This window comes from Emys orbicularis, chromosome 6 (assembly GCF_028017835.1).
Source record: "Emys orbicularis isolate rEmyOrb1 chromosome 6, rEmyOrb1.hap1, whole genome shotgun sequence".
NCBI classification, from domain to species: Eukaryota; Metazoa; Chordata; order Testudines; family Emydidae; genus Emys; species Emys orbicularis.
The window spans coordinates 115,514,218-115,653,351 of NC_088688.1; the positions used below are offsets into that span (position 1 = coordinate 115,514,218).

General features: G+C 42.1%; 2 protein-coding genes across 2 annotated transcripts; one reads left to right on the forward strand and one right to left on the reverse strand.

The window, feature by feature from the left end:
- Positions 1 to 489: 489 nt before the first annotated feature.
- Positions 490 to 60,966, forward strand: TEK (TEK receptor tyrosine kinase). The gene is made up of 24 exons (XM_065406222.1): positions 490 to 510; positions 16,886 to 17,197; positions 24,137 to 24,247; positions 25,284 to 25,436; positions 26,881 to 27,012; positions 29,627 to 29,767; positions 30,915 to 31,043; positions 32,414 to 32,559; positions 32,635 to 32,676; positions 34,645 to 34,753; positions 37,276 to 37,437; positions 39,315 to 39,449; positions 41,391 to 41,690; positions 44,414 to 44,713; positions 45,315 to 45,469; positions 46,518 to 46,728; positions 50,906 to 51,016; positions 52,036 to 52,226; positions 55,018 to 55,131; positions 56,653 to 56,723; positions 58,411 to 58,451; positions 59,765 to 59,861; positions 60,612 to 60,711; positions 60,892 to 60,966. The coding sequence occupies exons 1-24, from the start codon at positions 501 to 503 to the stop codon at positions 60,964 to 60,966; spliced, it is 3,348 nt and encodes a 1,115-aa protein (XP_065262294.1). The 5' UTR covers positions 490 to 500.
- A 5,132-nt stretch (positions 60,967 to 66,098) lies between these two features.
- LOC135880583 (RNA exonuclease 1 homolog) lies at positions 66,099 to 93,234 on the reverse strand. The gene is made up of 16 exons (XM_065406925.1): positions 93,090 to 93,234; positions 88,689 to 90,151; positions 87,546 to 87,641; positions 84,257 to 84,464; positions 81,811 to 81,953; positions 79,408 to 79,545; positions 77,381 to 77,495; positions 77,068 to 77,130; positions 76,375 to 76,524; positions 75,557 to 75,670; positions 75,130 to 75,203; positions 74,226 to 74,336; positions 73,606 to 73,721; positions 72,496 to 72,634; positions 71,175 to 71,295; positions 66,099 to 66,190 (listed from the first exon to the last, which is right to left on the reverse strand). The coding sequence occupies exons 1-16, from the start codon at positions 93,232 to 93,234 to the stop codon at positions 66,099 to 66,101; spliced, it is 3,288 nt and encodes a 1,095-aa protein (XP_065262997.1).
- Positions 93,235 to 139,134: the final 45,900 nt, after the last annotated feature.

A 139,134-nucleotide genomic window follows, 5' to 3' on the forward strand; every position in this document is an offset into this window, starting at 1 on the left:
TCCACATGCTGTACATAGATGGAGAGCTTGTTATTTGCACTATTCCGCCTATTGGAGGATGCCACTATTGTTCCTGACATTGCTGACCATGACCTGTTGCCGATTCTCTGAGAGCAATCCCCTGCCTCTCCAGCAGCCCCAGATAAGTGTTATGATGTATTGCTAGATGGACAGGGTTTGCAGTGCCTCATGGTCCTGTTGATACAAAATGCCTTTAAGATCCTGCCTTTCCCATCCTAATCTACAAAGGAAACAGGAAAAAGGAACTTAAACTCCCTGTACTCAGACAGCAATGAGACTGTTATAGCCCACTCCAGCACTGCAATTTCTTGCCTCTGACTTGTAAACAAGAGTCCTCGTACCATGCAAGGGAAGAGTAACCAAGGTCTACCCCATTGAAAGGATAATCCTAACCCCATGAGCTGCTGTGGAAACTGGATGGAGGTATTTTGGAAAGCATGGACTCTTTAGCACATTTAATTCTCTGTGGATTCAGCCTGATGATTTCAGGTAAGACTTTGCGTTAGTTACTAAGCTAGCATTGTCGAGGTGCCGTGGCTTTACTGTTTCTCATGCGGTGTACAGATAAAAGGGTCTGATCCTAAAATCCAAACTCCGCTGAGGTATCCCTACTAGCATAATTCTCACATTGACTTCAGTGGGATTATTTGCATAAGTAAGGATCTCTCCCGTTGGGTGATTCTTTGTCAGAGGCTTGCTGAATGCATTTGGGATCTGTAGCTAAATCCTTTTTAATCTAGCTGCTGTTTGTTCACACTTACAAACGCTACAGTGTGGATTTCTCTGCTGAGCCAGTTAACTTTTTCTCTGAGCCAGTCGTTTGGAAATGATCACCACATGTTTTTTTGTAAAATGTGTTGTAAAAGTTGACTCTTACTGTCCACCTCACAAAGACAGAGGTGAAACACAAGCTAACCGATAAAAATCTGATATGTGTTCTATCTAGTATTTATTTTTAGCTAGTCTCTTTCAGCTGCTGAGTCTAGACACTAATTATTGGACATTGAAGCTTGAATAATATGCATTAAATACAACGGATTGGTTCATTGCAAATACTGTTTAAAAACAAGTCTGAATCAGCAATATTATTACCAGACATCATTTGCTTGTCTAAATAGTACTAATTCTAAGGTACGGATTTCCCATAACTGGCAAATGTATATTTATGATTTTATTAATGCAAAGTTTATTTCATAGCATTAAGAGCCTTAAGGGTCAGAGATGCTTTACTCAAATACTCATTGTTCTGAGTATTATCTTCTTTCCATGTGGTTCTCTCTCAGCATTGACGTATATGCTCACACCACTAGTGTCTCCATCTGACCTGTTTCTAGGCAATCTCCTCAGTGTAAGATACAAAGCATGAACCTGATAAACCTAGAGATGGGCCTCCAACCAGCACCCCAGATTTTTATTCATCCCTGAAAGTGTAGCTTCAGATCTAATTTTTCTGGCTCCAGGCCATCTCTAGATAAAATGTAATCTGCTACATAGCTGCAGACTGTACAGTAAGAGACAGACGGTAGTAACAAAAGAAAACAGAATTTTTCACTGCAGTATAACTTGTTCTACAATCTCTTGATCTTTATGGGTCACAAAAATGTTAAGAAGTACGATGAATGGTCAACAAAAAGGGTTGGGGTTTTGAGGGTTTTTTTAGTATCTGGAAAGGTCTGTGGCTATATGCAGGCCAAAAAGTTTACATAAAATGTGGTGAGTGTGTGTGTATTGTTATATAATTATTGCTGCATTAGGTTGTATAGTGTGTATTCCTCTTTTGTGGTGTGGGTTGCTTGCTTGTTGTAGATGTATAGCAATGCATCCTATTTAACTCTCAGATCAGTACTGACTTTTCACTTTAGAGGCAGATAGGCTATGCACTGAGTGTTACATTCAGAAGATAAAAAAGAGAGCTTTGTTAACTTGAACTGAATGGGACAACACTACACCCCTTTCTCAGAGTCAAATCTCCCCTGGGTCTCGCTTCCTTAAAGCTAGCTCATCCTGTATACCTGATTGCTACAGGAAGCAAGTAAAATCCATGAAGTCATATGTATGTGTGAGAAACAAAAGCAAGCTTCACAGATTAGCAATAAACATAGACAGTGTGCTCGTTTGAGTTCGGCATTGAAGAGCTGCCAGTCACAGCCCTTTCCACAGGACTTGACCAGTTAGGTGTGTATTGTAGTCACACCCATCTCAATAGATCTGTCAGCTTTCCCGCTTTTGTTCAAGTGTGATATCATGTTTCCTGGGGCGAGCGGTGGAAGACAATGCTAACCCCCTTTCCTCTAGATATAACAGGCGGAGTTCAGGAAAGCAGTATTGACATTCCCTGAGCAGGGGAGACATTAAAGTCAATGCAATTGGCAGACTGTGAACTGACTTAACCTTGTCCCAGATAGTTTTGGGCTTTTGAGGGCGTGCTGCTGGGTAGGCAAAAATGTACTCCACCCTTGTTCCAAGGTGGGGACCATCCCTCTGGGCTTGACTCCTGGTTACATTAAATGCCCTGTAATTTCCTTTACTTCATCATCATCCACAGCCAAAAGACTTGATTCCCAAAGATGCTGTTGAAGTGAGATATAATATAATTAATGCCTCTCTCCAACAGTACACAATCCAAAGTACATCTCCATTGTACTGACAAAAGGGACAGGTTTAATGCTATAAACTTGAAACAAAACCAGGAATGTGAACACTCTTACCTTCTGTGGAGGTTCTGTTCTACACTTTGCATGTGGCCCTTAGCATCATGATTGGCTGAACCAAAGCCCTGGATCCCCATCCCCCTCCCTCCCCGACATTTATGGAAGTTTGGATTCAATTCCCAACTTCATGGCTTGAGCCCCTCTCAGTTTCATTCAGAATGGGAACAGTTTTCAGTGCTCTCATATTCACTTTAAAGGACCAAGCAGGGATGTTATTAGGAATAAACATTATAACTTGTCCTTGGCCTGTTAGCAGGATTCTGAACCAGACTGGGAACCAATTTATAGTCTCTCACACTGGGCTTCAGCAATGTTAGTGTCTGAGCCTCATTTTAACAGCCGTGAGCCTGGAAAAGTCAACAGCAATTAAAAACATGTTCTAATACATTTTGCCAACTATTGCAGGTGGGAAGCTTATGAATTTTCAGACTACTAGGATGAGCAACATTGGTGAAGTTTTGCTTCCTACCAAGCATGAGACAATCCAGAGGGTTCCTAAAACTTAGGGATGGGAGAACCCAGTGGGTTCCTAAAACTACTAGAGTTATTTTTTCTTATTTTATTTCAATCCATATATGGTGAAAGGTGACCTTCAAAGGCTTGCAGCAAAAGCATCTTTACAGCATAACTATAATTCAGTGTGTGTGTGTGTGTGTGTGTGTGTGTGTGTGTGTAAAGCTAAACAACTATAATCAAAACATCAAAACTATATTACAAACAATACTGTACCAGAGGTTCTTCAGAATGAGGCATAATGAAATTAAAGGAAATGAAAAGACAAATGAGTGCTCTTTCTCATCACATTTTTTTAGTTGCACCTCTAAATTTTGAAAAAAGTTCTAACCTGGAATATCTGCTAAAGGAGAAACAGGGCCAGGGTTTCTGGTCCCTCCTCCCCGGGAGTGGGTGAGTTATGGTGTCTAACAATTCTTTCTGTCTGCAGCACTTGGATTAGTTACAGCAGGTGGTGGCACAGTGTCCTGGTATTTTTCTAGTGGCTCCAGCAGTTTCTGCAAAATTTAAACTCTTTGTCAAAGTCTGCAAAATTTAAACTCTTTTCAAAGCTAATCCAGAAGTTATGGGCTTGATGCAGAAGTCATGGGGTGAAATGCTCTGACCACCTGGAAAGCAGTAATTTTATATAGCAGGTCAATCTAGATGATCATAATGGTCTCTTTTGGCTGTAAAATCTATGGGTTTGGGTTTTTTATTAGTTTTCTAGGTATATGTGTGCAAAGAAAACCTTGCAAATGTGATGTAATGCACAACCTAAGGGGTTGCAAAGGTGGCTCTGTGTCACCTTGGTAGCTATACAGTGCTGCTATGTGTCTGCGGTTGGCGTAAGTTAGAGTAGGGCTATTCTAATAAGAGGAGTTCCAGCAGCTGGGAATAGCTAGAGCACGGGGCCAGGCCTGAACCCATCAAATTCATAAGAGTGAAGTGAAATCCCACGATAATCCGAATGAGATAGACATATTGTGTCATGAGTAGAGCTAGTCAGAACACTGTCACTGAAATTACAGTTTGGTTAAAAAAATGCTGATTCGTCAAAGCTGAAACGTTTTGCAGGGATGTATCAGTTGCCATGAAACTTTCATCAGGAAAGTTTTGGGCCAAAGAAAGAGAGAGAGACTGACTATAGCTTCATGGTTAGGGCCTGGGCCTGGGATGTGGAATACTCAACTTCCTCCTCTGATTCATAGTGATGAAAACCTCTGCTCTGAATCAAGTAGAACGGGGACTTGAATTCGGGTCTCCCAGGCCAGTGCCCTAACCACACACAAAAGAATTTCATTGTGATTACAGTGAAGCTCACTGGAAAATGACAGGCTGGAGGGCAGGATCTGTGATGAAGCAGTTAAAACACATGTAACTTTTAAAATATACATGTATGATATCCATCCTCCAGTTAAGTCTGATAACTCTGTCCCAAACTCAGCAAATACATTAACATTTGCAAGATAAGGGTCAAATACAGAGAAAAGAGCCAGCTCACCGCAAAGGGCTGTATAATTCACCAATGTATTTGCGAATCTGTTTTTTCATTATCCAGTCAGCTCTAGTTAATAACAAAACCGTACATTTTTAAAACTGAAATAATTTCAACCATGGGTTTTCCTTTTCACCATTTATGCTGTTTGTTTACTTTTTGCATTTTATTCAGCCTGGAGGGTGAAATTACACTGGGTCAATTTCACTTTCAGTTTCCAGCAAGTGTCTCTCTCTGGTTCTCATGTGCCAGCACAATGCTATTGTGTTTGCCTTTCTGACAATGCAAAACAGTGTTTGCATCTGAAACAACTGTTTTCCTAGGCTTTTCTCTTTTCGTGTTGTGAAAACATTTGTATTCTCTCTAGGTTTTGAACTCCCACCCTTTATTTTTAGAAAACTGAAATGTGGGACCTGAATCTCAATGTATACCAGTGTTTCTTTGAAAATCAATTTAGATTAGCTTTTCCATCAGTTTAAGAGATTACACAGATGACCAATAAAATAGACTAAAGTATATAGGAAGCCAAGGGATTGATTCTCCTCTTATGTCAGTTTTATACCATGATAATAACTGGATTAGCTTTATGGGAGCTACTCCTGAATTACACCAGAGCAAATGAGATGAGAATCAGACCCACTATGTACAAGTGACACATCATTCACCTTAACTTGCTTCATCGCTGGTTTCAAAATGAGACTGTCAGCAACGGCAAAGTGCTGATCTACTTTTCACCACAAAGCAAATACTGTTTAATGGTTCAGGCTCCCACCCAAATCCCTCCCTTACTATTGGTAGAAGAACTCATCTTCTGCTAGGGTATCTTTATCATCACCACCATGTTAGCTTATAAAACCCAACAGAGGATAACATTAAGCTCCTCCTGTTTCAAGAAGAAGTCTTCAGTGTTGTGTGAGATATACTCAGTCCCACAGAATCTGGGCATCAGCAGTATATGAGATCCATTCTTTACACAGAGCAGGCACATAATTGTCTTGGGGTCAGTGAATGAATAAGAAGAAAGCAGAACAGGGGAATCAATTGATGTCTATATTTTAAATGGTAAGTTCTTAAATCAATGGGACTCTTTCCACTGACTATAATCAGAGGCTTCAAGTTTTGTTCCTTACTGCTATTTATCAGTGATAGCTTTAATTTTATTATTTCTGGCGGTTAAGTGGCAGAGACAGGCTTGAACAATAATAATGTATTTACAATGATGTATCAGCTTTGTCTTTCTGCTGAGGCTGAGCTTTCAAGGGGGTAGGTAGTTTGGTAGGAGGCAGTTTGGTCTTCTGGCTACTGCACTGGCTGGGGACTCTGAAGACCTGGGTTCTCAGCCTGCCTCTAGCAATGGCTTGCTGGATGACCTTAGATAAGTCACTTTGCCTTCGTTTCCCCCTCTCTGCAATAGAGATGATGACATTTATTTACCTTTGTGAAGTGCTTTGAGATCATCTGATCAAAAGAGCTAGGCACTATTGCCTAGAGCTAGGACAAGAAGTAATGGGCTTAATCTGTAGCAAGGGAGACTTAGGTTAGATAGTAGGAAAAACTTTCTAATAATAAGGGTAGTTAAGCATGGGAATAGTCTTCTAAGGGAGGTTGTGAAATCCCCATCATTGGAGGCTTTTAAGAAAAAGGTTGGACAAACACCTGCCAGAGATGGCCTACATTTGCTTGGTCCTGCCTCAGCACAGGGGGCTGGATTTGATAATTTCTCGAGGTCCCTTCCAGCCCTACATTTCTATGATTATTATGTACGGAACTCAGATGCAAGAATTTGACTACGTTTGAGAAAGTACCTGGTCATTGTTATCTTTTAGTCACCAAAAACGTTTGGCATTTTTCATGGCATCAGTGGACTTTGGACTTTTGGATTTCCGGAGGGTCTGGCTGGAGAATCTTGCCCGCATGCTCAGGGTTCAGCTGATCGCCATATTTGGGGTCGGGAAGGAATTTTCCTCCAGGGTAAATTGGCAGAGGCCCTGGAGGTTTTTCACCTTCCTCCGCAGCATGGGGCAGGGGTCGCTTGCTGGAGGATTCTCTGCGACTTGAAGTCTTTAAATCATGATTTGGGGACTTCAACAGCTGAGTCAAGGGAGAGAATTATCCCAGGTGTGGGTGGGTCAGCTTTTGTGGCCTGCATCATGCGGGAGGTCAGACTAGATGATCATAATGGTCCCTTCTGACCTTAAAGTCTATGAGTCTATGAGACTCTGGACACCAGAGCCCATAATATTCAGCAAATACTTTAAATTAAAAATAAAAAAGAAGGGAGAACTGTTTATCATGAACCTGTGCTTATGGCCCAATTCTGCAACCCTTATTCATGTCAGAAGTTCTTACAGTTCACTCCAACCACTCCCACTAGTTAAGGAGATCTGACATTTTGAAATTGAAAATTTTGACAAAACTTTTAGTCAACATGTCAAATTTCATCAACCATAGAATCATAGAAATGTAGGGCTGGAAGGGACCTTGAGAAGTCATCAAGTCCAGCCCCATGTGCTGAGGCAGGAACAAGTAAAGCAGACCATCCCTGACAGGCATTTGTATAACCTATCAATAACTCTCCTCTCCCTCCCAAAAATAACAGGATGGTGTCCCTTACCTCTGTTTGCCAGAAGCTGGGAATGAGCAACAGGGAATGGATCACTTAATGATTACCTGTTCTGGTCTTTCCCTCTGGGGCACCCGGCATTGGCCACTGCCGGAGGACAAGATACTGGGCTAGATGGACCTTTGGTCTGACCCAGTATGGCCATTCTTATGTTCTTATATTATGTTCTTATGAATTTTTTGTGAAAATTTGTATCCATTTTTCAACCAGCTCTATTAGGAAAGATTGTTCTATTCTTATAAGTAAGTGTGGCAGGATTAGGTCCATAATTGGTTCATTTCTTTGTGAGGCCCAACAAAATTATAACTGTAAATTTCAGTATTGGTTAATTTAGTACTGCACTTATAATAATAAATAAAATACTGCATTTCATTTTAAAGATTTGTTAGAGGAGCTGTCAGGTTTGATTACTTTCTTTAACAATATTGCCAAAATGATATATTCTTGGTTTCTAAATAGATTTAGTCGTACTACTACTAATATGAATGTGTTTAGAGCCACCAAAGTGCCAATATACTCTTTTCTGTACAATACACAAAAATAAAGACAGTCCAAAGAGCTTTCAATCTAAAACATAGACACCCTGAGAAATCCAGAGGTGCAGGGGACTTAGTGGTTGGGGTTTGTTTTAGATGATAAACTCACTTTTGTGGGCTTCATGGAAGAAATGTTTTTTTAAAGGGGCTTGAGAGACGTGAGGTTGATGCCTGGGCCAACTGGGCTGTCTGTTCTCAGTATACTCTAAATTAGTCTTAAACCCCATAGTTGCATAATGTCATATAACAAATAAACAGCAAAAGGTCCTACATTGAACTGCTAATGTGCCATGCTCTCTATGCTGAGGATGAAGGCCAAGTACAGACTCTAGCCATCCTGTTGCTAGGGTGTCCATTTGGCTTATATTCATATCCCCAGGTGGGTCACTAGAAAAGCTAATTTAATTTCCCAACAATAGCAAAGGCCTGTATAAATCCAGCCTAAACTTTTTAGTCTCCATTTAAGGACACTGTTTCTACCCATGATGATAAAAGGGTTTGATGTGTGTATTGAAGTGATTCCTTGGATAAGTTTCCACCTCCCCAAAGGTTATAGAAGGGTTCTCCACTACAAGGCAGGTGGGTGGTAATTGGAACAATCAAATTACCACTATAATAATACTTGGCCTTTCTGCAAGTTCCACTCCAGGATCTTAACTTAGTTTACATACAAATGAAGTCAATCTCACCACACCCCACTCTCATCTCATTTTACAGATGGGGAAACTGAGTCACAGAAAGGTTAAGTGACTTGCCCAGGAAGCTTGTGGCAAAGCAAGGAATCTAAGCCAGCTCTCTCTACACTTCCATGTCTGTGTTTGAATCATGAGATCTGTTCCAAGCTGCTATTTTATGTGCAAGAATCTAAACTTTCATTTAAGAAAAATAATAAGTTTCTAGTCTGCACTGAGAGTGGCATCTCAAGAGGGTAGAATTTATTTTGTGGGTTTATTTTTTCCCCGTTCACTCCCTGATTCAGACTGGAGGCCAGATCCTGGATAGTGTTCAATGCTCTCAACTCCCATTGAAGTTCAGTGGCAACTGAGGGTGTTGAGCATCTCACCAGAGCAGTGAGGGTGTTGAGCCCCTCACCAGGAGGGGCTTCTTTCTATCTGTCCAGTGCAGGAGGAAATGCAGGTTCATGTAGGCCCCAAGTACACACAGACATTGCCCACGTCCTTAAGGATATTTCAAGGATATTTCAAAAGTTTCATGTCATTAGTTAGTGCCAGCTGTTGCCTGGGCACAACTTTTTAAAAAATGGTTGTTGACAGCTATAAGCCTAAGATTGAGATCCTGGCCGCAATGGAGGCAATGGGAGTTTTGCCCCTGATTTCAGCGGGGCAGGATTTTGTACTGGGCACTACAGTCATGTTACCTGAATCCATTGGAAAATTCTTTTGGGATATGGCCAATTTCCCCTTCCAGAGAGGAAATTCTCTGCCAGTGCTTCCTGAGCAGCTACTTCCTGCCTTCGATTTCTCCTTGGAGGAAAGGAATTAATTGTATTTGAAGTGTGGAGAAATCCAGCCTACTTGGTCACCATGTGCTGAGCACATCCCTCCAAGGCAACTCTCCCTACAAAAACAACAAAGACCTCCACCTCGACAGAGTACAAGGGCCAAAAGAAACAAGCAGATCCACTTAATACCAGGGAAAAAGAATGAAAAAACAGGGCACGGGTGAGTCATAGGGTCAAAACAAAGCATCCAGAAAGTGATACAGAGCAGAGAACACTGGACAATGCCTACTGCTCCATAAAGGGATTGAAGGAATCAGTGAATGCTTCCTGGAAGAAATCTGCCTGGATATGGGATTGAAATAGGCCGCACAGTAACAAAGTAACCCAGAGCACCAGGGAGGTCGCTGGGCCTTGATTCCCAGTCCACTCCTCTACGAGATGGACCCTGCATGGTATTCACATACCACCTCTCTCTTGGTGTTGCTTTTGTTATTTCCCTGCTATGCTCAGAATTCAAAGGGGATCTGTTTTTGATGCTGAGCTTTCCCAACTCCTAATTACACCATGTTGTTAATAATGAAGCCTAAAATTCAGACTCCTCCCCTAACAAGCTCTTTTCCTTCCACCCTTCCGCTGCTGCCTTCCTTCCCTGTTTCTTGCATTGCTTCATCATAATGCTAATGAATAAATAGTTGATGCACTTCTATAGCACTTTACATGTTCAAAGCACTGTACAAACATTAACCAATTCTCAGATAGGTGGTTGGGTTTTTTGTTTCCTCAGAGCTCTCTGTTGGTCTGGCTGGCACAGCTACTCTGAGTGACTGCTCTTATGAAGGAAAGCTAGGGACGCCATACTTGAAGGTTATCAGACAATGTTTCAAAGTGCTCTCACATCCCCACGCATACTCACATTGTCTCGAAAACCGCCATGCCTTATCAGGGCCCAGGGGGCTTAGGGGTGCAAATTTTGGTTATTGAGTCAAGGGGTTCCATTCCAGAGGTCCATTGCCAAGAAATAAAAGACTTGTCATTACATTTATCCCATTCTTATGATATTTTTTGCACATACCTGTGGCTCAAACTAAGGCACTGATCTCCCCCAAACAGATTACCAGATCAGCTTTAGCCTCAGGTTGTCTGGGGCGGCAATATTTAAAAAATTATTAGAGAGGCTTTCTAGGTCTGCAAATTGGCATGCATCTGGGATGAGTGCCAGAGAATTCCTCTGAGCCATCTCTTCCAGTTACTCCTGACTGAGCACTAACTGGAGCAATAGCATGGCACAGAGGACTGGCGGGGTACATGGCTGTGTGTGAATGCCATTGCAAAGGAGGAGTTTTGGTGGACACTTAGAATATGTAAAGGGTTGTGAGGAGAGTGCAAAGTACTCTTATATTCCCATGGGCGGCACATGACTCCCGCATTTGGGGAGGCTGGGCGTGAGCGCTGGAAGCTTCCTAGAAGTGTGTGTGGGGGGCCCACCGGCACCTGGACTATGGCCCCTCCCCCACCCCTGCTCAGCATTCTCCCCCGAGGCCCCACTCATATGCCACCCCCATTTCACCCCAGGCCCTGCTCTGCCCCTTCCCCGAGGCTCCCCCCTACCCTTCCCCCCCCTTCCCTAAGGCCCTCCGCCTGCCGCCTTTTTCCCCCTCCCCCCAGACCCTCCCTTCTTTTCCCTCATCCCATGAAGCACCCCCCCCTCCCGCCCAGAGAGGGCAGAGAGGCATGAGCAGTGGGCAGGGGGGACCTTGGGGGAAGAGGCAGAGTGGGGATGGAAAGAGGAGCAGCGTGGGCCAGGCCACGAGGGAAGAGAACAAGCGGGAGTGGGGCCTCGGGGCTGAGCCCGGGTGGGGCTATGGCCCAGGCACTCTTTCGGCCTCCAGAGGATGGTGCGCTGCATCCTGTTTGGGGCGGCTTAGCCTCCCCTGGCCTCTTAGACCCACCACCCATTTTCTTCTTGGCATCCCTCGTGGACTATCAGTCACTGGAAGTGACGGTGAGAGCTGTGCTAACCACTTACAGTATTCCCTGGATCCGTCCTGCTAGACATAGTCTAGTGAGGGATAGTGCAACCCTTGGATTAGTTGTGCTCAAGTGGAGTTGTGCTGCGCAGCATGAGTATCTACATGGGCAATTGCAGTCTCCACAGAGGTAAAGTGTGTGCGGGGGGTGTGCAGTGGAACAGACATTACTTTAACTCTGTATTTCCTGGTTAGCGGAGGAGTAAGTTTAGCCACACTCCCTGTTCTGGAAGGGCACAAGGCAGCGCTGGGCAGCCATAACTCTGTGTCAATAGTCTTTTGGCAGTGAATTCGCTGTAAGTTACACCTCCCATTTCCAGTGTTCGCTGCCTGCGGGTGCCTCCTTTCCCCAAACCCCCTTTGCATACACAGCAAATCGCCTTCCTGCAGAGGTCAGTCCTACAAGGAGAAGGGCAGGAATCAAAGGATTTTTTCAAGGAAGCACAGGGGATCTTCACTGATACAGAGAAAGGCTGTTTCCTGTCTGTGTTTATTGCGTTCTCAGAGAGCTAAATCCTTCAGTCACAGGTTGGGCAAAACTCCCATTGACTTCAAGGGTTAGTTTTGCATGAGTTTTGTCACACTAAGGAGCGGGAGTTCCTCTTGAATAAGAATAGCAGGATTTGGCCATGAGAGGCGGCTAAGCAGGGATGCTGTAGGCAGTTGGCTTGCAGCAGAAATCTACTTTATCAGCACTTTCTCCTAGGGGCTTGTCTGTATGGTCAATTAGAACACAGCAAGCTGGGATGTAAATCTACCTTGCACTAGCCTGTTGCGCTTTAACGCAGTGGCTCTCAACCTTTCCAGACTACTGTATCCCTTTTAGGAGTCTGACTTGTCTTGCATACCCCAAGTTACACCTCACTTAAAAACTACTTGCTTACGAAATCAGACATAAAAATACAAAAGTGCCACAGCCACACTATTACTGAAAAATTGCTGACTTTCTCATTTTTACCATATCATTATAAAATACATCAGTTGGAATATAAATATTGTACTTACATTTCAGTGTATGGTATATAGAGCAGTATAAACAAGTAATTGTCTGGTTTCAGAGTAGCAGCCGTGTTAGTCTGTATCCGCAAAAAGAACAGGAGTACTTGTGGCACCTTAGAGACTAACAAATTTGTTAGTCTCTAAGGTGCCACAAGTACTCCTGTTCTTTTAAAGTAATTGTCTGTATGCCATTTTAGTTTGTACTGACTTCGCTAGTTCTTTGTAAAAGTAGGCAAATGTCCAGATGAGCTGATGTACCCCCTGGAAGACCTCTGCGTACCACCAGGGTACACGTACCCCTGGTTGAGACCCACTGTTCTAATGGACTGTGTGGACTCTGCTGCTGGGCACGAAAAGTTCCCTAGTGCATTGGGACTTACTCCAGTTTCAAAGCGCACTATGGAACATTTCGTGCATCACAGCTGGGGCCACACGGACACTTCGTGTGCAGCAAGCTAGTGCAAAGTAGATTTATACCCCAGTTTACTGAGCACTAACTGTTCATATAGACAAGCCCTACATCTAAGGGGACTAAGGGTCTAATCCTTTGCCGCTTGGAGATATCAGATGTCTTTCTATTACTTCAATGGTTTTTAGTTTGAGCCCTAAAAGTCCAGTCCTACAGATGCTGAGGCCAGTGGGAGTTGAGAGAGCTATTCTTCTCCCAGGAAATGCTCAGCACCTTGCAGGATCAGGCCCTCATTGGGACCATCTATCTGGAGGTGGACGTTTCATTAGCTCAGAATTTGCACCTGGACTATATTTTCATCTCCACCTGAAATGGATTCCAGCTATGAGACTTTGATCCCCAAGGAATAAATGACTCTTGGGTAGTCAGACTGTCAGTTCCACCGGGATAGTCTCATATTAAGGGCATGCCTACAGTACAGCTGCTACATTGGCACAGCTATGTGTCGATGCTGCTTACATCAGTGGAAGAGGTTTTTCCTTTGATACAGTTAATCCATCTAGCTCAGGGGCAGAAGCTAGATTGACACAAGTCGTCTTCCATCAACCTAGCTAAGGGATTAGGTTGACCTACCTGTGGTGTTCAGGAGGTGAACAACCCTCACAGCCCTGAGCAATGTAGTTAGGTGATCTAATTTTTAAGTGTAGGCCAGGCCTTAGATAAACTATGGGCCTGAGTCTTTATTGTTCTGTGCCTTGTGTTTAGTCATTTCACCTCTGCAAAGAGAGAGCAAATTGGGTGTAAAGTGCTTCCATTCTGATTTGACACTCATTATACCCACTTTGCACCGGGATCAATGCCTACTCACTATACCCACTTTGCACCGGGATCAATGCCTACACAAGACTTAGGCCCCAGACTAAGATTCTGCTGCTTTTGAGGGGTATTAAAATTCTCCTGCAATGCAGGAGAAAGATGTTCTCTTTATTTTTATATTTTGGACTTGAAATCTATGTTCATGTAAGCAAATTACCTGACTGCACATTAAAGGGTGTGTGTGGGGGGGGGGAGTTGTCTGACTTGTCAAAAAGGTATGTGCCCCTTTAAGGGCTAGAGATCTGGAGAATGACTTGCTGTGGCAGCTTCAGACCAGGTCAGCATGGGGATGCTGACCCATCCCACTCACACAGGTGACCAGGGGAGGGGGGGGGGATATTTGTGTCCATGTAGGTGCTATGGAAGCCCTTCCCTCTCAGCTATATCAATGCATTTTCATTCTAATTTGCAACCTTGCCTCAAGCTCCACCACTCCAGGGGAACGCGTTACATGTAACAATCCCACCCCAGTCATGGAGTTGGGATTCAGATTTGAATCTGAACTTCTCCAGAGTTTGGGGAAATTCGGTTCCAGTATTGGTTCAGGCCCAAGTTTAGTTATGAATTGCCAGAATATGGGATGGCTCCTCAGCTGCTCTAGCTCCCTTGACTTCTATAGAGGTATGCGTCTTATACAGTAAGCACTCAATGCTCTGTAGGAAACATACATAGACAACTGTTGTAGAACCTTCATCCTTAAATATTGACTTCAGTGGAATGGCTTCTGATTTACCCTGGTTAAAAGCAAGAGGAGACTTGGCCCCAGAGTGAGCAAGGAAGAACTGCTCATGTGAGTAGAGATTGCATGCTTAGACCCTATATATGCAGTAAATAAAAAATGAATAAAATGCACACACCCAACTGGCCATGATTGCTTTGTACAGCTACTTAACTTTAGCTGTATTCAAACGAGTTATTTCTGTAATGTGCTACAGGATGACTTGACTTCTTTGACCCTTGGCTTTATACAACATTTATTTTAATGGCTGCTACATTCTTTCCAGAAGGTTTTATTTCTCTGTTATGTAACATAAGTTATCTGGGTTGGCACATGAAAGGGTGGTAACTGCAGCACTCTGGCTGGGAGGGATGGGTGTCAGTGTGTCTTAAGATACTACATTCCCCTGAGCAGCTGCTGGCATTGCATGCCGTGAGGTACCTCCTCCCTTGGACTAAAGCACAAAATACACACGCACACATTCAGAATCTGCAGTAAGCACTGCTCCCCTTTGACCTCTTTATCTAGGGCTATACTCCTTGCTTCAAAACTGAACGCTGTTTGCAAACGGAATGGCACAAAATACCGACTGCAGAGAGCCTGCTGGTATACACACAAAATACAGCTGAATCTAAAGTTGGAAAATAAAGGCGATGCTTAACAGAAATCAATTATTGTTTGCATTTTAGCTGGAAAATGACAGCATTCCCCTACTCCTTACCCTTATTTCCAAAACCGAAAGCACTGAGCATAAGGGGTTCTGTATCGCACTCCCTCAACAACTAAGACTTAAAACACTTTCCAAGAGAAAACATTGTAATTATCCTTCTCTCTTTCTCTCTCTGTATCTATCTGCCATTTTTAAACAGTACCTATCACCATAGTATTTCAAGTCAGTTAAATTTATTAAAGGGAGCCTTATCTCCTTATCTCCCTTATCTATTGGCAAACTCACAAGATTAGGAGTTAGAAAGTCTGGTTTCTAGTTATCTCTCTGCCACAGACTTCTTATGTCCTCTGGAATGTCACTTAACCTCCCTTTTGCCTCAGTTTTCCAGTCTGTAAAATGGAGATAATAATACTTACATCTTGGCCATGTTGTGAGTCTTCATTGGTTAAATGGTTGAAAAACACTTTCAGATCTATGGGAGACAGCTCAGATGTCCAAAATATTTATTCTTCTTCTTATTATTAGTTCCTATGGCTATGTGACATGTCCAGACTATCAAAATGTAAGTAATATGTACTTGTTGGAAAGCCAGTAAGCATGTGCTGGAACTTAAGTACTTTCTTAAATTGCACGTCGTTAACTGTTGGAAACACTGATCACTGAAAACTGTAAGGAACCCCTGTAACTCTGTTGTTTGTTGTTCTCATTTGGGTTTTAAAGCGATAACCATACTAGACTGTAGATCAGTGAGGGAAGGGGGTAATGGGAGAGAGTTTAAGTTCTTAGTTTTAAAGTAATTATAGATTCTGTAGAGCACGAAACAGCCAACATATAATTAGCAATGTTAGGGTAAGAAAAAGGGAATTTTCTTTGATGCAAACAGGGGTCTGATTCTCCACTGCCCTGCACTTTGCCTAGCCATTGGCACCTTGGCAAAGTGGGCATAAAGAGGGCATTTTGATTTGCTAATGTTTTCCATTCAGATGTGCATGGGTCACAAGGTACAAAGCAGTGGAGAAGCTGGCTCAGAAATTTGAAATATGGGAGTATGATTGGCTCGTAGAGGCATATTTTCAGATACTGGTCTCAATTTTTCCTGGTACAAATTCTTCCCATAAAAATGAAGGCCCAGATAAGGAAGCTCATGAACGATAAAATAGATGCTATTATTTGTATACATCAGTTGACAGCTACTTGGAGCAAGTACATGGCCACTGATCCATGCATGCAATTATATCCGCAGTGATGACACAACAGTCTCCCTGTGCCCCTACTTCTTAGTGCTGGTCTTAAAGCATGTTCCATAGGTTTGGATGTAGGATCCTTTGCATCACCGCTCACCATGAAGAGGTGTGAGGAAAGGGTCTGTGTTGCCAGAGAGGTGGCTCTTCACAAACTGGGGAAAGCCATGAGTGGAGGGTCCTCTCCTTCCACACATTCCTAAGGCACAATCTGGGCTCAGGGTTTGTTCCCAAAGTAACTAGAACAGAATATTTACATGCAGCCATTTTATTTTAGTTCAGTGTTCAGTAAGCACTGGGGAAGCACTGAGTGTGGGGGAGGGATAGCTCAGTGCTTTGAGCATTGGCCTGCTAAAACCAGGGTTGTGAGTTCAGTCCTTGAGGGGGCCACTTAGGGATCTGGGGCAAAATCAGTATTTGGTTCTGCTAGTAAAGGCAGGGGTCGGGTCTGGTCTGGATGACCTTTCAGGGTCACTTCCAGTTCTATGAGATAGGTATATCTCCATATTTTATTACTTCAAAAGCCCCTATGTGAACAATCAGAACTAAAAGCAATACTCAGACTCTGCAGAAAAATCCCTTCACCTGTTGTTTGTTTGTAGGTAAAGTGGAGGCAGCGCTGGACCTGGTGTTGATCAATTCACTCCCTCTAGTGAGCAACTCAGAGACATCGCTTATCTGCATTGCAGCCAGATGGAGTTCCCGCGAGTCTGTCACAATAGGGCGAGACTATGAGGCCTTGATGAGCCAACACCAGGACCCTCTGGAAGTTACTGAAGACGAGAAGAGAGGAACAGCCAAAAAAGTGGTGTGGAAAAGGGAACAAGCTGGTGAAACTATCGGAGCTTACTACTGTGAAGGGAAAGTCAAAGATGAGGTGACAAGGATTCGTACAATGAAGATGCCACTAGGAGGTACTGTATGCTGGTCAGACCAGAGATGTGCGAGCCCCACTAGGGGACATCTGCTTGCAGTTTGGTTGCTACCCTTAAATAACAGGAGCAGGTACAGTAGTGGATCCAGAGTGAGCAAAGTGGCCTGGATTCATTAAGAACTTATCTGGCCCAAATCCAAACCAATCTTTTCTGAGGCTCAGAAACATTTGGTTAATGTTCTGAGTTAGTATTTTTCTCTTACATTTTTGCACATTCTGCCCATTTCTGGTTATACCCAGCAGCACAAAATGGAAGCAATAAAATATGGCAAGAAAAACCATTATGGCCTCATTGAACCCACAAAGCAATAACTACAGTAACTCTTACATTGGGCCTTTCATCTTCAAAGCACTTTAAAAACGTGACCCCTACCCCAAGTAATTTCCATAAGCTGAGAAAAACCAGAGGGCTTGTCTATACAGTACAGCAAACCTCACTCTAACTTGTTACACTCTAACTGCCCTGTGTAGACCCTGCTGGCACGCTTTAAAAGGTATCAGGAACTAGGTACCTTTTAGAGTGCACCAGCAGGGTCTATACGGAGCAGTTAGAGTACAGCACAGAGGGCTTTATAAACTGGGCTCCTCTAGTGCACTTTGCCATGCTGTGTAGACAAGGCAAGAGACTCCACACAGTCCACCAAGAATTTCACTATTGCCAATCTCTTTTATGTGGAAGGTGCTCTGATATCAATGTGGTGGGCAACAGTATTAGATAGATAGATAGATAGATAGATAGATAGATAGATAGATAGATAGATAGATAGATAGATAGATGGGGTGGATGGGGTGGATGGGGATAGATAGATGGGGTGGATGGGGATAGATAGATAGAGGGGGTGGATGGGGATAGATAGATAGATAGATAGATAGATAGAGGGGGTGGATGGGGATAGATAGATAGATAGAGGGGGTGGATGGGGACACATAGATAGATAGAGGGGGTGGATGGGGATAGATAGATAGATAGATAGATAGATAGATAGATAGATAGAGGGGGTGGATGGGGATAGATAGATAGATAGATAGATAGATAGATAGATAGATAGAGGGGTTGGATGGGGATAGATAGATAGATAGGGGGGTCGATGGGGATAGATAGATACATAGATAGATAGATAGAGGGGGTGGATGGGGATAGATCGATAGATAGAGGAGTTTAAAAGCTGGGAGCTCTTGCTATGCTCTGATTCCTAGACCATGCCTATTCATACTAGAAATCTCATATGTATCTTGATCTCATGAGACTTCCAGGCTGAGTTCCAAAGCAAAGAGCTTGGCATAAGCTCCAGAGAAACATAAGAACTTTTAGATAATTTTCTGCACTTCATCAAACATTCAAACCTTTTGAAGTTCACCCATCACTAATATTTAGCACAATATGTTGTGGTACCAACAGTTCAAACACCCCCACTCAGCCTGCAAATCCGTTATTGTGCACAAATACTGTCAAGATGATGGGAATTGTAGAGTGAACATATAACAACACTTTCTCTTGCTCTCTCTCCCCAGTGAGCAGGGCTGAAGTTTCTTTGTTGTAATGTGGTGTGAGCAGGCCAGGTGGATTTTGCATTTTACTCTGAAGGTGATAAGGTTTGTGGTTGTTCTGGCCTCTGCTGAGAGTGTACTCCTGATTCTCAGGCCTGTCACCCAGAAAGCTCTGTCCCTTGTACTCACATACATCTCACTCTTGAGGTTGCCAGTTCCATTGTTCTGTTCAATGGGGGAGGAGGAGGGAAGGAGGGGGTTCATGACCAAGCAGGTGAGGCAGACCCTCAGGTAACAATCTACGAAAGGCTTTGAAGATGGGGGCCAAAATCTTGAATTTGGCCTTGTATCTAACAGGAAGCCAGTGTAGATAGCAGGTTATTGGAGTGATGTTCTCTTGACTTCTTGTGTTCCTCTGCAGATGAGATGATGGGTGCTGAACCCATTGTAGCTCTTTAAGGTCAAGGGCTACGTGCCTGGGAAGAGAGACTTGACTTGAGAGCCCGACATGTGGATCACCCAGGCTAAATCTGTTATATCCAGAGGAGATATAATCTTCTTACCAGCTGTACATGGATTTAGATGGGGCCTTTTGGGGGTCTCGATTATTGCATTTCTACTTTTCAGATGATCTTTGCTAAAAACTTTGGCTGATATGGATCTCATCAGAGAGCCTGTTATGTGCACTGACTAGTAAGCTTCTAGATGGGTGAGAAAGAGACATGGTAGAAATTCTCAAAGCTATTAAAGACCACAGGGAGAGGAAAGGAAGGTCAGGGAAGGGCTGCAGGGTTTGGCAAAACTACTGTAGCTGGCAAATAGGCTTTTTTCCTCTCCACAGTTATTGTCTGAATAATTTTAAAGGCTTCTGGATACACTTCTCATCAGATGAGTTGAAAGGTGCACTGTGTGTCCAACTGAAGACAACGGGAGCTGTTGAATGACTGACAATTTTGAAAATCTAGCAGTTGCTTTGGGCCCCTCTCCATCACACCACTTAAGCATGTGCTTAACTTTAAGTATATGAATAGTCCCATTGACTTTAATGGGATTGCTCACATGCTTAAGTACATGCTTATATGCTTTATTGGGGCCTATGTGCCTATATATGGACGTAAGAGCCTAACATAAGCTATTCATTTTTGACAATCTTGGCCTTTATAATGTGAAAATGTAAAGGAAGAACATTTTTCTGCATGAGTCTACATACAACATTTTCAAAGTAGAGGGCCAGTTCTCCTATATCCTGTATACTCTAGACTTGCCTTGCATATAGTATGTATAGTATAGACTCTATTCCTTAGTGACTGAAGGGGAAAAAATTGTAACACAACAGAATCTCTCTACAGAGGAAGGGATGGTTATGGATTTATAGACACGTAAACCAAAGAGAGCTGGGGCACTTCTACAACTCAGTTCATTGTGTCTCTTTAAGGAGTGGGCTCATATTGTAAAATAATTAATTAAATGCAGACCATAAGCTAAAAATACATTGGAACGGAGCCCACCAAGGAATGTGGGTTCCTTTCCATTACAACAATGCTGTGAAGAAAAGGTCCCATGGATAAACTAAACAACTCACACAAAGAAAATAGAAAGGAAAAATAAAAGCTGAACTGTAAAGTGAATTTCTCATGAAAAACAACAATTAATACTAGCTGTCTACATTTAAAACAAAACGCCACCAAACCGAACACCCCAATACTTGGAGATAGGGTGCAGTTCCCAGCTAGCACAGACATACTCGGGCTAGCTCTCAGTGAGCTAGTTGCACTCAAAAAGTAGTGTAGCCATGGTAACATAGGTAGTGGCAGGAGGCGACATGAGCTATCAGCCCTGACTACAATCCATACTTAGGGTGGCGAGCCCATACCGCTGCTTCCAATGCTGCCATGCCTACATTGCTCTTCTTAGCTCGCTAGTTCAATGAGAGCTGGTGCAAGTATGTCTACGTGTGCTGGGAATCACACCCCCAGCTCCGACTGTGGATGTAGTCTTAGGATCAAACACTTTAGTAGAGCTGGTTGAATCATTGTTGCAAGAAACTTATTTTTTAAAATTCTGCTTTATTTTCTGTTCACACATAGATTGCAGTTTTGTTCCTTGACCCCTGACTGCCCCCTCCTGGGGCCCCTGCCCCTAACTGCCCTCCAGAACCCCACCCCCTACCTAAGCCTCCCTGTTCCTTGTCCCCTGACTGCCCCCTCCTGAGACCCCCCCCACCCTAACTGCCCCCCTAGGACCCTACCCCCTGACTGCCCCAACCCTTATCCACACCCCCGCCCCCAGACAGACCCCCGGGACTCCCACACCCCATCCAACCACTCCCCGCCCCCTGAGAGACCCCCCCCAGAACTCCCGACCCTTCCAACCCTCCCCCGCTCCCTGCCTACCCCCCAGGACTCCCCTTACCATGCCCACGCCGGTCAGACGCTGCCTCCACGTGGAGGCAAAACACACTGCGGGCTGCCGTGGGCACAGCCCCTCCCCCGCAGAGTGCTGAGGCAGTGGGAGGGGGAGAGCTCTGGGAGGGGCGGCGGTGATGGCCCACATTTCCGGGAGCCGCAGAACCCGAGTGCAGTGAGGGAGGATCCAGGGGGGCGCCTGCCCGGGCTGTGGCCCGGTGCCCCCCCCCGGGGTGGCTCCTGCAGCAGATGCATGCGGGTGGCGGTCCCTGGGCGCCCCCCGGCTTCCCCCTCGCCACGCTCGGGCTCTGTGGCTCCCGGGAGTGTGAGCCGCCACCACTGCCCCTCCTGGAGCAGGCTCAGGGGCCCGCGCCCCGGCAGCTCACACTTCCGGGAACCGCAGAACCAGAGCGCAGTGAGGGCGGAGCCGGGGGGCGCGTCTGCTGCCGGTCTGGGGTCCCGGCCGCCGGCCCCGCTCAGCCTCCTGCCGGCCTGGGGTTCCGTTCACTCAGCTGGCAGTGAGCTGAGCGGGGTCGGCAGCCGGGACCCCAGCTGGCAGCAGCGTGCCAGGCAAAATCGGCTCGCGTGCCACCTTTGGCACGCATGCCGTAGGTTGCCGACCCCTGGCCTAGATAATACTGTGCAAGGCTGCAAACCTGCAAACACTTATGCATGTGCTTAATTTTACGCACATGAGTAATTTCACTGAAGTGAATAGAACTACTTTCATAGTTGGGCCAACTTGTGTTGGTGAGAGAGACAAGGAGTGACACTCTGAGTTAGTTTCCTAGACCTGAAGACCTAGACCTCTGTGTGGCCCAAAAGCTTGTCTTCCTCATCAACAGAAATTGGTCCAATAAAAGATATTACCTCACCCACGTTTTCTCTCTAATATCCTGGGACCAACATGGCTAAAACAACACTGCATATAATATAATACAGCATTTAAAGTGTCTTTATATGTCATTTCAAAATGAAAACTCAAAACTTCTCATTCTGAAAATGTCTAAATGGAATGGTTTAACATTGTGAGGACTTTTTTGTAGGTTTTCTCCTAAACACATTTTTGGGAAAATTAATACGATTTCTCAAAGCATTTTTATTTCAATGGAAATTCATTTTCTGATGGGAAATGGTTCCATCTAAGTTTTCCCAGACAATGTACTAAATACCTAATACAGATAGATTTGCGACAGAAGCCACATGTTATTTTTTGTTGTTGTTTTTGTTCTTTGGCTTTTGTTTCTGACCTAGCATTTATAAACTACTTCCACTTCCATCTAAAATGAATTTAATTACTTCAGTAAACAAATTTCAGCTACAGGCCCAAAATTTGCTTTCCACAATCTTTGGTACAAACCAAAATGTGCTTGCTTGAATGTTTGCACAAAGGGTGGGGGCAAGGGGTGTGAGCTTAACTGAATGGAAAAGTGTCTGAAAAATTTACCCCATAATTCATACTGGTCTGTAGCCCGCACATCCTTTACCCTAAATAAAATATCCCATAAATGGGACCGCAGTAGAATAGGACCCAGAGCATAAGAGCTTATTCCAGTGGAGACTCAGATTGGCTTTAGCAGATTCTGGAGGAGGTAAAATTCAGCCCTTTTAGCCATGAGGAGGGTGACTGCACTGCAAGACCTTGGAAGGTGGAAGCAAACCATGGTATGGGAGGGACCTACCCAAAGAAAAGCTAGAAATTCTTGGGAAAAAATAAGAAGACACAGAAGGGAGCAGTAAAACACAGTGTCCCATCCTTCTGAGAGTGTACTCATTGTCCTCAGTAAAAATGGGCCTAAAGTGTGAGGTTTAGATCCAGACTGAGATCTGAATATCCCCAAAGTTCAGTTTGAAAAATCAGAATTTTCTAATTTGGTAGGATAGTTTTTATAATGTCCGCACCCCCCCCCCCCAATATTATAACAAGAAGAGTTTGGCCTGGAATCTCAGATTTAGAACTGCTCAGAAAATTTTTCCCTCAAAAAAATCCCAAATTTTCCACAGGAATTTTCAAAATGAAATTAAATCAAACTTGATTTAATTTCGTATCAAAATCTTTTGCAACTAAAGTTTTGTGTAATTTTGACTTAATATGTCATTTGGGGTTTTTTTTTCCATTATTGGTTTCTGGATTTTCAGGTTTCTCACTCCCCTACTCCCTTTCCTCCGCTGGTAAATAGACAAGAAAGGTGAAAAAGGTGTGAAAATGAATGAAACTCACTTTTCACACTTATTTACTGTTTTCCAGCTGGAAAAGATTGGAAAACAGCAGGAAAGTGTGTGAAAGTAGGTTTGTGTTTTGTGCATTTTTTTTGTTTTGAATTTTCCAGTTCAAGAATTTTTAAAAAATGCATTGAACTGCATATTTTCCCATGCAACGTTTAGATTTTGATGAAAAGATATATTCAGATAGAAAAAAATTTGGTTGAAAAATGTTGCCCAGCCCTTCTCAGAATACATTTATTCTGTTGTCCTCAGTAAGGAATGGTGTCTTGTGGAAAGTGTGGTGAGCTAATTTTGAGCACTACACTATGCTATTCCTGTCTTCCGGTAGGCCTTATATGACACTGATGTCCTGACATTGTTGCATTTCACTACATCATAGAAACTTTCTTTGCCAGTGAAAGATCTTTTCCTAGTAAATTTATCCAGTATCTTACCCAATCTATTTATAAAAATTGTCCCTAGGGCTAAAAAGACTTGGGAAATTATTCTACAGCTGGTTGGTTCTCTTGGTTAGGAATTGTTTCCAGTTATCCAGCCAGTATTAACATTATTATTAATTTCCTCTCCTTGCTTCTAGTTACACCACCTTATTGTTCAAGCACCTATATGCCCCCCCCCCCCCACCCATGCCACTGCTGAAACACAGAGCAGGGGCTGCTGATGGCAAAGGAAATCTAAACATATAAATCACCAGTGATGATTCTGCTGTAGATTATCCTCCAGCTTCCAGTTTAGGGGAATCACAGTCATTGATAATATTTATAGTCATTGATCCCATGTTTTGACCATTTTTATTTTAGCTTCCTTCCTCCCAGTGGCCTTAACTATGACTGTGAACAAGGGAGAACATGTGAACATTTCCTTCATCAGAAAGATTGCAATGGAGGAAGATGCAGTGATCTACAAAAACGGTAACTACTCTCTCTCTCTATTTTCCCCTCACCCATCACTGTGATATCCTAGCACCTGTGCCACTACATTAAAATAATTACTGGTGATGCTCTTGCTGTGCAATTGAAGGAAGCATCATTTCTTGTGCATTTAGTGCTCAGAGAAGGAGCCAGATTGCCAACCCTAGAAACAGCGTTGATCAAATTACTTGCTTCCCCTCCACAATCCCTTGTGCTCTCCAGTTTCCCAGTTGTTGTGCCTTTGCTTTTAATCTTATAACTCCCCGCCCTTGTATCTCTGCCTTGCATCCCTCAATATCTCCTGCGCTATGCTGCTCTAAGTGCTTCTGCCCCACTTCCTCTTTTTCTATTTACTTGCTGCCTTCCAAGATCTCTTCCCCTTTCCCCCCCGCCCAACTCCCCCTGAGCACTCCAGAAGCTGGGCATCTGACTGAGATCTCTCTCTGCTCCATGATTTAGGTTCCCATTGCTACATAGCTTACCCCCTGCCCGAGCTTAAGGAATGGATAGACCAACAGGATTCCACAAGGGAGTACGGGTCTGTGTTTGTGAATCACTTTACATGATCAGGGCCTAACTAATGGCCAACACTTATATATGTATGAAAGTGTGAAACCATAGAGAAGAGGCCATCCAAAGCGACCTTATTCATAAAAGGAAATATTTGCAAATATACATACACATGTACCACACCATACGAATAAGCTGGCATCTGACTAGCTGAAGCACAAGGTGAGCTGATCCTCTAAAACAAGCAGAATTCTGCAGTTCACTGATGGCACAGTGAGTATCCCTGCAGCTACATTCTTCAGACATTAATTACCGGGTTGTTCAACTCCTATGCAGTGGCAGCTGGAGGAGAGGCAAAGAAGAGGTTTTGTGCCCCAACCGTGTCATGGTCAACAGATTTGTTCTGCGTGGTAGACAGCTTGCTTCATCTGAGATGTCTTCCTTCACTGGCTGACCTGAGCTCCTCTTGTGAAGGGTTGAATGGATGTTCTGCTCTATTATGATGTTTTTTATGCCCTTCTCTCAGGTTCTTTCATTCACTCTGTGCCCAGGCATGAAGTGCCAAATGTGCTAGAAGTGACCTGCTCTGAAGCCCTGCTACAGGATGCAGGGGTCTACTCTGCCAGATACATAGGAGGAAACACCTTCACCACTGCTTATACAAGGCTGATAGTAAGACGTAAGTTTCCCTCTTTTGTGTGTTGATCATTCTTTGTTTTTGTGTTTTGAAGTGGTGTTATAATAAAACGGAGAGCCAACCTTTGTAAAAGCAAAATAGGGGCCAAATTCTCAGTTGGTGCAAACTGAGACCATTTGACTCGAAGCAGGGATTTTGGCCCTATCTGCCTACTGTGTGCATGCTGATGCTGCTTTTGAAAAGGTGGGAGCCCAGCTTTCAAAAATGCTGTCTTGGGCAGCTCCATCAACATGACTCTGACCCAGAGTTTGGTCTTTGGGGTTTTACCATAGGATTTCCTAGTAGGTGCCAGCCAGTGAAAATTCTGTTTAGATGTCTAGAGGACTTGGGGCCTCTTTTGACATCCAAATGCCACGTTGACACATTAAATGCAAGCTTAAATCTGAAAATTCCAGCCCAAGTCTGGATTTCTCTAGTCATGTTTCTCTGTTATTGGAGGTGCCTCAAGAATTTTCCATCATCACCTTCACAATTATGGCTTTGCATTAGAAGATCATAGGAAGTATAGTTACTGAGAGACGGTCACATACTGAACACTGCTGAGCCCTGGGAGCTCCCTGCAGTTCCTCCAGCATCTTGCAGGAACAGGTCTAGCATGATGTTTGTGCTTGTAATGGAGTTTAGGGCCCGGTCTTTGCCCCTCTTGAAGACAATGACAAAATTTCTATTGGTTTCCAGAGTTCAGGAACCGGCCCTTAGTAGCTTATCAGCCTAGGAAATGGTAAACAATGATCAAGACAGGAGTTTGTGTTTACACTTCTATTGATTGTTTTTAAACAGTTTATAGAGATAACAGTGTGCCATACTGATCCCTGGTATAACTCCAGCAAAGATAGTGGGTGAATTAGCCCTAATATGTTTTTGTCTCCTTGAAAGAAGAATACTGTGACAGAAATTTTCTCAGATTGCCAACCACAGGCACAAAGCCAGAAATGTTGAGCTTAAACCTGCTGGCATGTTATAAGCATTACATCTTTCAGATCAGATGTAACTGAGCTCCTGAGTATTTGTAGTCATAGTCCTGGGCATTTATCAGAGCAGAAATGTTAAACATAACATCCTTGCCCAGACAGTGCAACTCTGCTGAATACCAGAGAGTGCAACTCTTCCTGCATTAAATCCTCCCTTCAGTTTCAAATAGCAAAATTCTACTTTGCTTCCTTTCTTAAAAGCGTGGTGTAGAGTTACAGTGCGCTGATAAACAGCTGCTCTGTTCCACTTGAGAGGTGACTGTATTTCTGTAGCAAACAGAGTGACACTTAATATACTGTGTATAGTTTTTAAAGCCCTTTAGGGTCCCTATGAATCAGAGGCGCTATATACAAAGCCAGTGTTATCGCTTTGATCAGACAGATTGTCGTGGTTTGTATAGTTTGTGAGTGTGTGAGAAAGGAAACAATTTACTATTATACTTTTTGCATAAAAGGCTGTGCAGCTCAGAAGTGGGGCCCGAGGTGCAGTTCCATCTGCCCGGTGTGCATGAACAATGGCATATGTCATGAAGATACTGGAGAATGCATTTGCCCTCCAGGCTTTATGGGGAAAACATGTGAGAAGGGTAAGTACACACTCTCTCTTCAGATGTATCATTTATTTCTACACAGCAATGTTGGCAAAAGTTACAACTGGACTTCAGCCCCAACCACTGTGGCTTTAAGGGCCTGCTTGTCACAGGAGAGGAGAGTTCACGGTTGAGTCAACATGCCTGATGCTGCCTACTCTAACATGTGGGATGCATGATAGAATGTTCAGGCCTTAATATTCTGATTGTAGTGCGGTGCTGCAGACATCAGAACTGAACTACAGTAAGATCTGACATCTGAGCTGTGGTACTATAGAACAGATACATTCAGTCCTGTAATCTCAGGAAAGTAAAATCCGTTAAGGCCCTCATCTTGCAAACATTTACACATGTACCTAACTTTAAACAGGTAAGAAGTCCCACTGAGGCCAATGGCACTACTGACATGCTTGAAATTAAGTATATATATATATATATATTAGGGCTGTCGATTAATTGCAGTTAACTCATGCAATTAACTCAAAAAAATTAATCATGATTAATTGCAGTTTTAATCACACTGTTAAACAATAGAATACCAATTGAAATTTATTACATATTTTGGATGTTTTTCTACATTTCATATATATTGTATTCTGTGTTGTAATTGAAATCAAAGTGTATATTATTTTTTATTATAAATATTTGTACTGTAAAATGATAAACAAAATAAATAGCATTTTTCAATTCACCTCATACAAGTACTGTACTGCAATCTCTTTGTCGTGAAAGTGCAACTTACAAATGTAGATTTTTTTTTGTTACATACTGCACTCAAAAACAAAACAATGTAAAACTTCAAAGCCTACAAGTCCACTCAGTCCTACTTCTTGTTCAGCCAATTGCTAAGACAAACAAGTTTGTTTACATTTACAGGAGATAATGCAGCCCTCTTCTTATTTACAACGTCACCAGAAAGTGAGAACAGGCATTTGCATGGTACTTTTGTAGCTGGCATTGCAAGGTATTTACATGCCAGATATGCTAAACATTCATATGCCCCTTTATGCTTCAGCCACCATTCCAGAGGACATGCTTGTTAAAAAAATAATGTGTTAATTAAATTTGTGACTGAACTCCTTGGGGGAGAAGTGTATGTCCCCTGCTCTGTTTTACCCACATTCTGCATATATTTCATGTTATAGCAGTCTCGGATGATGACTCAGCACATGTTGTTCATTTTAAGAACACTTTCACTGCAGATTTCACAAAACGCAAAGAAGGTACCAATGTGAGATTTCTAAAGATAGCTAAAGCACTCAACCCAAGGTTTAAGAATCTGAAGTGCCTTCCAAAATCTGAGAGGGACGAAGTGTGGAGCATGCTTTCAGAAGTCTTAAAAAAGCAACACTCCGATGCGGGAATTACAGAACCCAAACCACTAAAAAAGAAAATCAACCTTCTGCTGGTGGCATCTGACTCAGATAATGAATATGAGCGCCGGTCTGCACTGCTTTGGATTGTTATCAAGCAGAACCCATTATCAGCATGGACTCATGTCCCCTGGAATGGTCCATGAAGGGACATATGAATCTTTAGTGCATCTGGCACATAAATATCTTGCGACGTCGGCTACAACAGTGCCATGTGAACGCCTGTTCTCACTTTCAGGTGACATTGTAAACAAGAAGCGGACATTATTATCTCCTGCAAATGTAAAAAAACTTGTTTGTCTGAGCGATTGACCGCTCACCTTCTCTCCCCCACCAGGGCACTAGCGGAGCCATCAACACCCAAGAATAGGGGGAAGGGGCGGCACCCTGACCCACCACACCAAGGAAAAGCGTGGGACCCACCACAATAGCGTCAGCCATTTGCCACTATATATATAAATACGCTCCTTATTTATTATGTTATCCCTGGTAGAACAGTGTTGGAAGAGACCATCGACCATTCAATACTGTATTTGTTTGTTTAATTATAACTTCCATGGCTATAATGTCACTCATAGATATAACATGGCTGTTTACTCTAAAGCTTATGTGTCACATGTGATGTGGTATTCAGCATTTTGTTATATTCTGAATTACAATGGCAGATCTGGAGGTTTTTCTTGACCCTTTGCTGTGAACAACACCCTCAAAGAAAGAAAACTTACCTCTCCTTGGAAACATGAGGTTAAATCCTGGCCCTCATTCTGGCAAAACTACCATTGATTTCAGTGAGCCCAAGATTTTATACTAGGTTGGAAACGTCCAAGGTTTCAGCCATAATCAAGTCCTGAGGAAAGTTCTAGGTCAGGTCCTCAGCTGGTGTAAGCCAGCATAGCTCCATCAAATTCAAAGGGGTTACAGTGATTTGCACCAGGTGAAGATCTGACCCTGAATATCCAAAGCACTGGATGTTCTTATATTTCCTCCCCTTAAAGAAAATCCAAGGTTGTTTTCATTGCTTAAAGTTATCTTCACTGCAGCAGCAGCGTAGGTCATGCCTGGAATCTTGCCTAATGATTGACATAGTTATGGATTTTAATGGACCCAATATTGGGGGGTAAAAATATTTATTTTCCATTTTTTCTATTTCTTTAACGTTGCCTAATGATGTATCACTGGAAGAACTAGCACTTTCATGGCCTTGACGCTGTTGGGCCATTTTTTCCCCCCTTCTATAGCTTGCGGAGACAACACATTTGGCAGAACCTGTAAAGAAAGCTGTAAAGAGAACTCAGGCTGCAAATATTATATGTTCTGTCTACCAGATCCATATGGCTGCTCTTGTGCTACAGGATGGAAGGGCCTGGCATGTGATGAAGGTACAGTCACAAACATGGTGCATTGAAAGTTTGCTGCTGCTTAGTGTGTGTAAAACACAAAAAGAAAAGCAATGGCAGTGGGACAGAGCCAGGCTGTTTATGCCCAGCCCACGTACCATCAATTTCCCAATCTATGAAATAGAGATAATAATCAGATCTACCCCAGAGGAGCATATGAGATTTGCAGATGAAAGGTGCTGTATAAGTGCAAAATATTGCCAGTATCCCATAAATTAACTGATTCTGTAACTGAAATTTAAAACATTCTATAACCTTGGGTACATAGGTGCTGGAACTGGGGGTGGGGGGGGGTGCTGCCGCACTTCCTGGCTTGAAGTGGTTTCCATTATATACAGGGTTTATAGTTTGGTTAAATGGCTCTCAGCATTCCCCCCTCCCCGCCCCATAAAAATTGACCCCTGCCTTGAGGATCCTGTCATATTTCTAGGGATAAAAGTGGGTTACGTCAGTACCCATTCCTGCAAACTGCCAAGCATCTTCAGCTTCCATTGACTACATATTAGACTGTAATCTCTTTAGGACAGGGACCACGTTTTCCTATCTGTCTTTGCAGCATCTAGCACAATGGTGCCATAATCCCGATAGGAGCCTTTGGGTACTAGCACAACTCAAATAATAATGGCTTCACTGGGAGTTGAATATGCTTGCAACTTCGCAGGATGACAAGTACAGAAACAGCTTTGCTCTGTTTTGTTGTCGTCATGATCCTCAAGACCCTGTATTGATGCTTTAAGCACAAAAGCCTTCGCAAACTCAGTCCAACTGGATCAGTGGTGGGCAACCTGTGGCCCGCGGGCCGCACGTGGCCCATCAGGGTAATCCGCTGGTGGGACGCCAGACTGTTTGGATGCCGGACGACATTTCCCGCAGCTCCCATTGGCCGGGAACGGCGAACCGCGGCCACTGGGAGCTGCGGGCAGCCGTGCAAATATAAACAAACGGTCTGGTGGCCCGCCAGCGGATTATGCTGATGGGCCGCACCCACCATTGAACTGAATGGATTGAACTCAGCATCAGAGTTTGATGCGTAAGATTCTGAAGTAATGGAAGATATGTAGCATGCAAAGCAAGTTGCTTTTATTCATTCCATGCTGTTAACACTTACCCTGAACACCTGTGCTTGCAGAGTGCCAATCTGGTTTTTATGGGCCGGACTGTAAACTCAAGTGTAATTGCAACAATCGGGGGAAATGCGACAGATTTAAGGGCTGCCTCTGTCAGTTTGGCTGGCGCGGTCTACAATGTGAAAAAGAAGGTAAAGCAAGGTAACACTGTAGTAAATGGCCTCTTCCAGTGTGATTGAAACAAATCTTCATGCTGGCGTAACATTTCCACCTATGGTTGATAGCCCATGGCAGCTGCCCCGTTTCATTCTGGAGGGCACAGGACCCGGTTCCAATCCTTTTCTCTAGTGCAATGGCTGCCAGCCTCTGTTAGACCCACCATGTCTGGTGCCTCAGGTTTATGAGTACTAGTCTAGGATACCTCTCCCTACATTAGAGCTAGATTATCCAACCCTTCCTCACACAGGCTTTGACTCTGACATGAACTTCAGTGGAATACTTGTGTAAGTACTTACTGACATGAATAAGGGTTGCACATCTAGCCCTTACTGCTGACTCTCAGGGCTGGCTCATGGGGCACTGCCACTTCCTTTGTCCCATTCAACTGGGCATGTTCTTGCACCAAGTGTCTCTTGGTGATCTCTAAACCCCAAGCTTATCATCAGACTGGAATTTGAAGCAACACTAGTTCCACGGGGAGTTAGGCCTTGCACAGCTGAATGGGAGACAGTAGGCACCGGCTGACACAGGAGAGTCAGGAGGCTAAGCTCTGTGCTGATTCACACTCTGTGCAACCCCATTGAATTCAGTGGAGTTGTCCAGGGTATAAATCAGCATGGAATTTGGCTTTTACCTGGTAAACTGATAGAATAGCCCCAAAAGATTGGGATCTATGTTTTAGACTAGGGTGCCCAGACATTCCGATATTATCGGGACCATCCCAATATTAGGGGCTTTGTCTGATACATGGAACTATTCCCCCTGCTCCCCCCCTCCAAAAAACGTGTCCCGATTTTTCACACTTCCTATCTGGTCACCCTATTGTAGTCCCACAGTAGCCTTCAAATTCTCAGGAGATAGGCGACAGGAAGGAACATGCATATATTGTTCCTGGCTCACAAGGTCTTTCAAGCTCAAGAAGTGTGGGGAGGGTTGAGATCATGATCAGATTGCAGCACTACCCAGATGTCACTGCTGTCTTCTTATGGCCCTGGGCAATGATGAGCTGCAGGGGTGTTATACATTAACTCAGAGAATGCAATGTGTGATTTTGCAAAAGCTAGATTGTTTGTGCTTGGTATGTTTTGGGTCTGAATCTTTTCTGACTTAGTTTTACACTGGTGTAACACCCCGGACTTTGGTGGAATTATTTCTGATTTAATCCTGTGTAAGTGAGAGGAGAATCAGGCCCACTATACCTAAGGTCTACAATTTGTTCAACATATGCACTGGATTTGAATTGTAGCTGCTTTTTTTAACCTCTTAGCTTGCTCAGTTTTATCTCTGAGGGGGAAAAGCAATCAGCAGATGTCATGTTGTGAATATTGGGTTCCTTACACAGGTTCAGCTGATGTGTCACCTCAGATAAAGCACTTGCCAGACCATGTGGAACTCAATTCTGGCGCAGAGTTTAAGCCTATTTGTATAGCCACTGGCAAGCCACTTCCTGTTATTGAAGAATTTAAACTGTTGAAACAAGATGGGACTGTCTTCAAGGTAAGTCCCTGGTTGGTTTCTACACTGTTTCTTATTTTTATTATTATTGTTATGTTTATTTGTTAGTTATTGCACACTAAAGACATTTTGACCAAGTACACTTCCTTGGTGGTATGAAAATGCCCCGAGATCTTCAGGGCCAAATTTTCAACCAGCTTCTATGAACTTGCCTAGACTCATAGAGGTGCCAATTCAGGAAACTATCCCTATTCCGCAAAAGCATTTAGCACATGGTCATCTGTCTAGGGACAGACTTAAGCATGTGCTTCAGTGCTTTTCTGAATCAGATCCAGAACTTGCTGTATAATGGTGAAAAAGTGTGTGAACATTTGTTCAAACTCCCCTTGGTTGCTAAGTTCATCCATGTTTGCGCCGCTTTTTATTCACTGTTTATGACAATTTGTGCGAACAGGCTTCTGTTTGCACTATTGTTTGGGGGAATGTCTGTCCTTCGTACAAATTCCCCTACTTTGCGTACAAACCCTGATATTTGTCTGTGAAAAAGAGTGTTTGCTGTTCTGTTTGTCATTCTTCATTTGTTTGTTTTTTCCCTGTTTAAATACACCTCTACCCCGATATAACGCAGTCCTCGGAAGCCAAAAAATCTTACCGCATTATAGTGAAACCGCGTTATATTGGGTAGGAAAGGCTGTGCCTCCCCAAACAGCCTGGCCCCACCCCCATCTGACCCTCACCTACTTCCCACCCCCTGACTGACCCCTCAGAACCCCCGACCCATCCAACCCCCCCGCCCCAGTCCTTGTCCCCTGACTGCCCCCAGAGACCCTCTGCCCCTTATCCAACCCCTCGGCCCCGGCCCGGCACCCTTAACACGCCGATCAGAGCAGCGTGTCAGAGCCATCCCTAGAGGGGTGTGGGGCCTGGGACAAATCAGCCTCCCCGCTAGTCTCCTCACCATCCGCCCAGCAGTCCCACCCGCCTGGCTGCCGCTCGCCTCCTCACCCCACCTACCCGCTCGCCTGCCCGCCGCTCGCCTCCCCTCTAGTCTCCTCACCGTCTGTCCGGTGCGCCTCCCCGCGTCCGCCCGCCTGCCTTCTCACCCCCCTCCTGCCTGCCGCTCACCTCTCAATTCACCTCCTCACTCCGCTTGCCCACCCGCCTCCCACCCTTAACACGCCGCTCAGAGCATGTCGGAGCCAGACATGCTGACCCGCCGGGGCACGCAGCCCTGCCCCCCCAGAGCGCTGCTTTACCATGTTGTATGCGAACCTGTGTTATTTCGGGTCGCGTTATATCGGGGTAGAGGTGTCGTTTAAGAGGTAGTAGAAAAATATCATGTGACTTGGGTGACTAGCCAAACACAGTGAATAATAAATAGCAAATGACTGAAATTAACTGTTCATGAACAACACATAGGCTCAGAATTCACCACCCAAACTATTCAGCAAAGACTGAATAATTAATGCTCTTGCAAAACTCAAAACAGAAAAAGGGCTGAGTTCTTTGGATGATTTACTGGTAGTTGCTAATTCAACCAGTTGTAGCAGCAAAACTGAGTAAATAACACTGATATGCAATGGCTGTAAAATTTCCTTCAGTTAGCTACATTTTACAGATGGGTGAAGAGGGCTCATACATGCAGAGCAGGAAATCAATGGAAGTTTTGTCACTGAGGCCAATAGAAGCGGGACTTTCTCTGAAGTACTTTGGGATTTTTTGGGAGGACAGATATTATAAATGGAAGCTATATTTATTATTGTTCCATGTTAAAAGCTACATTAAAAGAAAGTGAAGGTGGCAGAATGAAACACGCAGTAGTCAGGAAATAACATAGCTACAGTGAGATCAAAATCAGAAGTTACCAGGGCCATTTTGTCTGCACTAGAAAACTCCTGACTGAGGTGTGTATACTACATGTAATGACTACATGCAATATACTAAGGGCCTGATCCAAAGCCCATTGAGGTTAATAGGAGACTTGCCATTGGCATTAATGGATTTTGGATGAGACCCTAAATTAGGAGGAGGCGTGACTTGGAGGAGGTTTTTCATTGTTCAGACCCTTCTTATGATTTGTCATTTCAGCCGGTCTCATTTGTTAGCAATCGCTCAGAGGCAAAGTTTCATATCAATAGAATCCAGCCCCCTGACTCAGGAATATGGGTTTGCAGTGTTGAGACAGTAGCAGGGATGGCAGAAGAGCCTTTCCATGTTACAGTTAAAGGTAAGGGTCTCTGACTCATGCGCTTTTAGATGTCCTTGCCTCCCTCTTTTAACCCGGGCAAGCTTACACCGTTAAATGTCCATAACATTCGTGAGATGCTATCTATCTTCTAGCAGTTTCTGTTCAGAGATCTGATAATGCATTGAGTTGAGTCATGAGCCCATTTCTTTATGTCATGTTTATACAAATACTTAACCCTTTCCATGTATATTATCCTGCTCCATCATTTATGCTCCAGCTATGCTTAAAGGGCCTGAACCAAAGCCTACATTATTAAACTCAATGGAAGTCCTTCCATTGACTGGAAAGAGCTGTGAATCAGGCCCAGAGCTTGCTGCTTTGCTGATATTTAATGTAGTATGGAAAATCTTCTTTAGAGACTAGGACAAGTATCTTCAAACATAGATGTGTAAATTAGGCACTGCCATCCATATTCACGCATCTTAATAAAAGAAGCCCAATTGTCATGTGTACTGAGCACCTAGAAAACCAGAGACTTCAGAGATACAGGCGCTCAGAGTGGTGCTTTGGGGTTCAAGCCAGACCAGTAAGAGGTTGTGTCGCCGCCTGCCCTGCAACTTCGGATGCCATCAGTGCAATGCTGCTATGGCTCACTGCCCGAACACCAACAGCCAGCATACAAGCAGGCAGGTCACACCCTGGCTTCCACAACCCAGTTACTTTTTGCAGAGCGACCCCCAATACTCTCAGTCCCAAATTTCCCCCAAACTGTCTGCCAGTGTGACAATGTGCTGAGGTTCCCAGAATTGAGAGTTACTGCGTTACCCCTCTCTGCCTCAGCAAGTGAGAGTTTTGCTACTGCTAAGCTCTGTCACAACTCCCTGACACACCAGCTTGTCTGCCTTGCCAGCAAACTCCTCAGGACTCTGCCAGTCCAAACCTTGCCCTGCAGGTAACAAACAGTGACCCCCAACTTCCAAGTTCCCCAGAGACGTCTCCTGGCAGAGTCCTCTTCTGGAAGGCTCAAGAAGTTATTCGTTCATTGCTCCTTTAAAGAGACAATACACTCCAATTCATTAATTTAACTTGGGTTTGACAAACACTCTTACTTCAATCACTGCACAGAATTGGCGTATAGTAAAAGAAAAATAAGTTTATTAAGCAAAATGTCAAAGGTCTATAAAGGAGTAAAGGTATAAAGGGTTACAAGCAAACAAAAGTAAAAATACTCTTCTAAGACTAAAACTTAATTTCAGCAAGTTACAGTCTTTGCCTAAGCAGGTTTCTCACCTATATATAGTTCCCAGAAACTTCAGCCCCCTGGGTTGAAGGCTCCAATGTCCTGTGATTTGAAGGGCTCTGGCCCCTTGAATTTTATGGGGCTCTCTCCCCTTTCTTTGCATAGTCCAGTACACTTTTGAAATGTAGTCTTTGAAAAGTAAGCCAGCCCAAGCTTCTCTCTCCTGCTGGGATGTAGACACCATGCTGTTTTCCCAAAGTTCATTTACCCTGTTAAAGATGCAGGAAGGCTTCCTGTTGATTTTCCATCCCTGTGCTGATCTGGATGTAAACCAGGCTTACATTGCTTTGATAATGCTTAATTTACCTTGGAGACAGTAGATAGCTACCTTCCCTGCTGTCTCTCTTTGTACACACCCATCCGTACCTCATGCAAGAATATTAATGATCAGTGAGTTATCAGTTTTCCAGTGATACATTACACGCTACCTTTTTGGGTCTATATCATTACAACAGTTTATTAGGTGTAGTGAGTATGTCAGGCTTGACAAGAGTTGCTGACACAGAGAAGTGAACCACCAATGGGCCTCTGTGTCTCCCTCAGCAGCTCTAAAAATCAGGGTATGTAAGTAAGTGCTACTCAAAGTGAATAAGAGTTATAGAAATAGGACCCTTACAGTAGGGAGCATATTGACCATAAGGGGACACTATCTAGATCAAAACCCATATTTTAACAGTCTTCCTTCCTCTTGATAGTCCTACCTGGGATTATTAAAGCTGAAAGAATTTTTAAAATCTGATGTATTTTTATTGTGGATAACATTTGTTTACTTTCTTGGCATTTCATTCAGCCTGGACAGTGTTTCCAATCAGTTTCACTTTCTGGTTCTCATGGACTGGCACAAGATTGGAATGTTTTTTATTGACAACACTACAGGGAAATGTTTAAATAAACATCTGCATTCAAAATATTAAAACAGTTCTACCTTGAACAGCCACCTCCTGCATTGTAATTTTTATGAATTGGCAAATGAATGGGACGGTAAAGATTGAAAAAAACAATCCAAGCGTTTGGAAAGGGATCTAAACCCTCATTTTTTAGGATATAATCCCACCTCCAACTAATGGGAGTTAGGAAGAAACTTTCCCTACCACAGAGAAATGTTGTTGAAGCAGCTGTCAGAAACAGGGTACTGGAGTAGACGGACCATGCTCTGATACAGTCTGGCAATACCTGTATTCCTATGAATCCAGGTAGATGCCACAGTTTTATTAATACAGACAAATAAAAGATCTGGTCTAATAGTCACATTCTTGCTCAGTTCCTCCTGTGCCTCAGTATGCTCCGAGGATGATAGACAGTGGACATAATTTTCTCATCATCGATATCAATGCTGACTCCCATACTGGCGATGGACCGATTGTGTTAACCAAGCTCCTGTATAAGCCTGCTAAAGGTTATCAGCCCTGGATGTCAGTGGAAGGTAAGGGTCAGTCCTTTCATCCCATCAATCATACAGAAACCTCATCTACAATCAAGCTGAAGCAAAATTAGAATGTGGTGTTCGCTCTAAAGTAAAATTCTGTTCTGAAAAATGACTTTTACTTATGTAGGGCTCAAAAGAACCTACAGCTGGCCCTGACGAGCAATTCTTATGTAGTTTTTAAGCTAAAAAGATATTAAAGCAGCAGCAGAAGCAAATGGCCTCCTGTCTCAGGTTTTTATAAGATATAAAACCTGAGATTGTGTGTTATACTGGTGGTGGTCCATTGTGTTGAAGTTCAGTATATGGCCACAGCAGTTGTTGTAGTGATGTCCAGGAACTTCCAGTTCCCACAGGGGCAGCATCTGCAGGTCTTTGGAGAGACAGACCTGTGAGGAAGCTTGTGAGTACAGGCTCCTATCACCGTGGTACCCAAGTACTGGCTTCTAGGATTTCTAAAGACCAAGGGCAAAGTTCAGATGTGAGTCAAGTGAATTTAAGTAGCCTAGAGGAGAGGATAAATTGGTGTAGCTTAACCACTTCATCCAGTCCCCTCAATGTACATTAAAGCCATGTAGACTTTTTCTAGATTCCCGTAGGCTTACATGGGCTCACTTACATGTTGGTGAGTATGTGAGTAACTTACAAACACACACCTTATACATCAGCTCTAAATTTGACCCATTGAGTGCAAGGGAATGTAAACAAATGTATTTCAGACTCTGACAGGCCAGAAGCGAGGAGCGTAGCTAAAAAAAAACAATAAACTGCAGGATGTAAGAAGGTGTAATCTAAAGCAGCCCCCATCCTCTTTAACTGACACCTTCTGACTCCTCAATGTGTAATTTACGCCAGCTTGGTTTCCCTTACATCTCAATAACTGGATGCAGGTAGATATAAGGGAGTATGCCTGATTGTATGGGAGTCTAACCTATATCCCTTTACACATCACCTTCATTAGACACCAAGTCTCTTTGCTGGGATCTCTTGATGAAACACAGATACATCAACACTGAGGATTCTTGAGCCTTTAACCAACATGTTCACGGGTATTCAGGATTCCAATTTGTTCTTTCCAGGCTTATATGTTATGTCCATCATTGTGGTATCTGAACTCCTAATAGCTAGACCAGGGGTAGGCAACCTATGGCACGCATGCCAAAGGCGGCACGCGAGTTGATTTTCAGTGGCACTCACATTGCCCGGGTCCTGGCCACTGGTCTGGGGAGCTCTGCATTTTAATTTAATTGTAAATGAAGCTTCTTAAACATTTTAAAAACCTTATTTACTTTGCATGCAACCATAGTTTAGTTATATACTATAGACTTACAGAAAGAGACCTTCTAAAAATGTTAAAATGTATTACTGGCACCCGAAACCTTAAATTAGAATAAATAAATGAAGACTCGGCACACCACTTCTGAAAGGTTGCCGACCCCTGAGCTAGACCAATGATGTCATTAAGTCTCCAAAAGAGTGAAGAGGTCTGCCTGCCCATCTCTGACTACAGGATCAGATTGTTAGATCTTTGGATCGGGGCCAGCTCACTTGGGGCCAGATTTTCAGAAATGCTCAGCACCCAGCAGCTCCCGCTGAGGACCCTGAGCACGTCAGTACTTTTGAAAAGCTGCCCTTTTGTATCTCATGCAAGGCTGGGCACATTGCTGGTGCTTTAACCCGTAATAAGCAATACTGCCATAATGGTAATTAATGTGTACGTCTAAACAGCTCACCCTAGAGTAATGGAGGTAAAGCGGAGCCCATAACCTTGACCTCTCTCAAGCGCAGACCCAGCTGTGATGCGGGATTCAGAAAATCCCTTATTATTTTTCAGAATGGAATGGAGGGTTGACCTTTTTTTCTCCTTTCGTTCCCAGTAAATGGAAAGAGCAAGAAATTAGATAATCTAGAACCCAAAACAGAATATCAGTTCTGTGTTCAGCTAAGCCGGCAAGGGGATGGTGGAGAAGGGCATCCTGGGCCACAGGCAAGCTTCACAACGGCTGCACTTGGTACGTAGGACTTTTGGCCTTTCGCATGGGGAGCTTTCAATCAGCCTTCTTCGTTTTCTCTGCAATATGCACAGCCGCATTCAGCTGCATGCATGCCAAAGCCCACTGAAGTCAATGGAAGCCTTTCCATTGATTTCAGTGGGTTTTGGACCAAGCCCTAAAACAATGTTTCTCAAACAGTGAGGCCAGGGGAGGCTCAGATCCTTTCAGAGGAGTCTCAAGCAAAGCAAAGGAAAATGGGGGAAGAATTGCAAAAGTGGCTAAATATAATTCTCCCCATTTTACAGGTGGGAAAACTGAGGCACAATGAGGTTAGTGCCACACAGAGAGTACTCAGCTATGTTGGGGATAGAACCCCTTCTTCTGGTTACTAGTGATGGCTCTAACCATTAGACTATGTTGACTTCTTTAAGGTAAAGACTATTTAAAAATCAGAATCTCATACTGAGTCAAGGAACAGGAAGAAATCAAATACTCAAGCACTAAATAAATGACCTCTTGTTTACTGAACCCTTCAAATGGAAATGACCCAGCAATAAAAAGAGAGGGGCCTGGCCCTTTCCTCATGTTTAAAAACTTCCACTTTGCATCAGTAATCTCTCAACCCTCCTCCATCCCAGTGAAGGACACGAGGTCAGCAGTTCTTTATATGGAGCTTGTGCACACCAGCAACCAACCAGGGATCTACTATGGGGAGTATTAGCTTTCTTCCCTCCACCCCATCTCCTTCAATGTCATTTGAATTCCCAAGTCTATTATCTCTATCCTCACATTGTCCCATAGCTCTGTTGTTTTACTTAACCACACACAATATAGTAATTCAGGCCCCCTCATTCTCCTTCGAAGAACTGTAGGTAGTGAGAGGGGCATTTACTTTTGCTATTCTGCTCTAGCGAATGTGACTGTGGACAGGAACTAAGTGACAGGGTCTGATTCTCCATTGCCTTGCCCCATGTGTAGTCATTTACACCTATGAAAGTTAATGTAGAATGCTGCCAAATTGACATATTAGCCCAGGGATCAGCAACGTTTGGCACACGGCCCGCCAAGGTAAGCACTCTGGCAGGCCGGGCTGGTTTGTTTACCTCCCACGTCCGCAGGTTCGGCCGATCGTGGCTCCCACTGGCTGCGGTTCGCCGCTCCAGGCCAATGGGGGCTGCGGGAAGGCATGGCCAGCACCTCCCGCGCCGCTTCCCGCAGCCCCCATTGGCCTGGAGCAGCGAACCATGGCCAGTGGGAGCCGCAATCGGCTGAACCTGTGGACTCGGCAAGTAAACAAACCGGCCCGGCCCACCAGGGGGCTTACCTTGGCGGGCCGCGGGCCAAACGTTGCTGATCCCTGCATTAGCCTTTTATGTGCACTTTCTAGCACTATAAATGATTATACACAGTGCAGGGCAGTGGAGAATCAGGCATTAGGTAAACAATCTTTCACAAAAACAGAGCAAATGAAGCCACATCAGTCCAGGAGGGAACGTGGCTGGAGGAGGTGGCTAGAGAAATTCCAGATGTTCTGAGAAGCAAATGGCATTGCAGAGAAACTGAAGATCTGAAATCCACCACCCTGCTACTTGTGGCAGGCCCAGCGGCATCAGAGATTGACAGTACTTTCCAGTGGCACCATCAGGGCACTGCAAAATGCTAAAGTCATTTAAAAATGTCAGTATTGTGATCCATGCAAGGATGCCATGTCCCTGAGAAGCAACCCAAAACGCCATGCTTGGGCTGAGCATTTGACCTCAACAGCAATTCTAGCCTCTGCTAGGTATGGAGGACAACATTTGAACTCTGGATGACCTCAGGCCTCACTTGGCGATGCAGAGCACTAACCACTAACCCAGAAGGCCAGTTCCAGATTATTGTTTTAATACCAGCCTTTGTGTGCAAGTATCCAGAAGACATAAAATAAAGTTTTTTCTCTCTCTCTGTGGATTCTCTAAGGTCTTCCTCCACCAGAAGGTCTCACCCTCCTTCCTAAAAGCAAGACATCTCTGATTTTGTCATGGCAGCCAATAGCACAGAAGCCAGAAGATGACCTTCTTGTTGAAGTGGAAAGGACGAGTGTGAATGACAACAGTGGTGATGAGGACAGACCTGATATCACCCATGTGCCAGGAAATATATCCACTCTGGTTATTGATGATTTAGAACCCAGACAGCAGTATAGGTGCAGGGTACGTGTGAATACCAGGTCTGAAGGAGAGTGGAGTGACTATTTGTATGCATGGACCTACAGTGACAGTAAGTGACTGGATTCACTTTACTTTATTTATTCTTTTCTCTTCCTCTTCCCCCCTCCCCGCTCCCAGCAGGATTCTGATGTTGCTAGAGGTCTCTGTAAAATGTAATTGTTTGACAGGTTTGGTCACAGAGACCCACTTGGGACTGTCACCTGATTTGCTGAAACTACCTCTGAGCCCGTCTTCCCTGCCAGCTTGGGACTCCAGAACCCTGTCTTGTTGAGCCAGACACGCAAACCTTCTGCAACACAGACCCAGGGTCTGAACCACGCCCCCAAAGCTGCAGACTTAACTGAAAACAGCTCAGCAAGTGCTCCTGTCTCCAGCACTCAGACGCCCAGTTCCCAATGGGATCCAAACCCCAAATAAATCCATTTTACTCTGTATAAAGCTTATATAGGGTAAACTCATAAATTGTCCACCCTCTATAACATTGATAGAGAGATATGCACAGCTGTTTGCTCCCCCAGGTATTAATCACTTACTCTGGGTTAATTAATAAACAAAAGTGATTTTATTAAGTATAAAAAGTAGAATTTAAGTGGTTTCAAGAAATAACAGACAGAACAAAGTAATGACAGGTTTCAGAGTAGCAGCCGTGTTAGTCTGTATCCGCAAAAATAACAGGAGTACTTGTGGCACCTTAGAGACTAACAAATTTATTAGAGCATAAGCTTTCGTGGGCTACAACCCACTTCTTCGGATGCATATAGAGTTCACTCTATATGCATCCGAAGAAGTGGGTTGTAGCCCACGAAAGCTTATGCTCTAATAAATTTGTTAGAACAAAGTAAGTTACCAAGCAAAATAAAACAAAATACGCAAGTCTAAGCCTAATACATTTAAGAAACTGAATACTGGTAAATCTCACCCTCAGAGATGTTCCAATAAGCTTCTTTCACAGACTAGACTCCTTCTTAGGCTGGGCCCAATCCTTTCCCCGGTACAATTCTAGTTAGTTCCAGCTCAGGTGGTAACTAGGGGTTTTCTCATGACTGCAGCCCCCTTTGTTCTATTCCACCCCCTTTTATAGCTTTGGCACAAGGCAGGAATCTTTTGTCTGTCTGGGTCCCCACCCCTCCTTCTAAATGGAAAAGCACCAGGTTTAAGATGGATTCCAGTACCAGGTGACGTGATCACATGTCACTGTAAGACCTCATTCTCCATTCTTTCAGGGCTGGCCTGCACGTACCCAGGAAGGTTTGCGAGTAAACAGAGCCATTAACAACCAATTGTCCTAGTTAATGGGAGCCATCAAGATTCCAAGCCACCATCAGTGGCCCACCCTTTGCATAGTTACAATAGGACTTCAGAGTAATACTTCATATTTCTAGCTTCAGATACAAGAATGATACATTCATACAAATAGGATGACCACACTCAGTAGATTATAAGCTTTGTAATGATACCTTACGAGAGACCTTTTGCATAAAGCATATTCCAGTTACATTATATTTACACTTATAAACATATTTCCATAAAACATATGGAGTGCAACGTCACAGCAATCCTCTGCAATGATAGCATAGTGCTTCTGAATGCGCATTTACAGCTGCTTTTAGCTATTGTTAAGAGGGATAGCTGAGGGTCAGCACTAATTCTTATCCCCCGGTCAGAGACTAAGGATGTGAGTTTCAAAAGTTCCTAAGTGACTCAGGAGCACAGGTCTCAGTGACTTTCAATGGGGCATGTGCTCCTAAATCACTTAGGTGCTTTTGAAAATCCCACCCTGAGGGCCTGATTCTCAGAAGTGCTGGGCACCCACAGCTCCATCCAAGACAACAGGATCTCCATTGATTCGGAAAATCTGGCTGAGTTGTACCAAGCACTGAACGGTGAGGAGAAGGTGCAATGTTTGTGCACTACACTGAGTGCAGAGAGTAGTTGAGTCTGTCGTAATGCTGGTGCTAGAATCCTCAAAGGAGGTAGGAAGGGATGAGAATGTGGTAAGGCCATAGACTCACCTGCCCCCCATAGTACTGTCACTGCAGCCACACTCCCTGGGGGGCTCATGAAGTCATTGTGCTTGCCTGAGGGACAGTGCTTCTAGTACGTTCCTCTGGAAGGGCACATCTCTGCACCGCTCACGCCTGCAACCTCAGTGCTAATCCCATTAGCATAGGTGCTTACCCACACTGGTAAAGGTTGCACAGCTGGGCCCTGCATGTATTACAAACATGACAGTGGTGACCTGCTTCCGGAAATATCACCATTATTCTGAGGAGAACTTGTCTTGCCAGCTGCGGTTGTGGCCACCAGCTAGGGGCTCAATCCTGGTCCCATTGAAATCTGTGGGAGTTTTGCTGTTGACTTCTACCCTTCCTAACGGCTGTTAGATGGACAAGGAAAACAGGCCTTAAAGCAATGAAAAGTAAGGGATGCTGGAGCCACAGGGGGATGCTGATCCAGTCGGGAGGTAAAATTATGCTGCCCTAATTCAAGAGGAATCCCTTTGTCTAGGATAGTACCTGGAGCAGTCTCTTCTTTTTCCTAGCAAGGATAGGGAATACCACGAGGAATCTGCTGGAAGTGTTCAGCACTGCAATAGTTGGTGCCAGAATGAAATGAACCAAGTCAAGTTTATAAAAACATAGTCAAGTTTCATTTGCTGTGGCCCTGATCCTGGTTCTGTTTAAGCCAGTGGGAGTATTGGGGAAAGGATTGGCACTAAAAGAAGGAGCAAGGCTGGATGTAAACTGGAACGTGTTCTTTTTTTGTTCATAGGAATCCCACCGTCACCTGACAACATCAAGATTTTCAACATCACGGACACCTCTGCCATCATCTCTTGGTCAACTGCTGCGGGACAGTCCATCTCCTCCATCATCATCAGCTACAAGATTTATGGCAAGGCTGAGTACAACCACATTGACGTCACAATAAAAAACACAACCATCACGCAGTATCATCTCAAGGGCCTTGAGCCGAATACTGTGTATCTGGTTCAGATGAGTGCACAGAACAATATTGGACTGAGCAACCCAAACCCTTCTCTTGAACTGAAGACTCTCCCGGAAACAAAAGGTTGGTTACTCCAGCGTACTGAATTCAATCCAAACCATGCCTGGGTGGTCTGGGAGGCCATGTGGGTTAGCAAGCTGAGAACAGAGCTGGGGACTATGAACACCTGAGATTTTATTTATTTGTTACTCTGAATGTTGTTGTATTTTAAAAAAAATATACAATGCACATCCAGACAAAGGCCTTAGAATTTGAATCCCAGCTCTGTTATTGGCTCAATGTGTGGCCTGGGGCAAGTCACACAATTTCCAAAAGTGGCCGCTGACTTTCAGTGCCCCAGTTATTGAGGGCCCAACGTTTCATAGATGCTTAAAGTTTAAAGCCAGAAGGGACCATTAGCTCATCAAATCTGACCTCCTGCATAACACAGGCCATGGAATGTCACCAGCCTGGCCACCCACGGACTGATTTTCAGAGTCGCTGAGCACCCCCAGCTCCAGTTGAAATCAGTGGAGCCACAGCTGCTCAGCACTACTGAAGATGAGGCCCAAGTTCTCTGTGCTTCCATTTGTGTATCTGCAGAATGAGAACGCTAATCTTTACTTCCCTCAGAGGATTGTCAGCGTTAACCAGATGCTGTTAAGTACCATTTTCCCCTCAACAGCTCCGTATGAATCAAAGGGAGGGAAAATGCTGCTGATTGCTATCCTTGGCTCAGCAGGGATGACCTGCCTAACAATCCTGCTGGCCTTTCTCATCATGCTGCAGCTAAAGCGAGCCAACTTCCAGCGCAGAATGGCTCAAGCCTTCCAAAACGTGGTGGTGAGTTTCCAGTTTTGCTTTGTCGGTGCAGTTGTTCATCTCAGCCTCATCTGTTGTCTTTTCCTGATGGTTCCCTCCTCCTCCTCTTCTGACTTTCGAAATAAAGCTGCCCTGTAATGCATGTGTTAGCATTAATAGTATCAAGCTTTCCTACCACTGACCCAGAGGTGAGCAGGGGATCACAATTGTGGGATATGAAGTAGAGGGTCCACCTAGAGGAGGAAGGCAGCTATGTACTATGTCTCCCCTTCTGCATTGCTGCTTCTATCTCCTTTGCAGAACCAGTTTGTGATCTGATGTGTGTGAGGACAGGAGGCATGCCCTGCCAGACCAGAGAAAGGCTTGTGAACACACTACTCTGTGTGGCGTGGTCTCCATTTAAGCTGCACCGTGGGTTGTAAAATGCAGTGCAAGTTGCTGCTACTCTGAGCCCCAGTAACTGCTCCTCCACAGTTTTTAGAGATGGGCACAGCAGGCCAGGAGCCAGCCAATGGCAGCACCCCACCTCTACCAGCTTCTTTCATACAGTGGACAGTATGGGCCATGATCACCAGTTGTTAGGTCCCACGAAAACTCTCCCTACACGCTTTTCTTCCACAGAAGCAAATCCTATGGGGATGCATTAATTAAAGTGAGGATGACCCTTCAAACACAGCAGATTATTTGCTGCACCACAGCCTGATTAGGCAAGGGAGAGAGTGGAGACGATTTAGTTACTAGATGTAATAGTTTGCTCAGATGTTTCACTTTCTCTTCTTTCTTCCCCAACACTGCAGTAGAACCTCCTCAATATGAAGAGGGAAGCTTATCCAACCCTGTACCCTACTTTCTGTCAGCCTCCACCACACTATTATAAAAGTAGTCAGCAAGTGTCTGACACTCCTCTCATTTAGACAGTATAAACCAGGAATTACTCTGCAGAAGACAATAAGCAAGAGAAGGCTCAGCTCCCATATGCTTATATTGAGTGGACAATAAGTTCTGTGGTATTACTCCAAATGTTACAAACAACAACTACTAACACCTGGTTATTTTTTTTTCACAGAGAGAAGAGCCAGCTGTCCAGTTTAACTCAGGAACTCTCACTCTGAGCAGGAAAGCCAAGAACAGCCCAGACCACACTATCTATCCAGTCCTCGAGTGGAATGACATCAAATTTCAAGATGTGATCGGGGAGGGCAACTTTGGACAAGTCCTTAAAGCACGAATTAAGAAGGATGGCTTGCGAATGGATGCTGCCATCAAAAGGATGAAAGGTCAGCAGTTTTCATTAAAGAATGTAGAGTCTTTGAGGCCAGGGCCCTATGTTTATCTGGGTTTGTACAGCGCCTGGCACAAGGGGACCTTGATTCTGACTGGGGCCTCTGGCTGCTATTGTAATATAAATACTAAATAATGAGCTTCTGCTTTTGCCTGGCCAATGTTTGCATCCTGGTGATGGCTTTTTTTTCTCTCTGTGTGTTTTTTATAGTTTGACCCGGTATCATTGAGTGCTGACTCTTATATGTGAGTTTCAGTCTGTTTGATGGGTCACATGAAAAGCTCATCATTTGCTACTCCACAGTGATAATGGCACAGAGCCTTTAAAACTTGCCAAGGTTGCCTTAAATAAATAGATAAGGTAGCAGTATATTTGCAGGGTCATTTAAATTTCCCTCTACTTATTGTCGGGCATCACTTCTCTATCTAAGGTACTTTTAAGATGCTTATCAGCATGGTATCTAAGTTCCAAAAATACTAGAATACTGCCACTATCGTGCCTGGAATACTGCAGATACTGAGATGTTGTTATGCAGCTCTCTAAGTCATTATCCAAGGAAATTGGCAGTTGTTTAAGGGTGGCCATTGTATCATCCATTCTAAGAACATGAAGACAAAGCATGGTTGCTGCTGGTGCGTGGAATGGTGAATGCTGAGTTTTTAATGATACCCAGTGTGACCAGAATACCAAGGGAGCCGACTGAGGTCACTCAATTAGGATGAACTGCAAAGAACTGGGCAGACAATCCCCAAAGCTGGTGGATATTCCAATACTTAGATTTACCAAGCCAGCACAAAGCCTTCTATAATACCTTACTGGTTACCCAGAAGCCAACAACACAGTTGCCTTAAAGTAACTCAGCCTCAGGCCTTCACCCAGACACCCAAGTTAAATATGATGAGGACTAATGAAAATCTTATTCCTCATATAAAAAGGTTCTACCAATCCCAAAGGATCAGACACATTACCACCCAGGTTAATGAATATTCCAGATCTTACCCAAATACACGCTACAGCCAATTCTTATTAAGTAAACTAAAATGTATTAAAAAAGAAAAGGGAGAGAAGATTGGTTAGAAGATCAGTATACACACAGACATGAGTGCAGTGCTTGAGATTCAGATTCATAGCAGAGATGGTGAGCTTTGTAGAGGCAAAGAGTTCTTTCAGAAATAGTTCATAGGTTATAGTCCAGTGTTTGTATTCAGGGCAGGCCAATCAGCGCTGGGATCTCAGTCCTTGTGGCTTAGGCTACCCCTGCATGAAGCCGCAAGCAGATCTGAGATGACAGGATCAGGACCCAAGCCCTTTTTTATACAGTCTCAGGCTCTCTTGTGACAGCTCGGTGTCCCTCGGAGAACAATAGTCACTCATTTCCTAAGCATCCACACAGATCCACATAAGGCAATTGCCTGTTTTTCCACCATTTGCAGATGATTTGCTATACACTTCAAAGAGAGATGAATACAGCGATATCCTAGGTTTACAGTTCATTTAATTGTTAAGAATTTCTTTTGATCTCTGAATTAACAGAATACAGCATAGACGGACTGTTTGATTACATTGTTGATCGCTACCCATATATATGTCAATACACAAAAACGCAAATATTATCTACACATATGTTTTTAAGGGTTGAATTTGTATCATTTGTCCTGCAGGATGCTTAACCCTTTCTTCCTTAGTTTGGGTTTTTAATTTGATCATCAACTTTAATCTGCTCTAGGGAAACATTTTCCTGACCAATGAGTTCTTTCTGTGCTTTATCTAATTCCAGATTCACTTCTGAGATATTAGACAGACATTCAGAAACTTCATTCACATATCAACTGCTTTTCTGCACAGACACACAGCTATTTTCCACAGACAAACATTTGGAGAATTCCTCAATAGGCAATTCCTAATAGACACAGGTTTAGGATTATTTCTTTCCTGTGACTGGTTTATGTTAGCCCGACTGACATAATATCAAGCTTTAATATCATGCTCAATCAAAAGATTCTTAGGCAATAACTTCCTTACACCAGCTATAACTTCATGGTTAATGCCATTCCATTCAAGGTGGATACTGGCTAAAGGCACATTTACAGTAAACTCATAGAGGATTACAATATTCACACTTTCACCCAGTAAGTAATCTTCCTCTTTGACAAGATCCTCTTTAACAAGAGTGATGTTAGAACCTGTAATTTGCCCTAAACAGCTTTTACCATTGATTTTTACATTCTCTGCCCAAGTTATGGGGTTACCTTCACCTGAGCTCACAGTAAAAGTATTTACATAAAAGGTGGCAGAGTTGGGGTATATTTTGGTTACACACAGAAAACTGCTTACAGTCAAACAACATACCAGCATTGTTACAAACTGGATAGATTCTATCCCCATCTTTGCTGCTGGGAGGAGCTGGCTTTTCGGGATGATACAGTTCCTTCATTCTCTTGAGTTGGAGCTTAAAGTCTGTCCATTTTTGCCTTAGCTTCTAGTTCCTGCAATTAAATATATGCGATGCTTTGTTCATGTTCAAAACATAGGCATTCTCTTTCAGCAGCGTCTCTTTCCATATCAGCTTTTCCTGCAATCGAAGATCTATTCGCTTTTGTTCAAGTTGCTGCTGGTTTCTCACTGAAAGCATTTTCGCTGAGGCCTGCAGCGCTGCACGCTCGCTCGCAGCGCTGCAAGCTACTCCCCTCGGAGAGGTGGAGTACATACAGCGCTGCGAGAGCTCTCTCGCAGCGCTGGTGGTGCGACTACACTCGCGCTTCACAGCGCTGCCGCGGCCGCTGTGAATTCCCGAGTGTAGCCAAGGCCTGAGTCTGCTTCCTGATTACTGGCCATTAACAGATTTTTCAGTTCTTGCTCTGGGGCCTTTTATTAAAAGACAACCCCCCTCTGTGAGTACAATTCTTCCAGGTTTTTTCTGTCAGGATCTTCGGAGGATCTGGGTCACTCACTGTAACTGATTTGTAACCCTTAAACTCTCCAATATCACAATTAATTTTTGACAAGTGTGTGGTTTTGATCCAAAAACCCAATTAACCTGTGGTAATGTGTGTCCAAGCACGACTACGCCACTGTGACCGGACTCCCAGGGGAACCGACTGAGGTCACTCAATTAGGATGAACTGCAAAGAATGGGGCAGGCAATCCCCAAAGCTGGTGGATATTCCAATACTTAGATTTACCAAGCCAGCACAAAACCTTCTATAATATCTCACTGGTCATTCATCTCACCCAGTGTGCATCTTTTATGGATGAAAAACTGGTCTAAGTGTGGATAGGCCAGAAGGGCAGTACCACTCTGGCTATGCCAGCATGCCAGCTACACTAGATAAGTACAAACAGGGACAAGAAAAACTTGTATATGGTAAATCAAAATATAAGTTTAGGGGCAATGCTCCAGCCAAGCTCCCAATATTTATAATGTATCTTTTAATCAGAGAGATCCAAGCTTTGTTGATTTTGCTCTTTAGGGATTATTATGCTCAATCCACCTCCCAGTAGGGTCTTTTGATTGACTTAATGTGGGGTTAGATTGGACCCTTAATTAAGGACAAGATGAATCATAGCTGTAGACAAGGTTTATATATAAAACCAGGCATATTCCACAACTATTTCAGATCATATCCTCATTTTTAGATGTTAAAAGATCTTTTCATCATAGGTAAGCAGCAGATGGGTTCAGTTGGTTTACTACACCAGACTTCACAGAAGTCTTATTTTGTGCTGCATTGTAAGTGTGCTAGGTGAAAAATATTTCCGGTGTACGATCACATTAGCCTATCGATGGATTTTGGAATAAGCTCACTTGGCTACTTTTATTACCCTTGAATTGGGTGCTTTAAGGCGTTTGGTATTTGGGGACTTCAATATCAAGATCTACTCACTCTCTTTTTTTAGGCTGATGGATTTCTATAACCTGCTAAGGCATATTGTGTCTCAATACCATAAAAGGAGTGACATATTGGGTGTGACTGTTGAAGACATTATGAGGTCTCTAGGTTTTTGATTGAAGAATGATGTTATTATTTAGGTAAAGACTGGAATACCATGGAGTTTATCCCTTTTCGACATCAACCAGTAGTCCAAGTTCTTGTCTTAATGAACAGTAGCAACAGTGTGGTTTTAACTGCAGTTTAGATGAGTACATAAATAAATGTTTCTTTGATTTCCAGAGTATGCCTCAAAGGATGATCACAGAGACTTTGCTGGAGAATTGGAAGTTCTTTGTAAACTTGGACATCATCATAATATCATAAATCTTTTGGGAGCATGTGAACATCGGGGTAGGATATTTTGTTTACCTGGCTTTAAAAATTATACAATAAAATAAAATAAAATATAAAACTACATATTTGTCCAGGCCAGAAATTCTCCTTATATTAAAGTAATTATTGTACTCAGAAAAGGAAAGATGGCACCCTGTTCATAACATAAAATATAAGCAGATTTTACATAAAATATTTAGATGCATAGTAAACAGAAAACACGACATAGCTAAACAGTGGTCTGTGGACCACCAGTGATCAGCAGTGCTCTTTTTGGTGGTTTGCAGAATTAATCTGTTTGAAAACCAAGCAATGGGGTAGTTGGACAGGAGTTTTGTTCATAAGCCAACGTTTACCTGGGAGGATCACTGAAGTGAATAGATCCACACCAGTTAATGATCTGGCCACGTACTACAGTAGAACTTTAGAGTTACGAACACCAGAGTTATGAACTGACCAGTCAACCGCAGACTTCATTTGGAACTGGAAGTACGCAATCAGGCAGCAGCAGATCCAAAAAAAAAAAAAAAGCAAGTAGAGTCCTGTGTTAAATGTAAACTACTAAAAAAATAAAGGGAAAGTTTAAAAAAAAGATTTGACAAGGTAAAGAAACTATTTCTGTGCTTGGTTAATTTAAATGAAGATGGTTAAAAGCAGCATTTTTCTTCTGCACAGTAAAGTTTCAAAGTTCAGTTGTAAACTTTTGAAAGAACAATCATAAAGTTTTGTTCAGAGTTACAAACAACCTCCATTCCCGAGGTATTTGTTCTACTGTATTCCACATTGTGAACTGCTGGGCTGCAACCTTTCTGTTATGAAAAACTCTTTTTGAACTATAAAATCACAAGAATCCTTCTGAAATGGCCATCATTGCCATCTTCTTCTGCACCTGAGAGATATAAGGTTTGTTTGTTTGTTTGCATCTTGTGTGGCATTATACTGTAGTAGTGGGACCCTATCAGGGGAAATGCATAATCACTGACACTGTCTCCTTGTTTAGCTTGTTATGTAATACTGCTCTCTCTGTTTTACATTAGGGTATCTTTACCTGGCTATTGAATATGCTCCCCATGGAAATTTACTCGATTTCCTGAGGAAGAGCAGAGTGCTGGAGACAGACCCAGCATTTGCTATTGCCAACAGCACTGCCTCCACTCTGTCCTCTCAGCAGCTTCTGCATTTTGCAGCAGATGTGGCCAGAGGGATGGACTACTTAAGCCAAAAACAGGTCAGCTCTGAGCTCCTTGCCTTTTAAAAACACAGCACTTTATTTTTTAGGGCTTGATCTAATTTTTGTCACCCCTATTCAGTATGTATGGGTAGTGCTATACCAGAATTGATATTTTATACATTTCTTCGGTGAGTTATTTGTTCCTCCAACTCAGATTTCTTTCTTCTAGAACGTGGATCTATCTATCTATCACTCACTCACTCACCTATTTATATGGCTCTTGTCACCATATTATCTGAGCACACATGCAACACTTAAAAATAAATCTGAATGAAACTCAAGATTATCACCAAAGAAGGCATTTTAGCTTAATAGCTTGATAGAATTGATTTATTTTCTTTTCTTCTGAGTGCCTTGTAGGTTGTATCATCTCATAGCTTAGAATATGAAAGAGTAATCTAATGGAAGGGCGACCTCACCACAATACATGTACTGTTTCACTGCTGCTTTGCCTACTTTCAAGTTGTTTCATGCACAGGGAATATCACCTTTTAAAATAGTGACATGCCAGTGGAACATGGCTGGTTAAAGCTAAGCAAAAGCAAGCAGGAGAGATCAGCAGTGAAACTGTTAATTTCCTTTGGTGATTAGACACTATGCTAATGAGCGCAGTATAAATACTAGAACGGGTCAACGTTTTTCATTCAAAATATTTTTTCAACAAAAATGCTCTTTTTCAAAACTTAAAACTTCTGCTAAAAGCGTTCAGATTTTTCAAAATTTCCACTTTTTTGTAGAAAGCAAAAATGTTTCAAAAAAACTTCATTCTGCCCCCTTTTCCCTACTATTGCATGAATGATGAGTCAGGTAGGGGCTTTTGTCTCTTTAAAAATTTTCTTTTTTTTTCATTTTTCCTTTTGCCACACTGTAACTTTTCCAAAATTGAGGAAGGTTTGAAAAGTTGAAGTCTGGCAAAAATTAAAATGCATTTTTTTTAAAAAGTGAAAAAACCCTGGACATCAGAGGCTAGAAAGCAGGCAGAGAGAATCCAAAATTCAAATTTTTGAAAGTTCAAATTTTAACATTTCAAAACATTGAACTTTTAGGGGGAATGTATGACAAAAATTTTGAACAAATAAAAAAAATGGTTCAGTTTCAAACTCTATGAAGTGGAAATAATTTCAAAAATTGTCATTAATTTGTTTTCCCATTTTTCCACGCCCTCTAATAAATACCTCGGTAGACAGTGACAGATAGATTCCACCCAAGTACAGTGTCAGTTCTAAGTGAGTGAGAAGACCACCTTATAAACTTGCTCTCTCTCCTAAAAAAGTGTGTGACTTTCTTGTTATTTTAAATTGTGGCCCTTGAAATTGACAGAAAATTACTAGCGCAAGTTAAAACAAGGGCTGAATGTTGGTGTCATCCTTAAATCTGTCCAGAGGGGGAGCAGTGGGGTGGAAATTCCCTGGCTTGCTTCTGTCTCCCCTTGCAACTCCCGGACATGCCATTCTCCAGACCCCTCTAGCCATGGCTAGAGTGACAGAGGGGTATTCCAGAGGGGGATGGGGAGAGGATTAGGTGGCATTCCAGCCCAGGCACATTACTGTAGCCACTGGCAAAAGTACACTGGCACTAGGTGGCAGGGATGTGACTATGTATAGGGATGTGTGCAGTCCAGTGCTTAATTTGTGCTAGGGCTTGCCAGGGCTGAGCCCTCGCACTTCTGGGCTTGGCACTTCATAGCCCTGGCACCTCTGGGCTTGTTGAATGTAAAAAATTGCTTGAGCCCTGGCACTTCTTTCATTACAAATTAAGTACTGAAGCAGTTAGCCTTTGACCTCCATGTTAAGGCTGCTCTTACAGTCTTTCCAGGTGCCCAGATGGAGGCCAGATTTGTTGGGTTTATGTGGCTTCATGAGATATTTTGACATGGATGGTAATTTATGGGGGTTTAGGCATTTGCAGTTAATACTCTCGCTGTTTTCTTCCTTTTCCTTTTTCTCTGTTATATCAGAAGCTTTAATCACTATTTTCAATTTACTGTCAATTTATTGTTTCCTTTGCCATGCTTTCTGCATTTGGCAGTTTTAAATGTAGCACACAGTATAATGCAAAACCCAAGGGTCATGGGTGTAGTAGGAAGAGAGCCTGAGACATAAGCCCTTGTATCAGAGGCCTGGTATAAGGCAGGACCTGCTCACAGAATCTGCCAAGAACATGGCTGATAGTGAAGAAATACACTATTCCTAAGAAGTGCTAAGCACAGAATACTCATGCAAACACGTCCCGATATCAAGTGGTACCAGAACACCCCGATATCAAGATTGGTACAAAAACATTCCCCAAGGGTAACAGGAACACACTGACCCCTCCTAAAAGATAAGGCCAGGATGACAGTACATAATAGAGATGTTTTGATTGAACCAACATGAACAAGGTGATAACTAGCCACGTCAGGGGGCAGTGATTAACTATGTCAAAGGGGCAGTACTAACTTGTTTGTATCAGGATATAAAGATGTATCTCAGAGGGAGTATCTTTGTCCAGCCAAGGAGGGAATGGAAAGTCCTGCCATTCACTGAGCTGCATCCATTGTCACAGGCATACATGTCTTAGTATTCTTGTAGAGTCTACCAGGTGCTATTACCGTGCTTTGTTGACAATAAACCTGGCCTGGCACCTTCATACCTTAACAGATCTTGTGGTCATTGGGCGGTTCGCTCGAGGTCTGCTATGCCAGCTGTCTGTGCAGAGCTGGGGCAGCACACAGGGAGAACACACACACACACAGCTGAACATCTAACCACACTGGGTTACCTGAGAATTTCTGTTTTCTTTATTGTAGTTTATTCATCGCGATTTGGCAGCAAGAAACATCTTGGTTGGAGAAAACTATGTTGCAAAAATAGCAGATTTTGGATTGTCTAGAGGTCAAGAAGTTTATGTTAAAAAGACCATGGTAAGGATTGAAACAAACGTGTTCAGCATGATCATTCTTTGAGACAATCACACGTCATCAAGGGTTATCACTATGTCTTTTCTTAGCGATGGGGCCAAGAGACAAAGTTTGGTTTTTAACCTTCCTAAAGTCCAAGGAGCCAGTTGCAAAAATCACATGCGAAGTTCAGGGATATTTGGATGTAGCCTTTTGGCTGAGGCCCATCACTAGCCTTTAAAAAAAAAAAAAAACTTTCGACTATAATCTGTATTCAGATGGCTTAATTCTATTGACGTAGATGGAGCTATGTCAGCTTACGTCAGCTAAGGATCCCATTGTGCAAAACAGATGTGTTAAAGCAATGGCAATAATGTTCTATACAGATATTTGGATCAGAGTAAATGGTACGTATGACATTACTACTAAGTAAGATTTCAGTGGTTTTAATAATAGCATGTCACACATAGGACAAATACAACAATTAGTCTTATTGTCACAATTAAGAGTACTAAAAATTTAAATTAAAAAAAAGAAGAAAAAAAACAAAATAATTATTCACAGGCAGCTTTGTCTCACAACTGAAATAGTGAACTACTTAAAAAGGGTGTCACAATCACTGTCCAGATGTGCAGAAGGAGTTCTGGGATATAACATTGTCATGCAAGGGATGGGAATAACTCTAGCTAGAATTGTCTGATTATTTTTAATGGAAGGCAGACTTACTTAGAAGCAAATCGTTTGCACAAACTGAAAGTTTGTACTCCAACCCTGGCCTTTGTATTTATTTCATGAATGCAATGAGGAAAAATGAAATAGCAATGTAAAGGCACGTAACTGATTCTTATTTTCCACTTTGATATTTACAAAGTTCATATATGAAAGTGAATCCCTCCGTGATCTGCACTGGTGTAAAGCCAGTGACCTAAGATTAGGATCAGGGCCTGAGAAAGTAGTGATACTGAATGTTGATGAATCATCGGCTCAAAACATCTTGCCAGTTCCCCTAGAGGCTCCATTGAAAAGTGGGTGGAGTGGGTGGGAGTGATTAGATGGAATCCTATGAGCAAGGATCCTCAGGGAGGAAGACCAGTTCCCAGGCACTAAACCCTTGGAATCACTTAAAGAGGAAGAAGTGAACTGTCTAATGCGTCTCTTCATCCAATTCCACATGATTCTGCAGCTGAGTCAATAACACCTTGTGGTCAATGGGAAAGGAATGGTGCACAGGATGTGAGCTATTATGCTGCATCATACAAGCAGAATTGTTTCCATTTCATACTGGAACCACACTCATTTGGAAAGAACTTCTCTTTGCTTTATTGGGAGCTGTACATCTGGGACCTGATTGTACAACCAGTGCTCAAGTTGGGGAGCATGTACATCAGTAGGCCTATTGACTTGAAGGGCTACCTGTGTAAGTGCTCACGAATGTAAGTAATGGTTGTTTGTGGTGCAGGTTTCAATAAGATTGTTTTGAAACAGCTCTGAACACTACCATTCATGTAATAGCCTGTAATGCAATTCTAATGGCATCACTTCCAGGGAAGGCTCCCAGTACGATGGATGGCAATTGAATCTCTAAATTACAGTGTGTACACCACAAACAGCGACGTGTAAGTACAGTTCTTTAACGTGTTTCGAATAAGACTGTCTTTAATAACATCAAAACTTCATAGGGAAACGTTTTTTTGCCAGCGTTTTTAATCGTGCAGCGATTAATTCATGGAACTCAGAAAACACAGGTATATGTGTCACCATGTGGGCAGACAGCTTGCGCAGACTACAAGGAATAGTCTGAAAAAACTGAACCAAGCTAAATTTGGGTCTGAGTCCAGATCTGAGTTTCTACAAAGTACATGTGACGTTGGGACATGGGGTTAGTTCAGGGGCATCTCTAGTTTGAAACTCAAACTCAAATGCACCTTTGGAAGGCCCATACGAACACCAGTTCCTGCCAGCAAAGTGCAGCAAGTATCCAGGAAAACAGCAAAAGTTCAGATCTGTGATAGCAGTACTTGCCAGGAAACCAGATAGAATTGGCCAAGCTCTACGGGCTTGATCTTGCAAAGCACTTAAGCATGTGCATAACTGTAAGTACTTGAGCTGTCTCATTAAAGCTTGGGGGGCTTAAGTGCCTTGCTGAAATTTTCTGTATCGACTATAGTGTTGGTTCATTTCTATGCGACGTCTGTGACATTTGGTCATTTTCTATGGAACTTAGTCTCTGTAAATCTTTAAGTGAAGAGACAAAAAGAAGGTACAGCATAATTCTCCTTTGCATGACAGTCTCTTCTGGAATCACATAAATAAACTAGCAGAATATAATCGTAGTTAAAAAAGAAACCTCATAAGGAGGTTTGGCAGAAGCTGGGAATGGGTGACAAGGGATGGATCATTTGATGAGTACCTGTTCTGGTCATTCCTTCTGAAGCTCCTGGCATTGGCCACTGTTGGAAGACAGGACTCTGGACTAGATGGACCTTTGGTCTGACCCAGTATGGCTGTTCTTATGTTCTTTAAGAGCCAATTTCTGCCCACTTGACTAGTGCTATTGAAGTCAGTGGGCTAAATTCTGCCCTGGGGCATACTGCTGTAAACCGGGAATACTTCCTCAAAGTCAGTAGAATTACTCTGGATTTATGCCACTTAACAGAGCAGAATTTGGTCCCACGGGCCTACTTGCATGAACACAATAAGCAAGATTTGCCAAGAACTTTCACAGGAAAGAAAAAATTTCCTTCTCCCCTGGAATGAGGAAATTTCTGCTTGTGTCCTGGGCAAACAGAGCATCTTGGAGAGAAAGGACCACACACAAAACAATTTAGAATTAGAATGGAGTGAAGGTGGAGGGCGATGGGGGAAAGGAGTGATCCCCGGGACATGTAAGTGGAGCTAGGTTCTTTGGGTATGAATTCCACCAGTGTAAATCCAGCATAATTTCATTAACTTCAGTGACGTTGTTCTGGGGTTACACTGGTGAAACTGAGAAGAGTTTTTGGCACTTTGTGTAATAAATGAGACAGAGACAGTGAGGAAATGGGCCAGATCCTCAGCTGGCGTAAATCAGTGTCGCTCCATCTAAGTCAATGGTACAATGCTCATTTACACCTGCTGAGGATCTGGCCTTATATGGTTTAAAGCCTGGATCCTTACTACCAAACAGAAAATTGATCAGAAATAGTGAATTGAAACTTACGTTCTCTGTATATTAGCAAATTATCTTGTTCAATAACACACCTGCTCACTTTTAATCATTGTTCCTGTTAAGGTATGAGTGCTTTTTCTTTGTCCCTGTTGCAGGTGGTCATATGGTGTCCTATTATGGGAAATAGTTAGTTTAGGTAAGTATCCATTTTTATTGGTACACAAATAAACCAGTGTGGGATATTCTAGTACAGTACCCTACTGGGCATTCTGGGCTCTCAGCCCTGCACTCAGCCCACTAAGCCATTCCTCGCTTTCAAACATCGTCTGCTGTTTTCTTTTGATTTATTAACTACATCCTGCATTGGTCACAATACCCTTAAAAAAAATGGTCACAATTCCAACTCAGTCCAGGTTAAGTACCACATTACCTGAGAAAGGTAGAGAGAGCCTCTTTTCATTATCCCATGACAAAGCATTTACAGCAGGTATTTACTTTTTAAATATTGAATATTCCAAGGGCTAGATTCATAAAAGGACCAAGGCACTTAACTGACAGTTTAGGCACTGACATCCCGGGCCGCACTGGGATTCACAAAACCGCTGCTCAGGAACCCTGTAGGCACCTTGGTTCCTGCCTCTGAGCATGCTTACTGCAGCCACGCTAGGTGTCTGGATGCCTAAGCCCCAGAGCCATACACAAATGAAGAGAAGATAGGCGTTCTTTCATCTAAGTCACCTTGGGGCCCAATCTGGTAAGCGTGCTCAGAGCATGCCTACTGGATTGGGCCCCTAGAAGTGAGTTTATGCAAAACAGCTGGCGGAAGAGGAGCCTACACCCCCTCAGCTTAGCAGCTCCCATCGGCTATCTTAGGCAAGGATCCACCTAAGATGCTGGCTTTTTGTGAATCCCATTCTGAGGTGCTGATTTCTCCGCATTCATTGTATAGGGAGCCTAGGCGCCAAACTCAGGCTTTGTGAATCACAGTGATTTTCTAGGCCTCTCTAGTCAATGTCACCAGGCCTAAGTTTCTTTGTGTACCTAGCCCTAAGATTACTGTCCAGCTATAACTTCGCGCCTGATCCTGCAAACACTTACTACCACTGGTCTCATGGGGCCTAAGTCTGCTCTTACACTGCCTTCAGTAGTGTTATTCCTGCTTTACACTGCTGTATGTAAGTGAGATCATAATCAGGCCACTGACTGTAAGAATTTTGGGATGACACATTAGCAATGGAACTACGCCAGTTTACACCAGCTGAGGCTCTGGCCCGTTTGCCTTTTACTTTATAAAAACACTGTGCATGGTTTTAGCAGAGCATAAATAATGAATAAAATTATTAATATTAAATCCAGTTACTCAGTACAAGCGTCCTTCATCTTTACCTGCCTTCATCAAATATTTTGTTGCTGAGCCATCCTGTGGCTCGTGTGCTGAGCGCGGTTATCCTTACTTGTGATAGCACCAGAAAAATTTGCTTAAGCCAATGTCAAACTCTTGTGTTTTAGGTGGGACACCGTACTGTGGAATGACATGTGCAGAACTCTATGAGAAATTGCCACAAGGGTACAGACTGGAAAAGCCTCTCAATTGTGATGATGAGGTGTAAGCAAACAAGTGCATTAATTATTATTTTATTTTCATTGTTTACTGCGAAACTAGCAGTTTTCAGGGATGCCATGATTCAGCAAATGTGTGATTTTTTGATTTTCAATAATATAGCTGTATGAAGCCTGAATGCACTGTTAGTTGCAGAATGGCACTTCACATCCAAAGGTGCTATACTTTGTACAGGGTGGGTGGCTGTCCTTTTGCAAACCACCACAACTTTCTACACACAAAAAAACATCTTCAAGGAGGCCAATCATGGGAAATTTAAGCCCAAATATGGATGTTGGAAGGGGAAAACAAAGCATGGTTGAATTAAAATTGGTTTGCTACCTTAACAGACCTGGGCAATACCAGTATAATTACCACTACGCTGGTGGAAGCCATGGAAGAGATCATAAACGTGGATATGTGCCACTCAGTAAAGCCAATTCCTATGAGGGAGTCTGGGAATGCCGAATGACCTTCTCAGGTGGTGAAGCACTGCTATAACAGCTCCTGTGGCTCCCGCTTCCCCACCTCTGGTGCAGTGGATGTGGTCTGGGAGGACTGGAGGGGGGGAAGGGAGTGTGGCCATTCAATTCTCAGCATGGCTGTCAGGGCTGATTGGTGCATCTCTTAGAGGGCTGTCTGAAAAATTCCAGCCTTAAACTGGGGCTGCGTGTCATGGTTTTAAGATGGAATCTGCACGCCTTGTGTTCAGTGACATGCATCCAAGTCATCATGGGTTGTGTCTTATTTTTAAAGGTATGACCTGATGAGACAGTGTTGGCGGGAGAAACCGTATGAAAGGCCATCATTTGCTCAGATCCTGGTGTCACTGAACAGGATGTTAGAGGAACGAAAGGTAAGGCTGAATAGCTGTGCTAGCTTGAAGTCCAAAGGCTAAATCTTTCCATGGCATATGTGTGTGAAGTTCTTGAGACACAATTAGTGAGGTCTATAGCCCGCTCAATAATTAGAGCACAGCTTGGTGCATGTGAGGAAAAAAATGCATTACCTACGTCAACCTCTCTTGTTTTTTCAGACATATGTGAATACCACGCTGTATGAGAAGTTTACCTATGCAGGCATCGACTGCTCTGCTGAAGAAGCTGCTTAAGACAGAAAAAATCTTCATATATTGAATAACCATTAAACAAACAAAAAACTCAGTCTTCTGGGGCACAGAATGGGATGTGCTGTGTAGAACTGTGTATAGCTTTTTGTATAATATTGTTGAACTACAGATAGCATTGTGTATGTCTTACAGTAAGCTCTGCCTCCATAGACTGTAGGAGTGTATATACTGTTTTGAGTAGGAATGGGCTAATGTCATAAATTCTGAGATACATTTCACACACAATAGAATCTTTTTTCGGGAAATGCGGTGATACTTACTTTAAGTAGCCCATGCAGAAACACTTATTGAAATGCAGTGTGCATTGCTACCCTAGGTATTTTCCAAGAGTTAATGATAACATAGAATATCTCATTAGCTAAATTTTATGGTGATTCTAACACAACACATTTTTGTGTACGTGCCAAAACAGTGCCATGTCTCCAGAGAACAGACAATGCTGTAGCAGTACCAGCCAACACCGCTTTAGGAAATCAGCAGTAAAAGTGAGCCCTGAAAATAATTTGTTTCTAGAGCTTTTGAACTAGCTGACATCTATGCGATACAAGCAACTGCTGTTTAATAGCCAATTTCTTGTATTAAATCTCAATGTTTAACTTGATAATATAAATATTAGAGGGTGGTGTTATTTTAGAAAGTCACATGGTGTTTATCACGAAGAATGGGCATTCATAAATGTATTACATATTGTAAAACACATTTCTAAAAAGTCAGTTTGGCTACAAGTGCAGCTTTTTCATTTTGTATTTGAGTCTAATAATGCACTGACTAGATCATTAGTTAATTATAAACAGGCAAGGTTCACTTACTTGCTTGTGACCACCCTATTCCTTGTGTGCCTGCCTGTAGTTTACTGTGTGGCCTTTAACAAATAATGTACTAAAAGCCTTTGAAATATTTTCCTTCAGTGGCATTATTAAAAGGTTCTCAACTCCTACACATCATTCAGCTAATGTACATGCTGTTCAAGAGGGCAGGAATATTTTTACATTTCAGTATAATGGCCTTCCCATTAGTGTGTCTGACAACTGAATCCGGACGCTTGCGGTCAGATGAAGATTTTTAATTTGCTCTCAGCCCCTGGGTGGCAGGCATAATAGGACACCTGGGCCGTGGTGGCCCTCCCTGCTGCTGCTGCCTGGTGAATCTTCCTCCACTTCACGCCCACCCCCACTTCCCTGTCCCCACCTCTCGCCGTGTCCCCTCTTCACCATCCTTCCCCCACAGAGGCAGGACAGTGAAGAAGGACAGGGTGAGCCATACTGAGGCTAATCCTTTAGTAGCTAAAAATCTAAAGGTTTATTTATAAAAAGAAAGAAAGGTGAGGATTAAAATTGGTTAAAGGCCTCAACTATATACAGTAATTGCAAAGTTCTTGGTTCAGGATTGTAGCAGTTTGGAATAAACTGCTGGCTTAAGTCAAGATTCTGGAATATAGCCACAGTTTGGATGGGCCATTCAGTCCTTTGTTCAGAGCTTCTGTTTGTAGCAAAGTTCCTCCAGAAGTAAGAAGCAGGATTGACGACAAAATGGAGATGTTTCCGGGGCCTTTTATAGCTTTTGCCATTTGGAGGGAATCCCATGGTTTTTACTGTGGAAAATTACAGCAACAAGATGGAGTTTGGAGTCACATGTCCATGCATTTTGCCTAGTCACAGCAGGAAATTCCATTAAGTGTAGATGGGCGTCTCCCATGGTACATTGTCAGTTAAATGTGCTTTTGTTGGATCACTCAATTTGAATAGTCCCTCCAAGATGTGCTGGCTAATTACTTTGTGGGCCTTACCCAAGGAGCAAACATTTGAAATCCAGCTATAGAGCCAATACTTATAACTTCAAATACAAAAATGATACATGCATACAGATAGCATAATCATAACCAGCAAATCATAGACACCTCACTTGACAACCTTTGTACAAGATTCACTGCAAATATATAACAGTGGTTGCAACAATGAGCTATCTGGTCATATTTTAATCAGATAATGTCACAAGAGAGCCAAAAAATTATCAGCCCATTTTACAGATAGAAGAGGAAAGGCCATAGAGCAAGATCTGAAAATTGAATCTACGGCTCGCTCCTGAGTCCCATGTTAGTGCTTTAACTACATGAGCATCTCTCTGTGACCCTAATCTAATTAGCTATTTCTTTGCAGTCCCATTGCCATGGTCTCTGTATACCAGTGCCTCTTGGTTCATTGGATGTTTCTGGTAGTGCATAGAGAAGCCAAGTTTTAAAGGGAAAAACTACTGGGAGGAATGGCATGGCGGCGGGAGGGGCTGTAAAGGCTTTTTCATTTACTACAGGAAAACAAAGTTCTACCGCCTGTAAAGAAAATAGATCTAAAACACATCTCTGTGCCTGTATATATGTGCGTGAGAGACGGCGAAAATGAGATTGGCCAGTTTGCCTAAAGTGCAGATCAGTTTATATAATGTCAAAACTGTAATATTTTTAAAAATAATTACTGAAGAATGTTAAAGCTGTTCAGACAAATTATAACAGACCAATACCCCTACCTCAGGGTCACACTCTGCACACCACTTGGCTTGTTAAGGCACCTATGTGTGATGCTATTTACATCGCACATTTTGGGGGCACAAATTTGCAATTGGTCGGGAGGGAGGAGGGGCATCCATTTACTTTTTCAAAATGCCTTGTAAATGCAAAACCTAGACAGATTCTCATGTTCCCAGATATATCAAGGACAACTATATGAAACCTGGTGGGGGGGGAAGAGACTTTAAAGTGACATGATCAAGGAACCACATGTCCCCTTTCCTCCGCCCGCCCCAAAAAGCAAACAACCAACCCCCTAAACATTTATATCAGTGTATGAAAGTACCTGGTCAAGCCATAATCATGCAAGTTAATACTTTATTGTAAAATGTGATTAGTTTAATCAAAATGTTAAGACCTCCCTCACCCCACCCCTCCCCGAGTTCTGCAAAGGACTCTAGCACTACAGGCCTGATGCTGGAGTGAGCGTGCCCCCCACAAGACCCTAAAGAGGTACTTTATTCCAGACTGGGGATGCTCAGGGGGCATGCATTTGTAGCTACCCCATTAGATGGTATGATGGCTACATCATTCCACAGGCTGCCTGTTAAAACAGGCTTTATGTAGCTATATGTAAACATACAGCCATAGCTCTGTACATACACCATCACGTTTTATAAGTTAATCACATGTCCAAGACAAATTTCAGAGCTATGTGCATATTAACTTATATGATGATTGTTTTTTAACCATGTTTGCATTCAGCCTTCTTCCTGGGGCGGAGAAGTTTGGATTAAACATTTTGTGTCCTTGGCCGGCTCAAACAACCACCAATTAAAAAAAACCCAAAACAAACATCCCCCTTTCACTGCAGTCTCCCTCTCCTCAAACAATAACACACCCCTGAGCAGAGTTTTTAGATACAGCCCTATTACAGGTCATTTTTAGAGAAAATTTTGTACTACTTTGCTGTGATAGAAAGATTTTTGGCACCTGTGTCTTTGCTATTTGTGAGTTCTGTAAACAAAAGGTTGATTAGTGCTAGCTGTGGCCTTTTCAGAGGTAACGAGTTTCTTTTGGATGTGGCAAGCACCCATTCCAAATCATGGAAAGTCGATATTTGAAAGAAAGAAAAAAACCCACCTCCATATTGGTAGTAGTATAGGTCTCCTAATTTAGAAGGTCAAGCTTAACTTGTAATACAATCTATGTGAGGAAACGACGCATCCCTGAAAGGGGAATAATGAAATTGGGCTCTTCTACAGGAAACCTCCCATGTTTTCATTAGCTAAGTGTACTTTGTGCAAAGCACCCTTTGTCATGGTGTACAGTTGCATAGCATTCCACCACATGGTTATTTCTAGCAGATGCTTAACCTGGTACTGATTTGGAATACAGTTGTTTACTCCACCCTCCCTGCACCAGCACCTCCAGGTTTGGTGTCATTTTTTCCTTTACATTATTTCATTAACAAGAGAGTGCATAAGTAAAATTGCACTCTACATGACACAGGTATCCAGGTTGAGCTAGAATATTGGAAGGATTTCAGTGCACTCTAGCTGCTCTCTACCATGAGAGAAATCACATCACATAGATTGCACAAGTTTCATATTTTGTGCATTACCACTTCCAAAATCTGTAGCTAGTGCTACAGCATAAATTATGGATCAGATTATGGAAGCACATATGGGTCTATGAAGAAAAACATTGTAGCTTTGTGAGAAATAAGTGGCCAACATGTCCTTTGCAGTAAACAGTAACACCTTTAATTTGGATTTTTTTTTTTTTAGGTTGATGATTGTAACCGACAGCTTATTGCTTTTTAACTAATCTTCATTTAAAAAAAAAAAAAAAAAAAAAGTGACCCGACCAAAACACCTTTACAAAGTAAGGTTAACAAAAACAGGTCAAAATAAAAGATATAAATCATTAGGGTCTCCGTACACAAGAGTACAGAGAACAGGTAGCCTAACTTCTACTTTCTGGTTTAGCTGCATTTTACTTTTTAACATATACATTTCTTGGGGAAAACTGACATAGGTGAGGAGATTGTAGTGTTTCTCCACTTTGTTTTTCTACACCACTCTTTGGTGGGGGAGGGGGAGAGAAGAGGGACAGGGTGGAAGAGAAGTAGGAGAGAAATTGACTTTCCAGGTGTGATTTGCAGACAGCAGCAGTGGCACCTTAAAGGGGGTCAGGCCAATTAGTTCTTTGTTTTGTAGTGTAAGATAATTTGGTACAAGGTTTAAAAATAGAAAAACCAAGTTCTTTTTTCTTACTGTTTAGATCATCAACAGTGCAAAGCTGTTAAGTAGTAGGTACAGAACCAACCCCTCCAACTAACCACATTTTTACACTGAACAAAAATTATACACTTAATAGCAAACATCCAACGTTAAATAATTCTTGTACAAAAATCCTTACAGACTGTTTAAGTACACTCCACTGAATATTCAATGTAGTTACAGGGGGGTTGATACACTTTTATACCGGCACTATTCGTAATGTTTTTGTGGAAACACCCCATTGACTGCAACACACACAAAGTGATTAATATTGAAATATTATGGAAACTGAAGTCGCTTCATGTTGATTATGCTGTTCTTGAAGAAAATCACCATTTTCTGCCCTTAGTATCCTCCTTTACTTTCCAAAGCATCAGTTCCATACAAGCAGCAGCATCTTCACTAGAATCATGGCCACCAACTAGGAAGGAACAAAATAGATTCATATTTAAAAAGTAGTAAACAACATTTTCCCATTAGATAGTGTCCATCACAAAAAGAGATACAAAAGAGGAAAAGAACATAGCTTTCAGAAAAGTCAATTATTCTAGAACTGACTGATGCAGAGAGCCCGGCTTCACTATTGGCTAGTGAACTATAGGCTGGAAAACCAGCAACATACCAAACAATATTTACATGAACCTGGGACATCTATGAGCGTACTGCGTATACAGGTATTGTATTTAAAACTAATTTAGTGACATGAGAAAATAGAGGAGGGATGAGACGCAGTGGAAGGAAGAGAAACAGAAGAAGTAAAGAAAAAAATCCCACAAAAAAGGTGGTGTTGCAGAATAACATAACTGGCGTACAGCAGTAAAATTAATTCAGGAATGGGAAGCTGGAGGGACAATAACGGAGGGTGAGAGGGTTAGTTGCATGATCTATGTCAGACACTTATTTGCCCATCATTTGTGAGATAAAGTAAAGAAACAAGAAAATATCATTGAAAGATCAATTGTCTTAAGTATGCAGCCTTGAAAAAAATTGCAAGATAAGTTTGCTTGTTACTAACTATGTAACACTTTTCCATATGCAGTTTGTTATGGCTCCAGTGTTGTTCACACACATCCTATCAAACATCAGGACCAAACCTGAATATCTTGCAGGAAACAGGTGACAAAGTTGAAATTCAGTATTTAGACTGATATGACAGGAATTTGCAAAAGTACTTCCATAGCAACATATAAGGAGTACCAAACTTCAGCAGTAATAGGTATAAATACTCATTTTTATTGGTATTTCACTAAGAAATGGTAGAACTACCTCATATGGAGTAGCAATTGAAGTTAGCATTCCCTGACAGTCTGTCAGGTGTACTTATCCATGATTTTAGTAGAACAGGAAAATGTTTGGCATGTACCCTACATAGGAAAAATGATCAAGGCTGGCATTCATCAGTCCACATGCATCTATGGCTACATCTACACTACAGGGGGGGGTCGATTTAAGATACGCAAATTCAGCTACGCGAATAGCGTAGCTGAATTCGACGTATCAGATCCGACTTACCCTGTTGTGAGGACGGCGGCAAAATCGACTGCCGCGGCTCCCAGTCGACGGCGCTTACTCCCACCTCCGCTGGTGGAGTAAGCGCGTCGATTCGGGGATCGATTGTCGCGTCCTGACGAGATGCGATAAGTCGATCCCCAAGAGATCGATTTCTACCCGCCGATTCAGGCGGGTAGTGTAGACCTAGCCTATTATATCCTGACTGTCTCATTGCACAGGTCAGTTAATTTATGTTTTTGCAAGTCTACTTTAAAATGAAAACATCCAGCTGGGAAGGTAGGATAGTAATGCACTGCTTTTATAGTAAAACTAGACATATCTGCCTCTGCCCCACACAGAATGAGAAGTTCAACACCTGGCCTTAGGAGTGAGACCACCTGATAGAACGTCCTGCTGGGAAAACTGAACTTGGACAATAGCTAGAGCCAAATCTAAAAATAGAAGTTCTATAAAATTTAAAAGGAATAATCTGGGGTGAAACGATTTTTCCCCTCCAGCTACACATTTGCAGCTCCTATTGACTTAAATAAAAGTTGTTCATGCCGGTTTTGTCATTAACATTTAAAAATAAATACATAAATAAATAAATAAATAAATAAAATAAATATATATATATATATATAGAGAGAGAGAGAGGGGGGGGGGGGGGCATCTCCAGTGGCTGGCAATAAGATTTCAGAAAGTTTAGGAGGCTGTAAAATCTATTCCTTTTCCAGTCTTCCTTGAAGCATTTAAACCTGCAGAACTCATTTCCCATTTGTCCTTCAGAACCTGCAGGCAGCCATTCTTTTTCCTTGTCTTTGAGCTAATGGTGGGCATTTCCATCTGGTAGCATGAGGTGAGGTGGTTGATGGGGGATGTTGTTCAAAGCAGACAGAACTGTTTGGTGTTCTGCTTCATGAGATATGCAAGATTTATAGACAACAGAACAACTAGCCCAGAAGCTATTAAAATAAGCCACCATATAAAATAGCGGTGTTCAAAGGCTAAAAACAAGCTTTAAACAACCTTTTTTTTTTTTTAAATAGAATTTGGTGCCATCACATATACCATATAGAAACTACATCTATAGGGAAGAGTGATACAAGTACAAACAAAAGGTGTTAATACCATTTAAGAACATGAGCTAGTTTCTTTTTGCATAGCATCTGCTCAACTCACTGAAGTAGCAAAATTTCCATTAACTCAAAGGAAGCAGGGCCCAACAATAGAGGTATTGAATCCTGAATATTGTACTTTCCAGATTCATTGGAAGAACTATAATTTGCACAAGTTCAGATAATAAAATACAACAAAGTACCTGTTCTGTAATTACTTAATATGTTGTATTAAGTACTGTGTCATCTCCAAACAAATTCCTATATCATAATATGGAGGCCTTTCAAAGACCTTTTGTATCCTACACAAAAACATTTAAAGTTGTCTTCACCATATGGCAAGCTTCTTCCATCAGAAAGCAAACAGGAGGCTTTAACTTCATGAATTTAGTTCTAACCATTTTCTAGCTTTGTTGGTATAAAAGTCTGCATTGCTGGTTTCCTGGTTAATTACATATTTATTGACTATTACTGAAATTCTCAGACATTCAGAACTACCTTTAGCCAGGATGTTGATACACTTAAAAACTTGGAGACCGAGATCTGAAAGTGAAGAACCCTTGTAAATGCATCACTTACCTAATTTATTGAGACCTCATTCTCATATATATCTATATCTATCTATCTATCTTAATTAGACGTACATTTCTTTAAAATGTATGTTCTAGGAAGGTTTGTAATGCGTTTAGGTGATAACACAACTGTTCGCTAAAAGAGTTCCCCTCTCCACCCTGCACAAAAACACCCCAACAAAACTAGAGAAAACACTTAGTTTCCATTTTTAGAAAGTTTGATTTAAATCCAATTTAACAGATTTAGTTGAAAATTCCCAGAAGGTCGAACATCACCTACAGATTGTGTCCTGCCAGTTTGGGGAAGAGACACTATTCTGCATTCTCTGAATCTCTGCTTTAAGTGAAAAACTGAATCCAGAGATGCTACCGTACCTCTGTAATTACAAAGCTCTAAGACAAAGCAGTAGCCAAGAAAGATTCAAACACAGAAGTTCAAAAGGTACAAGTCATCTTCTATCAGATATCTGCTTAGAGATCAAAAGTAGAATACTTATATTTTAAATGACTTTACTGATTAAAACTATTAAATGGAAGACAAATATTGTTGACTACAAAGAAAGTAGTTCAGGATATGACTGAACATTTCCATATTAGCTCTGGACACCACCACTTGTTTTACAGTATCAAAAAGCATGCTAGGCACCTCATATCTGACATGTTCCCTGCCCCTGAAGTGCTTATAATCTAACACTGGGCATGACAGAGTGGACATAATAGTAGGAAGGGATTCAGGTGAAGGAGTCAAGTAAAAGCAACAAGATCATGCCATTACTTTGGTTAATTATGTGCAGACATTTTCTGTTTGATTAGCTATTATTAAAAAGCCTATTAATATTAGGTATTGATTCACATTTTGTAGGCACCACAGAAATTCTAAGTTTCAAGGAAACTATGCCTAACAACAATTTCATAATTTAAACTTGTGTAGTATGTAGAATTTAGAAGCCAAGGAATGTAAGATCACAGAGCAAGGGTGTCTTTGGAGAATATTTATCTTTACACAAACTAAATGTTTATTGAAAGGAAGCCTTCAACTAATCATCTAGACCACATGATCATAGACAGTTGCCAATTAGGAGTCTCGTAGACCTGGAGTTTGAGTGCAAATGCATTCAGATACAAGTTGTGTTCAAAACTTTTGGCCCAATTAGTTTAGCCAAAAATGTTTCAGTGTAATTATGTTTTAAAAAAGGAAAACTGTATACATAAGCCTTACATTTAGTAGCCCTAATGACATCCATTTTCATTGCCCTCAACTGTTATCAACTCCTATGGCAGATTAATAAAGATTCAGAGTCAAACAATTACTCTGGGAAAAAATGCAGGTTAAGATAAATGAGATTCTTCACAGTTTATTTTTAAGAAGGTACACTATTGGCTCCAGATGATACCAAAAATCCTAACAAAAAACCTTGTGTGTCATGTCTCTAGCAAGCATGTGTGAATGTGTTTAAAATATGCATGTAAAATATTTATCAGCCATAACCCATTACGTTTTCCATTTTGATTCTCAGACTTATTTTTTTTGACTCCCTCAAATTGGTTTTCCCCCTTTTAGTGCTACTTGTAGACAGCATGATTTCCTTGCTCATATGTTTCTATACATTTGATACATACATCGGTTTTGTATAAAGAATTTTATTTAAAAAAACTGAAGTCACAATTAGAACTTTTGCCCTTAGGAGATAAAACATATTAAAAAATTACTGAATATTGCATTCGAAAATTGGACTCAAAGTAATCCTCCAAAGTAACTGACATGTGCATAAATGAAAATGGCTGAAACATAGGTACACAAGTTGCACTTTGAAAGTTAATTCCGCTTTGAGAGATATTACTCACTTTACTCATGGGAGAGAAAATGGAGAGGAGAGTCTCAAAAGTGAAGAAATGTTAAAGTGCAACCAATGTAAAATGCAATCTTACACAAGATTCTATACCTTAATTAGTGAAATTAAGAGCATCATTCCCCCACACAAAAAGATAGTTGGCAAGTTAAAGGGTGACAATTTTGCCTTAAATACTTCCACATCTACACTTGCAGTATTTTATGTATATACTACAATGAACACTGCAAATACTAATGTAATTTCACCTAAGACAAAGTTAGCAAGTTTTTAAACAGCAACAACCGTACTATTAGATTGGCTGTTGCTTGGTACTTTTCCTTTTATTATGCAAATCACCAATGGCTTATATAGAAACTAAAATAAGTGCCTACCATCATCTTGAATAATTCGTCTGAGGTAATCAGCCATTAGATTTCTAAGTGCTCTTTTATGAGGCAAGCCTAGCCGATGAGGAAACACCACTGCTGTGTCCACAACAGTGTTATGAATCAGCTGTTAAAAAAAATTGCAGTGGTCTGTGTTAAGTACATCCATGATCACAAGTCCAATTACATTTTTCCTTTAATAAAATAAAACTTAAAAATTATCTTATGGTTAAAGCACTACCTCTGTCACCTTTAAGTCCCTTTTTATAACCCACTTCCTTCAACTGGTTTCACCCTTGATTTCTTCATACTATTTCTGTTCTGTTTTATCTGGTCTTATTAGATTGTAAATTCTTAAGGGCAGGGGCTGTCTTTATATGTTCTGAAAAGTGTTATGTATATTACTTCCACGATCTAGAAGTTTGTTAATTTGATGTACAGTCAACAACTATCAACTATTTTTAGGCCACAAGCTAATATTTTACCACTTTTTATTCTTGCCTGAAAACTATATGAAAAGCACCCTGATACGTTCATATGTCGTATGAAAAAAATTCATTATTGTAGCTTCTGAATATTAATCAATGGCAGTGACTCCCTACTAGGATTGCCAAATGCTTGGTTCTTTTATACATTTGGCTGAAATCTTCCATTGAGCACTAGTGCCTTTCACAGGTTTAAAAATAACTAGTGTCAGTCCAATAAATTCTGACTGTTAGAAACCTGAGTACTGAATACATGCAACAAGAAGTTTTGTGTTTAACGATGCTTGCTTCAGCAGTGATTCAGTACAAATATATGCTCAATTATTTAAATGTGCACCGACTGTTTTAAAGCAATTATAAGCAGTTGGTGAATTCATTAGAGTTTATGCTAAAAAGGCAAATAGTGGCAGATTTCTTCCCCCCCCCCCCATTTAATATCAAAGAAAATATAACGCAAGGATGATGTAGAACTGCATAGTTAAAAGCACACAAAAAATCAAAAGGAAAAGTGAAATTTTCATTGACGTTTGCTTGCTTGTGTTGTATCTATGTATTGATACCTTTTTCTATTCGGTATCTAAGTATATGAAAGCTATTCATTTCATCTCTGTCATAATATATATGATGAACCACAGCATGCTGACAAATTAATCTGCCAAAATCTTAACTTTTATTCCCTATTTCATTACTTTAACTGGGCACCATTATATCCTGCAATAAGTTCAGTTCTATTCTAAAGATATTCTCCTGAAGACCAGTTGCTTTGAAGTTAAAGTTAGTGACAGCACAGGTTTCAAAAAATCTTGTAGAAATTTCATGGAACTAATGCTTAAATGTTTTACCTTAAGAGCAAATAAATCATTTTCTAAGCTGTGTCCAATTAAAATAGTATCTGCACTGAACAAGTTTAGCAATATTGCCTGCACATCCCGAATAGATGATGATGTGTTCTTCAAGTCCTCTTCTGTCACTCCAGAAAATCTAAGATAGATTTAAAAGAGCTTCAGTAAGTGAGAAATATAGCAAGTGAACAACAGTGGGAAGAGGTAGTCTCTGGATTCCTTTTTGGAGCATTCAAATTCCAATACTGGATAGAGTTAAACGTAGAACACTGAACTCTGACAGTAGACCAATTTTTATTCTCCTCTCCAGCATAAGTGCCAGGATAATGAGGTTACTGGCTTTGGCCCCGCTTTCAGAAAAACTACTGTGACAGCTGGCTGCAGATTGTCCACGTAAGCCTAGAATGAAGGAGGATTTGGGGGACTGCAAGGACACAGGTCCCGCTATTGACAGATTGAGGCAAAAAAAACACAGACTTGGCATTTGCTGGGCTTCTTCCTCCTCCTCCTTGATAGTGAATCAGAGCAGGTAAAAAGCAAAAGCCTCTAAAAAGGTTGCCTTGCCTTAAGACATTTGCTGCTACTTCAGCAAAGGCAGAAATCAAGACTTCAGAACGGAATGCATGAGGATCCTGAGGAGGTTGAAGCCAAAAAACGTTTGCATCCAGGATGGATGCCTCTTGCCTGACTGACAGGGAGATAGGACATGTACAGAATCTGCATTAATAGCAGCCGCATTTCATCAAATCTTACTCCAGTAAGTTTTTAAGTTTGTTATTTAAAGTTGTGATGCTTCAGACAGGGATCACAAACACCAACATCTCTAGATTTGTAAGTAAAGTCACATGAAAATGCAACTATTCATTTGGGGAGAAACAGGGAAAATTTACATAATGTAGAAAAGAGTTTTTTGTTTAACTTAAAGAGGGTAGCCAATTGTTTTGTATCCAAATTTACCTCCAATAGGCAGAAGAAAGTTTAAAAAAGTAAATATAGAAAATATATACTAACTTCTCTGAACTGAGTTTTTATTGAATTAAAATCAACAGTTCGTGAATTAAGGCACTAACATCTTCAAATGTTACAGTTCTTTTTAAAAGATATGCATACCTAGTATTATAGTCTATGATTTCATTATCTGGTTTAACAAGTGTATCATAGGCAACCTGTAGGTTTGAATCAACCACTGTCACTCTAGTAAGTTCCAGACCTTGTGTTGTGTAACACTAAAAGAAAAACAAAACAAGTGTTAAATGAGAATTTAAAATGTGTCACCTCTGTGCCTTTTGCTCTTTATACAAGATATGTAACATGAAAGAACCACACAGGTACTGTGGAGTCCAAATAATCGTGTTACCTACCCTTTCCTGCAATCACACTTAAGTAGTTTTGTTTCCCTTCCAAAAAAAAAAAAAATCAACACAGATTGCCGCAACTGTTCAGTTTCTCTATATTGATTACATCTCGATCTTCCCTTAAGGAGCAGTCTCTGGATGTGATAACAGCAGTCACGTTTTATTTCGCTAATACTAAACAGCCTCCAATTCTGTATCATTCTTCATAGATAGGCTGCATCCAGTTCAGCCTAAATCTTAATGAAAACCCATTCCACCACTTTTTATTCCTAGAACAAAATTATACACAGTATTTCCGATGAAGCAACATTCAAAAGTAGCTGACAAATGTTTGGTTTGAGCTGAATATTTCAAGAAGCCTAAAGTTAACCGTACCATCTCACAGTCGAGTGCAAACACACCATGATTTCCATCAGCTGGAGTTAGTTTGATAAATGTCTTCACAAAGCCTTCCAGGTTCTCCTTTTGGCCATCATGGACATGGAGCTGTGAAGTTTCCATTAGCATTAAAATGTGATTAATAAGTGTCTTATTGCTATGCCAGCATAACCCCATAGTTATAGAGATACAGTCTATGCTGATGCAAGGGGTTTTTAATATCAGTGTATGGCCACCATCTCCCCATCCAAATGTAGCCAGATCAAGGGAAACATTTTTCCCCTGACCTAGCTGCATCTACACTGGGTGGTTAGATTAGCATAGCTATTTCGTTCAGTGGCGTAGATTTTTCATACCTCTGAACAACGCAAGTCTGTCAACCTACATTTTAAGTGTAGACCAGGTGTTATTCAATTGCTGAGAGTGTAAGTTCTTTGATACAGACTAACTAGAGTTAAACAGGAGAGCCTTTTATTTAACATTCTCCACTCAACCTACTAAATCTTAATACAGAAACCCAAGTTTCTGTAAAGATAGTGCTTCATAAACTTCACATCTATGACAACTGGTGGGCCATGGGTAACTGGCTGGTCACAAGGTGCTGGCTCTCTTTTTTCCTGAAGAGAGAAATGAATGGAGGAAAAGGACACATAAAAATAAGCAAAATTAGATGCGATTCTTTTTGGAAAAACAACCCTAATTATATTAGAAATAGCTGAAACAATACAGTTACTTTCCTATTTCATTTCCATGAAAATAGCCACAGGGCTATTTTGTGATCATAAGTATACAGCCCCTGCTATTGTATTGGAAAGGGAAGTGGGTCCTTGAGACACTGTTTCTTAAGATGTGATCCCCACTGTGAAAAAGTCTGAGAAGCCTGCTAGTAACATGTTCCTACCTTTGCAACCTGGCATCCAGGAGACCCAACTACTCCTTCACAACAGCTATACCGTGTTTCCAAGCCACCAGGAACTGCCATAAAAGTTAAAGGAAAATTCAAAAAGCAGTCAAACAACTGAAACAAATCAGTACTTGTTTTACTTTCCTCAAGCAAGGGACATGTTTTAATGCACCTGTACTTGACTCCATGGTGGTGTGTCTAGGTCAGTAGAACCCAGGCTTCTTACACATGGACATCTGATATGTTGCTAGGTATCCACAATCCCCAGGGCACAGCAGATATTTCTAGTTTTATCTGCATCCCAATCCAAGCACACTTCAAGGTGGTAAACAAGATTGTAATATGAAACATTAGCAATTAAAAAGTTCTTTTAAATGATTTTTGATAGTGGCTTACATCAAGAGTGAACACGAACTATACTAACCTTTTTGTCTTAGTACTCTACCAGAATGGTAGTTGCATTCTTCTTTACGAATGTGCTTTCCTGAAGCAGTAACAGTGTATATTTCTCCACATCTACAACATACTCTTTTGGAAGCTGAAAGTAGTATGATAGTTCAATGACTAATTAAAATTCAGCCTTGAAAAAATTCTACTTGCCCTCCTTTCCTCACTCTGGACAAATGAAACAATACAAGATCTTCTTCCTTTTCAATTATCAGGGAAGTGATAGGCATAGTAACTACTTGCCTAGCTAAGTAAATACATTTTTATGACAAGTTTTCCAAGGCTGGTCAAGTTATATGACAAAAAACATTTTAGCACTAAAATAATATGAATTCCTGTGACATAATTCTGATATATGCTTCAGTTATAAGAATTTAAAAAAATTCTTAAGAAAGGCTTTTTTTAAAACTCACAAATTAAATTCTTGAAGTATCTTTTATTAATCCAACTACTTAAGTCAAAGACTCTCGAACCTTTTTGGTTTACTAATATTGCACTGTGGACAGAATATGCAATTCTGGGCAAGAATTTCACTCACCAATAGTTTTACTAACATTAATGGAATTATTTGAGAATAAAACCTAAAGAATTTTGTAACAGTTTGCAACAATCAGGGCCCAAGTAGTTACATAACTCTATTGTACACCAATTTCAATACAATATATACCAGATACCAAAAGAAAGGTAAGTTTAAGAGAAAGAAGGTGTGTGTGTGTGGGGGGGGGGGGGGAAATCAGTTTTTCCATATCAACTGTTATAGATATACATTTACAAATTCTGGTTTCATTCACTTACCATCAGATACAGCTGTTTTTGTAATGCCATTACCCAATATAGCATTGCCAGGTTTTTCAGGATTTGGTTGCGGGTAGCCATTCTCATGCAATTGTTCCTCAGTCAGAACGTAGTCTTTTAGAATTCTATAGAGAACAATCCCTGAAAAATCTAATAGCATTTAAAGAGAGGTTAGAGCAGATAAGACAATGAATTTCAAAACAAACATGATTTGACATCTTAGATGCACATGTAAGGTTTTGCTTCAGTTATACTGAATCATTTTACAGTTTGTTTACCTGATCACTCTCAGAAATTATATACCTGTCATGTCTCTGACAGCAAACAAAATTAACAAAAAACAAAACCCTTCGTAGAGTAAGATATTAAAATGACTTCCAACAAGTTACTACTTAACACTAACAAAAGGTTGCAAAACCATAACTCTGAAAAGCATTCTTGCTTCATATAGAAATTCAATTCTTTCCTTGTCTTTAGAAATATCAGTGATTTGAAAAATAACATCCTCATTCTGTTTTAGAAGTTGGTCATATGTTGGTCATGGGTGGCATTTGGGGCTATCTAAAATGTAACAATAGGAATAGGACCAGGAAACTAGGAATGAAAATTCATTTCACGTTGAAAAAAGTTGCCCCAGTTTATATGTAAATGGGAGAAGTTACATATTTTAGGTAAGAACTCTGATTGTTTTACCATTCTTCTCTTCCGATTTTCTAGATCCAGTTGTATTAGTCCATCTGCTACCACAAGACTGCCCTAAAAATAGAAAAACACTTTTAAAGGATTTTTAAATTCATCTTCCAAACTTCAGACTTCCTGTGGCAGTTACAGTGAAAAAGTCTTTAAGAATTAAAACACTGTATCTCATTGGTAACCTTTTAGAAGCATGTTTACACAACATAATTTAAATAAAATCATCATTAATGACGCAAAATAGAATGATCTTTATCTGCGTCAGACATCATCACTTCTTTCTTCCCCCCCATTTCCATACATAATTTCTTACCATTTGGAGAGAGACTACCTTGATCCCTCAGCTTTTTAAGGGTGTTCACAGCTATGTTCAGATACATATTTTTACTTCCACAACGATCATAAATTGCTTTTTCTTCTACCAATGCCTACATTTAAAAGAGTAAGACCAAAATTTAAGGGCATATAGCTTATTGTAAATTTTGCAGAGCTTTGTTAGTCAGAGTCTAAGAAGGTTTTGCAGTCGAAAATGTCTTCAGTTCTAAGGTGAAGTGTCCTAGACACTTCAGTGCTACATTAATCATATACTATCATATTTTAATAAGTTGTACAAATATTTGGAAGTAATATTTAGAAAAAACTCCATTTCAGGAACTAGAAAGTTAAGTCAGGCCCTTGAAAGTAAACACACCTCTGAGTGAAAATAAGAGTGATATTTTAAATAAATCCTAAATATTAATTTATAGACAGGGATTACTGGAATCTTGTCTTGCAAATAGATGAAATTGAATGATATAAAGAGCACCATTATAAAACTAAGTGAAACACAGTTAGTGTAACATTAAAGTCTGAAGATTTTCTTGCATAGAAGGAAAATAATGGTCAAGGTTTCTTTTGGAGGGCGGATATTATTTCCACTCCCATTTTTTGAAGCCCTAAGCAGTAACGTCTGATCTGTCTTATTTTATTTTATTATTTACTTTAATTTATGTTTTTATTTTATCATTGCCTGGTAGATTCTGCATGTGCCATTTCAAGGCAGTTTAGTACTATGACATTTGGGGACAGATATAAGCAATACCACAGAGCATACCAGAAGAAGTCAGTAGCTCCTATAACATTTTTAAGGCTAGGAAAAATTCCCCAAGCTTCCTCCTGTAAGCGTGTAGTGGAAGAAGTTGAAGGACATGAAGCAATTTGACTGAAGAGGAAAGAAGAGCTAATGAGATAGGTCTGTAGATTGAACCTGCTGCAGCGAACCTGGCTTTCTGTTTTGGAGAACACTTGATAGCAAAAATTTGTTCCTGTCTCTCAGAGGCAACAGCTACTTCTTTCCTTGGTTTTACATGTGGCAAATTGAGGGGGATAAGTAAGAGACTACGGGCTTGTCTTCACTACCGGGGTAAGTCGACCTAAGTTACACTACACCAGCTAAGTTGACATAGCTTAGGTCAACTTGCAGCACAGTGAAGACACTGGGGTAAGTCGACAGGAGATGCTCTCCGGTCAACTTCCCTTAATCTTCTCAGAGTGGTGGCTTATCGGGGTCAACCGGAGAGCGCTCTGCCGTTGATTTAGCGGGTCTTCATTAGATCCGCTAAACTAAATCAACCCCTGCTGCATAGATTGCAGCAGTGTCAATCTCCCTGTAGTGAAGACCAACCCTCAGGGTAGGAAAATGAAAGAATAAAACAGTTTAAGAATAAAGGAAAGACATTAGGAGAATATGGAGCACAGAAACAAGGAATTACAGACATTTACCTGGGACCCTAGCAGAACGGCTTCACAGAACGCCCTCAAATTTGCAATAATCAAGAAATCTGGATCACACTGAAGATGTTGCCCAGGCTGCTAGTGCCCGTGAGCCCATCTCTAGAGTAAATTTGTATTTACTTGGGGTGGGGTGGACAGTATAATAGAATCCCCAGGGAAAACAATGACCTGGACCATTGTGGCTCTTTTTGAATGAGGATTGTTGCCAAACAGGTGACTACAAACATGAATGGCACTAAAGTATTAATTTCTCATAAAAGATGTAAATGCTGACATATTTTAAAAGGGAACTGTTTTACTTTAGGATAGCTTCCACGCATTTCAACAAAGTATATTTTACACTTGGACAACATGAGAGAAATGAACGGGGTAAGGAAGAAGTAAATTGCTAGTTTTTATCTGCTAATGACTAGATTATTTTCAAATGGCTTATACACATACTTGATTTTAATGGGTCTTTTCTCAACATTTTCCCACAACCATGTATAGCAAGCAACATGTGTTCATTTACTTGAAAAGTTTAAGTGTTATACATCTTTAAAGCTTTTCTTCATAACCAATACAAACCTTATCAAAAGCTTCATTTACTGTTCTACAAACTTTCAAATATTCTTCAACAAAAAAGTTGACATATCGTTGTCTTGTGTCATGTGGAACTTTGGATCCAGATTCTGGAATTATAGAAAGCCTTCTCCGACTAGAAACCTTAGAGAGAACATTCAATATTTAGTTCTCATGTTATAACAAGGAGCTGAATAATATAAATAATTCAGTTTTTACTCAAACTAAAAAAAAATTATTTAGTCCAGAATGAAGTATAAAAATTTTCAGCTAAAAAAGTTTCAAAAAGTCAAGAGCAAACAAAAAGCAGGGTTAGATAAGAAGAGTTACCAGCTCCAGCTATCATCTAATAGTCAACAGTTTCTATTTTTGGCCTGTGTCTAAATATTTTTCAGTCAGAACACAGACTGAAGGCACACTGCAGGAGTTAATTAATTTGGTACGATCTACGAGCTTTGTCATTTAGAAAAAAAGAGTTTGTATTAGATGTAAGATTCCTGAAGGCTTGCCAAAATAGAATTTAAATTTTTGTTTAATAAGAAGTTGAAGATAAACCTGTCAAATCCAGAAGTCTGGTGTGATAACATGCCCTATTTTAAAATTTTGTCCAAACAGGGTCGCTATTAAGCAAACTGTTTACTTATAATCTTAGTCCCACTTATTCTCACAGATTGGTTGGCTTTTATGTATTGATACTGAATGATCATCACCATCTAAATGATATTTACCAACATCTAGAAGTAAGTAGTTTTGGTAGAAGAGAAAGATAGATAAGGATACTCTCATCACCCTCTAATTTTGTCAGTCTCTTTCTAGAAAACATGTTAGCCACAATGCCTTCCAGACAGTAGTTTTGAGAGAGATCAAAAAAGCAAGTTTGAGAACCAGGCATAAACAATCTGGTACTTGGGAGAGACCATCATTGAAGTGTAAATGAATTTTGTCTTTAAAACCTTCAAAATGTATGTTAATCAATTTCAAACTGCTTCAGCAACACTGAAGAAGCAATCTAGTAAGCTGTTTTAATTGAAAATTGTGCTTAATAGCCTACAAAAGATGTTATTGTGGTGGCATGCTGAGCTACTATGCTATTACTGTACTGATTTATTCACTCTGGGTTATGGTTTTTTAAATTTAAACTCAATTTGATTATTGAAGTTCTGCTTGACATGTAGATTTACCTAGCCTACTCTGAAGCTTAGAGCTTTAAAAGTACACTCCCATAAGTGAATTTTACTTTATCCCAAAAACTTTCATGCCTTCTGCGAGTAAATCAAGATAGAAGAATCTTTGTCTGAAAGTAAGCAAGACCAATGGTACTCTACACAGAATCTGGTTGCTCAAGATGACAGCACAGAGGTGCTCTAACACACTATAAACCTACTGCAACCAAGCACTACTACTTGGACTCACATTAAAAGAGTTTCTATAAACCTTTCAACTTCTGCTTTCTAAAAGAGGAAAAATGCTTTATTGAATGAAGCCATTCCCTTCAGATCTTGTATAAGATAAAACATTTCTATGCCAACAAACCTGCTAAGTTATGTCACAATATCATATGTACAAATAATTTCAGATGCACTTGTCTTTTTTAACTCTAGCCAGTACAACTATAAGATAACTATTTTACAATAATTTTATTTGGCCTGACTAGACTAAATTAAGCCATGGAACACAGTAACACCATCATTAATTACCTTTAGGTTGATCTGAAATTCTACCATGGGGGGAGTTAGATGATAGTATTACAGTTTAACAAGTTTAGGGTGCAAGCACTGTTCAGCCTTTTAAGAAATGCTGCATTGTTAGTTGTGAGATTCTCTTTTTGGAAGAGCAGTTACCAGCAGGATATTTTGCTCTCTGCCTTAATCTCTAACTAGTAAATTCTTGGGGCAGAGTTGCTCCCTGAAACCTACCACTGGTGATTTGGCTGAGATTCCTGAAAGAAAGGATTGCCTACATGCTGTCTGACCACCTCTATTAAAGGTCTGCTGTATTTAGTGTAAGTAAAACATGCAACAATAATATCCAGACACCTAATCACTGCTACCTATTCCCACAAGAAACCACCTGCAATGCCCCGATGTCTGCAACTTCTCAGCAGAAGGGTGATAGTTATGAGAAGGCAGGAGAGTGAGCTACAGTTCTGCTAGTATACAATAATGTTCAAATCTGGCCACTTGTAACCACACAGAATAACACCAATTGTTAGTATTATTAAATGGACTTGAAAGCAGTACTTACTGTATGATGTGATTATGAAATATTCAGAAAAAAGTTAACATTTAATATTTGCATATCCTGCAGTACTTAGCAAGCAAGCCTCTGTATAAAATCAATAGGAGTTTTTCCTGATAACTGCAGTATTTGGGCACATATGTGCCCAAACATTTACTACTATTATAGTACCTTAATAGGCATGGGAGCAATCCTTTTTATTGAAATATTAGAAGGTCTGCATGGCATTGCTGTTACAGCATTTCCTTGAAGGAATACATTCAGTTGACCACTGCTGGTTGCAACAGGTTGAACTTCAAGCAAATTTAAACATACTGAAACAACAGAAGGTAGTTATTACATATAGTTATTCATTAAGAATGAAGTTTTACTGCTCAATCTCCTTTCACCAAATGGCAGGGGCGGCAGGTTTGTATAATTTTTGGTGGTGCCCAGAACAGGTCCAAGGCCCCCACCCCCGCCTAAGGCTCTGGGAAGGAGTTTGGATGCAGGAGGGAGTGCAGGCTCTGGGAGGGAGTTTGGGTGCAGACTCTGGGCTAGGGCAGGTGTGTGGGAGGGGGTGAGGGGTGTGATGCTTACCTTGGGCAACTCCCACCCCTCTGGCAGCAGCTCCTAGGCAGGGGTCTCCGTGTGCCGCAGCCCACGGCCACTGCCCCCGCAGCTCCCATTGGCCACAGTTCCAATGGCAGAGTTGGTGCTCGGGGCAGGGGCAGCATGCAGAGACACTCCCCGCCCCTCCCCAAGGGGCCGCAGGGATGTGCCGGCCGCTTCCGAGAGTGGCACGCCGCGCAGAGCGAGGCAGGCAGGAAGTCACTTTAGTCTCGCTGCGCTGCCAGTGGTGGCCCCCCGGCCCTTTTAAATCGCCCGGGGGCAGCAGGCGGGGCCAGGAGATGCTCCAAGGGAGGCACGCTTAGGTGGCAGGCAGTGCCAGGGGAGAGACCTGGCCCCGAACACTGGTGGATCTGGGCCCCTGTGCTCTGAATATTCCTGGAGCACGGGTACCATGGGCCCATACAACTCACCGCCCCTGCCACATGGGACACACATTCTTTACAATTTTATTTTGGTAACCAAATTCAAAGTTAGCTGACCTTTAGGACAATAGCTAGAGATTCCAAAAAGCACACCAGTAACTTCACTTTGCTAATCTACTTTATGTGGAAGGCACTCATATTACAGTGATGGGCAGCAGGGTGGTAAAGTAAAATACTTATTCAGGTAAACTTATAAGAACTTGATATAAAACTTTCATTTGAGTTCTCCACGTGCTTTACTAATATAAGACCAGAACAAACCTTTGAGGCATGCAAGTAAAATCTAACTCCAAAAATGGGGAACAAACCACAAGAAAAGTAAATAATCAACAAAGTTTAGAAATAGGCCCCAAGACCAAGGTACAGTGTATGGATTATAGCTATTACGCTAAATCAGTGGTGGGCAACCTGCGGCCCATTAGGATAATTTGCTGGCGGGCCGCGACACAGTTTGTTGACATCAACCATCCACAGGCACGGCCACCCACAGCTCCCAGTGGTCGCGGTTCGCCATTCCCAGCGAACGGGAGCTGCGGGAAGCAGCAGCCGGTCTGCACCGCTTCCTGCAGCTCCCATTGGCCGGGAACGGCGAACCGCGGCCACTGGGAGCTGTGGGTGGCCGTGCCTGTGGATGGTCGATGTCAACAAACTGTTATATATATAAATAAAATATATATATATTTTAAACACACACACACTTTGGGCATTTGACAACACTGAACACATAGACCCACTCAAAGTAGGAAAACTTTCACATAGCAAAGAAAGAATGTTTAAAAAAAACAAACATTTTAACAGCACAACAACTGGCAGGGAGTACTCATTCTTTTAAAAATTAAATTATTAGAGTTAAAGGAGATATACTTTTAAAATTAGAATAGAGATATACAAATGTTACGTTATTGGTATTTTCTTTCAAACTAGAGCAGCGGTTCTCAAACTTCTTTGCATTGAGACCCCCTTCTGACAACAAAAATCACTACATGATCTGGGAGAAAAGGGGTCTGGAGCCTGATCCTCACTGCCCCAGGCTAAAGCCCTCAGGCTCTGGCGTCAGCCCTGAGCGGCAGGGCTTAGGCTTGGGCCCCAGCAAGTCTAAGACTGGCCCTGGCAACCCCATTAAAATGGGATCCTGACCCACAGTTTGAGAACCACTGAACTAGAGGAAGGCTTTCAGGAAAGCAAATAGATAAGAAAGAAAGCAAGTGATTGCCATGCTTTAGGGCTTCTGAGAAACCCTACATACTTGGCAGTAACTTGAAACAATTATAGATGTTGAAAGTTGTTTCATTCCAGCCCCCCAAAACTGCCTCCAAACATTTTAGAGAGAACTTCACCCAAAACCAAACACAAAACTAACTGCATTAATGTAAACTGACATTAAAATGTTGACTCAGCCAGGATACTTAGAATAATAAAATAAATTAAGGGTTCACTCAGGCATCCAAAATGTTTAAGAACGCTTACATCTGGAACAAAACAAACTGATCAAAATATTTTAAAGTAATCTGAAGACCAAAATTTATTAAAAAAACCTGGTTTATCCCACTTCGTGAAGCCTACAGTGAATTGAGAGATCATACCCATTGGTCCTACGTTTTGAATCTGAGTAGTTGACAATACAGGTACAGTTTTCTTCTGTCCAGAAGTTGCAGCAACAAAAGCCTGTCCACTTTTAACAGCAGCTGTTATCTGCACTGCCTGTTGCTGTGCCTGCAGGATTCTGGTAGGACAAGATTGCTGTGGAAGAGGTGCCTTAAAAGGCACAAGTATTTCTTTGTTGGTCTGTACCTAATGGGAATGAAAATTAGAATATTCAACCAATTGCACATTTGTCAAAATACACTTCCAAATTCACAAGCTAACGAAGTCATAGGAGAATACATTTACAATGTATTTTATGAGAGAAGACTGCATCCAAACATATACTTCCACCATCTCTTCTACATTCCTTCTCAAAGAATTTTTTTCCCAACAAGACATGCTATAGGGCCAGATTCTCAGCAGGCATAAGTCAACGGAACTCCACTGAAGACAATGGAGCTCAACTAATTCACACCAGCTGAAGTTCAGGCCCTGTAGTCTTATATATATATATATATATATATATATATATATATATATGTATTTTAAATCCCGCATTACTCACCCAAGCAACTGCAAAGTAACCTAGCTGATATCAAACACCAGGGTAAAGAATGGGGGGTGGAGGGAGAACAGTCTCTAAGATACTAGGACTGGAACAACAAAGGACTTTAGAAATTCAAGTCACCATTTTATAGGCCATCTAAATACAAACTGAATAGCAGTTTTTGGAGAAGAGGCACAACATGCCTCCTATGTGAAAGTAAGCAGTAAGTCACAGTTTGCATATGTTTCCCAATGATCTTCAGATAAAGACCTGTGAAGAGCATATGACCAGTAACTCAAACGGAAAGCAAAAAACCCCATGCACGATACTGGCAAAATCCTCACAAGACACCCTTAAACCAACAAGGCCTGACCCTGCAGTCATCCATATGCAAACTCACACTGAGTGAAAAATGTTAAGTTACAGGATTTTATTTGAATCTATTCAATTTTTAAAAAATTATATACACAAGTATATATTATATACAGAGAGATGGCGCAGTTGGCCTGGGATACTTATTGTAGATGTCAAGCAGAATATCAGTTTAAATGTGAAAAAGAGTATGTTTCATACCTAGAAGATAAGGATAATTAACCTTTTACACATAAATGTAGTCTGATTCAAGGTTATCAGTGGAGTTAGGTGTATAGTATAGTACATAGTATTGAAGAATATAAATCAGTAAGAGACTAGATGTTGACTCTCTGCCACACACACTAATTTGTACTTTATGTTTTACATTTCATACTAAGAACCAAGCTCAGAACTTTGTTTCTCCTGTGACTGATATCATTAACATCTGAAGGCAGTTCCCCATAATGGGTATGACAACAGTAGCAGGATAAATCCTCCAGTCTTGTAATGCAGGCCTCAACTGAAGAGTTCTAGCATATCTTAGTTCTAGAAACAGGAACATTCCAAATAATACAATGTGAATATATGTCTTAATATTTTGTAATTAAAAGAAGAACAACTGTTGAAAAGAAATGTACGGCACTGCTTGCTCATCCTGTGTATATAAAATGCAACTTTTTAAAAAAGATCATGCACTGTGCATCAGGACACTTTCAGCTGAAGGAGGTTCATTCATAAGTCAAAGAGCTCAATGAAGTATAATTAAGTGTTGCGTTTTCAACTGTCGCCTCAGGACATGCTTAATAAGCAAGTGAGTAGTCCCAATGACCTTCAGTGGAACTATACTCACTGTTTATTATTAAGCAATTGTTCGAATGCAATTCAAAAGAGAAAAGAAGCGTCCATATACAACATAATACACCTCTACCCCAATATAACATGGGTTCGCATACAACACGGTAAAGCTCTGACCCGCTGATCTAAGCAGCCTGTTAAGGGTGCCGGGCCGGGGCCGAGGGGTTGGATAAGGGGCAGAGGGTCTCGGGGGCGGTCAGGGGCTCCCTCCCCCCAGGGTCTAGGAGGCAGGAGCTGTGGGAAGGCAATTTTGGGGGCCCTGCAGTCCCAGAGTGGCCCGGGGGATTAGCAGGGCGCCAGGAGCAGCCCGCTCCGCTTCCCTAGCCCCAGCCCCAGCCGTGTCGCTCGGGGGAGGGGGCTTGGGGGAAGGGATCCCCCCGCACTCACCGGCAGTGGCGGATGTGGAGCAGCCCGGCCCCACCCGCTCCACTCCGCCAGCTCCTAGCCGCGGCGCTTCGCTTCCTGCCGCAGGTGAGTGCGGGACCTTTCCCCAAACACCCCCTGCCCCTCCCCCAGCGACACATCTGGGGCTGGGGATGGGGCAAGGAAAGCAGAGCGGGCTGGGGCCACGTCACTCCGCTTCCCACCGCTGGTAAGTGCGGAGGGCATCCGTTCCCCAACCTCCCCGCACTCACCGGGGGCGGGAAGCGGAGCGCCGCGGCTGGGAGGTGGCAGAGTGGAGCAGGCTGGGGCCGCGTTGCTGCGCTTCCCGCCGCTGCTGGTGAGTGCCTGTCAGGGGGTGTGGATAGGGGTCGGAGCAGTCAGGGGACAGGAAGCAGGGGGGGTTGGGTAGGGGGTGGGGTTCTCCGGGTGATTAGGGACAGGGGTCTCTGGAGGGGGCGGTCAGGGAACAAGGAATGGGGGGGGCCAAAGCAAGTTCGATATAACACGGTCTCACCTATAACGTGGAGAGATTTTTTGTCTCCTGAGGAACATGTTATATCGGGGTAGAGGTGTATAGCAGGATCTCTAGCAGGTAATGCAAGCTTTCAACTAGGCTGTTCAAAAACAAATAGTTTTGCTGCTGTTTCCAAGTTGATGCTGTAATTGGAACTTATGAACACAGCATTTAGGTATATTTGTACTGCAACAGTTTGGTAGAATGGTTCATGTCTGCCAGCTCAAAATGGGCCACCCCTTTCCTAAATTAGAACAAGTTGTGAGCAAAATTACAATTGGAGTCAATGGCACCCTACATTTAATATTTTCTTCAATTTTTTCTGACAGTCATTGTGGTGGTAGGTTCACTGTTTTGAGATCTCAGTGAAGCAAAAATATACATCTCAATTTGCAGGCCTACAGTTCAGTCACTAGTAGTCTTGGAGTTTGCTAAAGTTAATTGTAATTTATAGAGGTTAAAGAAAGGATTTACAAGTAAACAGTTTTCACTACAACTTTTAGCTTAACATACCTCATTTAAGATGAGCCTCAAAAGGAATTAACTAAGTTGAAGATTAGTAAAAAAATACTAATTATTTAATTGTTTATATAATATAGGCATATTTCTCAAAAATTCCCAGAAGAAAACTCACATCAAATTTTGCAGTGTGCGCAATTCTTTTCTTCTGCCCAGGAACCATATTTGTCTTGGTATCCAATGTATCTACTTCAGCATGAGCTCCAAGAGCCTATTAAAATTAAGAATAAAAGACAATACAGGTTTTTTCTTTAATTAGCTACAGAATGTACAAACTGCTAAGAAGTTCCAGAGCTTTGACTAAATGTCATAATTCACTAGTTAGGCTTCCAACTGTTCCAACTAATAGAAGAAATCCAAACATTTCCAATCTAAAGTTACACCAACTAAAGTATATACCTTCACCAAGATTAAGCTACAAGGACTTCATCTTTATGTTCACATGAAAAAAGATGGTATATTTTCATTATTAGAAATAATTTTAATAGCATAAGTAGATTTTTCAAAATTCAGAGTCTCCTACAAGTCAGTCTGTTTAGTAAAAGTACCAAATTTGAGAAACATCAAATAAAGAGGTTATGTAGTTAACCCAAAACTTACTAAGGGCTGGTCTACAGTGAAGGGGGGGGAAAAATCGATCTAAGATACGCAACTCTAAGTCGAAGTATCTTAGATCAAATTACCTGGGGTCCACACGGCGCAGGATCGACGGCCGCTGCTTCCCCGTTGACTGCGCTACCGCCGCTCACTCTGGTGGAGTTCCAGAGTCGACAGTGAGCGCGTTCGGGGATCGATATATCGCATCTTAATGACACGCGATATATCGATCCCGGATAAATCGATTGCTACCCGCCGATACGGCGGGTAGTGAAGACGTACCCTTGGACTAACACATTTTAGACTTCCCATACACTGCATCTGGCCACTTCAAAAGATAAAATACTATTGCCAAAAATGTTTTAAAGAGTGCCCACTAATTTTGGATGCCCAACTCAAACATTTAGTGTATGAGCTTCAAATTTGCTGAGCATGGAAAGCTCCCAATTACTTGAATTGGGGTTGACTGTGCACAACAGTTCTGAGTATTTGGCCCTGTGTCCCAATCTGAGCATGCAATATTAGTGGACATTTTCCAAAATGTGGATCTATATGATTAGAGAAAACACTAGTAAAAAGTATTACAGAATGTATGGAACACTTCTCTCTCTGCATCCCCATGAAGGAGGGAAGTGCAGATGTACAACAAAACGTACTGCACCTGCTTAGCAATTTCTTGCTTCTGTGCTTCACTTTCAACAAACTCATTGAAAATTCTTCGGCATTCCTCTATAGGGTCATCTGATTCAGAGAGTTCAGTATCCTCTTCACTATACTCCATCTCTTCTTCTGAAGAAGAATCTAATATAATTATTTCACTTTCTTGGATGGTAGTGTTCATAGTATTACTATTACTTTCTCCACTACGGTTTTTAGTCAAGAGATCTACATCATGACAAATTTTCTCACCCAAATTCAAGGGAGTGCTGGGATGAATGGGTGCATTTCCCAACACTTCATTTTCTCCATTTTCGTGTATGATCTGAATTTTCCCTATATTTATAGGTAATTTTTTACAAGTCCCTTGTGCAGTTAGCACAGTTTTGTCTTTTGAGCTGGCTTCAAAATACAGGCTAGTTTGGGCCTCTCTCTTGCAAGTCGGTGTGTTTTTATATTTATTAGTACTCAATTCTTCAACAGATGTTTTCACTGATATTTCACTCTTCGGATCTTCTTTCTTCAAAGTTTCTTTCTGTGTCTGTGCCTTAATATGAGAAATTGAAGATATATTATTTTCCTTAGAGACAGTAAACAATTTTCTTTGCTCACAAAGGTTATTTAAAGACTTCAAAGCATTAATTTTCACATCAGGCAAATATGCACTTTGAGTTTTTGGTGGAGTTTTCAGTGATTTTTCAGGGTTGCTTACATCTGCGTTGTCATCCTTTTGCAGGGTTACAGTAACTTCTGCTCGTTTTTCCTCAATACACTTAAGAGGATCTTCTGCTATGTTACTATTCTGCAGATTTTCTGCACGTGTTACAGCAACTTGTTTGTTTTCTTCCCTATTCCAGTTTTTAAAGCTCCTACTTATTCTTGGCTTCTTAGTGACAGTCAAAGGTGGAGCATCAATAACCAGAATATCATCATCATCAGATTCTTGGAGCTTTATTTCAAGCTTGATAGGTGAATAGCTTCTTGATCTCTTCTTTGGGGATCCATGCCGATTTCCACATGGAGACATTTTTGGAGACTCCATGTGAAAATCAGCAAGAGGCATTTTCACCCGCTTAAATTGCTGTATCTCATTTTCCTGCTCTTTCATTATGGAAGAGCTGAGTAGGCCTGCAGAATAATTTAGCAGTGGATCATATTCAAGGTCAGTTGCTGGACAACTATGGTCAATGACATATTTACTGGATACCAAATGACAGCCTTTGCTAGAGTACTTCGAGACTGGAGCTACAAGACATTTGTCTTTTGTAAGAGAGCTACACAGACCATCATCATCTGGGGAAGTTTTATTTCCTTTAACATCATTTGTTTTAGATGTCAAAGAGTTTTTAGGTATTTCATCTTGCAAATTATACTGCGAGAGTTTCTTCTGCCCTTCTTCAACTTCAGTCTTGACTGACTCAATTGCTTTTTTGATTCTTTCCAATTCCTGTATACTTTTACCTAGCTCTGTTGATGGAAGAAAATCATGTCATTCACTGATCTCTCTCTTAAATACTACAAGTATTAAGTTACGATTTCACAGAGTTCAGCTGAAAAATATCTTCTAGGTAATAAATATTACAGTCTGTGGCAAAGCTCTACAAACATACAGGTTTATGGTCCAGACAACAGTTTTGTTATTCAGTCACTTAAATGAGGTTTTTAAGCTGTTATATTCATAACCTTTATAAGTTTCCAGATAAGCATATTATCATCTATAAGCTCAGTATCAGCTCTAAGATGGCTTGAAACTCCAGTCAGTATTGTACTTGAACATAATTTGGTATACCAAAAAGAATTTGGTATATCAATCTTTTTAAACTATTACAGATACTGTTTTTTTTTTTTTTTTTTTTTACACTGCATTTCAGTGGAGCACAAAGTACACTGAAACAGTGCTCAGCTCTAAGGAGAGCTGCTTAAAGTGGTGCTGCTGCTGTGTATTCAGAGAAGGGGAGTGCTCTACTGCAATTGAGTAAGCAGTAGATACGGAGGGAATGATTTGATCCTTCATTCTCTTCCCTGTCTCTCGTTGGGTGCTAGTGACAACTGGATTCTGCTAATTTTTCTTTTTCTCAGCCCTACGATGAAGTGCTGCTTAGTCTGTGCCCCCTTTGTAACACCCATGAGACTTGGACTCCCATGGGTTGAAAAACTACGAAGTCCACTAATCATAAATCAACTGTAAACATGGTAATCCAGTTGCACTATTCTGGAAGTTAAATCTTCCATCATGGAGGCAAGATAAAGACTTCATGAAGTAAGAGTCACTCATGGCTCTCACATATAACACAACTGTCCTACAAAGGTGAAACGGCAAAGGATCAGTAAGAAGCGCAATCATTTACAACCCCAAATTAATAACAGACTATATGCTTAAAAATTGTAGACATCTAAAATAAAACTGGGAACATCCAGCTACACTCCCTATTGTCTTTAAGCACTAATTAAGGTTATCAATTCTTTCAAGGGAAATAGATTTCAGAAGAAAAAAATTAGTAAATCAAATGAAAAAGAATTACATGTTTATTTTTTAAGTATCTGAAATGCAATTCAAGTTTTTAAAACCTACATTTACAGCACTCTTATTATTTTGGGATATTAGAGTGGTTAAGATAAAGTTTTGCTGTACACCTTTAAATTAACTTAGCCCACTACTGTCCTAACAGTGGGCCTGCCCAGATTTCCCACCAAGTTACACACTACCATTTGTCATGCAACAATCAACTCAGAAACTGACACACAAGTGTCTGAAAATGCCAATTCATATAAGAGGAACAAAGGTCCCTCACAGAAAAGTCATCAGTGAGAGTAAAAACAAACCAGATGTGACAAATGTTAGTCACATTGCTTAATGCACTACTGAAAGGCACTCAGATACTTCAGTGATGAAGGTGGCATAAAACCCATCTAGAACATCACATTCCCTATGAAGTTCTACTAGGCTCTTCATGAACTGACATACTCCTACCTGGAAAGCAGTGCTCACCTTCAGAAAAGCTGTAAATATTTACAATACACATGTCCACCCTTCCTCAGAAAGACTATTGCTCACAGGAACAGCTCAAGGTTAAAAAAAAAATCACACTTAAAAACCAAGTTTTGAGTCCAGGAAGTGCTAAACACCTCCAACTTCTGTTTATGCCCCAGGGAGTTATAGGGGTTCAACATCTCTGAGAATCAGCCCTCACATTTTCTTATCTCTGTAAAGGACACCTTAGTTTTCACTATGTTGCTAATCAAAACTGAGAGAAATGCAAGAATAAATGCTAAAAACACTAATCATTTTATACTTAATTTCTAGGCAATTCACTCCCTGGCTTTCATTCACCACCACCACAATATTGCAGCAGAGACTCTGCAGAGAGCTGCATTTTATTTTAGTTTCCATTTTTTAAGTAGTATAATTGAAACATTTCTATTACTCTCGCTGGGGCTACATTTAAAATTCTGAGAAAGAGGCAAGAAGAGAGGCTATGCTACCACCAGTAATTTATTTATGAAGCCACCAGATGACACTCTACTATACCTAACCTGCACATTAAAGCCAAGGCTCTGACTCAGGTTTGAGCACATTCCCATCTTTTGTCCAAACACAAATCAGTCTGACACAGGTCAGAAACACTCAGGATTTAGGCCTAGGACCCTACCATGGGCTGGGTCAGAGCACAACTTTCACTGAGACTCACATCCAAGCCCTGTCGTTTTGCAGCATGGACCCGAGTCAGGGCGGCATTGCTCAATACAGACACATTAGCACGGCTGCGATACATGGGCCCAGCAAGTACAAACCCAGGCTCAAAATGCAGCGTGGACACTCAAATGCAGGCTTGGAAACACTGTGTCCCACACGCCACGGTTTACAATGCAGCGTAGCCATACCCGAACCTAAGCCTTGAGTAAACAGCTTTATGGGGTACATATACTCAGCGACACCTGCAGTTAACAGCCAGGCATCTATGGGGGGTGGCCACAGGGCAGCAACTGAGGCCGTGGCAGCCACTCCCTAAGGCCCGGCTAGTGGCCACACAGGGCCACTGTGCTGGTGTGGAACCAGTGCCGTGGGCTGCCAGTCACCGTGAGGGCAGGGGTTGCAGTCAGAAACACACAGGTACCAATCCCAAGGAAAGCCCCCCCATAGCTCCACTGGCGGGTCCCAGTGCAGTTAGGGGGCACAGCCCCAGGGGGCCTGCCCCATACAGCTGGGGAGCAGCAGGCTGTAGAGCCCCAGAAAGGCTGGGGGAGGGGGTGAAGCTAGAGGATGACTAGCAGTCAGCACAGACTGGAGGGGAGGGACGGTCCAGGGACCCCCGCGTCACAGTGTCCCCCATGGGAGAGGGTGAGCTCAGAGGGATCCCCGACTCCCTCAGCCCTCTAACAACGTGGGCACCGCCCCCGTCCTCACCCATGGCAGGGGCGTCGCTCAGCGGCTGCTGCCCGCTCCGCCCCGCCTCGTGCCTATACTGGCAGTGGGGCCGCGGGCAGCCGGCGCCCGAGGCGCCATCGAAAGGGCAGGAAAAGCCACTGAAGTAACCCGCGGAGCGCAGCATCCCCGCCCCGCCCTCAGCCAGCGAGCGAGCGCGCGCGGCCCAGCGAGACTCCCGCGCGCGGAGCCGGCCGTTAGGGGCGGCCCGACCAGAGCCACGCGCTCCAGCCCCGGCGCGCGGAGGGAAGAGGCCAGCGCCCGCAGTAACTGCCCCACCCCAGCTACTCCCGCTTCCCGCGGCGGCGGCTGGGCGAGGCTGCTTAGCCTCCTCGGTATTTATAGAGAGCGGGGCGGAGCTCCGAGGTCCCGTTCAGCAGCCGGAGCCGGAGCGGGGCGGAGTCTCCCGGGAAAGGAAGGTCCCGCAAACTTCGCCGAGCCTCGCGCGCCCGCGGTTGTTAGGCTGCCCGCTGCGCGTGGAAGCCGCGGGCCTGCAAAGTGGGGGCGGGGTCACTTAGAGCCATGTGTCAGCGGGGGGTGATCCATAGTGGGTGTGCAAGGGCCCAGGGGCAGCGGGGGCACTCCGAGTGTCCCTGTTGCAATGTAATGTTTAACTGATGAAACAGTGTGCGAACAGAGTTGATTTCAATGGAAGTGAGAAGCCTGAATACCTGAGTGGATCTGGGCATAAGGTACTAATCAAAGTGAATAAGGTGGAAGAACCTGGCCCTGGGTTAACAGGGTTTATAAAGTACGCACTTTTCAGTCGTGAATTCCCCTTTCCCCCTGTCAGTGGGAGATTTGGGACAGTCAGAAGTTTTAAAATAAATGTAAACGATTAAGATAACAGAATAACAAAAACCGTGAATGCTGGTTTAATTGTTGCTAGCTGGGCAGCAGTAAACCTTGAGAGAAACAGCTTGTTTTGTCAGTCGCCAAGAAAGTTAATATATTGAAGATAGCGTAAGATAAAAGCAAAGACAAACTCCTTTTGTACTTAGGACACTTAAATCAATACTGGTGGTTTTGCACTGAATGCTCATTGATTCCCATAGACTTCAGTCAGCTTTGGATCAGGCCCTTGTTAGTGTGGTTAAACAGGTATACAGTATTTTAAATCCTTGTGTTGTCTTCAAGGAGTTAAATTCAGTGTGGGTTTGGAAATCCTGCGTTTTGTAATGACCCTTCACTTAAAAAAATATCTCAAGGCAGTCCCCCTAGGAAGATAATGCCTATAACACTTTTCCTTCCCCTCCCTCTTCCACAGGGCAGTCAGAACTATCAGCTGCAGAATGACACAATCTCCGCTTCAATCTGATGCTTCTATTTGGTAGTAGTAGGGGCACAGAAGTGATAATATGGGGAACAAGATGAAAAAAGGGGAAGGTAAGACACAAATGGGACAGAGAGGCAGGAGTAGACTGACAAAAAGGAAGGGCAATTGAATGTTAATTTATGACCAAGTTGTGGAAGCAGAAAAAGAACTGTCAGAAAAGAACTGCAATGCATGACAGTTTGTTAGCAAGAGTCAGGCTAACTGTAGCCCTAATAACGCGAAATTTGTAAAAGCAAGGATTGTGTGAGGCGGGTGAGAAAGTACTGTGTAAGAAGTTATTGTGACCTTGTATAAATAAGGTGTAAAAGACCTTGTATAAATAAGGTATAGGAAATATTGTATGTTGGCAAGAGTCAAAACAATTAAAAAATAAAATATCAAAATGGCTTATGTATAACAAAATGCAGCTGTCCCTCATTATTGAAAGGTATAAATGCTTGTTGTAATTAGGTATCAGTGAGAGAGACCTGCTTGGCTCTCTCCCTCTGCACAATTGTGAGAGTGAATAAAGCTTCTGACTTGCTGTACCCAAACAAAAAGTGAGAACTCAGTTTTTCTCCGACAATTTGGGGGCTCGTCCGGGATGGCAACGCCCTCAGAGGCACCGGCAGTTACTACGAATCGTTCCCCTTCAAACCCCATGGCGCCACAATAAAGATAGGAGACCTTTTGAAATCTCTATTAGGGTGTCGGAAAAGGACTGTCCGTAGGGCCGTCTGTCCCTGTTGGGCTCACGCCATCCAAACTTATTAACTGTGCAGCAAGGTCAGATGCTGAGCGGCGTAGGGGAATTGTTTGCCGCCCCCTGTATGCATATGCAAGGTGCATAGGATTGCACCTATGTTAAGGGGTTGTTACCGCCTCAGCAGGAGGGGTTTTTACTGCCTCATAGTCCGGACAGAGGGGTTGTTTACCGCCTCAAGAGGGGTTTTTACCGCCTCGAGTGATGCATCGAGGTACTTGGGAATAGTACCTGAGGCTCAGGTGCAGGAGGGGTGCGGCAGGGGGCTCAGGGCAGGGGGTTGGGGTGCAGGAGGGGTGTGGCAGGGGGTTGGGGAGCAAGGTGCAGCAGAGGGCTCAGGGCAGAGGGTTGGGGGTACAGGAGAGGTGCGGGGTGCGGCATGGGGCTCAGAGCAGGAAATTGGGGTGCAGGAGGGGTGCGGCAGGGGGCTCAGGTGCAAGGTGCAGAAGGGGTTTTAGGTGTGGGCTTTGGCCTGGCACCACTTACCTGGAGCAGCTTCGGGGTGGCAGCGGGGCCAGGGCAGGCTCCCTGCCTGCCTGCCCTGGGCCCGCGCCGCTCCCGGAAGCAGCCGGCACCACGTCCCTGCAGCACACGGAGCCCTCTGCCCCCTCTCCTCCAGGGGCTACAGGGACATAGTACTGGCCGCTTCCGGGAGCGGTGCGGGGCCCGCAGCGCCACAGGGGTGGCAATCCCGCGGGCCGGATCCAAAACCCTGAGGGGCTAGATCCGGCCCGCGGGCCGTAGTTTGCCCACCCATGCTCTATTGAGAAGAACCATCAAATTGCATTGCACCCTTGACTGTTCAATAAGGAATCGGATATTAGCACAACACCTTTGAGCTGCATGGTCCTACAGTGTTTTACTGCTGTACCTAAATGGAGTCCCACTGACTCCAGTGGAGCACCACCCGCACTCAACAAGTTGGGGTCTACATACAGGAATACTTCTGCTGAAATGCAGCCATAACTTACAAAAACATTCATTAAACCCAGGTTGTGACTTGCACTCCATATGTTTAATAAAAATATGTTTATAAGTGTGGATATGATGTAACTGGAATATGCTTTATGCAAAAGGTCTCTTGTGAAGTATCATTACAAAACTTATGATCTACAGAGTGTGTTCATTCTATTTGTATGTATGTATCATTCTTGTATCTAAAACTAGAAATATGCAGTATAACTCTGAGGTCCTATTGTAATTATGCAAAGTGTGGGCAATTAATGGTGGTTTAGAATATTGATGGCTCCCATTGTCTAGGACAATTGACTGTAGATGGTTCTGTTTACCTGCAAGTCTCCACTGCATACGTGTGGGCCAGTCATGAAGAAATCCCCTAGTTACCAGCTGACCTGGAACTAACAAGGTTTGTACCGGGGAAAGGATTGGGCTCAGACTAGGAAGGAATCTAGTCTGTGAAAGAAGCTTATTGCAACATCTCTGAGGGTGAGATTTACTTGTACTCAGTTTCTTAATGTATTAGGCTTAGACTTGTGTGTTTTGTTTTATTTTGCTTGGTAACTTACTTTGTTCTGTCTGTTATTACTTGGAACCACTTAATCCTATTTTTTATACTTAATAAAATCGCTTTTGTTTATTAATTATTCCAGAGTAAGTGATTAATACCTGGGGGAGCAAACAGCTGTGCATATCTCTCTATCAGTGTCATAGAGGGCGGAGTTTACCCTGTATAAGCTTTATACAGAGTAAAACGGATTGATTTGGGGTTTGGATCCCACTGGGAACTGGGTGTCTGGGTGCTGGAGACAGGAATACTTGCTAAGCTGTTTTTAGTTAAGTCTTCAGCTTTGGGGTTGTGGTTCAGACCCTGAGTCTGTGTTGCAGCAGGCTTGCGTGTCTGGCTCAACAAGACAGAGTTCTGGAGTCCCAAACTGGCAGAGAAAATGGGGTCAGAGGAAGTCTCAGCACAACAGGTGACAGTCCCAAGGGGGGTCTCTGTGACCAAACCCATCACACAGGTATTCTTATTTGTCTTTCTCAGACTCGCAAGGCTATTCTCACTGGAATTCTCAGTGTCTATTTCAGAAAATAGTTTAATGCTAATATCTTTAATATCTTTTTTGATACAAGGTAGCTGTTATTGAAAAAAATCTTTCAAAAATGTGATTTATTGCTCAGAGATTACATCATTACAAACCTATACTGTATATGCCCCTGGTATTGGCTTATATGGCCTCTTGAATTTACTTCACAAGGTCACAATAGTAAATCGCAATAACAGAGTTCCTGGGAAAGACTTCTTAGGTCTTCCTTTTGCCTACATCTTGCATTGTGTAGATGACAGTATTTAAAAGCCAATTCTGTTCTGTTCCTTTCACCCTTGATTCTGAAGCACTTAGAGTATAGTATGCCTGCAAACATTTGTGATCCAGATTTAATTTCAAGTCCCTTTCCCTTCTCCCTTTTCTATCAGAATTTAAAGTTAGCTCTGCCTCCTTCATGTAATTGCAAGTTGTAAACTTTAATGAATCACAAATGCATGCTATTTTTATAAAAGTAGCTGCAGGGTTGTTGTTTTTTTATACCAGCAGCATCAGGGTTCAAAGGTTTTGTCAATCCTGCACTCAGCTGATTGGTTTATAGCTCATTTTCGCCTGTTTTTGAAGCTTTATACAAAGTAGCTCCACTGCGAGTTGATTCATCAGAAATTGATGATACATCATCTACTGAGTTTATATTATTGGATAATGTTCTTGTTTTTGAATGTCTAGACTGTGAATTGCTCCTTATCTCTGACCGTGTATTTTCATCCCACATACTATTGTCTGCATTCTTAGAAAAAGAAGAATCAGATCCTTCCAAAGGTTGAAAATAAGATAGAAATGCCAGTCTCTGTTGCTCAGCATGAGTGGTGGAGGCATTACTAGAACCTCTGAAACACAAAAAGAAAAAACATTTTACTCATTAAATATTATGTTGAGAACAAACACCCTAGACCAGGGGTCGGCAACCTTTCAGAAGTGCTGTGCCGAGTCTTCATTTATTCCCTCTAATTTAAGGTTTCGCGTGCCAGTAATACATTGTAACATTTTTAGAAGGTCTCTTTGTATAAGTCTATAATATATAACTAAACTATTGTTGTTTGTAAAGTAAATAAGGATTTTAAAATGTTTAAGAAGCTTCATTTAAAATTAAATTAAAATGCAGAGCCCCCCAGACCAGTGGCCAGGACCCGGGCAGCGTGAGTGCCACTGAAAATCAGCTCGTGTGCCGCCTTCGGCACACGTGCCATAGGTTGCCTACCCCTGCCCTAGACATTCTTGGAGTTGCATATAAATTACCAAGCTTCCACTTTTCAAAATTTTAACTAAGCAGGAAAAGTTCATGTATTTGATAAGAACGCTGTAGTACATACACTTCCTAGATTCAACATTTGTTTGAGCATTTTTTGGTGATTTTCTTGCTTTTCGCCTGAAGGGGAAAATGTTACCCAAGTGATTGAATGTGTGTGTGCCTTTTCCCAAACAGGAGAGAAAATAAAAGTTGGGTTTGTTTTTATTTGGTTACTAAACATTTTGCACAGTTCTACATAATATTGTAGTATCACTTAAATGTTAACAATAGCAACCTTACATCTTAAAACCTTTATGCATTTCAACACATAATTATCTTTTCTTAAAGCTTATGTATTTCAACATGTAATTATCTTCAATATAAGAATATTACCCTTCACTGTTAAACTGCTTTACCACTTCTGTGCACTGGAGAAGAGCAGTAGTTTTCTTTTAAGAGTTAATATTCTATTAGAATATGAATACTTTAACAGAAACATATCAGGTGTGGGGGGCATTCTGGGGTCTAGCAGTACATCCCTGCTCCATATACATGGTGCATTAGGCAGCACTATTGTGGATAATCAGAAACAATAGGCTTATGCTCAGTCTGCCTTATACTTCGTAGGGTAAAATCCCGAGCTCTTGAGGCAACACAAAAGAGCCATTGTCTTATGGGAAGTAGAAATAACTGAGGTCTCTTAACCTGGATGTTGTCTCCAGCATTACACCAAAGAAAAACGCAGCTATCCCATATGGGAGCTCAGAGGTGCAATGGGGAGGCCAGTACAGAACAGGTATTCTCATCATAGCCTCCTCCCAGGACTCAGACTCCATGTGATAGGAAGACTTACTTTTTTTGTTTGCTGAACTGGTTGAGAGTCACACCACAGCATATCATAAATATTATTAAAAAGATAAGAGTTGTAGATGATACAGCAAGCATTAGTGTTTCCCTTACATCTTTTTTTCTTCCTACATTTGCTGCCTTCTTTTGAATAAGATCACCCTTATCCGACACTAGAAAAATAAAACAAACCAGACCAATCAAATTCAAACAATGAATGCCATGTACATAGAAATGATGATTTTTAAAAAAAGATTATACCAGTAGGTTCTGCATCCACAAATGATCAGACTGATAAAAAGGCTAGACATGCCTCTGTATAGATCCCATGCTTGAGGCCTGTTTATTTGACCTTTGCATACACTACCACAATTTGGCCCAAAGTGAAGATCTTCAAGTCACTGCCACACCCAGACCTGTACCTATGACAGAGGACGTTCTGGTAGAAGTTTAACAGCCCCCATGGAGTACAGAGATCTATGAACATTTTTAGTTTAATCAAAACACTTCCTCCCTGCCCTCCCCGATGACCTTATGTTCTTGAATATTCTTGAGCTCTATCATCTCCATGATCCCAGAAGATTATTGTCTGGGAAATCAATAAGATTATAGTAAGTACTGTAGTGTGTTCTTACTTGGTACTGGTTTAAAAAACATGTTTCTTGGGTGATATTCTGTCTCATTGAACTCAGGAGTTTGGTTATCCAGTTCTGCTGGAAAGCAAAAAAACCTGTGATGCAGTGAAAACACAGGTGATGTAATGTGCCCTGTTTCCCTATCCCCTGACATATGAAGTTAATTCTTTTGCTTCAGAATGGAAACAAAGACAATGTAATCTGAAGAGGCAAGGTGGGTGAGATAATATCTTTTATTGAACCAACATCTGCTGGTGAGAGGCAAGCTTTCAATCTTACCCAAAGTTCTTCCGACCCACCTTGTCTCTCTAATGTGGGACCAACATTGCTACAACAACATTGCATACAGTAATGTAATCTGTAAGCAGTTGACCATATTATACATTATTTCATTGCAACTATTATAATAGATCTTGATTTGGTTATCATAGAATCATAGAATATCAGGGTTGGAAGGGACCTCAGGAGGTCATCTAGTCCAACCCCCTGCTCAAAGCAGGACCAATCCCCAGATTTTTACCCCAGTTCCCTAAATGGCCCCCTCAAGCATTGAACTCACAACCCTGGGTTTAGCAGGCCAATGCTCAAACCACTGAGCTATCCCTCCCCCTTTTGTGGAATTAAATGTATGTAAAAATTTAGGGCCAGATTCTCAGCTGTTGTAAATTGGTTTAACTTTGTTTAAGTCAATGGAGCTATGCTGATTTACATTAGCTGGAGATTTGGGCCATTGACTTCAATGGGGCCAGAATTTCACTGTGGCCTTTAGTTGTTGTGCAGTCTGTTTTTTGCTTGCATTGATTTTTTTAAGACCTAGTTGCATCTAGATTCTCTTTTATTTCTTGATTGCAAAATATTCTAATAAGCAATAGCAATCAGATTAACACACATCTAATTGTCTTTTAGCGCATACACAGTTTCTAAAAGCCAATTAATTTCCTGCCGTAAGTGTTTTCAAAGGGGCAACAAAACTATTTGCATAAATCAGCCAGAAATTCCCTGTCTGTAGACTTTTACCTGCAGATAGGTCTTTCAAAATTGGGTCCTTGTAAATGTTCACAGGTTTTGCTCTTAGATCTGTAAAAGGATGACAAGAATCAGTCAGTAGTACTTCAGTCATTGCACAGTAAAACCAATAGCAAGTAATTTATTTTCATCGGTTTAGGTCTGATATACAAATTCATAATAAATAAGCAAGTTGTAGAGCCATTTCTTTCCTTATGAGTTGGATTAAATTTGGTCTTTAAAAATATTTTTGCTAAGATGTTCTTTACATGGAAACAAAGGAAGTTAAGCTTATTTTTCAGAAACACTCAGAAGAAACAAATGCCAATTTAGACACATGGTAATTTGCCTTGCCAAAGGCATGAATTCTTATGTTATTATTAGGAACTTTGCAAGTGAGCCCAAACAGAAAAAGAATATATGACTCAAAAGGCCAAATTATGCCTTTGCATACACAAGTGAGTCTTATTTACTTCAGTGAAAGCCCCACGTAGACCTTTGGGATTAAGGCGGGTAATATGTTCTTTCGTGATCAGCCCAGTTCCAAAATGGTAATAATCTTTGGTTGTTCATAGAAGGAAAAAAATTAATGCCAGAGATACAGACTAGAGAATTCTTCAAGAATTTGGTGTGAGCGCATGTTCTAGGGTTTAAAGCACATGACGGGGTATCAGGAAACCTTGGTTCGGTTCCTTTCTCTGACTTGCTGGGTAAGTGATAACCTTTTTGTACCACAGTTGCCCCATTTTTAAAATAGGGAAAGTAATACTTGCATACTTCCTGGGAGTGTTGTGAGGCTTATTTAACCCTTTACACTGCTTTGAAATCCTTGGATGAAAGGGGCTACCATAAGTGCAAATCATTTTTATAAAATCTGGGTATGGTTCTCAACTATCTTAGGCCTGGTCTACACTAACCCCCAAATTCGAACTAAGGTACGCAACTTCAGCTACGTGAATAACGGTCCACAGTTCAGACGCGGCAGGCAGGCTCCCCGTCGACTCCGCGGTACTCCTCTCGCCGAGCTGGAGTACCGCAGTCGACGGCGAGCGCTTCCGGGATCGATTTATCGCGTCCAGACCAGACGCGATAAATCGAACCCGGAAGTTCGATTGCCAGCTGTCCAACTACCGCGGTAGTGTAGACCTGGCCTTAGAGTCAATGTAGATATTTTGGAGTCAATGTAGATGTAGAATTACAGTCTCTTTAATTCAGTTTTCTTTGTTAATTTCACTTCTGTCAATTGCATTCAGAATATTTTGAGAAGTCAGTATTGTTTTCTTGTGTAATTTATGATTACAATTATTTTAAGTTTTAATTTGGCCATTTTAACTGTGAAAAGATGTTTTGATGATTTCATCCTCCATACCTCCACTAAGTGATTCCTTGACTGGGCCTTGAGTGATAATGTTGAGATAATGAGGTCCAAATTTGGATTCTAGAAAAAAGAGTTGCAAAGACTATTTACAGTTCAGAACAGCCTGGTCACTAACAGCAAAAAAAAAAAGTTGTTGTGCTTGTCCTTTTCATAACAAAATGGGAAATGTTGAAGCAGCACTCCAATATCTCTTGACAGGATAGCGCAATGTATCACTAGAACCCATATTTAATGAAAGAAAAATCTAAGAATCGTTCAGTTACGAATTAGCACTGTCAAACAGAACTTTCGGTTTTAATGTATTACATTCCCTTGTCTGCAAGTCAAGACCTTTGTGCTGGTACAATGATATACATAGCCCTTCAAACAGTAAAAAGAGAAGTTATTGTCCTTGTATTAGACATGACTTTGTTATCAACCTCCTTGCCCATCATTTTGTCAGCAGTTCTTTTGTTTTTAGCTAGATGAATCTGTGAGTTCTTGAAGTCAAGTACTGACTTGAATCCTCTAATTCAGGTCCCTTTTCTATTTATTGCTGTCCAGTTCAGTGAAAAATACTTGTATGTAATTCTGGTTAAACTCTGTAATTGATGTCTCCTATTCCAAATGTGTGCCTTTGCAGAACTGACAACATATGATCTAGATGCTACCTTCTTTTGGGCAAGAGAGAGGTGCCTCTATTAGCCTGGGGTTCATGGGGTGAACCTGCTCCTGGAGTTGGGTGCGTAAACCAAGGCAGCCCTGTAGCGCAGTGCACTCAATCAGAATGTGGGAGGCCCAGGGAAGATCCCCTCTCTGCATGATTTAGAGTAGGGAGTTGAACGCAAGAGAGTCCCCTAATCACCAGGCTATTGGGTATTTGGGGTAAAGGAGGGGACTCTTTCAATCTCTCCTGTTGAAACTGTTTCACTTTGTATACATAAATATTCATTGGGCCAGAGAGAAAGACTGACTTGTTAACCCGCTGGTTAGGGCACTTCTCCTGGGCTGCTGGAGACTCAAGTTCAAGTCATGGCACCAATGAATACAACTAGAAAATCATGTCAGAGCAGTGTTTTAAAGTTCTTTTCGTTTTTAGCATATTACAGTAAATCATTACAAGAGCAATACTCACAATAACGCCTTCCAGTGTATTCTTACCTTCTGAAGGCTCTGCTTCAGAACTCTCTGGTTGTTCCTCTTCAGCTTTTTTGATGGAGAGCAATTTCACTAGAAGATTAAATATACAAATAGGTTTGAGTACAATAGGATCTTTTAAAGATATGAGGTTACTATAGGAATGGACACTTGAAAAAATTCCTACATCTAAATATAGGTTTTTGCCAACCTATTCTTACTGATTCTGTATTCCCATTTGTAGCTTTGGCAGCCACATAACAGAAGACAGTGTGACTCATGCCACTGGTCTGAATGGCAGGGGTCAGGGGGGCGGGACAACATGGCTTTTGGTTGAGGTCATCTTTAATGTTTCTCCAGTATCAGCTGGTGGGGATGCTGATGGGTTAGCACTAGTCCATCACCCTTTGTGTGAAGTAGCTCAGGCTGCAGAAGCGCTATGTCACTACAGGCCAGCACAAATTCTCATTAACTTCAGTGGTTCAGGATTGGATTGTAAAAGAATGTACTAAAGAAACAATTTTGATCAAAATTGGAAAGAGTTTGTGTCCATGTGCACATACTGTCTTGTGTGTTGACAAGAAATTATTGTACAAATAAATGAGAAAATTAAATGTAACATAAAACAGAGAGTAGTTTCCTAGCAGCAATGTTTGTTTTGTGAGAAATGAGTAAAGAAAGTTTGAAATAAAGTTTAGTTTGAAACTAGCACTATTCCAACTTTTTATCCCAAAAATAAAATGTAAAAGTAACAACATGTTCTGGCTCCACAAAGTTATCTTACATTTCTATAATTAAATGTGGATCGGGGTGTGGATTCCAAATGGTAAATGTACTGGATTTAAATTCCTTTTAAGCATCAGCCACCAACAACGCTGATCTCTCCAAATTAACAGGGAAGAGGAATCTTCTGAGCTTCTCAGTTAAATGAATGGGAAACTTGTGAGATCCCTTTGCTTTTCTCTTCTCCCCACAAGTCACACTGTACCACAAATGATTTCTGGATACTTGCCGTTGACACAAAATATTGTACTAAAAAATAGAATGGCAATAGAATTCCTTCCCTTCCATCCACACAGCCCAAGAATATGTTAATAGTTTGAGGCTACATTAGGATTTCTTGTTTTAACATTCATCCATCTATCAGGTACTTACATCACAGTCATGTCATGTCAGTGGTATCTGAGTGTCATGCAAGGAAATACACTGTTTTTTCATTACTGCATGGTTCTATCTTCCCTCCTGCCCCACTCCTCCTAAAGTGCTTCAAAATTATTCAAGTCCCTGCATGTAGGTTCTTAAATGGTGACTTCGGCTACTTACAGTACTCCCGTAAATTCTGCATACTGTTCTTCAGCATTAACACATCTTTGGACACAGGCGGATTTGTAGAAATGTCTAAATACATTTTAAATAAATCAGTTAAATTCTTATTTTTGACATATAAGGCCACATTTTCAAAAGGAGAGTATAATGCATGTAACTCTGAAAAACACATGCCCCCACTTGCGAATTTGGTTAATGTATATCTAGCTACCAAGTTGTGCATGCAACTATCTGATTTATGGATGCAAGTGTGCATTTGTTGAGGCACTATGGGTGTATTATTTTTGTGGGTGCAGCCACGGTACTCTCCTTTGGAAATTTGTTTTTTACTGTTTTTTAACAGCTTACAGTACAATTAAGATATGTTTTAAAGATTAAAATTTATAATTCTCCTTCTTTGCTTAGCCTTCTTTAGCCGTCGTAATCTGTTTTGTTCCATTCTATAGTACAGATATTAATTTAATAGCTGATATTTTAATTACGGTCGTTTTGCTGAGAGACCTATTAAGTGCTGCATGATTTCAAAAAATTACAGAAAGAACTAGTTTAAAGGAAATCTATACATGTCTAGCGACCATTTTATAAATCTATATAAATCTATACAGTTCTTTGTCCACTGCATTACAAATTCATGTATTTAAAATGTTTTTAGGGTTAGAGCAATGCTACCTTATCTAAGCCATGATGGTACTAATTTAGTCAGTGCTTAAAGTTTACTAGCAGTAGGACAGGTACCCCAGGGATAAGGAAAAGACCGAAGAACTGCTGTAGAAGGCTTATTTCCCCCTCTGTTGGGCATTTACTAGTTCTTTGAAAGCCTGACAAATGAGAGAGACTCTCTGGATCTCCTGGAGGGAAAGTGACAGTCTATGAGCATCCTAGAGTGGAGTGTGTTTGGTTCCTTTGGAAGCGACTTCAATTCATTCCTGGATTGAAATGTTGGCCCTTTGTTGTCTGTTTGCATTATCATTTTGATTAAAGGTGGTTTTTCCCCCGACCATGCTTTGCTGCACATCTTCTCTTCGGCTAGTGTTGTGGCCACTCTCCTGCCATGATTCACACACATCATGACTGATTATGTTTGGTACCTCAGGCTGAGATGTACTGTGTTGCATTCTTTCATGTATCTTTCTTATAATGGTGATGCAAACATTCTCTTTCCATCCTATGCATAAGAACTAGGAATATTGCACCACCGTGGAACTACAGATTTCTGTTGCTAGAATATAACTCATAATATATTATATGTATATTTATATAGTCCTAATCTGCAAAGGGATCCACTGTGAAGACTCCTATGCCTATATAGCATCCCGTTCAGCAGGACTCTGTAGGGTGAGTTCTTTTGCATGGTAGAGGATTATAGAGAACAAAAGGTTCTTGATTAATTGTGAACATAAATTTATATGGAACAATTCATATGAAATAGAAAAGGGAGAATTTCACTATAGGAGAACATTTTTAAAGCTGCAATTTGTAGATGATTGTACTGACATTGCTGGTATATTTCTGCTGTTAGATCTATATTTTGGAGTCTTAAAACCTTACTTCACCTGTTTCTAAAAAGATCTCATGGTCCTCAGGACTTTGTACAACGTAGTTATTACCATCATTATCATCTTCCTCCTCCTCCTCCTCCTCCAAGTCATTGACAGGTAAGTTATGGTAGTCTAGAAAAATGAGGCAAATTAGTTGTCAAAACTGTGATGATTTTTTTTTTTTTACTATATTTGCTGAGAATCAGAGACATGCTGTGAATTTTATTTGCTGCGACAAATGGATTTAAAAACAATACAATTCCATGGGCTGTAAAAATGCTGACAGTCTTTCTTTGGCAAAGATTGACATAAGTTATATGCATTTCTAAATCCTGCATATTTTTCTGCACCCAGGATGTAAAATATTGATACTTAGAAATTGCATCCTGTAGTTCAGAGAAACTCAGGTGCAGCTTCCTACTTCATCGGCAACTCCTCTGGGCACAACATGCTGCTCAGAACATTTCTCAATTTGGTCAAGGAGTGGCTTTCACGCTGCTTGACACAAGGAATGCCGTACAGAAAGTACAGAATAATCTGTACCCCTTTCCATCTTTCCAAGCAGCAGGGAGAGGATAGGAATCATAGGGGGAAAATCTCTCAACCCATCCTCTTACCTACCGGAAGCCAGAAGCCATTTATTTTTACTGGTATAAACTGGTCTTGTCCCAGTATTTCTAAAGGGCTTCTTACCATATGGTATTTAGGCACAGAAGAGCTTGTAAATCATATTACTTGTGGCCTCCACTTTATCTCCCCCCCCTTACACAGGTAAATCATTTAATGGTACAGAGCTGTCATCGTGGTTCCTACTCAACCCCCCCTTTCAGCTGCTCGAGCAGTGGACATGTCCAAGGCATACCTACACCATAGCAATCCATGGCTGCTTGAAATGGTCCTTAGGGACTCTTGACAGCTAGTGCAGTATAGAACAGCCAGAATAATAGAATATCAAGGTTGGAAGGGACCTCAGGAGGTCATCTAGTCCAACCTGCTGCTCAAAGCAGGACCAATCCCCAGACAGATTTTTGTCCCAGATCCCTAAATGGCCCCCTCAAGGATTGAACTCACAACCCTGGGTTTAGCAGGCCAATGCTCAAACCACTGAGCTATCCCTCTGATCTGCACTGGAAGAATAGCCAACCCAGTAGCAGAGGGCTGCAAAGGTAACGCAAAGGTAACCTAAAGCCACCTTTTGCTCCCTCCACTTTGGTGATGAGCTGAGCATAATTTGGGCAAACTAGAGAACTGACCTGTGTCACAACATTTGCATCCTGCTACCCTAAGTATGTTGAAATTTGCCTTGAGCACAGGAAGGACTTGAATCAATACATAGCACACATACAAGGGACTCTACATAGAGACATTAAACTTGCAAGAGCATTTGAAGGATGTTTCAGTTGACAAATTACAGGCTGGATGACACAGTCATAGTGCCAGTGGAAACCCAGCTTGAACAACAGAAGCCTGGAACTACACAAGGACAAAATCAAGAAATGATGCAGAGAAGCTATGTAACCTTTCTATGACTTACCTAATATGACTGATTCCATATGTTAAGCCCAGAACAAGAAGTAACATCTGAAAATGACAGGTGGAATGCAATTCTGAGGTTCTTCCTTCTCTTTTAGGTTTAAAATATAAGAACCTGATTTTTTACCCCCAAATCTATGGTTTTGAATGAGATCGTGTAACAATTTGTTACATCAAAATTGTAGGAAATTGTGGAAGTAAATTCATGGAAGTCAAGACAGTTGAATTATCAATTTTGTCAATTTTTAAAAGACCTGCAGCCCTGACCAGTCAGCTCAGTGTCTGTTTGGTTTTAGCACATTCTGATTGGTTTGGTGGAAACTCCAAAATGTTAAGTGCTGAAGAAGCAAACAAGTTGGTAAAAGTACACTGGACCCTCGCTAGAACGCGGGATTTGGGATCCATGCACGGGACCTCGTTAAAATGAATTGTAATTAAAAGTAAATTAAAGTAATTAAATTTGGGATCCGTGGCCGCGACTGCGTTATATGCGAATCCGTGCTATATAGACGCGCGTTCTAGCGAGGGTGTGGTGTATATCAGTATCTAAGGGCAGATACAAAAGGCCTACTGTAGGCCTAACGACTTAGTAGATTAGGGACTCAATTATTGTGCTTATATTTTACTTACAGAATTGCATGCTTTTCAGATCGGACAATGTGTGTATCTTGTGAAGTGAATAATAGGATATGGGTTTGGTATTTCCTTTAGTATATCGTATGTCCGATTTTTGGATAGTTTCACAGTTTTGTTTTATTTTTCTGGGACAAGTTATTTTTTCAGGTTGGGGAAAATCACACCAACCTTGCCATCCAATAGTGCAGGAAAAGTGGTCATACAATGAAATTACAGTTAACATAGAGCAAACAAAAGAAAATATTACTTCATGCAGTGTGTAGTCAGCCAATGGAAATGACTGCTCCAGGGGATTATCAGGTCAAATACTGTGTCTGGATTTTTAAAAAGTTGGATAACTTTATGTTCAAAAATAATTCTTATAGTTATGCATGGTAAGAGAAGAGTCATCCAACCTCATGCTTCAGAGCATGAGATAATTGTTGCCAGGGTCATGAAGGAATTATTCCCTTGCGTACAGCATTATTGGCAGACTATGTGCAATAAGAATTCATTCACCTTCCTCTGAAGCAGCAGGGATTGGCATCACCCCAGCAGAGTACTGGTAGATGCTCATTCAGTATGGCAGATCCAAAGTTCCTAAGGACCAAATTCTGTCATTTGTGTCGTGAAAAGAGTACTGGACTGGAGAGCAGGGAGGTTCGGGGCAGGCCTTGTACCATACGTATCAACTCAACAGACCCTTTGTGGTCTGCTGAGCATACTAGTCTGCCCTTCCTTCCTCTGAGCATACTAGTCTGCCCTTCCTTACCCCATGACTGAGCTTTAGCAGCAGCATTCTGACTAGGTTCTGCAGAGGTGCAAAAATGGGATGTTGGAGAGGCTCTGCACACTTCCTTTCTACCCTCCAGCACCCCAAGGGATGACTACACTGAATTTAGTTGTATATTTTCAAGCAGACACTGCTAAAAGTGCCACCGAGGGGAACAGATTCCTTAAGATTTCTGGCGGGAAAAAAACTATAGTAGTTTAAACAAAAACAATAAACAATCAACTCCCGCCCGCCCCCCCCCCGAACAGGTTAAGGGAAAAATGCATTCAATCTATTCCTAGAAGTAACAATACACTTCCTTAACCATTCTCACCATATAGAGGTTTTGATGAGCTCATACCTTCAGAAGATGAAATTAGCTTTTTGGTAGTCCCTGCAGAAATAAGCAGAGATAAAAAGAGAAAAAGTATGGGATTCATAGGGAAAACTGTTGTGCGTCTCCAGTCATTATCCTGGATCTATCTCACAGTTTCCTCTTACAGTCATCAGTGTCACATTCCAAAGTAGATCATTGTGATGTCACCATCGCTTTTAGAACCAGCACAGACCAATCAGAGAAGAATATGCCTCTGAATTTCTGGAAAGAGATACCACAGATAACTTCTGAGATTTTTAAAATGACACTTTATCTTTGAATAATATGTTTGTTTTTTAATGTTAGAAATGAAACTGTCTTTGGGTAGATAAGAAGAAATAAACTTTTCTCTGAAAAAGTTTCCTCAGTGATTAATTACATTACAGCTTCTTTTATTTTAACAAAGCTCTGTGGGGCAGCCAGCTAGTACACATTTTCATACCTTTTTAGACCATGAGAAGATGTGTCCCCATCTTACAATCAATGCAAATTTAAATATTTCATATTTTTCACTAGACTGCATGCTTTATAGTGATACAGGTTCAAAAAACACAGCATCTGAATGAAAACAAAGATGACCCAAACTTATTAGTCTCTGATGCATCAGAATGTGATCCTCTTAGTTAAAAAAAATGTTTCTATACAAGGTGTATTAAATATCAACATGGGCCAATTGTTACCACAGGTCTATTTTATTCTAAGGTGAAACACTGCTATCTCAGATACCGATGTATAATAATTGTTGGCCCGAAGTGCCTGTTTAATGGTCAGCACTGTAGATCCTCTTCAATTTTAAAATACCTCTTAAAGACGAAGAAAACCTAAAGTGTGAGAAGTATAACAGATAGAGAACAGAGATAAAAAAGGAGAAATTAGAGGGTGGAGGATGTGTCACTGAATCCTAGGGATCAAAGGAAACACAAATGGACGATATATTTGATTGTAGTGCTTTTCCTCTGTGCTTATCACATTGCAACCGCTGATCTCCATTATCATAATGATATTTTTATTTACAATACACAGACCAGTACTGTATTACAAATACATTGTAAGGAAATGAAAGGGCCCCCTCTTATGGCTATGATGGGAAACAGTAATTTTGCCTTTAGTTAAAGTAAAATAGTAAGTACGAGTGCTTCTCGGGAAAGGAAAAATAAAAGTGATGAGAAATAAAAAGACACAGCAAGAACAAAGACTGAGAAAAACATAATAGCATAGGAAAAATTAAGGCTCGATCCTGATAGCCCTTATTAAATGAGTAATCATTACTCAGGAATTGTCGCACTGAAATCAGTAAGTGAGTGAGGGTTGCAGGTCTGGGTCCTAAAATAGTTAGAAAAAGAACATGAAAAAGCAAAGGAGTATGAGAAGAGCTATGACGAACACTGTTCCATAGCTGGGAGATATTGGCAGGTCAGCGATCTGTACAGCAAACACTCCCTGACCATACAACCCAAAGATATGTCCATAATGATCTTGTTAATTGCCCTTCCAAGAAGCATTAGAGTTTGGCTGCAGACACTGATTCTTCAAAAAAACACATTCGGACTGGCCACTTGAACCTCTTTGAGGTTGATTATTGTTTATGGTATCCCACAATGTGCTAGGTGCTTTCCAGAGGTTCAAGAAGTTTCAGTCCCTGTCCAAGCAGATCACAGTCTAAGGATAACAGAGAAGGAGATAGAGGTTAGGGGAAGGAGAACAACAAATAGGTAATTCTTATACAAGTTAACTAGATTCCCTGTAGGCACAATGGCAAAAGTGGGTCTATGAGGACGGATATGTGGACTTGTGTAGGGGCCTGACATATGAGTTCAAGGCAGCCATACTATGCCTCGGGTCCACATGTAAGAAGACATAGAGATGACTGAATGAGAAGCTGACAGATGGGTAGCCTATGATAGAAACATTGGTGGAGCAGAGATAGTGAAGGACAACATAAAGCGAAATAAATAGGGAGAGGGAGAGACAGCTTTGAAAGGTGACACAAAGCTTAGATTGGATGCGATAGCAGCAAGGGGAGCAAAAAGAGGTGTTTGAGTGGGCGAGTCCCCAGATCAAAGCAACGGACAAGGAAGATAACTTTACTGTGTATAGCCTGAAGGGGGATAATGCGTATGTCAGGGAGTGACACTATTATGTCTTAGCTGTGCATCAACTCCCTCAGTAGTGCACCAGCAGGAAATCTCTTCAGTGAATCACACATACCTTCTATGTTATGCTACCCCTCCCCCCACACTTATGCTATACTTGGGGAGAGAGGAGGCAGAGCGCTGAAGGGAGGAGGAAAAATAATAATATACCCTTGTGGATATGAAGATGAAGGGGGGGCGACAGGCAAGTGAGAAGTTAAAGGGAGAAAATAGCTTTAAATTGCCACTTTGTGAGAATGGGGGCAAACTACCCTTACCCATACTGCGCTTTCAGTCATTTTCAGTTCTATTTCAAGGAGCTGTTCAACAATCCCAGACAACTTTCATAGAGGAAACTAAATCAACACTGGCTGCTGAGCCGCAAACTTCTGCCAAAAGGGCAGTTGAGCCTCTGGGGACAGGAAGGTGGAATAAGGGGGCCAAATAGCCCAAGGAACCTTAAAAAAAGGGGGGGGCGTTGTTTTAGGACAAATGAACAAACAAGTGTTTTCAAAGTAGAAGAGGGAAATGTGTAGAGTAGAATTTGTAACCTTTCCCTTATTATTTAGCTTCTCACTATACTAGGAACTACTTTTCATAATGGAAGGATACATTGCATGAACACCACTTAACTATTTGGGGGGGGGAAGCATTTTTAAAAGAATAATATATAAACTGAATAAGCCATACTCCGGAAGAAATAAGTCACCTTATGGGGTATATTAGTTGAGTACTGGTGGTTGAATGTCTTTGACTGAGTGCACCAGAGGTGCCCATTGTTAGCTTACTAATGCCCGCTCTGTTGTGGGTTATTGCTATGTTAATGCACACCTTGAAGTGACTTATTGCTATGTTAATAGACACTCTGTGGTGGGTTATTGCTACATTAATGCACACTGTGGAGTGGCTTTTTGGTATGCTAGTTTTGTATGTCTGTAAGTATGGAATCTATATAAATTCTGTTTCAAAATTAGTTTATCAAACAAGTGACATGCACCCATGGGAGTCTCTTCTCCCAGTGAAATATATTTTGTAGGGTGGATAGGTTTTTGCCGGTAACTTATCACACGTGGAATAATGCTGTGACATGTAGATCTGACTCATGGAGCTATGCCTGCGTATGAGGAGAGGTACAAACAACAAACCCTGCACAAACAAAACAGGATTCTGATGACATGGTAACTACATTAATGGCATTCTGTTGATTTGTGATGTCATTAGAATTTGTAAACAGAACCTTTTCACAGGGTGTTTTTCAGTCTTTGCCTGTTACAAGATTTAGTTAAAAAAAACAAGATGTTTTTTGAATATAGAAAAATGTCTTTTTTTTTTGTCTGTTTAAGTTTTGGAAAAAATATGTTTTGGAAATTAAATCATACCAGAAGACATTTATTTACAGTTTGATTCAAGAGAGTTCTAGAACTCTTTTGATTGTGGAATTATGACATCTATGGTAATTCAGCCAATCATCATAGAGTTAGCTTTAATTCATTTGCATACTATAAAATGTAAAGCCTATATTGGCCTTTATATATATATATATATATATATATATATATAAACAGAAGGGAAGATTGTGCCAGGAATCTCAGCCCAACACCTGCACCTGGTTCCTAGGGAGCAACTCTGTTTCAGGAACTGACTCTAATCAGACACCAAGGCAAAAAGCAAACTCTCTGGCTGCTCACACAGCTCTCCATCAAGGACTCATGCCTCTACACAGAAACTAACATAGCAAAATACCTACCACCACCACCACAGCGTCTTCCCAAGACTGAACATTTGCTTTCACGTTAAAAGGAACTCTGTGCAACAGTGACACGTGGTGACACCTGCCTAATATTATTTAATATGGATATTGCCATAGCCCCTAAAGATCAACCAGGATGGAGCCCCATCCAGAAATGTAGTAAATAGCAGTGATTTTCTGATTGTATTGCTTATATAGGGCCAGATTGTGGCCTGGTTTGCATACCCATGGATGGGACAAAAGGGGTGTAGGTTGTTTCCTTATTTCTTGCACCAGCTGCCAGGATCATGGGTAGTAGCACAAGAAGGAGAGCAGCTTCCACGCGAAGAACACCATGCCGAGTATAGACCAGGTGCAGGGTATTTGTCCCTCGGAGCAAGGGGGTACTCAGACGGCAGACTGTGATTCTCAGCGTCAGATGCAGGCTCAGAGTCACAATCAGTCTTTACATCTGCTCCTGGGGCAGTACAACAATGTGTAGTAGTTGAGTCCAGAGATGGGTCAAAAACCTGGATGTAAACACCCATTGTGTTTGAAATACAAATCGGGATCTAATTCTGGCAAATGGCCCTTAGCTTTTTAATGCGCTAAACCAAACCCCAGATTTGAACAGCTCTAACTTCAGAGTATTTGAAACTGGGTCTGAGTTTTGCAGCTTGAAAATACATCTCTCTATCTAAATAGTCTGCTTATTTCTGCTTTCCTGAACCTTATCTATAGCAGGTTTATCATCTCATAGCATATTAATTAACTATCTTGCAATGTATCTGCAGTGGACTTCTTAATTGTCTTGTCATATTAATTATGTGTCTCGTTTTGCCATAAATCATTGATCTCTCCCTGCCCCCACCCCTTTTTCAGGAAATAATTAGTCTGCCCGCTCTTCTAATGAATAGGCATCCCTGAAAGATGGCCCCTAATGAGATCTATCATGCTCATTTTTCTATTATGGGATTTGGACATTCTGCATATTACAATTATTCTACATTTATTTTATTTAGGGCCAACTCTTCTCCCCTGGACCAAGCCCCTGAGTGAATGGGTTTGCACAGCAGTATTCCATGGGAATAGCATTCTCCCCCACTCCAGGTCATTCTGGATGACAGCCTCACAACTGCAGTACCTACCACATTTGCTGTGCCTCCCCCCGGGGTGTGTCTCTTTGAGAAGAAGATCTGTGTGGTTGTAGAGCTACCAATCACACCTTCAGCCCTTTCCTAACCTGCCCCACAGCACCTCTCCATTCTGCAGCAAATGGAGCCCTTGGGGTGCCCAGGAGATATGGAATAATGAAGTTTGTTTTAGGGTGGTAACATAATGAATATAGGTGGGAAATGACAACCAGTCTGAAAGGGAGAAATAATCCGAGGAACCTCATAGAATGAATGTAGACATTTCTCCCCAGAACCCTTTGTGGCTGGCTCACTTTTCCTGTCAAGCAGGAAAATGTGCACACATATTTAATCTACCAGCCACAATTCACCTGTTCTAGGAAACAAGCATATTGTGGAAGAGTGACTGCCAAACATCTTCGCAACCAGTCTTGTCAACTCAGACCATTTAAGAAGGATTCTCATGATAGTCTGATGTTTTTGTAAAGCCCCAGCTCCTGGAATTGTGTGATTCTGTGAGATTCTTATCTTGGGGGGGGGGGGGAGGGTAGAGCTCAGTGGTTTGAGCATTGGCCTGCTAAACCCAGGGTTGTGAGTTTAATCCTTGAGGGGGCCACTTGGGGATCTGGGGCAGTAATTGGTCCTGCTAGTGAAGGCAGGGGGCTGGACTCAATGACCTTTCAAGGTCCCTTCCAGTTCTAGGAGATAGGATATCTCCATAAATAAAAATAAATAAAATTTACTTAAAAAAATGGAAGTTTCTCGCCCTCGTGCTTGCAGAGATACCTAAAGGCTCAAAAAAGGAAAAGAACCCCAGAATGTATTACTTTTTAATAATCTCATGATTTTTAAGCCAATCTAATGATTTTGTTGGCATGCCTCAAGATTTTTGAACATTTGGTTTTGGCAATATTGAGCAACTCACCTTAGGGCTTGTCTATACTTACCGCGCTGGTTCGGAGGCAGGCAATCGAACTTCTGGGTTCGATTTATCGCATCTTGTCTGGACGCAATAAATCGAACCCAGAAGTGCTCGCCGTCGACTCCGGTAATCCTGCTCGGCGCGAGGAGTACGCGGAGTCGACGGGGGTGTCTGCCTGCCGCGTCTGGACCGAGGTAAGTTCGAACTAAGGTACGTCGACTTCAGCTACGTTATTCATGTAGCTGAAGTTGCGTACCTTAGTTCGAATTGGGGGGTTAGTGTAGACCAAGCCTTAGAGACTGCACAGATGGGGAAATATGCAGGAAACCTGAAGACTACTAAGGAATTGTTGTAAGCCAGTCTTAGCTCCCAGAAAATACTCAGTAATTTCCAGAGGGGGCAATGAGACAATAGATTGCAGTCCCTATCCGGTCCATCCTTTGTCCCAACTCCAATGGACAAACCAAAGCTGCACTGGAAGTTCCAAAGGACACTCAGTATCAGTGCCCAAGCAAATGTACCAATGACCTTAAGTATTACCAATATTGATGTGTGAGATGTAAACATTAAAATAAAAGTCATAAACAAAAAAATTGACTATTTGCTATTAAAGGAGCACTAAGATGCTGCAATACAGTTTCAGTTTGATTGATTGCTTTCACCTGCCACCTTTCATCAATGTTAACAGGAATAAACCTGAAACTTTGAACGTGAATATAATATTTTTGCCTTGAAACTGGAAAGCTAGACAGCAATTACTTAGCACATTTTCAGAAAAGTCCATCCAGTGAGGTTTGTAGTTTGCTCTTCGGCGTAGGTTTACTTTAAAATGAAAGCAGGTCAATTTGGGTTTTGCTAACTAGGAAATGGTTCGTTAACTTCTGAGCTAGTAAATTTACACTCAGATCATATTGACATCTATCTTGACCTAACAAAAAGCGAGCGAGGGTTCAGGAAGGCCTACCTAATTTTCTTTCCATGTCACAGCAGACTGTTAACCAGTGATTGCAAAGTGCTGTGGCTAACCAAAATAAAAGCCTAGTTTAAGTTATGTTTCTACTGTAATCGTTTCTACTGTAAAAATATCAAGTTATTTTGATAGCATTTTCACTGCTAACAACACAAATGTTTGCAAAATATTTCAAAGTTGTTTCCATTTTGCAGCGTTCAAACTGGGGCCTATTTTCAAACTTCTGTGAAAATTTTCTGTCTAAATGTTTATCAAAACGTCATCAAAATAGTTAATGATTTATGAAAATTGATAACATTTTGAAAACAACTGATCTATTTTGAACCCTGGAAAATTAAAATCTACCTCAAAATTTCATTTTTTTAGGGTGATTTTTAAATTTGTTTTGACCAACTCCACTTGAATCTGTATGTGAATGAGCTGGTGCTATTGACATTTACAAAAGCAAGAACAAGAGTGGAAAAAAGTTCCACAGATATGAATTTGATTTCAAAAGTGAGTTTTGATTCAACCATGATAACAATACTACTGTGTAACCACACATATCCTTGACCCACAACAGATGAATTTTTAAGAATGGTAATTGAATCTCTGTACAATTTCTTCCTCAAACGACAATGTTAACTCATTGCTTTCTTCCCATGACATCACTGGAAATGGCTTTCCTGCATGCTAATTTTTTTAATTTTAGAAAAAGGAAGCATCAATTATCTCACCACACTATTAAGAAGAGTGTAAATATCAGAAACTGGGCTGGCTCTGGTCATGCATAATGGTCAGAGCCAGAATCAGGAGTCCAGGGTGGTACTGGAGCAAGGCTGGAGCAGGACTAGGAGCAGGGTGGGGGCAAGAGCAAGGCAGGAGCAGGCTAACACCTGGGGAGTCTGTTGCCCCAATCAGGCAGAAGAGAGTTCCAAGCCCTGGAGCGACATTGAACACACTGAGCTGCTCGTCCTCGTGTGGGGCTTATATACCTGGACTGCGAATCACATGACCAGTTCCTGCCTTGTGGATTGGCAGGTGCCTAGCACAGGAGTCACTCATCACCAAACCAATGATACACTTTTGGTGGAGGGTTGTGGGAACTAATTGTATGAGCTCCCTACCTCCCCATAAGCAGGTCGTTTGGGACCTGACCACATGGAGCTGCCACTGTGTTGTTCTGTGGCCCATAATGCATCATCCTTGTGGAGTTCCTGCCTGACTGTTCCATCTGAATGCGGAGGTTTGCTTCCGTCTGGAATGAGCCCCCTAGAGGATGCCATGGGATCCATGTGGATCCCTTTGGAATGTTTAGGAAGGCAGGGTCCTGTGCCCGCAGAGCACCACTCAGGCAGCACAGAGCGAGTAAAGCACATGGTCATGAACTCCCCTGGCTTCAGCTATGTTGGGACCACCCCACTAAAGGGATATTCCCTACTAGAGGGGCTTTGTGGAACTTTTGTGGGTAGGCTGTAGGGCCCAGATCCTCAAAGGCTTCTAATTTCCACTGAAATAGAGTCCCCCTCCCCCTCCGATCCTAACCCCACTTATGGACTTTTCCTCCCTGAGCTCTTTCCTGTGGAAGAAAGAGATCCAGCCCAATGCCTTAATTTTTTTCCAGTCTCTGTTTACTTGGCTTTACATTTGGATATACATAGCAGGGATCATGGGTTTATCATCACTGCAATAAGTATCCAGCATGTGCTTTTGTTTTATGTATCTTATACTAGTAAATGCTTTAGCATAACACAGCAGTAACAACTTTTACAACGAAAGAGCGATTTTCATTATGACTATTACATTCATGATGTGATATCCAGAACTGCCTCTCTGTTGTCTGCAGATTCATTCATTCCCAGGGGGAATCTCCATTTCATAGCCTGCTTATTTGGGCTCAGCCCAGGTTTTGGCTCACAATGAAGCTTTCCTATGAAAAATGACTTCTTTATAAGAGACTTCTTCTGGAAGGGCCCCAGTCAAAAGACTAGTGTGCACCCTGTTGTGGATTTGACCGTAATCACAGTTAAATGGGCATGCATTGCTGTGCAATCTGTAAAATAAACACACAAATTGGCTACTGTGCACACAGTCGCAGCAGCTAATTTTGTAAGGACTTACAGTGTGTACCAGCAAATCTGTAGCAGAGCTCTTCTGGCAAAAAGCAGTCAGCTTGGCTCTTGATCTTTAGACATTCTGTACAATCAATGTAAGGTTTCAATCATGTAAGGCACTGAACACCCTCAATGGGAATTGAGGATGCTCAGCTCCACACAGATGGTGTTCTGCTCCTTATTTGAACTTGTCGCATCAGAGTCTATACAGGGGCTGGGTTTGCTCACATCAAGGAAATGTATTTCACTTCTTTCAGATTTAAGTTACCATTGTGACCTTGTTGATAGTGTTGTTGTAGCTGCGTTGAACCCAGATAATATCTTTTATTGGACCAACTTCTGCAGGTCAGAGAGACAAGCTTTCAATCTACACAGAGCTCTTCTTCAGGACGGGAAAGATATTCAGAGTGTCACAGCTAAAAACAAGTAGTTAACACACATTGTAAGAAATCATTCACGGTGAAGTGGGCAGTTAACACATCTGCTGTCATAGGACAAAAAGGTGGGATTAGCGGGTTACAGATTGTTGTAATAAAACATAAATCCAGTGCCTTTTGGAAATTCACTTTATTAGAGACCTTGATCAGCTGCAACTCTTTCAGTCCTGAATACTATCCCTTCCTGCATCCTTCACTTTCCCTGTAGACATCTGTACCGGTTTTAAAGCTGAAAAGCAAACTTGCTTAAATTAAATGTGTCTAAAGTAAAATTTAGTATTACTAGCTTGAGGTCCAGGAAATGAGATACGGTCCATGTCTTCCACAACACAAGTTTGCTGCAAACAAAGGAAAAATTAAGGACCTGATTCAGCACTGCCTTGCATCTTGTGCAATCTTTCACATCAGTGCAAAGCTGGTGTAAAATGATCCTACAGCTGACTAGTAGTTTCACACACTCATTTTTTAGTAGTATAAAGGACTCTGCAAGGGGCGAGACAGTAGAGAATCAAACTCACTCCTACCCAAAATTCCACCAAGTGCTATTACTGTACCTGATGTCTCCCATTCTTTTGCTTCTCTGGACCTTAAGATGGAGCCACAGTAATGACTCAAGTGTTCAATCCTGCAGGTTCACTTCAAATGGTCTTATGCACCACAAATGATGTTGATTTTTCTCGATGTTTGCAGATAAAGCAGATGGAAAAGCCACAGTTCTTGGACTAGCTGTCTCATTGCTCTTCCCTGCTGGAGTGAGATATGCTGTGGGGGGAATCCCTGGATGGAGAGACCTATAGGTTGTGCTGCCTCTCTCTCCTGTGTGATCTTGTTCATGGGTGTGGGCTGAGCTCCGAGGCGGTCTCTTGGCACACCTCCAGGATGCAGACTTCATAGATGCGGAAGGAGGTGAAGGCAGCAGCGACAATGGAAGAAGTGCCAACGATGTACCACCAGGTGAAGAGCCCAAAGGAGATCCCTTTCAGAATGCAGAGAAGGCCAAAAGAGAGCATGGCAATGAGGGGCACAATATGTACACAAGCGGAAGGGCCACGTGCTTTCTCGTGCATATCGATGGAGACAGTTCAGCTGGTCCCGAGACGAAAGTCTGAATGAATCTGAAACCCAAAAGTGAATCTGTCCTCTTTCCCTCACTTGTGTCTGCCACCAATACACACACAGAGCACACAGACAGCAATAGATACACTTTACTTTGTATAGAAATCTAAAGTGAAAGAGGACGGTCGGTGCTATTGTGGCACACACATAGTTCTAGCTATATATAATAACACACGGCTAAAGAGAAGAAGATTGGATGGATTTGTAATCACTACTTGCAATTACACTAAGTGGATGATAAGCCTTAGCTTTTTATCCAGGTTTTTCCCCCCCATGCCGCAGATTTACAGTTAACTCCACCCCCGCCCCCCTGCGTTTGCTGAGTGTCATTCGTGCACGGGGGCTTACAAAGCACAAATCTTTTATTTGTAAAAGAACTAAGATCCCCAAACTTTAGCAGAATATGGGCTCAATCCTGCACAGCAATTAAATATGGCCTGCAAATCTTTCACTTGAAGGGTGGGTGAAATGAGAGCCTCCTTCTCCCCACTAGTGGAAATGGTGCAGCTCCTCTTACAGAGCACCGGGCTCATTAGTGCGCAGGTGAAAGCTGGAGTCGAGGGTAGGGCCAGAAGACCTACCACAGTGCAAATCCGACAAGAATCTACCCTTACTGCAGGGTTGGGGAATATTCTTTCCTCTGCTGCCTGGCCACTTGCATTGGCAGGGAGATAATTAGTATTTTTGGACCAGCCCTATTCATTCATCAGTCCCTAAAGGCTCAAGTCCTAAGAACCTTCACTTATAACACCCATTCTTTTGATCAACCCTTGCACTCGACCCCCAGATATTTCATTTAGAGCAGAAGAAACATGTTTGGTAGGGGTTTGGGAACACAAATATTAATTAGGCCAGAGAAAGCGTTAGACTGACTATAGCTTAGTGATTAAGGCTAGGTCTACACTACAGGGGGGGGGGAGGGGTCGACCTAAGATACGCAACTTCAGCTACGTGAATAGCGTAGCTGAAGTTGCGTATTTTAGGTCGACTTACCTGGCTGTGAGGACGGCGGTGAGTCGACCGCTGCCGCGCCGCCATCGACTCCGCTTCCGCCTCTTGCCGCGGTGGATTTCCGGAGTCGACGGCAGAGCGATCAGGGATCGATTTTATCGCGTCTTCACTAGACGCGATAAGTCGATCCCCAATAGATCGATTGCTACCCGCTTGCCTGAGGGGTGGCCGATCCTCCTGAGGGCGGAGGAGGGATTTGAAGATGGAAGGGCCAATTGAGCCATTTGTCTCCCGTATCCGTGGCTGAGTAACCTATCCACTTGACCTGAGGTTCCCAAACTTTTTTTGTTTGTTTGTTGCTCAGTCGCCCTTCGGAGAGTCATATCACCTGCATGCCAGCTTCCTGGGGTCTGGGGTGCCAAGTACGCATCAGGGCCAAGAGGGGCTGTGCAGTACCCATGGGGAGTGTGGGGGGAACTCACCATGTGGCAGCTAAGGAAGCCTTCTGCTCCCTGCAGCGGTTGGGCAGTCTCGGCTGCCTGTGCAGAAGCAAACAGGGTGGTGCTGAAGGAGTGGGGTCAGGAGAGGAGCAGAAAGCTGCACCCCATAAGTATTGGACTCCTGCTAGACACAGCCCCTTCCTAACCTCGGCCCTTCAGCACAGTCCCATTTTCTTCCCCTCCATGGGCTGTCTGGCAAGGGCAGTGGCCGGGGCTCCATGCCCTAGGGCCACGCTGAAGGGCTGGAGTCAGGAGGGGACTCTGTCTGGAGGTGTGGTCACAGGGTGCAGCCTTTGACTCTCCACTCACAGAGTCCCCGAGAACATCCTCCCCAGGAGAGGAGGGTAACTGCTCATTGGTAGCTGTGGCTAGGAGCGGGGCGAGTAAGGTTGGGAGCCTGTTCCCTCAACAAGACTGCCTGCACAGAGCCCTACCCACTTCCCCAGCTGGACAGAGCCCGCTCCTCACCCCAGCCCTTCAGTGGGGCCCTGTCAGATCCTTGCACTCCCCTCCAACAGCCTCATTGTGGAGATGCACCTCAGTTTGGAAACCTCTGCTCTAGGATAAAGATTATAAGGGAGGTCCTCCCCCCATTGTTTTGTGTGAACTTGCCTGAGGGCCCCAAGCTGGTAAGTGTGGCCAGATCCCACCTGCTGGACCGGGTCCCTGCACACCGGTTGGCTGCGTGCATATCTTTCCTAGTTTGTGAATTATTCTGGGGCTTAGGCAAGAGACAGGCACCCAGACACCTAGCAATGCGCATTCTCAGGCAGGAGATAGGCACCTACAGTGAGGCTGCAGAATGCATGCCCAGAGAGAAAACATTGGTATCAAAGTGAGTGTAGGAACCTACCAGGTTAGGTGACAGTCGAGAAGGAGTTTTGTAGCTCACAATGGTACCTAAAAATGGGACTTAAGCACCAGCGCACCTTTGTGGATCCCACCCTAGGCCTGCGCACTCCGGTGGATCAAAGCAAGTTCAATATAACGCGGTTTCACTATAACGCGGTAAGATTTTTTGGCTCCCAAGGACAGCGTTATATCGGGGTAGAGGTGTATAATTTACCTTTTCAAACTGTATCTGTCGGCAGCAGTTCTCAACCTTTTTCTTTCGGAGGCCCCTGCAACGTGCTATAATAATTCCACAGCCCACCTGTGCCACAACAACTGTTTTTCTGTATATCCAGTAGATTAAAAGCTGGGGCTGGTATTAGGGGGTGGCAGGCAGAGCAACTGCCTGGGGCCCCCATCCCACAGGGGGCCCTACGAAGGTAAATTGTTCAGGCTTCGGCTTCAGTCCTGGGCAGCGGGGCTCGGGCTTTGGTTTTCTGCCCTGTGCTCCAGCGAGTCTAACACTGGCCCTGCTCTCTGGATTACTTTGGCAGACCACCTGAAACCTGCTCATGACTTCCCAGGGGACCCTGGACCCCTGGTTGAGAACCACTATCCTTCATGATCCATTCAGCTCATGGTCCTTAATCAAAGTACAATATAAGGGCTAATGTTATAGAGGGAAACTTCTGTTACAATGGTTTGGTTTTCAAAATCAATCTTGTCTATATTTCTTAACATGCAAGTAGCTGTTTTCCCCCCCCTACATCTTTCTGTCTTTTTTTCATTCAAATCCAGAGTCAATCTTTTTCATCTTACTCACATGATGAGTCCCACCCAAGTCAATGCTCGAGTGACTAAAGCGAGCAGGATTTGGGGCCTGATCTTGTAATACTGTAGTGACATAAGGCAAAATGGCCCAGCTCACGTTAACACAAGGGAGCAAATAAGTATAAGGCATCCCCTTACACCCTTGCATTGGCTACCCAAACCATGAGTAGCTGTGAGCAAATGAGGGGGCGGGAACTGGGCAGAGCCTGGGCTATATCGCCCAACACACCAGCAAGCATAGCTTTTCCAGCACTTCGAGGGAAGTATGGTGGATGCGGTATAAAAACAAGCCTAGGAGACTTCTCCAGAGCAGCAGGGAGACTGAGACAGAATCCTCAAAGATATTTATTTAGGTGCCCAACTCCCATTGAAATCAATGGGAATTAAGTACCTAACTACCTTTGAGGATCTGGGCCCCTTCCACTGGGCAGATCACAAAGTGACAATACAAGCCATAATCCTGTGGGACTACTTGCTTAAGTAAGGGCTACTGTTCAGCTCCCACTGCAGTCAATGAGAGGCTGGCTATTGCTTTCAGTGGGAGAAGAATCCAACCCATTGTCGCAAGTGTTGGGTCAGTTCTCAGGGGCCTATATGCAGCGGGACTGACAGTAATCTAACAGGTCTTTTCCATCTCTCATTCCTGTGATCCTGACGGATTGTATCTTGCAGTATGAAAATGATGCGTGCATTTATTGCCCAAAAGAGTTACATACAAAACAACTATAGGCCACGTAAGCAGGGTTATGCATCTTTTATTTGTGATGTTTGAATTCCTCAGGTTCACAAACTAGGATTGATTTGACAAGTAGTCTTCCATTTTATCCTGTTTTTTGTTATATGACTTCAAACAGTTAGTGTCAGTCTCGCTTTTCATACAGCTGAACCCTTCATTTAATCACAAACAGAACTAAAATAGTCTAAAAATTTCTTGGACATTGCTAAAAAAATTAACATGTTGAACAGCACTGGTGCATGGAAGGAAAAAAGGAACAGTATATTCAAATCATTTGTTAGAAAAAAGCATTTCCCCTAAAAACTATGAAACAAAAAAGCCTCTGTATCTATTTGGGGGGGGGGGTGACCACAAATGCGCACACAGGCACGCACACAAGCTCAGATAACTAATTCATTTCTTCCCAGGGAGAATATTCTGTTATAAAACTTTATTATAATATATCCATTTAAAAACAGGAAAATCTGTTACACAGAAAAGAAACAATCGCCCCATTTCAAAGCTCCAACTTTGTTTGGCTAACTTCCAAATAGCATTGCCTGCCTCTCTCTCTCTCTCTCATGAAGAAACACAAAGATAAATTGGATCACACTAAATTTACATTAACAAAACTACAAGGTTATCATTAGTGATTCAGAGGCCACTCTTGGTTTATTTTGCCTTTGGAACCAGTAGGAAAATCCCATTCTTCCTTCTGATATACGCACTGCCCCATTACTGACAGCTTGCTAGTGTTGTGTGATACCTGCAGCATAAACCCATTCCTAAAGCACTGCACTTGGCAGCAGACATATTCCTATTTTATACACATTTGATCCAATTCTGTAGTTCTTACTCACAGCCCTCACCTTCTTTTCCTTTATAGAGCGAACGAAAGGAACAAAAACCAAGCTCTTGGAGCTAAATGTTGTCAAAGGGCAGGAATGGAGGCAGTTTGGTTTGAGGAGGCATAGCTCGGTGGAGCTGGGGAAGAAATCTATGGCAGCAGCATCTTCCAAACCCAGAGGAATTTCCCCATATAGGATAATCATGACAATATGTGGGCACCGGGCCGTTGCATGAATATACTAGCTCTTTGTAAATCCCCGTGGGCTTACCCCACAGATCTTGAGGTATTCTCGGGTCAGGAGAGCCGCACATCCCACATTGTGCAAGGCTTGCTGCCTACCGGGGGATAACTTGGAAGGAAACTCAGTTTCCCATGTGCAGTTTCTTAGCCTTCCCATGGGAGCACATGATTTGGCTCTTAGCTGTCACTAAGGCAAAACTCCCACTGAAGGTCAATGGGACTTTTCCCGGAGTAAGAACCAAGGGAGGACGTTAGCATTTGGCCCCATTGTCATTATATGCGTCAAAGAGTAGTGTATGTATTACACCCAAAAGAAAAGTCCTTCCCAAAATTCCTCATCACTGTGTGTTTTGGGGTGTTTTGGTCACACAGCAGCATCCCAAATCCTGGCATAAAGCTAGCAATACTCTTGATCAACAAAAGCAGGTTTCTCTTGTTGGATTCCCCTGAAACTGTTATCTTTAGCATTAAGATCAGGTAAGCACTGGAATGAAGGTTAATCCTTTTTTTAGAAGGCAAGAAACAGAAGACACAACGGCTAAAACCTGGTTGAAGTATTTAGGGAGTTAATGGCAAAAGAACAGAAGCATACATATTTGAAGTTGAGCCCAGAAGACAGTTAAGAATTCTGCCTATCAGTGAAGTCTAGTGGGTGGACTTCCCCTCTTAGGTTAAGTGGATTAGTTAGATGTACATCCACTGAAGTTTTAGCTACTCTCTTGTTAAGTATGCCGATGAGTCTGTGTAAAACAGGGCCTGTGATTAACAACTGAAATAAGATTATATTTATCTCTGACGCTAGGTGGATTATCAAGGGTGAAATTAGAATCTCCTGGACTAATGTTTTCAGCACCCGGACTCTGCTCTCTAATGCAGGGATTAATTTAAAACTCGTAAGTCTGACGATACTCCACATTCCACCCTTTGCTATTGTTGGGCTGTTAAATGTCACAGAGATGGGGAGGGAGGAAAATGAGCCATGCCACATTGTTTGAGGCACCCAGGCCAGTGCTGAATTAAACACTTATACTATCTGCAGAAAGATATAGCGGACTCTTGTTGGGAAATGATCTGCCAAGTCAAACCCCAGAAATGACAGGTACATCCAAAATGGTCGTGCAACAACATACATTTCATTATTTCCTAGCATTGTTAGCTTTAGGGATGATGGTTTGCATGGATTTTTTTGTAATAACCAACTTACTTGGGCTGCTGTGAGATGCCCATTTCATAATTGCGCTTTGGGCCAAAATGTGCTTAGCCTTGCGCATGAGAACAAAGAGGAGGGAACTCAAAGAGCCGTTCCTTACCTCCTGTACGGGGGTCAGGCACGATCCGGTCCTGGTGTTCCCTCAGCACAAGGATAAGACTAGTATTAGCAGCAGCAGGACTGTGCCCAAACAGAATGGGCCAAGTGTGGGTCTATGTCTGCATCCCTTTTCTATATGGGCCAGTGTAGGCAGCAAGCGCACACTACACCTTTCAATGGCTGGTGCCGCTCCTGTTTTGCAATGGACTCTCCTAGTGCCACCCAATAGGAATTCTGGCTGAGACAGCCAGGATGTCTCTGGGGTCTCTCTCTGCTGCAGAATCTATAACAGCCATTAGGGGGAGCACAATAGTTATTAAACTGAACTGGGACCTAATTTAAAAACCAAAAAACCATTTAAAAAACAGTTTTTCAAATTCGGTGAAATTATCACTATCACAAAAAAGTTAATCAAAACAACAGGGAACAAATTCCTGCACATTTTAGAATTGCACTATGTTAATTAGACCCAGACAGTATATAGTAAGTGGCTTTAGTGAAAGGTAGAATAAAAATGACTTTGTAGATAAAATATTAGGCTTTTCAATTTTATCTAGTCACGGTTTGATTTTCTGCCTAAAGATTCCACAGATTCACATCTTCTTTATATAAACTTTCATTGCATATGGCAAAGCTGTGGAAATATTGGTAGTGAACTGTCATTTGTCTTAACCCTTCGAAATGCTAGAAATTAACAATACAGGATATGCCACACCAGACCAGCAGTTCTGTCTGTGACGGTGGCTAGAATTAGATGCTTCCAAGGAAGGTACAAGAAATCATGTGATGGATAATTATTAATATTCTCTCTAACCATATAACTATTTTTTTTAAACAATCCTACTAAGCTCTTGGCCTCAGTGATATCTTGTGGCAATGAGTTCCACAATTACGCAGTGGGTAAGCACCAGCCAAATGAATGTTAAGAAGATCATGTGTAACATAGTCCCTGTAGTGCATTCAAGAAGTAGCTGGATTGCAAAAGAGCAATGAAAGAGGAAGGAGTACTTTAGTTCAATGTAACAAACTGAAAGTTGAACATTCCTTGAAGGCAAGGGTTAACGCTATTTGCATAATTACAAAGATATGGAAAAACTTCCAACTTAGCAACACTGTCCCCGCATATATGTGATCATTGACTTCTGCACCTCTGCTGCAGAGCCTATTAAATCAAGCAGGGGAATAAGACATTATCATTATGTGCAACAATATGAGCTCAGATGTTTGTTGTTATTCTTTAGTGTCTGCTATATTTCAGTCTATCATATATCATCACTAGTACTCCATCACTGGATACTCTATGAAGTTTGCTTCCAATACTACCTCAGAAGAAGCAGAGACTGTTAAAATCACTTTGGTGGGAATAGATGCTTAGGGGCAGCAGGAATCAGCACATAATCTGAAAGAATCATCTTTATTATTGAACAAAAGGTCCATGCCAAATTCCTTAGAAGGCACAGAATATATGGGACTATTATGTATATTTTCCACTTGTTAAAATGTGTCTCTAGAGACCTTCTCTCAGTAAATACTATTACAAATATTTCTAATGGGCCCATCACCATGGCACCAGGCACACTGTACATAAGTTAATGAGTTTACGATGAATACCTTAGGCCAGATGTTGAGGTCACTGATTTAAATTAGACTGTATACTGGGAACTGTTATACTATATGTTTGTAGTGTGGAAGACAGCCTGTCTTATTAGACAGTATTTACATGCAATGCAGTCATGCATTAGGGTTTTGACCTCACCTTCTCCCAAATAGTCTTTGTTAATTTACAACCCCTTTCCCCCCACAAACGGAATATCCTCACCTTGAAAAGAATGGAGGTGGGGGAGAAAAAGAAACAGGACAGAGCTAAAATTACATGCATGCACCAACCCTCTGTGGTCACCGGTACACAGGGCATTTCGTTCAACTCTAATTATCACCACCCTTCTTTGTACACATACTGGGCCAGACTGTGCTGTCAGTCACACTGGTGTAACTCCAGGGCGACTCCACTGAACTCACTGACGTTACTCTGGGTTTACATTGATGGAGCCGAGATCAGAATCTGGCCCATCGTCACCTAACTGAGAACCGAAGCAAGAAAACAAGCAAAGTACACACTGCCAGATCTGCTGGGGAAAGCAGCTGTGTTCCTATGGACGTTGAGGCTCAGTGGCATTTTGGAATATTTACCCACAAACCTTGGCTGGCGTCTAAAGTCCTATGCAGACATGGAAGGCTCCACCTGAAAATCTTGCTGAAGTTCCAGAATTCTTAATATTGTGCTGAACTTGGAAAACAAAGTACACAAAATCAAAGTATACAAAATCTTTTCAACTAACAACACAGGTTCATTTCAAAATTACAAATATACAGGCCAGCCTAAAAACCTGAGTTCCAAGAAAGCTTGAACAGCAGGAACATGGAACGTCACTGTGACTGAAGAATTCCTCCTCAATAATTCAGGAACCAGAAAAAAATTCCAAGACAATTCTTTCTCACTTGGTAATCCACATCATTCAGAGGAGGCTCCTAGCAGCATTTTCAGGGTTAAGAGCACACATAATGTTGAGAAGCATCTATGAAAGTAACCTTCTGTCCTTGACTTTCCCACCCCTGGGAATTAACAGGCAGGTTCAGCCCAGGAGGTCTCTCATGACCTCTAGCTTTGCAATAAGGATGAAACTGGATTTCTCTTCTGTTCGACAGGTGGCTCTTTAGTGACACATCCTGGTTGTCATCTCTTTCTGTAAAACAAAAGAGGGAATTAAAAATCAAAAGGTCACTGGCTTTACAATATGCTCACAGCTGCCGCACATTTATTATCTGCACATTTCACCACACCACAAACAGCAGTGTAGCTTCATAGGTCACGTGTCTGTGCTATTCTTTGTTATCTTCAAGGACAGTGCACGTAATTGGCAATTAGCATAAAATCTTTTATCATTTCTGACATTTTAAAGACTATCTTAATTCCCTAACTATGCCAGCTAAATGGCACTGTGTCCTACATAAAGGAGATAAATCACCTGCAAAAGTTCTCTTCGGCTATCACGCTGGAAGCATTTTAAGTTAAAGTAAGAAATGGAATTCCAATTTGTCACTGAACTCGAAGGCAAGAGGAATAATCCTCAATTCTGAAATATAAAGGTAAATATTCTAGCTAGTTACACACACAGAGACACAAATGTTAGATCTTCTCTAGATTTAGGCCAGAGCAGCCGAGTTTGGATTCAGAATTGGATCTGGGAAATTTCCCAAACTTCAGCAGCGTTCTGATGTGGGATTTGGTTCAGTCCATTATAGAGGTGGATCCAAGCCATGAAGTTTGGATCTGGACTTTAATGGTATTCTGGTACATGGTTGTGGTGTGGAAATACCTCTAATTGTATTCCATATATCAGAAGAAGAATATTTTACATTTAGATGGCACCTTTCCTCCTGAAGGACCACAGAGCATCAGTCCTATCCTGCAAACTCTTGCTACCAGGTATAGCTATTACTACTACGAATAGTCTCATTGACTTCAACATACTAACATCTATGCAGTGTGCTGCAAGGACACGGACTATAGTGGGGTTACTACTCATGACAGTAAGTACCAAGTAATGTTTGCAAGGTGAGGCTCTACCGAGGGCCAGCACTAGTGAAATGCAGCCAGGTGGAGGGTGGCAGTCAACTGATATAACAAAGTACAGTGAGAGGAAAATTATGGTGAAAGACAAACTATTACCCATTAAAATTGCTGCAGGATCTTCAGCGTCAATACAGAGCACACAGGATCTCAGATTATAAGGTTGCATCCAAAAAAAGATTCCACGTGTGATCACAGGTATTTTTTTATTATACAGCTAAATCATAGTACATCCATTAATAAACGAACTGTATGGTCCTCAACTAATCTACCTCTGAAATACCAAGGACTGAGCTAACACTACTTAGATCTGAACTCAAGTGCCCAGAGAAGCCAGCTGTTCCAAAGCTGAGGCTCATATCACTAGCTATCCACACTGGCCAGCAGTTTTTCATGACTCACGATAGGATTGGTTTATACATATGTAACTAGGGATCTAAGTGTTCATGCGTGCTAAAGTATATTGTGCAATGCATAGATACATACTCAAGAATATAAATTAATTCTACATAGGATTAAATAACACTGCTGAAATGTAAATGTAACAGCTCACTCACAACCATGTCAATTTAACACCTGATTGGGGAAGTGGATAGCATAGGGTTTGGAAATGAATTATGGCGTCTCTTCTCCAGAGCACTGCTTCATATCCAGCCCACTTTGGTAGCACCCACTATCATGTGACCACTCTTTGGGGCTTATCTGAAAGGAGTTTGGTAGTCTCAGTTCAATTCCTAGAAGGCCGGATTCATATCACAACTAGCAGTGTTAGCAAAAAGGCCAAGGATTAACTAGATTTGGAAATTAAGTTGCCCTCTCAGCCCTAACAGGACTTTCTCTGGCTCAGGGCTGAGGCACATTGGTATAGTCACTGCCTGCGTGTACCTAGTCTCTGGATAAGTAGCAGACTGTAATCTATCACTATAGCACCTTTCAAAGCACGCATTAAATTCACTTAATAAAACTGGACCTTGTTACACTGGCAACTGCTTGTCTGGATCAGGGACACTAGCCCTTAATTTGCATGGGTGGCTTTTGGTATTTAAATAATATCTAAGGGATACGTCTTCTTTGTCTTCCTGCAGAGTGGCACCAGCACCCTCCCTTCTGAGGTAGGGAGTTCCAGAGCTGTGAAATGTTCCACCTTCCTCCTCAAACACATCAAGCTCCTTGGAAATGTGGCTGAGCTGTGTTTCCAAGGGTTAGCAGGAGCTAGGGGAGCAGCACAGCGGAGCCAAGAGATATTCAAGCAGATGCCATGTAGATGACTCTAATCATAATGTAAAGAAACTGAAATGTAAATAAAGGTCATCCAATCCACTTTAAGGCGCTGTTGGGAACCTGTGCTGAATGTAGTGATATTTCTATATGTATAAGCTAAATTCATGGCACCCCAACTCTGCTAAGGGACCCCACAATCTAAAGATTTTAGCTTGAGAACCTTCCTCTATGGTGGAATTTTCTTTATTCTTTACTTCCCTCTATAAAAACGACTCAGCTGAGGAGTCACCACCACAATGAGAAACCTGGGGATCCATGTTCAGAAGGCTCCTCCACACATGGATTGAGGGGACGTGATCATATCTATTGTTTTTATTCATGTCCAACTCTCAATCAGCAAATACACATCAAATTAAAATTCGGGCGTGTAGACAAGAGATTATTTACATCAGCCTCTTAAATCCATCCATTGTCTGGAAAATGTAAATTGCATTAAAACAAAACAAAGCTTCTTATGAGTTCCTAAAATTCACCTTATTTTATCATTTGTTTAATAACATTAACATGCTGATTACTTCCCAAAATAAAGGGTTTCCTGGCAATCCTGTAACTGAAAATTTATCTTGTACTTTATAACTCATTCCTTCAGGATGCTTCTTTGTTCTATAGAATCATAGAATATCAGGGTTGGAAGGGACCTCAGGAGGTCATCTAGTCCAACCCCCTGCTCAAAGCAGGACCAATTCCCAACTAAATCATCCCAGCCAGGGCTTTGTCAAGCCGGGCCTTAAAAACCTCCAAGGAAGGAGATTCCACCACCTCCCTAGGTAACGCATTCCAGTGCTTCACCACCCTCCTAGTGAAATAGTGTTTCCTAATATCCAACCTAGACCTCCCGCACTGCAACTTGAGACCACTGCTCCTTGTTCTGTCTATAGCACTGCACAGATTTTATGCCTTCCAAATCTGTAATCAGCTTCTACATCAGCTTGTTTCGGAATTTCTATAGCATCCGATATGTTGCTCTGAATCAAAATGTTGGATGATAAAAGTAACAGTACAGAAGCTGGTCCAATAAAAGATATTACCTCATCCATCTTTTGTCTCTAATATCCTGGGACCAACCCAGCTACAACTACACTGCATACAATATGGAATGCTGTCATTGAAGGCTGCTTTAAAGCAAATCATAAGAATGGAGTAAGCTGCTTTGCTATCGATATTAAGAGGTGGTTAAAAAACCAGGATGAATGTTTCATGAATATTTTCATGAAAAAAAACCTGCAAATTTTTCAACTACCTCTAATCCACAGGTTTTTCCTCCAGAACAATGAAAACTAAAAAGCCACATTCAATACAATTCACTACACAGCTGTTTGCTTTCTCGTACACAAGTGTGATCCCTGTAATCTTACTACCTTGGAAGGTCAACAGAAATTTCTACCAGCAGACACACAAACAATCATAAGTAATTTATAGCATATTAATATCATGCTCTCTTGCTGCACATTGTTTCCTGAAAGAACAGATTTTAGGACCTGAGGGGAATTCTGCAGCATCAGTTTTTATGTTTTTTATTTTAAAGGATCACAAAGCACCAATTCTTGGTGGGGACAGTCAAAAGTTGTTGAAAATACCGATCAGCTTTGCGAACTCTCAGAAGTCTACTAGGAAGAGCCATCAGAGTTCATAATACTCGATTTTTCCAGCCAACGCTGTTAAAAGAATGAATGGACATTCAAGTGCCTCAGTGCTGCTACAGGCCCTTCCAGGCCACTTTGCATTCTGAGTCATCTCCACTGAGTGGAGCCAAACACACTGATATTAAACTAGCAGAGCAAATTCTAGAACTTAGTTTTTCCAATTGTGTAACATCATCCTCTGAAAATTTTCCACATTCAGAAATTCACCCACACGCACTCAGGAAAAACAGACTATTGAACAACTTCTTAGCAGCTTATTGCTGCAATGTCAATGTCTTCATCCTGGCTTCAGCCAGCCCTGGTGGTGTTTCCCCCGTCAGCAAACTGTTGATGCTTCCTGAAGCAGTGTTAATAGCTGCAGATGCTTAATTTATGTATTTGGAGCCTAGATACCAGAGCGATGGGCTCTCTGTAAGTCTGATACACGGACAGGCAGACAGACACCCCTCCTTCTGCCGCTGCTTCCACACAGCTACTAGAGGAGTCAGCCAACAGTTTATGTTTTTTAGGAAGACAAGAAAATAGTTTTGCAGAAGCAGAGAATTGGTGTCAGTAAATCTGCCCATTTTGCAGGATCAGAGGGAGGCAAACTCTTCCTGCCCAGATCAGTAATGAGCAGAAAAAGCAACAATTTGAAACTCAAATTTCCTGTTCCCTACTCAAGAAAAACCAGAGCTCAGATAGTGAGGGGATCATTAGAAACAGCTCAACAGGCAGCAAGGGGATCCTATAAGATATGGAGTTTATGCACACTGCGTCTACTGAAGGTTTTTAAAACACTCCCCACGTTAATGCCTGAAAGGTAGCATTTGCAAAGCACAACTGTGAATGCTTCATCTCTAAAGTATTCATGGAGTGTAAGTCTGCATTACAAGGTCTCAGGTTTTTGCTGAGGCAGAATTTTTCCTCTATGTTAATGAAAAAAATATCTCATCTTGTATCATAAAATATGTAGGGTTTTGTCTGGCTGCATAATTAGTTTCATGGTCCCATCCATCCTGTGCCTTTCCTCCATCTTCCACTTGGCTGTGTTGCTGCAAGCTGCTCTGCAGTTCCATCCTTGCCTTCACACTCCTATTTAAATGGCCTTCTGTTCCAACACCTATTTGGCTTTGGTGTTGGAAATGTTTGTGGGAGTCAGAGATTCAGAAAACGACACTCATGCTGACAATATCACCATTGCTGAAGCAGAGAAGAAGCCGTTTCTAAATGGATACACACTGTTCCCAGGAAGTTAACAACAGAGAAACAGTCAAAGAGACAAGCAGGGCTAAATTCCATCCTATGCATAGGTACAGGTTCTACTGACTTCAACTGACCTCGGAGTGATATCAACAAATTGAAGATACAGATTATTTTCTTTAGAGGCGTGTGTGTGTGTGTGTTTTCTTCCCTTAACGGAAATTTACAATAGGGAAGAAAAATAACCAGGAAATGGTTTCTAGAATAGCAATAGAAATTATTATAAAGGCGGCAAAATATGTTATCGTCAGTCACGTTTTTGATGGGGCGTTTTTTGTGAGGAAGGGCTGCACGAAAGGAATGTGACTAGAGATGACTTCTTGTAGGAGCAAATGTGGAGTATTCCATTATAAAATGTGGAAACAATTAAAGCCTTTTGTTTTTGGTCCTTTCCAAAGCAGTCAGCTTTTTCTTGTCAAATTCACAGCACTGTCTTCAAAAAAAGCAAAATGATTATCCTTCCTTCAAATATTTTAACACAGTGGTTTTAAATCTTTATTCATTTATGGACACATACAAAATTTCGAATGGCAGTGCAGACGCCTTTGGAAATCTTAGACATAATCTGCGAACCCCCAGGGGTCTGCGGACCACAGGCTGAAAGCCACAGTCCTAGGGAAACGGCAATCTTTTGCAGACTCCTTAGACATAGATTGCGGACTCCCAGGGGTCCGCGACCACAGATTATAAACCACAATAAACAGTCTCACCAACTCTGGTAGGCACTAAGAAATATAAAGCCAAAGCCCGGTTCCATTTAGGTCAATGCAAAAATCCCACCTAAGTGGAGGACATTATGCCTCTATAATCTCAATGATGCATGGAAAACTTACACAGGAAGTTGCCATTAACACAAATTGGAGTCTAAATCCTCCCACGCTCTGATGGGAGAATAAACTCCATAGTCTTCATAGTACAGTGATTATCTAGAAACGTAGTGTTCATTTTAGCTGGGGGACAAGAGTTGGGGGACATTCTAGACAAGTAAAACCTATCATAGACAATGAGGGTATAAGGGGAAGGAAGCCCAACAGTTAAGAGAGTCAATTTGCTGGCTAAGGACTTCTAAGGAACAGTAACACAGGAATTTGCTGACTCTGGTCTGTGGTGCTATGATCTTGAGCCCCAGGTGGGAATTAATCGGTACACAGATAGACTAGACAGACAAATTAGAGTCAGGTAGACAGAGGAATAGAAAGTGAAAGATTAAAACCAATTTTAAAATATATTAAAGCTTATTCCTGTGCCAAATAAATGCTCCCACCGCCTACTTAGTGGGGACAGTTAGTAATGAAGTCTGGACTTAAATAAATTTTTGTTTTGGTTTTGTAGTTCCCCTTGAACAGCAATTAGAAGCAGTGATAGAGTATTGACTTGCAATCACTGTGTGGCCAATGCATCAAGAATTGTTGCTGCCCATGGTGTTGGATTATATAATTAACTCAACAGCTGATGGCAGAAATGATTGGTGTTGTTTAAAGATGCCGTGCAGAGCAAAAAGAGAAATTGATTCAAGAACAGATTTACTTGCCGAATATGCCCAGGGACCAGGCTGTTGGGGCATTTAAACCGAACTAATTTGTAACTAACTTTAAAAAAAATCCTTTATTCTGCCCTGTCAAATCATTTTGGCACTTCTTGGTTTGCTGGGGTCATCCCAGAAAGCAATTTCACAAACACCAGAAGTCTCACTGCAGTCCCTGGTTTTGTGTTGTCACAGAACGATGCATTATGGGATATTTTTCAGGAAATACCAAAATGATTTCCCAGACGGAACACACACGTTTCTAAAAAGTTAATTCATCTTTATCTCTCTAATGAATGCTTTCTCCTCCCTCCAACATTAAGCACATGCATCTAGACTTAACTCAATTTTTATTTTTGCTTCTCAGTTCACCTGTGAAGAAAGCAAAAAACCCAAAGAAAAATTGAGCAGTTTACTGAGTCTGTGAGGACGTCAAGAGCTTCCAGCATTTCTAAAGGGTAAATTCACTTTGGGGAAATCCAGAGCAGCCTGAACAGAGTTACTCCAGGGAACAACATGGTCCCACCAATGTGGCTCAGCTGCCCCAGTAAATGATCTTGTTATTTTAGCTCAATCTGGGTACTGGATGGAGGCATAGATCTATGTTTCTGCCTTAGAAGGGAGCTAACAGGAAACTAGACTAAGTGTCAGGGATGATTTAAAAAGATGGCAAATGCTATAAAATCTCACAGGAAAAACAATTAAAAAATAATCCCCTTCAGAAATACTGGGACTCCTGTAGAGATTCAAATCCTCATTCACTCCCCCTGTAATTTCACAATCATGTCAGACCCAGGGTGTCTACTGACAAGCACCAGCACAGAGGTGGCTTGGCCACGTTTTCCCCTTACATGATGCTACAGCTGCTAGTTAAATCATGGGGGCAAACTGCTCCTCTTCACCATCCTTTGAAAACTGCCCTGGCTCTGGAAAGAACAGTAAGAGACAATTATGGCTGTCCCAGCATAGGGGTACTACTGAGGGAAGGGAGGAAAGGGCACAGGAAAAAACGGTTAATCACCTTCTCGTAACTGTTCGAGATGTGTTGTTCATGTCCATTCCAATCAGGTATGTACGGGCTTATGTGCATGGTAGCCAGATTTTCCCATAGCAGCATCCATCGGGTAGGTCTGGGTGCCCCCGGAGTCGCGCTCAATATAGAGCCCTGTCGACCCGCCCCACTCAATATAGAGCCCTGTCGACCCGGCTACTCCGACAGAGAGGTAGGATGGTGGGTATTGGAATGGACATGAATAACATCTTGAAGAACAGTTTCGAGAAGGTGAGTAACCGTTTTTTCTTCGAGTGCTTGTTCATGTCCATTCCAATCAGGTGACTCATAAGCCCAAGTTCAGGAGGTGGGGTTGGAGTCATCCACTGATTGGAGCATCGCTCTGGCTTGCTGGGTGATTGCATAGTGCATGGCGAAAGTGTGGATGGAGGACCATGTCACCGCCCTGCAGTTTTCCTGGGTGGGAACCTGAGTCAGGACCGCTGTTGAGGAAGCCTGTGCCCTGGTGGAATGCGCAGTGATCAAAGCAACAGGCACCTCTGCCAGGTTGTAGCACTCCTGGATGCAGCATGTAATCCATAACGAAATCCATTGAGAAGAGACAGGAAGACCTTTCATTCTGTCCGTCACGAATAACTGGACCAAGTTTCGGAACTGTTTCATTCTCTCGATGTAGAAGGTTAGCGCTCTGCAGACATCCAGAGAGTGCAGCCTCTGCTCCCTGCCGCTGGAGTGTTGGCGAACAGGTCTATCTGGGGAAAACCCCACTGATGGAAGACTGAGTTCATGACATCCAGGTGACGGGACCACTTGCGGCCGTGGAACGACCTGCTGAGATGGTCCGCCAACTCGTTCTGTATCCCAGGGCGGTACGATGCTTGCAGGTGTATCGCGTGCTCTACACAGAAGTCCCACAGCATGAGGGCTTCCTAACACACGTGGTGTTGTCGGTCAGGACTGATACACATCTCTCTGCTAGGTGGGCTCGGAAAGTTTGGCATGCCAAGCGCACCGCTCTCAGTTCTTTGACGTTGATGTGTACAGCGAGATCCACCTGAGACCTGAGGCCTTGTGTTCTGAGGTCTCCCAAATGTGCCCCCCAGTCCAAGTCGGATGCATCTGTCACTAGTGAGAGGGATGGCTGGGGGCTGGTGAAAGGGACCACTGCAAATACTACCTGCGGGTCGAGCCTCCACAGGAGGGAGTCGAGTACCGGGCGAGGCAGGGTTACAATCCTGTCCAAACTGTCCTGGGCTGGCCGACATACCGACGCCAGCCACATTGACATCTTCAGTCATGGCTGGTGTCAAAGTCTGAGTCTGGCATGCTGTACCACGTAGGTACAAGCTGCCATGTGTCCTAGAAGTTCCAGGCAGTTCCGTGCTGAGATGGTGGAGAACTGTCGGAGACCTCAAATAATGTTGCCCAGGGCTCGAAATCTCGCTTTGGGAAGGAATGCCCTGGTCTGTGTCGAGTCCAGTACCGCCCCTACAAATTCTATCCTCTGAACCGGGGACAGCGTTGATTTCCCCTCGTTCAGTAGCAGGCCCAGTTCACTGAAAGAAGCTCTTATGAAGGCGACCTGCATCTCTACTTCAGTCCTGGATTGGCCCTTGATCAGCCAGTCGTCGAGGTACGGGAACACCTGTACCTGCCGCTTGCACAGGAACGTGGCCATGACTGCCATGCACTTGGTGAATACTCGAGGTGCCGCTGACAGGCCGAACAGGAGGACTGTGAACTGGCAGTGGGTGTTGTTCACCACAAACCTGAGGTATTTTCTGTAGAACTGAGTTATTGTTATGTGAAAGTACGCATCCTTCAAGTCGAGGGTGGCATACCAATCTCCTGGATCCGATGATGGAGGCCAAAGAGACCACACGGAAATTGAGCTTCTTCATGAACTTGTTGAGTTCTTGCAGGTCAAGGATGGGCCTTAGCCCACCTTTGGCTTTCGGTATTAGGAAATACCAAGAATAAAAACCATTGCCCTTCTGCTCCTAAGGAACCTCTTCCACTGTCCCTAGCAAAAGGAGTGAGTGCACCTCCTGAATAAGGAGTTGCTCATGAGAGGGGTCCCTGAAGAGAGACGGGGAAGGGGGAATGGAAGGGCACAGAATTGGATGGAATATCCCCTCTCTACGGTGTGGCGCACCCAGTGGTCCGAAGTGATACGGGACCGAGCACGGTAGAAAGGGGATAGTCGGGATGAAAAGGTAAGGCAGGATAGATCCAGTTTTTGTTCTTCTGCGCCATCCTCGACCGCACCTTCAAAAGGCCTGTTTCGGGCCGGAAGGTGGCTTGGATTGGCCAGAGCCCTGGTCTGATGACGGGTGTGGCCTTTTCCTGCCACTCCTGTTCCTTCTCCAGGAACCGTCCTGACGGTTCTGCTGGTAGAAGCGCGGGGGAGGTTACGGTCTAA

What these genes read in the sequence shown, in the direction of transcription:
- LOC135880583 (XM_065406925.1), bottom strand. Translation starts at nt 93,234, where the DNA reads ATGCTGCGCTCCGCGGGTTACTTCAGTGGCTTTTCCTGCCCTTTCGAT. An exon ending in AAAATCGGAAGAGAAGAATG is followed by an intron (nt 76,525 to 77,067) that starts GTAAAACAATCA and finishes AAATGCTATTAG; the next exon opens with ATTTTTCAGGGATTGTTCTC. An exon ending in CTGGATGCCAGGTTGCAAAG is followed by an intron (nt 74,337 to 75,129) that starts GTAGGAACATGT and finishes GAAACTTCACAG; the next exon opens with CTCCATGTCCATGATGGCCA.
- TEK (XM_065406222.1), top strand. An exon ending in TGACCAAGTACACTTCCTTG is followed by an intron (nt 32,677 to 34,644) that starts GTGGTATGAAAA and finishes AATCGCTCAGAG; the next exon opens with GCAAAGTTTCATATCAATAG. An exon ending in TGCCATCAAAAGGATGAAAG is followed by an intron (nt 46,729 to 50,905) that starts GTCAGCAGTTTT and finishes TTTGATTTCCAG; the next exon opens with AGTATGCCTCAAAGGATGAT.